The sequence below is a fragment of the Marmota monax genome, unplaced genomic scaffold (genome assembly GCF_021218885.2).
Source record: "Marmota monax isolate L192 unplaced genomic scaffold, Marmota_monax_Labrador192_F-V1.1 WCK01_AAM20220418_F8-fsc00038, whole genome shotgun sequence".
NCBI lineage: Eukaryota > Metazoa > Chordata > Mammalia > Rodentia > Sciuridae > Marmota > Marmota monax.
The window spans coordinates 11163814-11300864 of NW_026692498.1; the positions used below are offsets into that span (position 1 = coordinate 11163814).

Here is a 137051-nt window from a genome sequence, read left to right on the forward strand (position 1 = left end):
AGACTATATGATGTGGGACTACAGTGAGAGATTCTCTTTTCCTTTTCCTCCCCCCTCCCTACCCCCAGTACTGGAGATTGAACCCAGGGGACTCTACCACTGAGCTACATCCCCAGCCCCCCCACCCTTTTAAAAAAGAATATATATATTTTAGTTATTGATATATCTTTATTTTATTAATTTATTTATGTGGAGTGCTGAGGATTGAACCCAGTGCCTCACACGTGTGAGGCAAGAGCTCTACCACTGAGCCACAACCCCAGCCCACATCCCCAGCCCTTTTTATTTTTTGTTGTGAGATATGGTCCAAGTTGCCCCAGGATGGCCTTAAACTTGTGATCCCCACTACCTGTCCTCCCAAGTCGCTGGGACTACAGGCATGCACCACCATGCCCTGCTTTAAGCACTGTACTTTTGATGAGCCTTAGCCTGTCTGTTTAATTGTGTTTCTAGTGAGGAGCTCCTTTGAGCCCTCAGATGAAAGCCCTATAGATGCACCCTGGCCCTAGTGGGCTCTTAATTCTAATCAGCAGCAAATCAGTCAAAATTTCTCTGCTTTTCAGAGTTTGAGGCTTAGTTTGTTATAGCTTCTACCTCAGATTTTTGGTAAATATCTCAAGCCAAAAGTTTGTTGTGATTTTAAGGCTCCTCAAGTCCCTAGTTTTGCTCCTCCGGTGTTATGAGACTGCTCAGTGCCACTGACTTCTCTGGTCATCGGCTTCTACCCTCCGGGCAGTGCTTGGATTGTTAGCCTCTTGCTCAAATCCAGAATCAGCAAATGCCCCAGGAAAAAGCATGTTGCAATGCTCAGCTCGCTTCTCTGTGATCATCCCTACTCTAGAATTTTGGGCCCTCTGGTTCTCCTTCCTTCAGCAGCTGAGACTTTTAAAATTTTATTTGGTTTTGCTAGTTTGTGACTGGAGATTGGTTAGCTAGAAGCAACTTCATCCTACTAAAAGTGGAGAACTCTGTAAGCACTTTTAAAGTGCTCATTTCCTCCCTCTGAACTTCAAACATCAATGCTCCTTAGGAGTTCATTTATATCATATCATAAAACATTGCTGCTGCTAAGAGAATAAGAGGGGAAATGAAACGTTTCCTCTATAGTCACAACAGTGTGTGTGTGTGTGTGTGTGTGTGTGTGGTACTGGGGTTGAACCCAGGGCCTTGTAACGCAAGGCAAGCTACCAGCTGAGCTCTGTCCCCAGCCCTACAGCGCTTCACTTCTGACACACAGTGTGTGGGCTTTGCCTACCGACTACTTCTTGGACACCAGCTGAGTGCCTGCAATTCCATCCGGCACTACCTGGAGTCAGCTTGAGAGACCACAGGACTGCCTCTGCTCCAGATGCCAATCCCAAGTCCCTGCCTCTGCACCTCTGACCCAATGGCTATAAATCAGGGGTTCCCACAATACTCAAGGATCCTTGAGTTCAGTGATTATTTGTTAGGATAACTTACAGAATTGTCTACACAAACTAATGCACTGCCTTGAAGGAAACAAGAAAATAATTTATTCTAAGCCAAATATGAGTGACCTGGGCCCCAGAAGCACAGATGCCCTGAATGAGGGTTCCAAGGAAAAGAAGTTGTAATCACGTTTATAGGTAGAGAACAAAGATAAATGTAAATCAATACATTCAGGGAACACATGGATTACATGGGTGGGCAAGGTAAAGTGGGAAAATTTTGGCTACTGCACTAGATAGTATCTTACTGCATTCTTGGGGAGAAGATCAGTCAAATGAGGGGTCTGTTTTTTGTCAAGCTGTGCATAGTTAACAAGACCAAACACGCATCCCAGAAAGCTTACCTAATAGTCATGAGAATGTTAGGTAAGATACAAAAGTTAGAAGCAATGACTTGTTTTGAAAGGCCCCATATGACCCTTATTTCATAAGTCTCCCTGTGCTTATCTGTTGTTTTTTTCCTCCATTTGAGGAGTTGTCCAGCTGGTACTTGTTTGAAAAATTCTATTGTAATGTGGTTTTTGCTTTTGTGTGTTGAGGATGGAACTCAGGGCCTCACACATGCTAGGCAAGTGCTTTACCACTGAGCTACATTCCCAGAAACTTAATTTCACAGAACTCAGACAAATAGTTTACTTACTAGATTGCTGATATATGATAAAGGACACAACTCAGGAGCAGCCAGATGGAAGAGATGCCCAGGGCAAGGTGTGGAAAACAGTCAAAGACTTTTCGTGCCGCCTCCAGCTGGGGGTGCTTCACTCCTAGTACCTGGATGTGTTCACCAGTCTGGAAGCTCTCTGAGCCCTGTCCTTTGGAGTTTCCACAGAGGTTCCGATACTTGTGCACAATTGACTCGATCTTTGGCTTTGGTGATTAACTCAATCTCTAGGTCCCTTCCCTCCCCAGAGGTTGGGGTGGGGATTGAAAGTTCCAACCCTCTGACCACATGGTTGGCACCCTGGCACCCAGCCCACATGGGGGCAATCCAAGAGTCCCCGCCACCATCATCATCAACATACAAGACACTTGCCACTTTAGAAATTCCAAGGAGTTTAGGAACTATGTACAGAAATCCAGGCAGAGAACAAATTTTAAAAATTATGTCCCCAGAGTTATTGGCGGGTGGTTTCTTCTGCTCTCCTTCAGAAGAATCTGATAAAGGCACCACTGCCCTTGGAACAAGGCTCTTGATTGGGACATCTTGCTGGAGAAGAAGGGAGACACAATACTGACCAAGAGTGTCAAGCTGGCTCCCAGGACAAAGGAGATGGCTAGTTTTATTCAGGTGAAAGGGTCTTTGCAAGGGGACTAAGGTTTAGGAATGCTAATTGAGTTTAGGTATACTTCATAGTTTTTTCCCCTGCACTTTAACTTTGCAGGACGCATAGTTAGCCAGTCATTCTGGCGCCAAATATTGCATATCTCTTCTCTCTCATGTCGAAGTTGCGTCCTATATAAACATCTCTGTCTTGTGCTAAGGATGAGTTGCAGCAGCAAGAGAACAGTTAAGAGAACACACAGGGGGAGAGTAAAAGAAAACACAAATCATGGCAAGTAGCAGTTTTATCCTTTTTTTTTCTTTGTCCTTCAAGAATTATGAGGAGGGCTTCCAGGTTCTAATGAGATATCTGGTTTTTTTTTTGTTTGTTTGTTTTTTAGTTTTGTTTTTTGAGGCCAATACGACTGAGAGTGGGTAAGTTGGAGAGGGCGTGTATCATGCTCTTCATAGTTTACAAGCCATGAGTCAAGGCCTAGGAGCGCATTTGCCCTTTGTCTATGATAATCCCTGTCTCATTCCCTTCTCAAAGATTTTACTCCCTTAAAGAGTACTGCTTTTTTGGGGGTCTCTGGCTGTCCCAACAATGTAAGCAAACAAAAAAGTGAAATGTTTTTATCACCTATTCCCCATAATCACAAATGTGCATAAAATGCATGTGCATATTGTCAAAGATTTGAAGTAAGTGATTGATATAGGATGATAGCAATTTTTTTCTGTGTAAAAATGTTTCTGCAATATTATTACATTGTCTGTTGAAAGTTGTCAGGTTACAAAAGTCAATGACCAGAAGGCTTGTTGTTCCTGAAGGTGAACTAAGGACTCCCAAGAATGTGTTGTGGGTCAAGGAGGAGGGAAGCTGGCCACCTTCCTATCTCCAGTCTTTAGGAGGAGATCAAAGCAGGACAGCCTTGTTTGTTCAGCCAAGCCATGTACTCAAAACATGTGAAGGAACCCGTCTGTGCCCTCGGCGTGCCATCTATCCCGCAGGTGCTTCCTCCTGCTTGTGGGCAGGTGCGGTTCTCCATTATATCCTGACCCGCCACTGCCCACGAGTATGTCCGTAATAAAATATCCAAACCCCCTCTGTTGAGTCCTCCAAGTTCTTTCTCTGGAATCAGTATAACAGCATGCTGGGGGCTTTGCAAACCTGGGGTTGAACAGAGGTATGTAAGGTCTAGGGATCTAAAGTTTAGGTCTCGGGGTAGAGCACTTGCCTGCATGAGCAAGCCCTGGGCTCCATCCTAGAACTGCAATTTAAAAACAAAGTTATGAATAAATATAGATTTTTAAGGAGAAGTGGTGGAACCAGGGCCTCACACATGGGAGGCAAGTGCTCTACTATTAAGCTATACCCCCAGTCCTATAAAATTATTTATTAAGAAAGGATCTTGGGGCTGTGGCTCAGCGGTAGAGCACTCGTCTAGCATGTGCGAGGCCCTGGGTTCGATCCTCAGTACCACATAAATAAATAAAATAAAGGTATTGTGTTCAACTACTTCTAAAAAATAAAATTAAAAAAAAAAAAGAAAGGATCTTATGGGATGGGGTTGTAGCTCAGTGGTAGAGCGCTTGTCTCGCATGTATAAGGCACTGGGTTCAATCCTCAGCACCACATAAAAATAAATGAAATAAGGATATTGTGTCCATCTACAACTAAAAAAAATATTTAGAAAAAAAAAGAAAAGATCTTATGGGGCTGGGGATATAGCTCAGTTGGTAGAGTACTTGCCTCGCATGCACAAGGCCCTGGGTTCAATCCCCAGCACCACCAAAAAAAAAAAGGATCTCATGGGCTGGGGTTGTGGCTCAGTGGTACAGCTCTTGCCTAGCATGTGTGAGGCACTGAGTTCAATTCTCAGCACTGCATAAAAATAAATGGATAAAATAAAGGTTCATCAATGTCTTTAAAAAAAAGAAAAGAAAGAATAATTGCTTAGTTGCTGAGATAGAGGCTGGCCTGTACCTTGTGATCCTCCAACTTCAGTCTCCCAAGTAAACTATGATTTAAGGCAGGCATCACTGTGCCTGGTTTAAACTTTTTTATAACTTGAATTTTGTGCCATGTGACTATATTAACTATTAAGGAAAACACACATACGCACACGCGCGCACACACACACACACACATCCGAGAGTCTTATAGGGCCAGAAGGTGACATAAATATTATGAATGAGGAAAAAGGTAATTGGTTCTACTTTGTTAGCTGTAAAGACAATAGGAAAGAATCTAGCCCTGATTTATTTTGGGGCACAGAAAATTGCCTATTTAAAAAAAATTATTTTTTAGTTGTAGATGGTCACAATATCTTTATTTTTATTTTTTTTTATAGGCAGTGGTAGAACTAGCACTGGCCTGTTGTTCTACTGAGGATGATTTTTTTTGAGAGAGAGAGAGAGAGATTTTTTAATATTTATTTTTTAGTTTTCGGTGGACACAGTATCTTTATTTGTATGTGGTGCTGAGGATCGAACCCAGGGCCCCGCGCATGCCAGGCGAACACGCTACCGCTTGAGCCACATCCCCAGCCCCACAATATCTTTATTTTGATTTTATTTTTATGTGATGCCAAGGATTGAACCCAGGGCCTCACGTGTGCGAGACAAGAACTCTACCACTGAGCTACAACCCCATCCCCGAAAATTGCCTATTTATTTAAGAGATTGCCATGAGCAAAAGGCTCTTAATGTTCCTGTTATTTGTGATCCCTATATTTTTGTGAAGAGATTTAAAATTAGGCTGTTGTTCAACCTTTTCCACAAAGGTATAATAAATGCAGATGATGGCTTTGTTAGAACTTTAGGCATTTCATTAGTTTTGTTTTTCATTTTTCTTTTCTTTTCTTTTTTTTCTTTTTTTTTTTTTTTTTTTGAGATAGGGTCTTGCTATGTTGTCCAGGCTGGTATCAAATCATGGGTTCAAGGGATCATCCTGCTTCAGCCTCCTGAGTCGCTAGCTAGTATAGCTAGGTGTGCACCACAGGGCCAGGCTTACCTTTTCCTTTTTAACTTGTCAAAATCTTCATGTCTGATTGACTGTTTTTGTGTGTGGTGCTGGGGATTGAACTCAGGGCCTTGTGCCTGTGGGGTAGACACTCTACCAACTTGCTATATCCCCATCCCTACCTAGACTCTTCCTTATGAGGGGTGCTAGGGATTGAATGTAGAACTGCTCTACCACTGAGCTATATACCCAGCCTTTTTGATTTATTTCTTTTGAGACAGGGTCTAAGTAGCTGAGGCTGGCCTCAGACTTGTGATCCTCAGCCTCCTGAGTGGCTGGGATCACAGATGTGTCCGTAGTCCCTATATTTTTTCAATACTCTTCCCACAGGATTTATTCCAGTCTTCTAAAGAAGTCAGCAAACTATGGCCTGAGGCCAAATTCAACTTGTTTTTGTTTAGCCCTTTACAGCTAAAAATAGTTTTGACATTTCTACATGGTTGAAAGAATGAACAAAAGAATATTATGAAATTCAAGTTTCAGTGCCCATAAATAATTTTATTGGAACATAGCCATCATGGTTATTCTTTTTATGTACTGTATCATCTATGGCTGCTTTCATGCTCCTTTGTCAGGGTCAAGGAGGTTCACCATAAAAATCGGAAATATTTGCTGTCTGGTCCTTCACAAAAAGTCTGCTGACCCCTGTGCTAAAGGGCTCTGAATGAGAGTCTCACAGAGCCACTGCTGTTTGGTGTGATAGACTCACTGCATTAATAGCGCCTGTTTTTGATCACTCTTTCTTGTATCTATGCCTTTTTTTCCCCCTTTGGTGCAGGGGATTGAATCCAGGCCCCTGAGCATCCCAACACATGCTCTTCCACTGAGCTCCACTCCTGGCCTTAGCCATACCTTCTGTCTAGAATCTTGTATTACTTTCCACACAGGCTCAGTCACATGACTCTCTTTGCCCAGTGGGAGTCTAAGCAGAGGCTCAAAATGGTATTGCACACTGGAGATTTTTCTCTCCTGCTCCTCTGCCTCTGTGGTGTGAACAGACCCAGGCTAGTCAACTGTAGGATGAATCATGTGACCCAGAGCTGAGTAACCTGTCATTTCACCTGAGGTCATCATGGGTTAGCCAACATTAAGGACCTCAAGATCATCACAACTGCCTAGCCCACCCACAGCTGACCACAGACAGACATGTGAGCAGGTCCAGCAGAAACCACCCGACCCAGCCCAGATCAGCTGAACCCCAAGACTCTGGTGCCAGGGAACTTTTTTTTTGTTGTATCCCACTTAAGTCTGCCAGTGGTCTGTCACACATTATTTTGCTACCAGAAAACAGCACATGAATTTTTATTTTTACTGTTTTTTTTTTTTTTTTTTTAGTACAGGGGATTGAACCCAGGGGTGCTTTACCTCTGAGTCATATCTGCAGCTCTTTTTATTATTTTTAAAATTTTTTTAAGTACCAGGGATTGGCACTGGACCCCTGAGCCATGCCTCCAGCCCTATTCTGTATTTTATTTAGAGACAGAGTCTCGCTGAGTTGCTTAGTGCCTTGCTTTTGCTGAGGCTGGCTTTGAACTTGTGATCCTCCTATCTCAGCCTCCTGAGCCACTGGTGTTTTTATTTTTGAGACAAGGTCTTGCTAAGTTGCTAAAGGTCTTGCTAAATTGCTGAGGCTGGCTTTGAATTTGTGATCCTCCTATTTTAGCTTCTGGAATTGCTGGGATTAGCATGTGAAATTTTTTTTTTTTTTTTTGTACCAGGGATTGAACCCAGGGGGTGCTTAACCACTGAGCCACATCTTCAGTACCTTTTTTTTTTTTTAATAAATATTTTTAGTTGTAGATGGGCATAATACCTTTATTTGCCTCACACTTGCTGGGCAAGTGCTCTACCCTGAGCTACAACTCCAGCCTTCCTTTTTTTTTTCTTAGTTGTAGTTGAACACAATACCTTTATTTCACTTATTTATTTTTTTGTGGTGCTGAGGATCAAACCCACAGTCTCGCATGTGCAAGCGAGCGCTCTACTGCTGAGCCACAACCCCACCTCCCCTACACTCATTTTTAATGTTTTATTAGGGTCTCGCCAAGTTGCTTAGGACCTTGCTAAATTTATGAGGCTGACTTTGAACTTGCAATTCTCCTGCCTCAGCCTCGTGAGTCACTGGGATTATAGGCATGCACTACCACACCCAGCTTAGCATATGAATTTTTAAAATGTCTTCTGCCAAAAAAGCTAAGGAGCATTTATTTTATTCTTTTGAGGACAATCTCAGCCTCTGATAGGGAGAGTGTCTGAATGAAGCATAGATGTCTGGAATCCAGGGGGTGAGGCAGCAGATAATTACATCCTGAACTTCTGCAGAAATACTTTATCTCATAATGAACTCAATGAATGTCCATATTTGTTCTCTGGCTCAATCTGCCCACTGGGTCAAATAGGTGCTGAGGGTAGGACTTGGTATACCTCTTAACCATGGAGTGATCTAGCTAGACAGATTCCACCATTTATGAAAAAAGAATTTAATTTATTTTCTATTTACAAAATGTAAAAAAGTATCTTAGGTATAAAAATCTAAATGTCTAAGAGGGGATCAGTCAAGAACACCCAACTACCACGCTGCATCCTTCAGTCACCAGAGCGTGGTGTCAGGAAGGTGGAGACTAGTAGGTTCAAAGGGTGAGCCACAGCCTCGGCAGAGGGGAGGGGTGCAAGGAGTGGAACATGGCAGGAAAGGAAGGAAAGGGCGGAACTGAGGTAGGGGACAGGAGGCATTACGCACAGGAGTCTGTTGGGGAACTCGTGGAACTTGTGAGAACACAACTGGCCCAAGCATGTGCTAGGGAAGTCCAGCTATTTCCTGGTGCAGAGGCTGATCCTTCCTGAAAAGCTTCTATCAGGAAGGAAAGGCAGCCATCAGTGTGACAAGAAGCAGTCACCTTCGGACTTGCATGAACTCCTTGCGCAGCCACAGAGAGTCCTGGTAGAAGCGTGGGTCGCCCAGTCTCACGGCCGTCCGTTTGTAGAAGTAGCAGTACAGCACTGCCGCTGGGGACAGAGCAGAGAAGAAGCCTCTGGGGTGACCCTGAGAACTCCTTTAAGGGCGGGAACCCAGCCTCCAAGCTGAGGGCCTGCCTCAGGGCTTCCCACTGTCTCCCTGCAAGGAGTCTTCTGTTCTTGACATGACTGTCCCAACCATCCCAGGCCAGCTGTGAGGGGCTACAAGGCCAGGATCAAGGCCAGCACAATAAATAAGCCTGAGGCTGCTGTGGTCCTTACCCAGTCTCTGGAATACAAACAGCGTTTGAAGTCCATCTGTCCAAACAAAGCTGTTGGAATTTTTCCAGCGTAAGTTCTGAAGAAGATATGAATAGAAAGGAAAGGGTTAATAGCTGCATGTGGCTCTAACATCTCCAACTTGTTTAGAGGCAGAGATGCCACTTGGTAGAAATTCATGCTATTCCCCCCTCCTTCCTGCTTTCTGTAAGGCCAAGGAGTGTTTCTTTTTTTTACTGAGGATTGAATCCTTTGTTAGTGGAGCTGCATCCCAAGACCTTTTTATTTTGAGACAGGGTCTTGCTAAATTGCTTAAGGCCTGGCTAAATTGCTGAGGCTGGTCTTGAACTCACAATCCTCCTGTTTCAGCCTCCCAATTGCCTGGATTACAGGTATGCGCCACTAAATCCTGGCTGAAAGAGTGTTTCTGAAAGGAGCCTCAAGCTCCTCCTTTCTTTTTCTTTTAATATTTTTTTAGATGTTTGTGGACCTTTATTTTATTCATTTATTTATATGCGATGCTGAGAATGGAACCCAGTGCCTCACACATGCGAGGCAAGTGCTTTCCCACTGAGCCATAACTCTAGCCCCTCAAGCTCCCTCCCCTTTTTTTTGGTACCAGGGATTGAACTCAGGGGCACTCAACCACTGAGTCACATCCCCAGCCCTATTTTGTATTTTATTTAGAGACAGGGTCTCCCTGAGTTGCTTAGCACCTCACTTTTTGCTGAGGCTGGTTTTGAACTTGCAATCCTCCTGTTTTAGCATCCTGAGCCGATGGGAATACAGGCAGGCTCACGGGAGCTCCCTTTTTTTGATGCAAAGAGGATACCTTTAACCCTGAGGGAGGAAGTCTGAACTGAGGTATTTATCCCCTTTCATTCCACTGCCTTTGCCAAGCAGAAATGATATGGACTGTATCAGGAGTTCTGCTGCTGTCTTGCCTTGAAAATGTCAAGCTCAGCTCCTGTCAGATAAAAGCTTTGGAACACTCAGTGTAATCAGATCAACAGCTTTAGCAGACAAAGCCAGGACCTATTTATGTTCCAGCACCTGGAGTACAAAATCCCTTACAGGAGGCAGACACAATGTCACATGCTTATAATCCCAGCAACTCAGGAGGCTGAGGCAGGAGGCACAAGTTCGAAGCCAGCCTCAACAATTTAGCAAGATCCTCAGCAACATAACAAGACCCTGTCTCAAAATAAAAAATAAAAAGGACTGGGGATGTAGCTCAGCAGTAAAGCACTCCTGGGTTCAATTCCCAGTTTAAAAAAAGTCACCTGCTGGTACCATTTTCAGACTTCAACATTGTTCTGTTCCTTCCCTATAAGCTTATTTATCTCCATGAGATCACAAACTCTGTCCCCAGGCAGCTCATCAAAACAAAAAAACTCTAGTAATGAAGGGACTAGAGACCCTGAGTATTTTGTTTGATCGACTGATTGTGGCCCAGGGCTTCATGCATGCTAGGCACAGGAAAGCACCCCACCATTGAGCCATGTCCCCAGCCCAGCCCATCAAAAAAAAAAAAAAAAAAAAAAAAAAAAAACTCATGAAAGATGCACAAGATATCCAGAAATGGAAGAATTTATGTAGTACCCTGTATCAACCCATCTACCCAGGTAGCTAAAACAGATTCAACTTCCTGTTTCAGCTCTGACAGGCCTCTTTGGTGCAAAGGTACACTGAATAGTCCAGGAGAGTCCTTAGACTCTTGGATAAGGCTGTTGTTCAACACAGAGAGCTAGACCCAAGTGCCTTTTGAAACTCTCATGTGCCCAGTGCTCTATCACATCACTTTCATTTCACCTATCTCCCACCAAGGAGGCGGAGGGAAGCACATGAGTGATGCTGGATTCCCAGGGAAAAGATCTTACTAGCTCTTTAAAGATCTGAGAATTTAGAACTCCACTCTTACCATGACCCAGACATGAAGGGAGATGCTGAGCGCAAAGTACACAGCTGTCAGGATGATGGTCCCTTTGAACTTATGGAATAGGAGGTTGACCAAGCCAGCCTGGAAGACGAAGGTGTTGAAGAACATGAGGAAAATGATGATGATGTTGAAGAGGATTGCAATATCCTGGATGCTGCAGACATATAAAACATAAGACGGCCAGATGTGTGGGGACCCAAGAGCTGGGGACAACTTGAGATCTGTCCTGCCTTGAGATATAGTCACCCAGAACCCTCACCGAAAGCATCAGCTTTAGGACCCAAATGACACGAAGCTGCAATTACCCAGAATTATAGCCCACAGACACGATGTGCTCCTCTGACAGTCCTAATTTAATAAACCAATGAGGCATTTCTGAGAACCTAGTTTTCTCCCACACACACCAAATCTGTGTGTCACATACCTGGTCCTGACAGATGATTTCATCTGGAAAGACAACAATGGACTTTCCCCATCTTTGGGTGGCCAGTGCCTTCATGCCATCCAAGTCCCAGTTCAAACGTTCCCCCTCTTTAGAAAAACTTTCCTGCAACCCCATTAACTAAAGTAAATCCCCCCCTCTCACTGCAGCTAGTTTACATCCACGTCTGATGTCACTATATTAAAATCTTATTTTGCTATACTCCGCCATTGTCTCTCCAGGAGAACAGAAACCCTGAGGGGGAACTGGTCAGGTTACCACTGCAATTACAACACTGGCTGCCAGGCCAATGAATGCTCACTGAACAAAGGAAGTTCCTTCCAGGAGTGTGGTTTGCAGCTTATGAACTGCCTCACGAAATCTGTAAATTATTGTGGAGAATAAATGCCAATACTTTCTATCCTATAGGAGTCATATATTATTAATGTGATTGTTCTTTTTTTTAAAAAAAAATATTTAGTTGTAGAAGAACACACAGTATCTATTTATTTTTATGTGGTGATGAGGATTGAACCCAGTGCCTCATACATGCGAGGCAAGCACTTTACCACTGAGCTATAGCCTCAGCCTCATGATTGTTCTTTCAACCTGCTATATTGTAATTCTCTTTTAAGGCAAAGACAGTATTCTATCCCCAGATGAACAAAATGACAGGGTTAGTAGACCTTCATTTCCTATCTAAACTGTTCTCCAACTCTTGTTAGACATACATAAAAACAGAAAAAAAAGGTATATAAAAAGAGGACCTGTGACTACATTTGTATACCATGAGAACTCAGGACATTGTTAAATTTCATTCTCCCTGGTATTTCTCTGATAATAACTATTTCATGTGGCAGGGACTGAATCTAGGGCCTCATGAATGCAAGTATACATGTAAGTACACATGCTACCACTGAGCTACAATCCAAGCCCACCTACTAATAACTTTAAAAATGCTAAGTCATGAACTTAATTAAGCAGGGCCTTCAAACTGCCTAAGTTCAGCTTTCCAGATCTACCCTCTGCACTCACATGAAGAGCACCAACTGGATGACAGGAGCTATTCGGAGTAGCTCTGAGAAGGAATTGACAAAGAGGTCATAGGACAGCAGCAGGAACTGCAGGGACAGCACCAGGCTGTAGTTACTGGTCTGAAGCATCTTTCTTCTGCTTTCTTGGGCCTCCAAGGGCACATTCCACAATTCCCTTAAAAAGAGTTCTTGGTTCTCTCCCCAACACTGAGGAGAAGTGTCTAAGTCTTCCAAATCAAGAGCTGTTGCCCTTATTCTCAGACAAGGACCTGTTGGGGCAAAAAGAGAGGCAAGGTTAGAAATCCATTAATATAATAAACATTTACTGAGCACCTACTACTGTGTGTCAGGCATGATTCCAGATGATTGGGATACATTAGTTAACAAAATCAACAACCAAAAAACCCACTTTGTCATTCCTTCTGGGGACCCTCACAGTCAAACTTTCTCCATGCCAGGATCCTTCTAAATGCAGAACTTCTCTAACCAAAAAACCGAGGGGTACTTCAGAGAAGAGTCTGCCTGATCATGTAGCAATAGTAATGTTAACAGCAGTCATATACATCACTTGCAGTGAGCCAGGGACTGTTGTAAGCACTAACATTCAAATCTCATAATAACCTCATGAAATAGAAAACATGTTTATTCCTTTCCCCATTTTGCAGGTGAGAAAACTGAAAGACAAAATAATTTGTCCAAGGTCATAAAGCTAGTAAGTGGCAGAATTGGAGTTCTCATCCAGGTGGTCCAGGGTTGAGTCTGCTTTTTTTTCCCTTCTTCTGTTCTGAGAATCAAACCCAGGGCCTCTCACATGTTAGGCAAGCACTCTACCACTGAGCTACATCCCCAGAGTGTTCTTAACTCCTGCACTAAGCTGCCTCTTACATAGACAGATATGTGTATATGTAGGTCTATATGTCTGAGAGACTGATATGTAAGGAGGTAGGAAAAATATGTCCACATGGAAGTGGCAAGGGCAGAAAGAGCCGGGAGGAAACAGTGCTCTCCAAAAAAACTTTATGTTACGGTTGAGGAAGAAACACAGAGGCATCAAGTAAGGGGAGCTGGGCCTTTATTTTCATACATCTCAAGACCCACAAGCTGCTCTGTGATCCTGCAGCTTAGATCAAATCAAATTTTCAATGTGCTTTAAAGTGTTAGAGTGACTAAATTAGCATCTGTAAAATGTTTAAAGTCTACACTCTAAATTTAGCCTAACTAGAATAAGATTTATTCCATGCTTGTACAATCATATCAAAACAAATTCTACTATAAAAAAATTCACAAATTCTTGTTTTATAACCACTTAATTCTAGGACTATCCTACAAATAAGCATTTTCACAGACATAATATCTATTTGCATGGAGATTCTAAAAGGTTAAAGCCCTCAACTAGCTCACTGGGTTTTGTCCCACCTTACTGGATGGATGAATGTGGCTTCTCTGAGCTTGAGTTTCCCCACTTATTAAATTAAATAATATTGATAGCTATCTCCCAGGTACCAGCACCAGAATCAACTTGTTAACCAAGATAATTTCTTTTAATCCTTGCAACAACTCTGCAAAGTAGGAAAGCATTCTCCCCATGCTACACCAGGTCCGAGTTGTCACTCTTCCTGGTCGCAGAGCCAGGATTCCTAACTCGGGTGACGCACACACCACTTCACAGGCCTCTGGCGAGGTCTGTCAGGTAGACACACGTCGCTCTCCCGACTTGGACGCTCATCTCTTCCAGCGTAGGGCGGTGGGGACTCGCGAGGCACAGCGGCGCTCTTCGCCCTTCGTCCACCGCTACCTCCGGCCTTCGCCTTTTCTTGGGGCAGCTTCCCGCGTCCTTCCTAATCACTTAAAAAAGGGCTTGGCGTGGCAAAAAGCCCAAACCAAAAGGAACGGCAATAAAAATCCAGATTTCTGGGCACTCTCCCCACTGCTCATCAGTCACTCTCACCTCAAAGAACCAACGTCGGTTGTCATGGGGACACCATTCCGGCTTCCGGAAGCCGGCTTCAAATTCCGGAAGTCGATGGCGGACGCGGGCTCTTTCAGCAAACTGACCTCGGCTTCCTCTCCCCTCTCTACGGCAACCCAGCCTCCATGTTCGGGCCTTCGATTTCCCGGGCCCTCCTGGTCCTGGCCGTCCCAGCGTCGCCTTTCGCTGACCAGGGCTCCCGCCCACGTCTCCGGAGACCTTGCTTAGGGTCTGATCTTGGCGGCAAGCAGTGTATCAACCTGAACATTTCCGTCTCCTCGAGATGGGGTGGAAGGACAGGGCAGACGCGTTGTGACGCTCCTAGGCCCGACCCGGGAGTGGGGAAGAAACGCCGGTGGAGGAACCGGGTCGGGGAGCCGGCACCTGGCCGCGTAGGGAGGGGGTGATCCCGCGCCTGGGACTGCATTTCCCAGGCGGCCTCGCGCGCCACCGGAAGTGCTGCGAGCCTATAAGAGCGGGAGGCGGCGCCGGGCGCCAGCTGAACCGGACTTGCCGGAGAGTCGGACCTCTACCTTCCAGGACACTGGGGAGTGGCGGTTCTGGTGTCGGGCTGAGAGAGGCGGGTTTCGGAGTCCCCGGCCCCGTGGCGTCCCACTGTGGTTAGGGGTGAGAAAGAGCCCGGGGTGGGAGTTAAGGGACCTGGGTTCCACTGCCGACTCCGCTGCTACCACTACCTCCTCTCGCGCTGTCGCGACCCCTCGCTTGGCCTCAGTTTTCCCTTTTAGGAAATGGACTCTCTTCTCCGTACCCTTCCTTCCACAGCTGGTGGTAATAAAAGGCACGAACGCTTTCGGAAGCCTCAAAAAGCTGGCGGAGCCCGCACACCTGTTTTTCACCCAAGATTTGCTGGGACCGAGCGCCTAGCAGAGGAGTCAGAATAGGGCCCCTGGGTGCCTAGAATGGTTAGACCTGAGGCAGTCTGAAGGACTGTCTGTGATCCGTGGTGCTAAGGAGGACTTTGTTTACCTACCTCCAGGCTGGAATATTGGGCTACACACTCCTGAATCCCGACTTACGAAGCTACCTTTGGAAGTAAGGAGTCCTAGGAGCTGAGGAGGAGTAAACCAGAGTGCCTGTACCAGCTCAGCCGGTCGCCTTGGCCAAGTCACTTTCCTTCTTTGGGCACCAGTGTTAACAGTGTTTTTGATCTGTTAAGATAAAAGGTTAGGGCTTGAACCCAAGGTTTGGGTTTCAGAATTTTTTTTCCCCCAGTACTGGTGATGGAACAAGGGGCGAGCTACATCCCCAGCACTTTTATAATTTAATTTTGAGACAGGGCCTTACTAAATTGTGGAGACTGACCTCAAACTTGGGATCCTCCTGCCTCAGCTTCTGGAGTGTTGGGATTACAGGCATATGTCACCATACTAGGCTTGAGTTTTAGGATTCTTAAAAGCCCCCCTATCCATCTATGAAGGAAAAGCAACAAACTGACTCTCTGTCCCTTCATCTGTGGTTGTAAATTATAAAAGTAACATTTACAGGAGTTTGAAATAGAGCTTTGTCCTGAATGGTGAATGGGCAATACTTCTTTCTTCTTTGGTACTGAGGATTCAACTCAAGGGAGCTTTACCACTGAGCTACATTACAGATCTTTTTATTTTGAGACAGGATTTCACTATGTTGCTTAGGGTTTTGCTAAATTGCCCAGGCCAGCCCCCAACTGCAGTCCTCCTCCCTCAAGCTCTCCAGTCTCTGGCATTAAGGCACATGTGTCACTGTGCCTGGAGTAGATACTCATTTCTAACTTCTAGGCCTGATCTTGGTTTAGCTCAGTCTAGGGGAATGCTTTCTGCCAAGGAATTAAGGAAAGTATTGGGTTAATAAATAGACTCCTTTGATCAGAGTCAATAAACTATAACCCACAGGCCAAATATGGCCTTCCTGAATGGTTTTTACATGTTTAAATGACTGAAAAAAATTTAAAGGGTAGACTTTGTGATACATGAAAATCATGAAACTCAGATTTTAGTCCCATAAATAAAGTGTTATTGGAACCCAGTAATGCTTATTTGCTAAGTTATTGTCTGTGGCTGCTCTGCACTACATCAGCAAAGTTCATGACATGGTTGTGACAAAGAACATATGTCCTGCAAAGCCTAAAATATATATTACCTTGTTCTTGCATAAGAGTTTACTAACTCCTACCTTAGGAAGGGGCTCTGTGCAGTGAGGGCAGAACAGGAATGGTAGGCACATTCTGGAGTCCTAGCCCAGCCTGCTGTATTAGAACAAATGATTGCATGTTCTCAGTATTTGCATGTAATTTTCACTGCATTCTTCATTTCTTCTGCTTTTGCACTTTCAGGAAGGAGGGCTCTCCTGTGTATTATGAGCAAAGCAGTTTTAAGTTTCCTGCCTTCTATCAGGAAAGTGTCATCACCTGTGTCAGAGAGCAGTAAGTAATCTAGGACTTCTAGGGATAGGGATACAGTCCCTTTTGGATTATATTTCTTTACAAAGGAAAAAAATGTAGAAAGACATACTGTCAGATAGATGGAGCCTGCTGACCGAGAGCTCCTTCATGCTGACTTAACATTTCACCAATGGAGTGGAAGGTGTGTTAGCTAAACATGTGGTGACCTAAAGCTTCCTCTGCCTTTTCAGGAATTGGGGAGGCAGCTCTGAGACTGGGTAGCAAATCTTTGAGCTTAGTAGTTGAGTCATGAAACTGGGTGGCATGATTTTTCTCCTGCCAGCCTTCCTCAAGGAAGCTTGTTTTTCTTCCCTGCCTCTTAGACCTTAGTCTCTCAAAGATCATTGCTAACTTGGATCATTTTGTAAGAGTCTGGTGTCTATTCCTGCTTAGATGGATGCCCTACGCGGCATGTAATCAGGGCTCTGGAGAGGCCTGGACAAATGCCAGGACCATGAGCTTTAGATCTTGTTTTGGTATTTTTTGGTACCAGGAACTGAACTCAGGAATGCTAACCACTGAGCCACATCCCCAGTTCCCCCTTCCTTTTTTTTCCCTTATATATTTTATTTAGAGATGGGTCTCAGTAAGTTGCTTACGGCCTCACTAAGTTGCTGGGGCTGGCTTTGAACTTGTTGATCTTCCTGCCTCAGCCTCCCAAGCCACTGGGTTTATAGGCATGCACCACTGCACCCAGCTCTAGTTTTTTTTTTTTTTTTTTTTTTTAATATACAAATATACAGGGGCTGGGGATGTGGCTCAAGCGGTAGCGCACTCGCCTGGCATGCATGTGGCCCGGGTTCGATCCTCAGTACCACATACAAACAAAGATGTTGTGTCCGCCGAAAACTAAAATAAATAAATAAATAAATATTAAAAGAAATATATACAAATATACATATATTTTAGTTGTAGATGGACACAATATATTTATTTTGTTTTATTTATTTTTGTGTGATGCTGAGGATTGAACCCAGGGCCTTACACATGTGAGGCAAGTGCTGTACAAATCCAGCCCTAGGTTTTTGTTTTTTGAGATGAGGTCTCACTGTGTGACCCAGGCTGTCCTGGAACTTCTTTGCTCAAATGATCCTTCTGCCTCAACCTCCCCAGGCATGTGCCACTGCACCCAGCTACCATCCATATTTTTGTTAGGATAAAACTCCTATGACAGCAATAACTAAGAAGAGTTATAATGCTTGGCTCTCATGATATATTTTTTTAAATATTTTTTTAATTGTAGATGAACACGATACCTTAATTTATTTATTTTTAAATGTGCTGAGGATTGAACCCAGGGTTTCACACATGCAAGGCGAGCACTCTACCACTGAGCCACAACCCCAGCCCTCATGATGTCTTCACTATGTTTCTTCACTTGGTCTGACAACCTATGGTCAAGGGGAGATTATGGAGCTGTTGGCCTTGGAGACAAATAGGGCTTTGAAACTCTGCCCACTCACTGGGTCCTGTGCTCATTACTACTTCTTTCTGAGCCTTGTTTCCTCATGTGTGTGAGAGGGGTGACTCTCCTCAAGGGGTTGTCAGGAGGAGTAAAAGGGACGTGTGTAGATCTGGTGCTCTCAGTAAAGCTCAATAAATAGTTTTCTTATTGCTGTGCTTTTCTTTCAGATGAAAACAAGTCCTGCAAATGTTAAGTGTTTTGCTTAAGGTGCGCAGTTTGTAAGAATCAGAGGCCGTCCATCCCTCTGTCGTCAGCCTACTGCTGGGTCTAAAGGTGATGAACCAGGGGTTGTCCCTCCTTGGGAGCTATTGGCTGTTTCTTCTCTCTGTTAGATGGTTTAGAGGGATGGACCTCAACTGAGGGAACTACAGTCTTGTCTTCTTGGTGCGAGTCCATGGGACAGGACGACAGCCTGGAAGTCTGGGCCCATGCTGGCCACGTTTGCTAGAAGCAGGGCAGGGCTGGTCCTGTGTCTTTGCCTGCTTTTTTGTTTGTTTGTTTGTTTTAGCACTGGGGGTGGAACCCAGGGCCTCACACACTCTAGGCAAGGGCTCTACCACTGAGCTGTTCACCATGTCTTCTGCTCGACTTTCAGGAGCCAACTTCTCAGAGGTGTTAATATTAACCAGTCCTGAATCCAAAGTTGGTTTCTGAGTTTATCAAGTACACACGGAAATCTCAAAATAAACCTCTTGCTTTCTAGACCATGAGTTCTTGGTTCCTCTTTTTTCCTCTGGACTTTCCCCAGTGGATGAGAAAGCAGAAGTCTCAGGCCTAAAAACAGCTGAGGGGTATCACTCAATTCAAGGAATGAAGTGTGAGGATTCAGGTGAAGGCTTGATCTTACCTCCCCTGTGGGCATTAGCCCCAAGGAGTTCGCCATCTGGGGAGGAAGAACTTCCCTTTCGTTTTCTTTTTGCGGTACTGAGAATTGATCTCAGGGGTACTCCACCACTGAGCTACATCCTAGCCTTTTTATTTTATTTTTGAGACATGGTCTTATTAATTTGCCTAGGCTAGTGTCAAACTTGAGATCTTCTTACATCAGCCTTCTGATTCAAGCATATCTGTCTTGAAATCTAATTTTTTTTATCACAAACAGGATGCTCAAAATGTTCAAATATGCAAATACTTCAAAATTCAAAATCTCTGAAATCTGAAAACGCTTCTGCTTCCAGCCTGTAGTGTGTATACCCCTTTCAGGTCATGCTGTTAGAAGTCAGGGCTTGGGCATTTGCAGCCTGGCCTGGATTTTGATTCCTGTTTCTTCTTGCCTGGATTGGTCCAGGTGAGGGGAGACTAATCCTAGGGTTCTGGACCAGGCCTTGTCATCCAGCTCAAGCTTGCTGCTCTGTACACTGCCAGTGCTGGGGTGGGGCCTCACTCATTCACTGTAACTAGACATGGAGTCCACTTTGCCTTTGAGCCCTTATGGGGGTGGTACCCAGGCTGATGATAGGGGAACTGAAGCAAAAAGTTTCCATACCATGGGCCAAGAGAGAGGTCAGTGTTATTTCTGCTAGTTGGTGTGTAAGATACACCTCAGCCAGCAGTGACATGTGATTTCTGCTTCTAGGAGTTCTTAATCAGAATGGCTTCAGGACAGTTTTACCTGTCCTGCCTTGTTCTGGGATCCCTGGGCTCAATGTGCATCCTCTTCACTGTCTATTGGATGCAGTACTGGCGTGGTGGCTTTGCCTGGGATGGCAGCGTACACATGTTCAACTGGCACCCAGTGCTCATGGTGTCTGGCATGGTGGTACTCTATGGAGCTGGTGAGTAAGAGGTTGGTATGGGAGGTATGATGGAGCCCAGGCTGGACAGGTCAGCAGTTCCCCTCTCCCAAGGCTGGCCTTTTGTCAGTGTTGGGTTTGGGGCTGCTGGGGTAGAGTGGGTTGGAGTGCCACTGGGTCCATTTAGGGGAGGAAATGGTAAGAGTAGGGCATCTCAGAAGAGCAGCTTTACAGATACACTGGGACAAGTGTCAGCAAACTTCTGTGAAGGGCCAGAAAGTAAATATTTCAGGCTTTGCCAGCCATTCATCTATATCACAACTACTTAGCTCTGCCATTGTATTGTATGAGTAGCCACAGAAAAAATAGAAACAAGTCAGAAGCTTCCAGCTACACTAGAAGCTGAGGAGGAGGATCATAAGTTCAAGGCCAGCCTAGCAACTTTGTCAGAGCCAGTCTTGAAATTTTAAAAAAGGAGTGGGGATATAACTGAGTGTTGGAGCACTTGCAGAACTTGTGTGAGGTCTTGCATTCAATCCCTAGTACTGCAAAAGAAAGAAAGAAAGAAAATACATAAGCAAACAAGCAGCATGGCTGTGAATCCAGTAAAACTTTATAAAAATAGGCAGCAGGTGGGAGTTGGCCTGTGAGCTATGGTGGCTGACTCCTGCTCTAAGGCTGATGCTCCCCCGGCATAGGCAGGCCCCCAGCCTAGGCACTTGCTTACTCTTCCAGGATGCGTCTTTGCCTCATTGAAATCTTTGCCTTATAAAATGGGAAGTGAGACTCATCCCCCTGCCCATGTGCACTTCATGTATCATCTGTTTTGTTTTTACTAGTTTGTGGGGTGGGGTCTGTTGTCTCCTTTTGATAAGTAAAGAAACAGAAAGGAGAGGCCCAACAGCCAAGAGGCAGAGCCTGGATTTTTTTCCCAGTGCTGGGGATGGAACTCAGGGCCTCATGCATGCCAAGTAGGTGCTCTTCCACTGAGTTCACCCCCAGCCCTTTGTATTTTCAAGACAGAGTCTTGCTAAGTTGTCCTGGCTGGCCTCAAACTTGTGATGCTCCTGAATCTCTGGGCTGACTGCTGTGTGCCACTGTACTTGTGGCCCCTTACTCTTTAACTGGCTCTTCTCTCCTCCCTTCATGGCTGCCCCACAAATGATGGGAAGTTGATAGATGCTGAAGAGTCGATGCCAGTATCCTAGCATTTCCTCCTCCCCTCGTTGGGAGGCTGGGTGGGATCACATCAGGGTGATTCCCCTGAAGTGTGGCTGAGCACAGGGGACTGAGGCTGAGCCCCAGGACTGCTCTCTCTCCTGCAGCATCGTTGGTGTACCGCCTGCCTCAGTCATGGGTGGGACCCAAGCTGCCCTGGAAACTCCTCCATGCGGCCCTGCACCTGATCGCCTTTATCCTCACTGTTGTGGGGCTGGTTGCTGTCTTTCAATTTCACAACCACTCAAATATCGCCCACCTCTACTCCCTGCACAGCTGGCTGGGTATCACCACCGTCATCCTCTTCGCCTGCCAGGTGGGTCATCACCATCCGCTTCCTTTGGGTTCTTTGGGGGTTATTAGCAGCAACTCCAGATAGTCCCTCTGCTCACTGCCTGGAGAGGGTCCTGCTGGGCACCCCCTGAAGACTTGGCAGACTACATGGCTGGGCGAGTTGGTGCCTCCTGCGCTTGCCCTGTTCCTTATAGCCATCATGCAGCCTGTGTGCTATCCCAGAGCCCTCTGGGCCAATTTTGTCATAGCATGTACCATGCTGACTCTGATCAGCCACCTCCTTTCTGCTTTGCCCACTCCTGTGTCTCTTTGAACCAGAAGCAACTGTAGAAGTGGTTTCTGTATTCCAATCAGTCCTGCACTAGAGAGGAGTTTATGAGCAAGGACTGGCAAGCAGCAGACAGTCGAGGATGACTGGGTTTGCTGGGAGAGCAGGACTGGAGCTGAGGGTTTCCTGTACCGTTTTTGCTGCTTGTGTAATAGAAACAGACAGCCCACATGAGCGGCAAAGGATGGTGGTGGGGCAATGCTGGTGGGAAAGAAGGGCCAAGCAACAGTGATGGGCAGGAAGTGCTCGTGGAGTGGGTGAGCTGGTGCATCTCGTCACACATGGTGTAGCCAGGGACTTCCTTCTTGTGTCTGCAGTGGTCCCTGGGCTTTGCCATCTTCCTCCTGCCCTGGGCATCCCTGTGGCTGCGCAGCCTCCTGAAACCGATCCACGTCTTCTTTGGAGCTGCCATCCTTTGTCTGTCTGTTGCATCTGTCATTTCCGGCATTAATGAGAAGCTTTTCTTCAGTTTGTGAGTGCTCTGGGGTCCCACCTCTTAAGACAGAGGGGAGGCAAGAGGGTTTTCAGAAAATGCACTGTATAATCAATCATAGAACCCCCTCACAGGGCTGGGCCTATTCCCTATCTGGAAGATGAGAGAATTGGTATTTAAATTGAGACTGGTAAATTGGTCAACAAATATTTACGATCAGGTTGATTTAGTACCTATTCTGTGTCAGAAACTGTTCTAATTGCTTTACATCTAATCCTCTCAACTGCCCTATGACATTGGTGATGATGTCATGCCACCAATGAGAGCACTGAGGCACAAAGAAACTAAGTAACTTACTAAGAATGCACAGCCAATAAGTGGCAGAACTGGGATTCAGGGTTAGCAGTCTGACTCCAGAGCTGGCATGCGTAACCACTGCTGCCCACTCTTTTGAGGTGGGGGGCATAGTGAAAAGCAAATAAGAGGCTGAGAGGTAGCTCAGTGGTAGAGCACCTGCCTATAAGCACAGGGCCCTAGGTTCAATTCCCAGGACTGCAGAAAATAAATAAGTAAGTAAATAAATAAATAAAGTTGAGGTCAGCCCTGGGTTTAGATCCTGGCTGTCTTATTTACTGGTTATGTAACTCTGGGTGAGTTAATTTCATCCCTTTGAGCTTCAATTTCCTGGTAAGTCAAAAGTATTATATAGAGTTTTGTTATTATAGCAGGGACTTAAAAAGTATGTTAAAATTCCAGGTCACAAGTGGTCCCGAGAAGCTTTTGTTTCCTCTTTTAGTAGCATCAAGTCTCCCCCTGGGCAAAACCAGGTGGAAAAGTCTCTCAAGGACCCACATTGTCTTGTCATCTTTAGGAAAAATGCCACCAAGCCATATGCCAGCCTGCCCAGCGAGGCTGTCTTTGCCAATTGCACTGGGCTGCTGGTGGTGGCCTTTGGGCTACTGGTTCTCTACGTCCTTCTGGCTTCATCCTGGAAACGCCCAGAACCAGGGATCCTGACTGACAGACAGGTATGGCTGCTTGTCCTCCATTCCAGGGTGAGGTGCGAATAGGGCCAGATGTAGAGAAGGACCAACCAGGAAGGACGTGGGCCTTGCTGTGAAGATGGGTCCACTAGTCTGGTGAGAAGCCATGTGGCTTGAAGGTGGAATTAGGGTGGTTGACAGGGACAGTGGTTTCAGAGCAGCATATCCCAGTAGTGTGGCTGTCCAGGCTCAGCACCTCTCAGAATTCCTCCCTCCACCCCAATTCCTGTAGCACTGAGAGATGAGGTATGCATGGCTTTACCTTCCCTAAGGAAGTTCCTGAGTATGATGAGGGTATGTAGTAACTTCTGTGACAGTTTTGGGGCTAGGTTAGTGGGACTGGTGCTTGGTGACAAGTTGGGTGCTTGTAGCAAGTCTTGTCTGTTCTTGGGCTTCTGATGGTTGGAGGGTGTTAGGGTGTGGACCAGACTCGAGGACTTCGGGGCTTTCCTAAGAGATCTGGTGGCTTGGGCAGGGTCACCCTGCAAGTTGGGGGTCTCTATGAGCAGCTCAGGCCTGCTGTGACTCCTGCAGGTCAGGGGCAGTCTTAACTCCTGTGCTCTGCCTTCTTTCCAGCCCTTGTTGCATGATGGGGAGTGAGCTGGGGTGTCCCAGGAACAGTCAGCAGTTGATCTGTCCTCGCTTCAGAAGCTCTGCTCCACCTGAGCTCCCGGCTGGTCTCAGCAACAGACTTTCTTTGGGACCTGGGTTCAAACTTCTCTTTGCCTTGGTGTCAGGCCTGCTGTCTCCAGCCACTTACTGCCCATTTGCTTTTCTTGGTGGCTTTGGCTTCTCGGCGTTGACTTCAGGGCCTGCGTTTGCACAAGCCCTCCTTACCCCAGCCACTCTTGCTGTGTCTGCAGAAGTCCAGCTGGTTTCCCCTTTAAACTGTTAGGGATGTGGCAGAAAATCCCAACAGTTTGGAAAAACTGGGACTCAACTGCAGCCCATAACGGGGGCCTTGAGGAAGGTCGGCTTTCCTGTTGAAGGCATGCATTTCAGTCAGGCCACCCACCAGAGAGCCGGCTTTATCTGCTGTCACCCATCCAGCCCTGGCCGGGTGTGCATCTGGTGGAGGGTGACCGAAGAAGGAGAGGATGGAGCAGCATCTGTGGAGAAGCCTGAGGGAGGGGGGTGTTGGTGCTCTGAGATAGTCTGTGTGGTATTTTGACCCTATGGCTCCACCTCTTCTAGCTGCTGCTCCAGCTGGGGCCTGGATCCCGCCCTTTTCCTGTGACTTACATGCCTGTCACCACCAGGCAGCCCCATGAGTCCTAGTAACCTGCTGTCCCAAGAACAGACTACCTGTCCCCCAGAATCCTAAGAGTGATGAGTAGCAGAGGTTTCCTGGCCCCCTTTTCCTCCCTTGCTGGCAGGCCCAGCCTGTTCTCCTGGCAGGGCCCCAGCCCAGCTGATCCTTCCCTCCAGCCCACCATGAAGCAGGCCAGCATGGCACAGCACTGTGCCCAGCAGAGCCATCGCCACCTTCGGAGGAGTTTCTTGCTAAATACCAGGTGCTCCTGCTCCACAGTGGAGCTTGCCCAGGTAGACCTAGCCTCCTGTGGCATGCTGCAGCCCAAGCTTTGCTTTTCTGAGGAGAAAGTGGGTGGAGAGGTGCTGGCATGTGGCTCTTCTTGCCTTCTCCAAATAAGCCCTGCAGGTCCCAGGCTCCAGACTTCTGTGCTTAGTAGATAAGGATGAGGCTTGGGGTTTGCAGCCCTGTGCTCCCTGGCAGGTAGCCACCAGGTTGTTTACCCCAGTCTCCATTGTCAGATGTTGGCAGAAGGCTTGTGTCTGGACTTCCTGGTTGGATGAAAACTTCAGTGCTGCTGGGATGACTGCCAGGCTCCTGGGTCATGAGCAGTTCCCTGTCTCCATATGAGTGGGCATTTTACTTGTTTATTGAAGCTTGATTTCCATTAAATGTTTTTAAGAATCAAAGGTCATCATCGTCTGTTCAGGTTGCTTTAAGAAATACCATGGATTGAATGGCTTCAGAAAACGTTATTAGGCTGGGTTTGGTGGCACATGCCTGTAATCCCAGTGGCTTGGGAGGCTGAGGCAGGAGGGTTGCAAGTTCAGAGCTAGCCTTAGCATCTTAGCGAGGCCCCAAGCAACTCAGCAAAACTCTGTTTCTAAATATAAAAAAGGGCTGAGGATTTGCCTCAGTGGTTCAGCTCCCCTAAATTCAATCCCCAGTACCAAAACAAAAAACAACATGTGTTAGGCTGGAAGTCCAGGATGGAGGCATGAGAGCGGTGGTGTCTAGTGAGGCCCCTTCATCACAGAACTCTTCTCCCTGGAACCACAGGTAGAAGGAGTGGAAGGAGCTCTCAGGGCCTCTGGTAAATGAAGACACTACGCCCACCGATGAGGGCCCTACCCTCACGACCCGATTACCTTCCTAAGTCCCCACCTGGTGACCCCATCACCCTGGGGGTGAGGATTTCCACATGTGAATTTGGAGAAGACAAAACATATCAAAAGCTTTCTCTGCTGAAATGACACTGCTGTTAATGAGCACTGGGGCAACTTGTAACAACCCCAGGGGCTGGGGCTGGGGCTCACTGGTAGAGCACTTACCTGGCACGTGTGAGGCACTGGGTTCAATTCTTAGCACCACATATAAATAAATAAATAAATAAATAAAATAAAGATTAGAACAAAACCTCAGGACATGTCTGACCCTCACAGATAGACCTAGGGACAGGCCAGCCACAAGGCACTAAAAATCCACATAATTGTGTGTCTTCCTGGAATTGCATGTGATTCATGTATGTGTGGATGTCCTAAATAGTGGCTTTTGGGCACTGGCTCATCTTATGAGGAAGGAAATGTTTCCTGTTTTATAATCTAGAAAACAAGACTCAAAAAGGACAAATGATTGGCCTGAGGTCACCAGTCAGGAAATGGCAGAATTGGGATCCACAGTCTGCTGCCAGCCTTCTTCCTGCCTGCTGGGCACATACCTGTACATGCTGACACCAATCTATGATCAGGTACCTGTGACATGGCTGGGCAGAGAAGCTCAAGAACCAGGAGTCAAGTTTGGGTGAAATAGGTGCTAGGGGTAAAGGGGCCCTTTTCCTAATGTGATCAGCTGTAGATGCCACATGGTAGTGGAATGGACGGGAGGGCAGGTGGCTGACACTAGTGATAACACTAACTCTCAGAGCGCGAGTGCTCAGTCTACACTTGAATCACCTTGTTGGTTCGCTTGAATCCTTTCCAATCACTGTAAGATGGGTGCTCTCTTCTGACTTTACAGATCACAGAGGCATAGACCTGAGTTCATGCAGCTGGTTGAAAGCAGAATCAGATTTCAAACCATGGATATTGGAGTCCATGGCCAAGTGCTTTCAGCCACTCTGTGCTGAGAACATACAGATGTGGCTGTGTGTGTGTGTGTGGTAGCCCTTATCAGCACCACTCAGCAGTCCCTCCTGCCAACTGGGGTCCAGGGACCATCAATGATTGTTCTAGAAAGAACCAGGGGCTGGCATGGCTACAACTTCTGATCTATAGCTGAGCTTTAGCTTTTTCTTCTGATGTCCCAAATGCCCATCCAATCCCTAAAGACTCACTAAACTGTTAATCTGGTTAAAAAAAAAAAAAGAAGAAGCCTTTATACCAGTCTTATGCATGTCAGTGTGCTGTGTGTGTGTGTGGGCAGGAGGATGGGAACAGAACCAGCCCGGCAGAGCAGAGCCTGTCTTGGGCACAGGTAGCGACGCAGGGTCTGGGAAGAGGGGGTCATGATCACAGCAACTGGGACAGACAACCCTGGGAGAAGGCGTTGGCTTTATGGCTTCACCATGGTTTATTAGCTTTCTTTTCCACACTGACTTGGTTTCAGGTGCAGAGGCCTTTTACAGGGAGCGGTTCGGAATCTTAAAACCAAAGGCCATACTGTGGCTCAGGGGATGCTTTATCACTGAAGCTCGGCTGAGTGTGGAGAGCCCGGGGCTCCACCCTCCCTGAGGCGGGAAAGAGCAATGCTGGAGGGCTGGGGCCCACTCCAGCTCAGGAGCTGTCTGCGGTGGAGCAGTTTTTAGAGACCTGGTAGAGGACAGGCCCTGCGGTCAGAAAGGGGGAAGGTGACCACTGAAGGCAAAAAGAAGTGACCTCGAGCACTGCAGCACAGCAATGAGACAGGGGCGGAGGCGGAGGGAGGCCGTCACACACCCTGGTTCTGCAAGACCTCCACGATGGCACGGAGGATGGCAGCAGCTGCCACCGCTCCTGGGTCTGGCTGATCCAGCCGCGCAGAGCTGATATAACTGGCTCTTCCAGCTCCAGCTTCCATGTTCTTGGTGGCCTCGGCTGCAGCTTCAGCACTCTGAGGGGGCATAGGAGTGGGCTTGAGGACAGGCTACCAGGCCTCTGCCCTGCAGCCTGACCCAGCGCCCTCTGCCCTATCACTGAGTGGAGAGGTCACCTTTCACTTCCTTCTAATAGAGAGGGAAAGGCACACCATTTACTGCAGCCCTGCTGTGTCCCAGGTGGGGTGTGGGCTCAAGATCTCATTAGTCTCACAAATCGCCTTCTGAGACAGAGACTCATCCCCATTTTACAAAGGAGGAAACAGAGGCACAGGAAGGTGACTAACTTGCTTGAGGTCGCATGGAGACCCATGCCTGTCTCCCTGGGTGGACAGCCTGGCCTAACTCACCTTGACAGCTTTGGTCAGGACTTGTAAGAGATCAGCCCCTGGCTTCTTCCAGGCTTGGAGCTCCTGTCCTGCTGCCCACAGAGAGTCCAGCTGGAGAAGGTGAGGAGAGAGGGGCTGAGAGGGGCTTTCCCACTGAGGATGGCCTACAGGGCTTGTAGGCTCAAAGGCGGGAAGGAGAGTAGGGGGCACTACCCAGTACACACCATAGTCCTGTCCCCTGGCGCCGCCTTCCCATACCTGGCAGGAAAAGAGAATGAACAAGGTCTGCTGTAGGCAGTCACTTTGGAGTGGGGACAAGGTCTGGGGATAGGAGCAGGTGAAATCCATCAACTACCTCCCCCAGAACACCCTGGGCTCTAAGGGACAGGGCTCTGGCTCACTTCTGCATGGCCTCCAGGCCGGCGTCCATGGCACGAGACCAGGCTGGGAGGTCAGTGTTGGCCTTGAGAGGCTGGGCAGCCGCAGTCAGAAACAGGCCATAGAGCTGGGGAGAATGCAAAGGCTAAGCCTGTGGAGCTGGCCTAGGGCCTGGCCAAACTGGCATCCTGCCCGTCAGCCCTCTGCTCCTGAGGTCGCCGACACTCACCGCCCCAGAGGAGCCTCCCATCTTTTCCAGCAACAGGACGGACAATTTGGAGAGCACCTGTGCAGGACTGGCAGGAGGTGGGCCCTCCTTCAGCCACCCCTGGATGGCTGCAGAAAGAAAGTGCTGATGAGGGATTCAGCGTGCCCCGATTCGCTCTCTCCCTGGCCTGTCGTGCTGACAGCCTACATGTTTTATTGATTGGTCTTATTTACTGAGAGTCATCCAGTAATCACCTTCTTTTTCTTTTCTTTTGTTTTTGGTACTAGGGATTGAACCAGGAGTGCTTTACCACTGATATCCCTGCCCTTTTTTATTTTTTATTTTGAGACAGGGTCTTGCTAAGTGGCTTAGGGCCTTGCTAAGTTGCTGAAGCTGGCCTCAAACTTTCGATCCTTTGACCTCAGCTTCCTGAGTCTCTGGGACTGCAGGTATGCACCACCATACGCAAGAGTATGCAAGAGTGGTGACTTCTGTGTGCTTCATTCACTCTTTTTTTTAATATTTATTTTTTAGTTGTAGTTGGACACAATACCTTTATTTCATTTATTTATTTTTATCTGGTGCTGAGGATCGAACCCAGGGCCCCGCACATGCTAGGCAAGCGCTCTACCGCTGAGCCACAATCCCAGCCCCTTCATTCACTCTTTTAATCACAGACACATGAGCATGGCCCACAGGAAGCACTGAATACATTTTTCTTGAATGAGTGGTGCTGGACCATTAAAAGATTTCACTGGTGTAGGCAAGCTGAGAAGAGTCTGGCTTGAATCTGTTTTTGTTCAGTGTAAGGATTCCATTTTCTTGTGAGACAACAACCTCCCACATTGGTAGTTCCTCCCTCCCTCTCTCCCTCCCTCCCTCTCTCCCTTCCTTCCTTCCTTCCTTCCTTCCTTCCTTCCTTCCTTCCTTCCTTCCTTCCTTCCCACTAGGCAAGTGCTCTACCACTGAGCTATACCCCCAGGCCAAAGTACCTTTTCTTGAGGAAAATAGATGAGAGGGGTGCTGGGGTTCCACAAGTGACCTTATTTGGCAAAGGAAAAAGTGGCAACCCAACAACTCTCCAAATATTTTGGAAGCTACTCTGTTTCATAAAATGCCCAAATCTAAGAACCAGTGTGCCATACCATCCTGTTGTGACCCCAGAGGGCCCTGGCACCAACCTTGAGCAGCACGGCTGTGGGTGGTGCCACAGTCCCCATCACCAGCAGCCCGATCCAGGGCATTCAGGTGTTCCTCCAGGCCCAGGAGGGTGGTGCACACCTGCTCCAGCACAAGTACCATCTGCTTAGAGGCTACACCTGGAAAAGGAGGACAGTGGGGCAGAGGACCACCTGGCCCTTCTCAGGACCAATCCTGTCATATGTGGGAGGGATGGGTGCCAGGACTCCTGCACAGCTCACAGCACACTCCTGCACCCTCCAGGGCCCAAGTCAAAGCCCTGTGCCACCAATGATGCCTGCTCCTTCCCCAGCAGCAGGGTCTGGTACCTCCTGCAGTGGCGGAATCATGGGTCTCCTTGGGCTCCATGGGGGCTGCCCGGCTCCGCTTCCGCTCAGTCACAGACATCTTGGCCACATTAGGCCAGGCTGCAGCAGTGGTTTCAGCATCTAGGGACAGCAGGACAACTCAGGCATAACTGGCCAGCGAGAGATCAAGCAGAGTCTGGGCTCCCACCCAAACCTGGGGCCTGGCTCCCTCAGCAGCCTGGAAGACAAGGACGTGCTGAGAGGCTACTGTGGGGGGTGCACAGAGGGTCCCTGGGGAAAACTCAGGCGGATCTGGGGCGAGTCCTAGTACACTTCTTCCAGAGTCAAGTGCGAGAGGAGAGGCTGGAGAAGCCAGGGGTGCCTTCACAGGTCCAGAGCTCTGCCACAGTCAGCCTAACGGGCCTCTGCAAGTCCCGCTGGCTCCTTCCGGTGACAAGAAGCCCTGGCTTGAATCAGCCCAGAGTTCAGCTCTCACCTATCAGTTTCAGGAGGGGCTCATCCACCAGCAGGAGGGTGAGGGAAATGCCAGGCATCTCCAGTGCTGACATGAAGGTGCCCACCAGGGCGCGGGCGATCTTCACCCCACGGCCCTCTGCAAGACAGAGCAAGGAAGTCCATGAGGAACAGGCCCTCATCCCAGACTTCCTCCTCAGGGCACCAGGGAAAGAAAGAGAATAACAAAAAATCAGAACCTTGGAAGCTGGAGCCCTGAAGTCAGTAGGGAGATGGCCTGATTTTCTTAGGGTGTCTCTCAATAACACCCAAATTAACCACATTCTCTCGAGGTGTCCCCTCTTTGGGAGTAGTTGGGTACTTGCAGGTCTCATTTACTGATTTCCAGGTATTGTGCTGTCTTATGTAGGCTTAATTTCATTTAAACTTACAACCACCTTACAAGGCAGGAACTACTCCTCTCAATTTATGGAAAAGAAACAGGTGCAAGGCCCTCAGTTATTAAGTGGCAGTGACACTTTCACTCAAGCTTGTGTGACTTCACAGTCCATGTTTTGAGCCATCTCAATATCTTACCTCAGTTGCTTTTCTTTTCTTTGGTACCAGGGATTGAACCCAAGGGTGCTTAACCACATCCCCAGCCCTTTTTATATTTTAATAGAGTTGCTTAGGGCCTTGTTAAGTTGTTGAGGCTGGGTGTGAACTCAAGATCCTCCTGTCTCAGCCTCCGGAGCTGCTGGGATTACAGGTGTGTGCCGCCACATCCGGCTCAGATGCTCTTCTTATGTCCAGCGTGGGCTGGGGTGGGTCCCCTTCCCAGTGTGGACTTACCCAGAGAACGGACGACAGCATCAGCCATGATGCCCAGTTCCAGGAATGAGAGACCACCCAGGTTGTTGACCATGAGAACCACAGAGGAGCCTGTGGGTGGATGTGTGAAGTAAGTCCTTTGGGTACCACTTGCCCAGAGGTCTAGGAAGGACAGACAGAGAATGACAGGCTCCTCACCTGGCTGCACAGATACGTGGGACACATTGGAGGCATTCGTCATGTGGTCGAGCATGAGTGTGACAATCTCATCGGCAGTTGCCATCTGTCAGAGGGAGCCAGGAATGAGCCGTGTCTGGATGGCCTTAGCCTTGTGCTGGCCTGGGCCAGGGAGTCCACCTACCTTTACCCGGCGCACACCAGCTTCCCCGTGGATCCCTGCAGAGAGATGTGGTCACTGCCAACCTGCTCAGGGCCTGGGGATTCACTTGTCAGGTTTTATCAAGAACTTACTAAGTGCTCAGCAAAAGGCTAGGCACTGGGAGTGCAGAAATGGACAGAATAATGGGGACGGAAATGGACAGAACAATGAAAGACACACAGTTTCTGCTCTGGGGGAGCTACAACATGGTGGTGGAGGTAGCCAGGGACCCAAGTGGCTCTAACTGGAGGCAGTCATCAGTCATGCCAAGACCTCAGGAGGCTAACACCCATCACTTTGGACACCTGGGATGACGAGGGAAAGCGTCACAGCTGCAGCCTGGTGTCCCTGGCAGAAGGGCTGCATTTGAGCAAGGGCAGGACTGGGAATGGTGTGAGGAAAGGCAAGTGGGTGAGGCACAGAGTCGTGGCTGGATCCTGGGGTGGATGGCGAGCAGGAAGAAATCAGGCAGGCCAGGCCAGGCTGGGCCTCAAGTGCCCACTTATGAATACTGAGACCACCTAGGGGACAGCTCTAGGAGAGTAGAGACGACTAGGAGGATGGCTCAGGGCTTGAGTGGGCAAAATCCAAGGCAGAGGAGCAGGCAGGGTTGGGAGTGGGGTGGCCACAGACTTACCTAGGCCCAGCTCCAACTCATCGGCCGCAAGCTCGAAGGTGGGTTTAGAGCCAGGGACACTGCAGGAGGACAGACTCACCCCCAAGGTACCTAGGAGAATGAGACACAGAGGGATGGCTGTTCTGCTCTCAGCCCTGGGCATCAGGATGGGCAGCGACAATGCCACAGAAGCCCTTGCTGGGGCGTCCTCTTGTCTGTCATATTTCAGTAATGACAGAAAACCTAGCTCTTGTACCCAAGGCCACCAGGCCCTTCCGTCCATTCCTAGGGAATAAATGGAAAACCCTCCATGCAGCTAACAGGAACTTTCTTATGTCCCCAGGAGTGTCCCTGGCCCACCCCATCCCTGGGGTCATACTCACCCATGCTTTTGGTGACCTCGCTCACCCGCTTTGCAATCTCCTCCAGCCCCACACCTGCCTCAGCCAGGGCACCTGCCACCTGCAGTCACACAGGTCCCCAGGGGGGCAGTCACTATACTACTTGAGGGTAGACAATGGGCTGGGGGACAGAATTCTTGTTGGGGAGAAGGAATCCGAGGATTTCCACAGTCACCTGGCCTATCACATTCAGGGCAGAGTGTCCTCCCCCACTCAATGTATTTGCCCAGAATCTTGAAGAATTCCAGTCTGTGGGAGCCAGGAGGAACTTTACCCAGAGAGACAGAGGTGACTTGTCCAATGGCACCAGTTGGTGACCAGTTTCCTAACTTAGAGTTTTCTCCCACAGAATATTATCTACACACCCACCCATCCACATACTCACCCACCCAATTTTGCTATCTGTTATGTGTGAGGGAAAAAAAAAAAAGAGGAGTGAGCCACAGTCGCTGCCTTCAGGAAACTCTGCCTGGAGACGGGTAGGGAAGAAGGTGGCAGTGTCACAGGAGCACTGAGCGGCTCCTAGCCAGCAGGGGCTCTGCAGCCAGCAGGGATAGCTTCCCAGGCGGGGGACCTCAGAGCTGAGGCTAGAGACCGCAGGGTTGGCAAAGCCACAGGAGGCTGGCCAGGAAAGGAGCCGCCAGGCCATAAATACAGTGCGAGCAAAGCCTCAGAGGTGAGCCTGGCCCAGCAGGCACAGAGCCTGGGGCTACCAGAGCATGGAGGAAGGCAGGGAGGCTGGGAGGTGAAGCCAGGGGTGAGGGTCAGGGAAGAAGGGCAGGAGTGTGGTGGGCATCTGACCAGGAGCTTGGGCTGACTCTGGTAACCCAAGATGTTTTCAGTGAGCAAACACTGGTCAGATAGCATTTTTTTTGGTGGGGGTGATATTGGGGATTAAACCCAGAGTGCTTTAGTACTGAGTTATTTCCTCAGCCATTTAATGACATTTTTAGACAGAGTCTTGCTAAGTTGCCTAAGTGGCCTCAAACTTGTGGTCCTCCTGCCTTGTCTCCCCAGTCGCTGGGATTACAGGTGTGCACCACTGCACCTGGTTTGATACACATTTTTGAAAGACACCTCTGACGGTAGTGTGGAGAGCCGACTAGCAAGGCAAGAAGCAGGGGGAGCCTGGTGAGGTGGGCAAGTCAGATGAGCCCTGAACCAAGGCAACGCAGGAAGGCAGGGGGGAGAAGGTGCTAACACAGGCTGTGGGGAAGCGCCAGATCAGGGCCACCGCCTGGCTGCAGGGGCGGGAAGCGAGGGGGATGGGCAGTGCCTGCACTCTGGACTTAGGTGCTGAGGGATGGTGGGCCTTCCTGGGTCAGCGAGGAGTGAATGGAAAGGTCTAGTTACCACGTGCTGCCCAAAGGGACAGTGGCCAGTCTCAGTGCCCTGGGTGGGCGCTCACCTTGTGGATAAGCACTGTGCCACAGAGGCCTCTCCGGCCTGCCTTCTTCAGGACAGTGAAGGCACTGTCATCCCCGATGACCACCATTTCCACAGGGATGCCTTCTGCTCGGGCGCGTTCCCGGGCCAGGCCAAAGTTGAGCCGATCCCCAGTGTAGTTCTTCACGATGAGGAGGGTCCCCGCTGTAGGAGCAGCCAGCAGAGCCCTCTCAGTGGCGACCCTCATCCCACCCTCAGGGTGTTCTCCCCCTCCGCACCCCTTCCCACACACCAGCCTCACCTGTGCCCGCCTGGGCCACAGCCCTGATGGCCGCCAGGATGCTGCCCACGGCTGGGGAAGTGAACACGGCTCCTGCGATGACTCCCGTCAGCATCCCCTTCCCAATGAAACCTGGAGACCAGGAGGTGTGGAGTGAAGATGCTGGGTGGGGACTGTGCCTGCCGTCACTGTCCCCGGGGCTTCCCACATGCCTAAGAGCTATGGTTGGTGAGCCCTACTGTGTGCTTGTGCTGAAAGATCCCCAGATCTTCACATGGCTGACACCTTCTCAGGGGTCATCTTGGAGAGGCCTTTCCTGACCTCTCACCCCAAGGCAGTCACTCCCTCTAGAGGCTCACTGGTCCTCACGCCGTCCTATGGTCTTTCTATGTCCCTTTGCACTCTCTGTGTTTACAGGCCACTGTCTGCCCTAAGTGGGATCTAAGCTCCATGGAAGCAGGGACCATGTCTGTCTGGCTCACTGGGGTACCCCTGGTGTCAAGAACAAGGCCAGGCACACAGCGGGCCCACTGATGTTTGCTGAGTGAATGAACAGATTTGCTGAAGAGAGACAGGAAAGGTACCCAAAGCCTGGGCAACTGCTTCCAAGAGCTCTCAAGGAGGGCTCATGTTCCTGGCTCCAAACAGAAGAAAACCCAGGTTTGTCCCTGTGTGGGAAACCACAAAGTGGGGTGCAGAAGATGGGTCCTGCTCTAGCTAGACAGTCAGGAAGGCTTTCTGCAGGAGGATGGGCCAGCTGGGCCTGGAAGGCCAGGGAAGTTCACAGAAGCACTGACCTCAGGGCTACAAGAGCCCAGGGGTTCACCTGCCCAAGCTCGTGCTCCCGAGATATAGAAATCAAGGTGCAGAGAGAGGCTATGGCTGGCCCAGGTCTGAGCCTGAGGGAGGTAAGTGGGAACCAACCCCTGTTCCGTACCTGGCCTGTACCTCATACCAGCATCGAGTCCTCAAACCTAGCATACTCACCAGCATGGGCAGGCTCGTGGCCAGAGCCCCCACCTGACAGCAGTGCCACTCGGCCCTTGAGGCTGTCCAGGTCAGAACGGAGGGCAACACGGTGGCCCTGCAGGAGCTGCAAGTTGGGGTTGCATGCCACTAGGCCAGCCAGGGCATCATCAGCACAGCCTGCCACCGAGTTCACCAGTTTCTTAGAGGACTGGGAGAGAGGAGGAGGAGGGGGTTCAGGATGTGGTCAGCAGGGATACCTACAGTCTTCCCAGGCACTGGGCTACACCAGAGATCTGCTCCTGTTTGCCCAGGAGCTCCAGGGTGACCACAGGACTATCTTGAGTTGGGCCACATTTGACCTGGTAGATGTTAGTCTCCGACTTCCCTTTTTAATTTGTGACTTTTATTCAGTGCCAAGTTCATTCACTTTTTGCACCATGGCTTCAATATAAAGAAAATGGGGGAGATGAATCCTCAGTATAAAAAACTGAAGAAATTGGGGCCCGACACCTACTTTAGTCAAAGGAGATGCCTTGGGCTGAGGCTCCTGAGGGGAAGGGCCCAGGCAGGCACCACACCTACCCAATGCTCTAATGCAGGCCCGTTGGCCTGGGCTCTTGGTGGGCCAGGCCCAGTGCTGGGCACTGTGTGTAAGGAAAGCAGAGTGCTGTTCCCACCTCAGTAAAAACAGAGACCATCTCCACAGGCTGCACCAGGGGAAGGCACATATGCCACGGGAGCATAGGAGAGGACCTCGGCTCCTGAGGACAAACTGGAAGTCTCTGTGAAGGGTAAGGAGGAGACAGGCAGGCAAAAGGGAGTGGGTCCTGGGGGAGGGAGGAGGCGGAGGGCATCCAGCCACAGCCTGGGGGTGTGAAATAGTATGGTGGCTCCAGGAGACAACTTAGATCATCCTAAGTAACCAGGGGCCTGCAAGAGAGGTGTGCAGGGCCCCCACAGTAGCTGCTTGGTCATGGGCAGTGTTAGGAGGCAGGCCATGGGCAGGTGGAGCTCAGGAGCTGATGGCGGGGTACAGGGAGAGGTGAGCAGTGTGGGGCTACAGTGGTTGGAACCTGGGCTCGGCAGACATGTGAGAACTCAGTGAAGATACATTCTTGTTCTAAGTCTTCACTGAGCCACATCCCCAGGTCCTTTTACTTATTTTGAGGCAGGGTCTCACTAAGTTGCTTAGGGCCTTGCTAAGTTGATGAGGCTGGCCTCAAACTTGCAATCTTCCTGCCGCAGCCTCTGAGTTGCTGGGATTACAGGTGTACACCACTATGCTGGGCCAGAGCTCAAGTCTTTCTCTTCAAAACAGAGACTTACTAGACTTCAGCAAAAGCTCAATAAAAAGCAGCTATGCCCCAAACAGGCTCTGAAAGCAGGAGCCCGCTGAGCTAGGGCTGTGGACCTGGGATGAAGCTCCTGCCTTTGTCCTCAAGAGACTGGGAAAGGTGGCCTAGTGTGGGCCCAGAGAGGCTCTCAGCGCCACCTTGTGGGTCCAGGGACAGCCTGCAGCTGATTTAGGTCCTAAGGAGCCACGTTTCCGGCCTCAGCTCCTTCTGAGGCTGCCAGCACAGGTTGCTTTCCTGCCCACAAGTCTTTTCCTGGGTCCAATAAGGACCAGGTCCACGATGGCTGCTTAAAGATGAGGTCAGTAGAGAGCAAGCAGAATAAGAATCTCACTGCATCTCCCGGGCAGGAGCTGAGCCAGGCCTGTTTCTAAGTGCTTCTGAACATTTCCCTGTTAATTTTCCCAATAACCCTGTGGAGGACGGATTAGCCCAAGGAGGAAATTGGAACACAGTTAAAAGACTTTGCCCAAAAGTTACACAACAAGCAAGTGTCCAGGTCTTCCTGGCTCCAAAGCTGGTTCCCTTTTGGCTGCTTTCTCAAGTGACTGAAGGGAGGTGCAGGATGACAGGTCTTGCCCTAGAAAGGGCATGGATATGTGGCTCTTAGAGCTTACTAGGGTCTGGGACATACAGTAAAGTTGGAAGCTGGGTCAATTCCAAGCTCAGCTTCCAACACCACTACCCTCCAAGAATCTGTCTCAACCACCCCTCTATCAGAGCCAGAGAAGGGCTTAAGGACCAGTGCCATCTCTGGTTCCCAGAGACCTAAGGGGATGAAAAGGGAAAGGAGATCAGGCATTATGCAAGAACAAGAGAACTCTGGTCTGATCAACACCTCACAGACAGTTGGTAGTAGGCTTTAATCTGCTGTTCTGCAGATGAAGACAAAGAGGCTCAGAGAGGTCAAGATTTCTGTAGAAGGCCATACAGCTGGTGGATGGCAGGCTAAAATCTAAACTCAGATCTGTTTAATGTTTGCTTAGGTTCAGATGAGTTTTAGAGTGGGCTTGGAGCAAAGGCCCAGAGCTTCCCAGATCATAAACCCCAGCTGTGAGACCAGAACCAGCTGTGAGAACCCAGCTGTGAGAACATGTGGTTCAGGAACAGGCACAAGGTCATACTTCCTGATTCCTTTTGTGACTAGTACAGCAACTATTACAGAGCAAATAACTGTTAATGTTCTAAATGTATAACCCAGGCCCAGACAGAGAGGTTTCAGAGGGGCTTAGAGGTAAGCCTCAAGCCTGGCTAGGACCAGTGGCCTGATCAAAGGGAGGGAAGCAGAGATCAGGCCCTGAAAGAGGATGAGCCTCTCTTTTAACCTCCTAAATTCAGGAGGCAACGGTATTTCTTCTATCAGGGCATAAGGAATTCCAGGATGCTCAGGACAGGGATGCCCTACTGCTTCAAGATCACCATGTTCTCTCCTGCCCTGGCCTCCCACCCCCAGGACTCACCATGGTGGGGAGACTCTGAAGCAACCTGCGTCCACACTTCTGCACTGAGCTGCTGTAGGATGGATAATCCTATGGGTGTCACCACGGTCTGAGCACAGTGGAGGTGAAAGCAGCACCTATGGGGACAGGCTGCTGAGTTGAATGGCACAACCACTCCTCAAGTGCTTCAGGAATTAGGGAGCTGCCTTAGACTTTGATCCAAGTCCAAACTCTAGTTCGTGAGCTCCGGATGGAGAACGGATGGAGAACAGCCTGGGGCTGACCAAGGTTCACACTTATGCTTGGCTGCCAAGAGATAGATCGATCTGCATTGGGCACGGTGCTGCCTTTATGTCCAGGAGCAGTGCACCCACCTCCTAATCAAGGAGCAAAGTTACCCGCAGAGTAACTTCATCACTTACATGGGCATGGCTTATGGTGAAAAAATTACAAAGGTCTTCACACACTCACTCTTGTTTGCCTGGGCACTACACCAGGAGGGAGCCAACTGTGTGACCCCATTTTGTTTCTGGGAAACAGAGCTCTATCTAGTTCCTTGTCCAAGTGTACTGGTGTTTGAGTCAGGCTCAAACGCACGTCTACAGTCTTTTTGTAAAGCCTGTGTTGCTTCTACCGATAATTCAGTGCTCCATGTCAGGTGAGTCCTGCTGTAGGAAACCCCATGTGTAAATCACATACCTCAGCTCATCCTGGTCCCGCTGTGTCTTGGGGTCATCCAGGTTCACTGTGCACACATGCACTGAGAACAACCCAGACCTGGTTCTGCACCTACATCTGCCTCAACTTACTGGGGGGGGAGGAGGGTGTCTTAAAACCATTTTCTCTCTAAGCCTCAGCTTCCTTATCTTGGAAACATGTTAGCTCCTCTCTGGCATTCTGCATTTGCTGCAAGCCACAGCTCCTCCTGCTCTTTGGGGAGCCTGCCTGTCTGATGTGGCCTGGCCTGAAGGCTGCAAGACTGACAGCCATGCCCTCCTGGGTCATTAAGGTTCTCACCGGTGAAGTTCCGGTTTGGTGTCTGAGGTCAGAATTCGTACAACTGGGGTGGGAGGGGGCTCTAATAATGCTGGGCAAGTGTCTTAGTGGGCCCTTCAGAGTGTTAAGAATAAAATACACAGGTGAGCGTCCTGGTGGGTCCCAGGTGAGGCGGGGTAGGTGTCCTAAGGCCAGGTGGGGACTTCAGCTGGATTCAAGAAAACAGAGTTAAGGGGGCGGGGGAAGCACGGCTCTACTCAGGATCCCTGTGCCTTCCCTCCCTTCTCAGGGCCTTTGCATTCCTTCCGGCTCCAAAAGGGGTTCAGCCCCGAGGGCTTTTGGAGCAATGAATGGAGAAAGAGGACGGAGTCTGCGAAAGGACGAGGGTTGAGGATTGCGGCCAGGGGTCGGCGGGCGAGCTCTGAGGACACAGGGTACAATGGAGCACCTTTCCAGCCCCCTCACCCCTGTCTTGGGCAGCTCCGCAGCAGGTGGGCTTCGCTACGGCCCCCAACGCTTCGCCCTCATCCGGGCACTGCGAGCTCCGGCGGTAAGGGACGGGGCGGAGACCCGGGGGGTGGAGCTTCCCTTGGTTGGCTGCCTTGGGCTGCCTGAGTCCTCCAAGAGGCCAGGTGAGGCCGTCCCGTGATGCCCCGCGCCCCGGCCGCTCTGGGCTGCAACGTGTTTCTGGGGCGGAGGCAGCGGCAGTAGAGTTGGCTGCGCGCGGGTGGGGGCTCCCTGTCTCTTCGCTCGTGTCCATCTCTCTATCGTCGCCCTCGGCTCCCGACGGGCCGGTCCAGGCCTCGACATGTCGTACAACTACGTGGTAACGGCACAGAAGCCCACCGCCGTGAACGGCTGCGTGACCGGTGAGACTGCCAGGGCCGGAGACCCTGGCGAGGGAGGGAGCTGGTGGGAACCGAGGCCTAGGGAGGCTCGCGGCCCCGGGGGCGGCCGGGCAGGACCGGGCCGGGGAATGGAAGGCGCCGGCGGCGGAGGAACGTCCCCAGCCCCGAGCTCAAAGGCGCGGTTCCAACACGCCCCTTTGGGGCAATAGAACCTGCTCTTGAGGGTCCCCTTTCGTCCTGGGAGGTCACTTGGCCTCGAGAACACGGCCGGGTCCAGTGGGACCGAGAGCCAAATGTGAGTTGGTTGTGCAGCGTTGCTTGAACCTCGAGATTGGCCTCTTGTGGTCGGGGGAAGGGGTGGTGGTGATGGCGCCTTTGGGATCAGAATTTTCACGTGGGGAGTCTGGGGGGCCCCGGGAGGTGGAGGAATGTGAGCTATGTCCGCACTCACCCAAAGAGGAAGAGTAGCCCTCTCCAGACCCACCCTTTCGCCTGGGGCTGTTGTTTACTTGAGGGCGCTGCTGGAGAAGAGGTTTTGGTTGGCCCAGCCCCGGGCTGGATTTGCCTTGTTGACTGTGTGCTAGGATCGTAAAGGACACTGAGGTGTAGAACCAAAGAATATTCATCTTGAACTCACTTTCTCGGCTGAATGTGCAGACCCCGAACTTGTGCGTTTATGTAAATTGCTAATAATGATTCTAGAAAAAAACGTCCGTTGTTTAGATGGCTAAAAGTGGTATTGGTAGATTGCTGGGAGGGCAAGAGGCATAGAGAAAATACAGAAAGCTCTGGGAATTTTCTTCATTTGACTCCGTTTGTTTGGCAAAAGTTGGGCGAGGCTTTAGATGACTAGAAGAGACAAACACTTTCTCCAGCATCTTCATTTAGAGTCTATTTTGCTATACCTTTGTATAGTAAAATTCAACAGTCGTCTGAAGGGTGTTCAGTCACTGTCCATTGAAGGACACTCTGCTCTTTGGCCTCCAGTTCACTTTTCTTAGTCTGATTAGGGAAGCAGGTTTGTTGAATGCGTGAAGTGAGACTCCTGGGGGTGCTGGATTTAGCAAGAAGAGGAGTAAACAGAAGGAGTCAGAGAAATACATGAAGTAAATGCAAGTTCTGGGGGTATTTAGTTGTACATGTGATAAGATTATTTAGAGGGCTTGGGAGGCCCTTCCTTCAGCTTCAAAAGTTAGAGGACCTGTTCTTTCAGGACACTTTACTTCAGCCGAAGACTTGAACTTGTTGATTGCCAAAAACACGAGATTAGAGATCTATGTGGTCACTGCAGAGGGGCTTCGGCCAGTCAAGGAGGTGGGCATGTATGGGAAGATTGCAGTCATGGAGCTTTTCAGGCCCAAGGTAAGTGTTTCCAGTTGTGATGAGCAATAAAAGGAAAACTGTTGGTCTTAGGTTGTTTTCTTTTTGTTGTTGTTTGTTTGTTTATTTAATATTTTTGTTTATGGGCCTTTATGTATGTATGTATGTATGTATTTTTATGTGGTGCTGAGGATTGAACCCCGTGCCTCACACATGCTAGGCAAGTGTTCTACCACTGAGCCACAACCCCAGCCCGAGCCTTGGGTTGTTTTGACAGCAGATTTCAGGGTATACTTTTCCTAACAAACTTCCTGGAAGTAGGGGAGATTCATTAGGGAAACATTTATTAAGTTGACTTCTTCAGGAAGGAGAAATTAAAGCAGTTTGAAATATGGGTCACCATAGTGCTTAGTGCTTCAGAGGGCAGGATATATCGAGTGGAACAGTCCTAGCTTCATTCGTGTTCTCACTTTAGGTGTCACTTTAGTTATCACTTGAGACACCCTTCAGAGCCTTGATTTCCCCATCTACAAAGTGGGGATAACAGTAATCAATCCCTTGGGTTGTGAAGATTAAATGATTCAGTAACACAGGGTGTTAGCACATAAGAAGCATTCACCATCATGTTAACAACTCTCATAATCATTGTTATTATAATTCAAATGTTTTTATCTAGATAACCATCATTGTTTCATTATATCTTAACTGAATCTGACAAGAAAACTGTGGGTTCAGCATTTCAATTATAACTCTTTGAACAAAGCACTTATGTATTTAAAGTTTGTGTTAAGATTTTGCAGATTCATTTTGCTTTCATTGTTATCACCACGTTTTTTTTCTCCAAATATTTGGAAAGGAATGGGGAGGAATTACATTCTTCTTTCAGAATTTGAATGGAATGATTGAGATTAGCCTGAGTGCAAAATAGATGAAAACAGTGTGTATAGAGCAGATATGGCAAATCATGAAAACAAGGACTAGATGTTTACCAGATCAGTTCTGGCCTTTTGTACATACCCTTAGGGCTTGTGTGTACATAGTGTATGTTACAAACTCACCATGTATTTTCTCTTTAGGGAGAGAAGAATTTGGGAAGTTCTTAAAGAGCTTAGCATGCTTAAAGAATGATGCTTAAAGGCTGGCCAGGTTGTTCCTGTTTTTGAAAGACCTCTTTTGATGGCATAATGTTGGTTTCCAGGGGGAGAGCAAGGACCTGCTGTTTATCTTGACCGCTAAATACAATGCCTGCATCCTGGAGTATAAGCAGAGCGGCGAGAGCATTGATATCATTACTCGAGCCCATGGCAATGTCCAGGTGAGGTGGCTGCTTCAGGCTGATGAGAGAGTTTTTCAGGTAGGGCTGTCATGATTCAGTGAAGAACACTGAAGTGCAGGGTAGCCCTCTATGTGATCAAAGGAACAAGGAAAAAACAAAGTTTTGAGCTATTTTGAGAGTCCAAGGCACAGGGAATAATGTATTGAGATTCAGTGTTAAACCAGAAAGCTACGTACTAGTATTTGGGCTCCTTGGCATGTCAGGTGGATGTTACTCATTTTCTTGCCTCTCTGAAATCATCCTGGGAAGGACAGATTTTTTGGCCTGATGTTTTGTTACTTTGTGGAAGTTGAGGTTCTTTCCTAATCTCAGTTTTGTTTCTTAGGACCGTATTGGCCGCCCCTCAGAGACTGGCATTATTGGTATCATTGACCCAGAGTGTCGAATGATTGGCCTGCGACTCTATGATGGCCTCTTCAAGGTTATTCCACTAGATCGGGACAATAAAGAGCTCAAAGCCTTTAACATCCGCCTGGAGGAATTGCACGTCATCGATGTCAAGTTCCTATATGGTTGTCAAGCACCCACCATTTGCTTTGTCTACCAGGTACTGAATTGGGAGGAGAGAGGGAAAAACTGGTTGGAATGATGGGAATTGGTAGTAGCATAGGGAGAAGTGTTGAATGTGTTTGTCCTAAAGTATTTTGAACGATACAATTAATATGGGCCCGATTTTGGTTCCTTCTTGAGTGCAAAGTCCTTATTGTAGAGGCAGCAAGCTCTGTAGGGCTTGTAGCAGGTTTTAATCCTGAGATTATACTCTGTTTGTAGGCCTTGGAGGTTTTATAGGGTGACCCAGTTTATGCTTTGTCTGAGTCTCTTACTGGAATGCTAGGGGATTATGAAAACTTGGTCGTAGAGAAATTATCTAGAATTGGCCTTTGTGAGCAAAGAGCAAATGTCTGTATCTGTCTTCTAAGAAGAGGTTTGCATTTGTCCAGCACTCATTTTCTGGTGACTTGCTGGCTCTTGACTTCTATTTTAGTCTGTGCCTAAAACTTCAGCAGAGCTGATCCTGGGCAGCTGTTCTCTGGTCTAGATCTGTTAAGTGGGGGTGGGGTTGTGGCGCTCCAGTCTAACATGCCAATGTCTTAGTAAAATCCTAGACTTTTAACAAAGGCCTGGCCAGCCTGAGGTCATTTTACTTCCATGTGGCTGAATAAATGACAGAAGGAAGTGACTGTCTAATTCCACATAGCAGGGTAGTGTGTGTGTCATGTAAACACTCTGGTAGCTGTGTAAAGTGCTGGAAATACTTGTGTACTTTTGTGTATTTCTTAGCATCACTGTAAGTGCTATAGTCTAAGGCTGGTTGGAATAAAGTTTAATTAAATAAAACTGAAACAGGTTTAGGAGATTTTGTTTGATCTACTAGCTTTCAGAGCTGAAAAAAAAAAAAAACCTGTGAATTTCTCTTCCTTCTGCAGTATTGTAGATATCAGGTCACTAAAACATTGGTGCTGATGATTTTTCAAGGCTGGCTGACTGTTCCCAGATCCAGGGCTGTCAGTTGTGAACCGTCTTTATTTTTCTGTCTCAGTGGCCCCAAACCACGCTTGTTTGAACTTTTTTGTGAAGATGGGTCTTACCCTTACTCATTAATGGGAAGGTCTTTTCATCAACTAAAAATCACTGTCTCCTGTTTCATGCCAACAATTTAATTTGACAAATAATTGAGTGTCTCCCATGTGAAAGTACTCATGCTTGTGCTTCAGGAGCTGTCACAGTGATTGAGGTGTGGTCCTGCCCTGAAATACATCATTGAATTCCTTCCATAACTTCTTAAACTCTTTTGGCCTTTGTTGAAGCCATTTTCCATTGGCTGTATATAACCTTCTTCCTGTCCCTGCTCTTTAGCTTCGAAAGGTGACTTTGGCAGCCCCAAGACTGACGTGAGTCATGATTCCAAAAAAGGAGGGGAAGAGTCACGATTCGGGGAAGATGGCATTGACAGTGGCAGTACTGAAGAGGAGTCCTCCTGTAGAGGAGCTCTCCCATTACCCCACCCCACAGAATGCTTTTAAGAATTGTATATATTTTTTTTAATCTCTTAGAGTTACCTTCACAATGTGTTTTTCTCTGGCTATTTTGTAAGTTCCTTGAGGTTGAGGAACATACATGCATCTCTTCCAGTGCTCAATGCAAGGTGACAGGTTGATTTTTTCTGTTGAAACCTTTCTCAGTTGGTTGAGGTTTAGAAACAGTAATCTCAGGCAGTGGTCTGCTTGGAAATTGATTAATCACAGGCTTAGCAGGTGACTGTTAGCATGCTGATGGACAAAGATGGGAAGAATTGTCTGAACCTGGGTGGTGGTGTCTGGCCTCTTTCAGGACTGGCAGTTCAAGAATCATCATTCCTAGGGGCTAATCATTCCACCTTCTCCCCAGGACCCTCAGGGGCGGCACGTAAAAACCTATGAGGTGTCTCTCCGAGAGAAGGAGTTCAATAAGGGCCCATGGAAGCAGGAAAACGTAGAGGCTGAAGCCTCCATGGTGATTGCAGGTTGGTTACGGGTTCCGGAATTTGCCTCCATCCGTTCTCCTGTTCTTGTTGCCTTTCTCACCTTTGGTGCTCTAGCACTGGTGGTGTGTGTTGTTTACCCCTCCTCATCTTCTCTCTCTAAATGTGCTTTTTAATGCTTTTTCCATTTGTCTTTGGATTTTCTGTTTTTACTCCTCCCCTCGAAAGTATAACTTTCCTTTTACTTGAGATGCAGAGTGGCATATGGAGATGAGTCTCATTGTTTTATTGCTGGGCATAACATAAAACTGAAGGAGACCAATAGAGCTTATCTAATCTGACTTCTTTTCATAGATGAGGAAACACGGCCAGAGGGACTTGCCCAGGCCTGCACAGAAGTGACAAGACCTGGGCGAGAATCCAGGCTGCACCACCCCTTATCCTGTGTTCTTTCCCCAACATTATGTCATCTGTGTTGCCTGGTAGAGAAGTTTTAAAACTCTTTAATTAAGAGAAAATTGACTCTTTTGAATGGTGACCCTGATAATGGGGGGAATTTATGTTAAGGAACAATTGAGGCTTGTTAGAAAGGGTCATGAGTTTGAGAGAGAAAATGGGGAGAATGCACGTGGGAGAACATGAAGAAGATACCCTGCTAATGGAAAGAGCAAAGCACTAAAAGAGAAGCCAAAGCAAACAAAAAACCCTGCTAGGTGCCTGTACTTCCAGCCTCAGGAGACTGAAGTGGGAGGATCAGTTGAGCTAAGGAATTCAAGAGCAGCCTGGGCAGCATAGGGAGATCCCATCTTAAAAGAAAGGATGGGGTTGGGGTTGTGGCTCAGTGGTAGGGCATTTGCTTCACATGTGTGAGGCACTAGGTTCAATTCTCAGCACTGCATATAAATAAATGAATAAAATAAAGATCCATCAACAACTAAAAAAATATATTTAAAAAAAAAAGGATGAAACCTTTGGCTGCGTGTAGCTCAATGGCAGAGTGCCTGCTTAGTTTGCTGGAGACCCTGGGACTCTCAAAAGGCTATTGTTTTTCTTGGTCTTCAATGTCCTTTTTAAAATAATGATTATCTTCAAGTTTGCCTTAGGGCTATCTGGATTAGTGCCCTTGCTGCCTCTGGTTTGGTCCAAAGTGCTGAGCATTCTAACCCTGCTGTTTTTCTCCTGCAGTCCCAGAGCCCTTTGGAGGAGCCATCATCATTGGACAGGAGTCAATCACCTATCACAATGGTGACAAATACCTGGCGATTGCCCCTCCTATCATCAAGGTGAGCAAGCCTTTTACCTTTTTCTTAGACCTCTTCTTTCTTAGTTCTTACCCTGCTACTCCTTTAGTCCCCTTTTGTCAAAAGGAGATTTACAGACATCTGTCATGTTACTCACTATGTATATAAACAAATGGTTTGGCCTGTTTTGCTTACAGAGAGCTTGCTTGTTAAGAAATACCAATCAAAATAGGTTTATTCTATTCATCAACTTGGGCAACTTTAAGAAGGAAAAAGTTTTGATTCAAATCATATACTGATAAATTATTGCTAAGTTATGTTGATAAATTATATAGAAATTAAAAAATGAGTCAAAAATTTTCAAGCCTCAACATTCAAATCATGAAAATTAAACCTTAAAAACTTAATAAAAAATTTTCTTTTTGAGAATAAAGAATAACATCAGTGATACATTCAGAGTCTAGTGAAATAATTGCAGCTGCAGCTTCTCCCTTTCTCTCTATTTTTTGCAGCAAGTTCTAGGAATTGAGCTCAGGGGCTCAAACACGCTAGGCAAGGGCTCTACCACTGAGCTACACCCTCTAGGCCCCCTAATTCTATATATTTTTGTTTTACGTAGAACGATATGTGAGTAAACATTTAGGGTATATTAATTGAGTGCCTCACAAAATCATTTTCATGGTAAAAATAGAGCTGTCCATTTTTTATCATGTAATGTAAGTAGACTGTATTCCTTGCTGGTGAAATGGCTGGATTTGGTAAAGGGAGTGGTCAGCTCAGGTTTGCGTGATGTTACTCTAAGGACTGTTCCCTTCCACTGGCAGCAAAGCACAATTGTGTGCCACAATCGGGTGGATCCTAACGGTTCTAGATACCTACTGGGAGACATGGAGGGACGACTCTTCATGCTGCTTTTGGAGAAGGAGGAGCAGATGGATGGCACTGTCACCCTCAAAGATCTCCGTGTGGAACTCCTCGGAGAGGTAGGACTTGTCCCTACTCCTCTGCCTCATCTCCTAGGTGCCTAGTGATGATGGATGTGTTTCCTCACTTCTGCTCTGGGAGTTATGTTGCTTAACAACTAGCAACAAGCTGTCAGTCCTGATGTGAAAAAGTTTATTTTCAAATGAGTTATATGTTAGAGAATCTCACAGGCTCCTAGGGACTACCTCAAGCAGAAACAAGTGATACAGTATGGAATTAAAAGATTAATGTAGTGTTGATTGTCCTGGGAGAGGGTTCCCAAAAAGCTTAATGCTTATACGGTGACGTTTAGAGGTTTGGAGCGGCATGTACAAGATAAATTATAGACTTTTCTGAGTGGAGGGACGTGATAAATGAATCATAAACTTTAATGATATAGTAGTGATATTTGCTTAGTGTGGCCTGGGATTTGAGTGGAGAAAAGTTTCTGAATGGTGGCTGCAGTGGAGAGTTTCTCTGTAGGTGTTAGAGGCCATGTGGGCTCCATCCTGATTTCTCTCATGTGCTGACTTTTTCTAGACCTCCATTGCTGAATGCCTGACATACCTCGATAATGGTGTTGTGTTTGTCGGGTCTCGCTTAGGTGATTCCCAGCTTGTGAAGGTGAGAGGACATCTTTCCGGTTTCTTTCTTTTTTTTTTTCCTTTTTTTGCTGTACTTATTGTTTCTTCATCAAATTTCTCTGTGTTTATGCCTCACACTTTTTCCACATCCCTGCTCTGCAGCTTTCTACTTAGTTAATTTAACAACCTACCCCTGATTAGCTCTTTGACTTCATGGTTCTTGAGCAAATGTGTCAGGCAAGGTGCTAGGTGCTGTGGGTGCCATGACGAGCAAGACCTGGTTTCAACTCTCAAATAGGTCACATTGTAAGGTGATGGATCCCCTCTAGAGTACTAACACTGGACCTGCTCTGCAAAAAAAAATGCATGCAAACATTTTACTTTAATTTTTAAAATCACTGCTTCTCTGAAATCCGTGTATAAGACCTGAATTAGAACTTGCTGACTAGTTACCATGTCACATGGAGTAGACATGTTCCTTAAGTTAACAGTCCCCTTCTAGGAGCATCTGTTGGAGTACAAGAAGGACAGATCTATAGGATTGAGAGTTTCTTTTGGATAATAACCATCTCTACTGTTAGTCTGTTAGGGGTTGTTCTGGGACTAATATCTTTCTTTCCTCTTAGCTCAATGTTGACAGCAATGAACAAGGCTCCTATGTAGTGGCCATGGAAACCTTTACCAATTTAGGACCCATCGTGGATATGTGCGTGGTGGACCTGGAGAGGCAGGGGCAGGGACAGGTAAGAGGGTTATGTGGAGATGGATACTTGGTATGCCTACTCAAGTTGTCAAGCCCACTCAAACTGTCATGCTCACTCAAACTGTTCTTGCTGTGCTTATCTAGAAGTGTACACTGAACATACTTTTAAGAGCTTTACTCACTAATCCCAGGGATGTAAGGAAAACTTTCATTCATTACGTGTCTGTCTTAATCTGCCAAGCACCCTATATACATTACCCTGCTAGACAGGAATTGATTCTTGGCCATCTGAGAAGTAAAGAAATTTAGGGCTGACAAAGTTTGAATAACTTGTCCCAATGTCACCTGCGTAATAAATGGCAGGAGTGCCTGGCTCCAGATCATTGCTCTTTCTAGTAAACTAGACTTTGGATCTAAGCAAGCTTGTTAGGAGCAATCAATGGTGGGAGCTTTTGACTTCCAGAAGTAAGACATCCTGTCTGCTTGGCATATTCGAGCGACTCTGGAGATTGACCTCTGCTAAATCTGCAGTCTCAAACCGAGCTCTATAGTAAGGGTGCTGGGATTTAGGGATAGCATATATGATTGCCCCAGTGTTGGTAGTTCTTAGAAACCTTTTCTCTACTTGCAGCTGGTCACTTGCTCTGGGGCTTTCAAGGAAGGTTCCTTGCGGATCATCCGGAATGGAATTGGAATCCATGAACATGCCAGCATCGACTTACCAGGCATCAAAGGTAGTTTCTCGGTGAACAAAGGCTGTAGGTCTTGGGTTCGTTACCTATCATGAAGACATTTGGTGTGAGCCAGAGCAAAATAAAGGAGTAAGAAGAGGCATTACAAATCTTGTGGTAGAATCTTGAACATATTTTAAAGAAAAAAGGAAAACTTAAAAAAAAATTACTGATCAAATTCAGGTATTGAAATAGAGGAGTAGGGAAAGAAGAAAGGAGTATAGGTTAAATGTAATGGTTAGACAGAAGAACTGATAGAATTCTTAAACATAAGTGTACATGTAAACATTTTTGTGTGTGTGTTTGGTACTGGGTGGGGGTTGAACCCAGGGATGCTCTACCACTTAGCCATACCCCCAGCTCTTCTATTTATTTATTTTAAAATATTTATTTTTTAATTGTAGTTGGACACAACACCTTTATTTCACTTGTTTATTTTTGTATGTGGTGCTGAGGTCAAACCCAGGGTCTCGCATGTGCGAGGCGAGCGCTCTACCGCTGAGCCTCAACCCCAGCCCAAGGTCTTTTTATTTTGAGGCAGGATCTTGCTAAGTTGCTAAAAGTCTTGCTGAGTTGCCTAGGCTGGCCTCAAACTTAGGACCCTCTTGCCTCAGCCTCCCGAGTCACTGGAGTTATAGTTGTTTGCCACCGCATTTGGCTTAAATATAACTTTTAGAATAAGATATAAATCTTCTTGAATTTCAGAAGAATTATAATCAAAAGGAGATTAGAGAAAGGCTATATAGTGAAAGATTTTTACAATGTATAAATAGTAAACACAACCTGAAACAGTAGTAGAGTTGATATCACACATGTCACTAAGTGTGGTGGGTGAAATTCACCTATTAGGAAGGAGAAATGTCAGATCGAATCTAAAGCAAAATCAACTTTAAGTTGTACATTTTGTGAAAAGTAAGTCAGAATAAAGACATAGGATGAGAAAAGACAAATAGAGGTGCATGGAAGTACACAGGAAAAGATAACTGTAAAACCTAAGAATCAGCTGAAAAACAGATAAGATTTAAAAATATATATATATGTATTTTTTTAGTTTTAGGTGGACACATTATCTCTTGTTTTTGTGGTGCTGAGGATTGAACCCAGTGCCTCATGCATGCTAGGCAAGCACTCTACCACTGAGCCACAACCCCAGCCCCAGATAAGAATTCTTAAGTCAACAAGGTATAAGAATAATACATTGAAATCAATAGTTTTCATGTATACATAGTCAACTAGAAGGAATAGTGAAGGAAAAGAGACAACTTAACAATAATAAACGTAAAATACCAAGAAATAACTAGATTTTTTATTTTCTTGACCTAAAAAAGTTCAAGTAGAAAAAGAAGTAAGAATAGCTAGGAAACTTCAGAAACAGTAATGAGAAGGAACTAATCCTTATCAGATATTAAAACCCACTCGGAAGCCTCAGTAATTGAAAGTATAGCCAGGGGCTGGACATGTAGCTAGCTCAGTGGTGGAGTGTTTGCCTAGCGTGATCAAGGCCCTGAGTGTGATCTTTAGCATTGCACCTATGGTCCCAGCTATCCTAAAGGCTGAGGTAAGAGGATCACTTAAACCCAGAGTTCCAAGGCAAGCTGGCAATATAGAGGTACCCTTGTCACCACCACCCCCCCAAAAAAAATAGTAGTGTATTATTGGTGCATGGATAGACAAAATCTCATAGAAGATTCATAAAGTCCATAAATAGAATTGCATGTGAAAATATATTTTATGATAGTGGTGGCATCTCGATTCAGTGGGATAGAGATGATTGGTAGTCACTTCTGAAATGATAAATTTGGTTACAATTTTATCTGATTGATTTTTTTTTAATATTAGAGAATTTTTAATATTTATTTTTTAGTTTTCGGCGGACACAACATCTTTGTTTGTATGTGGTGCTGAGGATCGAACCCGGGCCGCACGCATGCCAGGCGAGCGCGCTACCGCTTGAGCCACATCCCCAGCCCACAATTTTATCTGTTTTATCTACTGCTCATTATATACCTTACTAGAAGCTAAATAGGTTTAATGTAAAAAATAAAATATGAAGTCTAGAAGAAAAAGTGAATTCCTTTATAATTTTGGAATGGGGAATGTCTTTTAAACTGTGTATCAAGATACAGAAGCTAAAAAGGTCAATAAATTCAACTACAAAAAATCAAAACATTTCTGCAAATAAAAACAGAAAACATTGCAAGCTGAGCCAGAAGAAATGACAGATACAAGAGTTGTGGTTCATCTTTTAGACAAAAGCCCAGTCTCTCTATAACAAATTTCAAAAAGAAAACCACCAGATTTTCTGTTCCCCAATTGGCAAAGGATATGTATGGATAGGTAACAGGCGTCACATAAGAAAAATGCAAATCAGAAGTAAGCAGCAGGGTCTGAGGACATGGTTCAGTGGTGGAGTGCTTATCTAGCACATGTGGGACACTGGGTTCGATGCTCAGCACCACATAAAAATAAATAAAGGTATTGTGTCCATCTACCATTAAAAAAAAAAAAACAACCAAAAAACAGCAAGCTGGGTACAGTGGCGCACACCTGTAATCCCAGCGGCTAGAGAGGCTAAGATAGGAGGATCTCGAGTTCAAAGCCAGCCTCAGCAATGGTGAGGCGCTAACCAACTCAGTGAGACACTGTCTCTAAATAAAATACAAAATAGGGCTGAGGATGTGGCTCAGTGGCCAAGTGCCCCTGAGTTCAATTCTCGGTCCAAAAAAATGCAAGCAACCATACCATTCTTTTCTAGAGAAGGAAATGTGTTAACATGAAGCATTATATTTTGAGGCACAGATGGTGATGCATGTTTGTAATCCTAGCTGTTTGGAAGGCTTGAAGCTGAAGCCAATTGCAAGTTTGAGGCCAGCCTAGGCAACTTAGACTGTCTCAAAATAAAAAATGCTAAGGATATCGTTCAGTGGTAGAGTGTTTCTCTAATACGTGCAAGGTTGTGGGTCCAATCTCCAGGACCACCAAAAAAAAAAAAAAGAAAGTTGATTTTTGTGATTTAGCTGCAATCCCAGTTCTGAGAAGCTACTCCACAGACCTTCATGTGTACAAAGTGGCATGGGTGCAAGCTCATTCCTTATGGTGTTATATGTTAGAGCACAATGTTGAGAAAGTGTCAGTGGAGACTTGTTAATAAATGGGTCTATCTGTCTAATTTTCCTGTGTAGGGATAGAAAATGAAGAAGTGCTGTGTTCTCATAAGGGCTCCAACATAGCTTGTTAAGTAAAAAGAACAGTGATAGTATATTATGTCTGTATTTGTTTGTAATAGTGTTTATCCTATTTCCTTAAATTAAAAAAAAATTAGAAGGCTAGATGAAAAATGGGTAGGGATGACCTTGGGGGGTGGGTTGGAAAGGTATGGCGGTGAGACATCTCTGTGAACTTTTAAAAAAATCATCTTTTTGGGGTGCTGGGGTCAAACCTAGGACCTCATACATGCTAGGCAAGTGCTCTACCACTGAACTACATTCCCAAGCCTAAAAATAAAATTTAACTTTGAGTCATGGAAAAATATTACCCAGTCTAAAATTAAAATGTAAAATATTGCTAGGTGTGGTGGCGCACGCTTGTAATCCCAGTGATTTAGAAGGCTGAGGTAGGAGGATTACACATTTGAGGCCAGCCAGGACATCTTAAACCTGGTCTCAATAAATTAAAAGGGCTAGGGCTGTAACTCAGTGGTAATGACCCCTGAGTTCAGTCCCCAGTACCAAAAACAAATAAATATAAAATATCAGGCTCAAAACAGTTAAAAAATTTATTTTGTGGTACTGGGGATTGAGTTCATGGCCTTTTGCATGCTAGGCAGGTACTGTACCACAGAGCTATATCCTTGTCCCATTTTAGAATTTTATTTTGAAATGGAGGTTTCAATAGGTTGCCCAGGCTGGCCTCAAATTCACAAGCCTCCACCTCCCAAGTACCTGGGATTATAGGTGTGAGCCACCTGTCCCAATTCAAAAAAGTTCTTAAAAATCTCTGATTTCTTCAGAATCTTAGAGCCAGAAAAGCACAAAGGGAATTTGAGCTCAGGACTCTGACTCCCACTTTCTTGCTCCTATGTGAGCCAGGCTGTCCTTCCCTTAGGTATGCAAATTGAGCATTGGTCTGTGGTGTGTCTCTTAATCCTTTCTCCTTGTTCCAGGTTTATGGCCGCTGAGGTCTGACCCCAACCGAGAGACTGATGACACTTTGGTGCTTTCTTTTGTTGGCCAGACACGGTAAGGATGGTTCTAGTTCTAGTTTTGGTCGCTGGGATGAAGGTTGTGAGGTGGGTAAGCTGGTCCCAGACTAACTCAGGCCTTTGGTCCTGCTGCAGAGTTCTCATGCTAAATGGAGAAGAGGTGGAAGAAACTGAACTGATGGGTTTTGTGGATGATCAGCAGACTTTCTTCTGTGGTAATGTGGCTCATCAGCAGCTTATCCAGGTAATGACTGAGGAAGGTAATTTACTTAAATTTTGCCTAGAGTGCAGTACAGAGTACCACTGGATTTTAAGACCATTATGTTTTTTAAAAAAAATTATTTATTTTTGGTACCTGGGATTGAACCCAGGGCGCTTAACCACTGAGCCGCATCCCTAGCCACTCCTCCTCCCATTTTTCTTTTTTCTTTTTTTTTTTTTTCTTCCCAGTTAACAACTAAGTTGCTTGGGGCCTCACTAAGTTGCTGAGGCTGGTTTCGAACATATGATTCTCCTGCCTCAGCTTCCCTAGCTATTGGGATTACAAGTGTGCCCCACTGTATCTGGCTTAAAACCATCAGTTTTTATGACACTGAAAATAATGGAGGAATTCAGGTTGGTGGGGGGAGATATCACCTGATAACAACTTTTTTTTTTGTACTAAGGACTGAACCTACAGTCTCTTTACCACTGAGCTATATCTCCAGCCTTTTTCATTTATTTTTATTTTGAGATAGGGTCCCCTCAAGCTGCTTAGGGCCTTACTAAGTTGGTGAGGCTGGCCTTGAACCCATTATTTCTCCTGTTTCAGCCTTCCAAGTTGCTAGGATTATAGGTGTATGCCATTGTGCCCAACAGAAATAACAATTCTTGACTTCATGGTTGCTCCTCTTAGGTTTATTTTTCTTCCACAATTGTACAAGTATTGTATTTATTGATGGGGTCTCTTACACACAATTATATATGTTTGGGTCCTATTTTAGCACTTTGTATTATATCTTCTGAGACCATCAAACTTTTTCCCTATTGTAACTCTGATACATGTGTATTTGGAATACTGAAAGCACAAAGAAAGACAAAAAATTATGATGCTTTCATCCACATGATCATTGGCAGCCCCATGCACGTGTTAATCACAACCAGTGCTCTTCTTCTGTGCTTATCCTTACCTGAAATGTGTCTGTGACGTGGGGCAGATATTGGTATTTATCGACAAGAGCCTGATTTCTGAACACCCTCCCACCTCCCAGCCATCTTTTGGAGTGGAGTGACTTGACAGCTTTTAGTTTTTTCCTTGATATTTGAACTGTTCTCTGTTTTTGTGGTTAGAGTCAGGGTCTTCCTGGTGAAGATTAATGAACGATGCCATCTTTTTATCCACTGATTTGCCACTTAGCCAATTGGCAGTGACATACTAGTAAGAACTAAAGGGCAAGTGGACCAAGTGTGAAATGAGCCCAATAAGTCTTTGTTTTGTCCCTGGTATATAAGAATTGATTTGAAGGCTGGCATCAGCCTACTTACCTATTATTTTATCCTTAAATGTAAACTCAGTCATGACAGCCCAGATAAATCAACAGATGCAATGTTATCAACTTTTTTGTTTAATTTCAGTGATAAAATTGTAAAATATAAAATAAAATTGTAAAATATATTTCAGGGGCTCGGAGTGGTGTTCAGTTGCAGAGCAGATGCATGAAAGCCTGGGTTTGCTCCCCAGCACCAAAACAAGCAAATGCATGTTACAATACAGTTTGTGACCTTCACTAAGGACCTTCAAGTAATTTTAATGACTCTTGCGTAGTTAAGAACTTGGATATCCTGAAGGTCTCATTTTGGTGTTGAAAGAAACTACTAGACTAGTCATCACAGACTGATGCCATTGATACCTTTTCCCAGGATGCAGTTTGCATTACTCTAGCAAGCCTCATTTGAGTGAAATAGGATCCACCCATCCTGGTGTGTAAGCAGCTTTAAGGCAGTCTCTTTCAGGGCTGCATCAAAAATGTTGGTGGTAATTAAACATTGGAAGAATGTGGGAAAAGCCCTCCATATCCATATGTTCTGCATCCATGGAATCAACTAACCCTGGACTGAAAATATTTGAGAGGAAAAATTGCCTTTTGAACTCAACATGTACAGATGCTTTTTCTTGTCTTCATTTTCTAAACAAAGTATATAGCAACTACTTACATAGCATTGACGTTGTTTTAGGAATTATAAATAATCTAGAGATGATTTGTAGTATATGGGAGAGAGTGTGTAGGTATATACAAATACCATTTTATATGAGGGACTTGAGCAACTGCAGATTTTGGTTCCCGCTGGGGTCCTAGACCCAGTCCCCTGTGGCTACTGAGGGATGATGATAGGGCAGAAGAGATCTCATGTAGCTTATTAGGTCTCTACAAGTACAACATTGACCCCTTTCCACTGCTGCTGTTTCTCTAGATCACTTCAGCATCTGTGAGGTTGGTCTCTCAAGAGCCCAAAGCTCTGGTCAGTGAGTGGAAGGAACCTCAGGGCAAGAACATCAGCGTGGCCTCATGCAATAGCAGTCAGGTGGTGGTTGCTGTGGGGAGGGCCCTTTACTACCTGCAGATCCATCCGCAAGAGCTCCGACAGGTCAGGTGTGTGTGATTTGTCACTTGTTTCCTCCCCTATTCTCTGGGACTGCTTTCTTTCTTGAATTTCCTTATTCTGCCATATTCCTTTTTGTTTAGCCATACAGAGATGGAACATGAGGTGGCTTGCTTGGACATCACCCCATTAGGGGACAGCAATGGACTATCCCCACTTTGTGCCATTGGCCTCTGGACAGACATCTCTGCCCGTATCTTGAAGCTGCCTTCTTTTGAACTACTGCACAAGGAGATGCTGGGTGGAGGTATATGTCATTTGGTGACTTGGGGTGGGATCACTTGGAATGTGGAACAAAAACTTAATGTCCCTCTTTCCTACAGAGATCATTCCTCGCTCCATCCTGATGACCACTTTTGAGAGTAGCCACTACCTCCTTTGTGCCTTGGGAGATGGAGCCCTTTTCTACTTTGGGCTCAACATTGAGACAGGTAAGAAGAGCGTTGGAGTGAGGGGCTCTTCCAGACAGGGAGTGTTGAGTACACGGAGTTCTTGGCCTCAGGCCTCTGCTTTGAACCTTCTTCCCACCCAGCGGTTTGTCTTGTTTTCTTTCCTTTTCACTGGATCTTGATGCCATTCTTTCTGTAGGCTTGTTGAGTGACCGAAAGAAGGTGACTTTGGGCACCCAGCCCACAGTGTTGAGGACTTTCCGTTCTCTTTCTACCACCAACGTCTTTGCTTGCTCTGACCGGCCCACTGTCATCTATAGCAGCAACCACAAGTTGGTCTTCTCCAATGTCAACCTCAAGGAAGTGAATTACATGTGTCCCCTCAACTCAGATGGTTACCCTGACAGGTGAGCCTCTTTTTCTTTCTTCAGCACGAGCCACTGATTGAGGTCATCATGTTGTCTTAACCCTTCCGTTCAAGCTTTTTCCTAGTGTCAAAATTAGTAAATAGCTGTGGTGGGAAGTGTAAGGCAGAGATTCTCACTTCTGGTTGTCCATTAGAAACATTAAGAAGTTTTTAAAAAACAAAAAACACAGATTTGGGGTGATAATGCCCTGTATAGAGTGCTTGCCTAGGATATGTGAGGCCCTGGATGTAGTCCATCCCTGGTGCCGTAGACAAATAAAAAGAGCTTTATCTTTTTTTCTTGGAGTCTGATTGAGTAGATCTGAGGTTCAACTGTATAATATATATTTTCAGAAAACTTCTCAGGTGATTCAGTTGATTAAACTTCAGAACCCCAGATTCAGGCATCATCATGTACTCCTCTGGAGCAGGGTTTCTTAAGGGTATCCCCAACCAAAGCCAGCACTATTTGGGAACTTCTTACAAATGTAAATTCTGAAGCTGGGGTTATAGTTCAGTGGTAGAGAGGAAGGCCTGTGTTTGAGTTCCAGCACCAAAAGAAAAAAAGAACTGTAAAGGTTGGTGGCAGCAAGAGCCCTGCAGTTAGCCGTTGCTGGTACACAAGGTAGTGTGAGAATCACTGTCCTGCTTAGATCAGGAGCACTTGGTTTTTCAACCTTGGCTTCACATCAGCATCACATAGAAAACTGTTAAGAATCTAAACCCAGACCCATCCAGTCCAGTTAAATAGGAGTGTCTTGTGGGTGGAACTAGGCATCGGAGTGAACTCTCCGCAAGTAATTTTTAGCAGAATCAAGGTTGAGACCCTGCCCTAGAGTAAGCTGGTATAATTCTACCTTGTTTTTCTTCCCTCTGTGGAGTTGCCTCGTGGAATCCTTCCCTTCCTTGGGTCTACTCAATCTAAACCTAGACCCTTCTTTCCAGCCTGGCACTGGCCAACAATAGCACCCTCACCATTGGCACCATCGATGAGATCCAGAAGCTGCACATTCGCACGGTTCCTCTCTACGAGTCTCCCAGGTGAGTGCAGGCCGTGGGAACTGCCGGGAGTGGGTGGAGAACGCCTCTGATTTTCTGAGTGGCCCTGTTGTTCTGTACTTGTTGTGCAGGAAGATCTGTTATCAGGAAGTGTCCCAGTGCTTTGGGGTCCTCTCCAGCCGCATTGAAGTTCAAGACACAAGTGGAGGCACAACTGCCCTGAGGCCCAGTGCCAGCACCCAGGTGAGGGCAGCAGATAAAGAAATGATGGTAGGGACCAGCAGGCTTTCTGCAAAGGGTCAGATGGGAGGTGTTTTCAGCTTTGCAAGTCATATGGTGTCAGTCTTAGCTTCTCACATTTGTCATTGTAGCCTGAAAGGCAACAGGTGGGCCTAGCTGGTTCCAGTAAAACATTATAAAAAATGGTTGCTAGCTGGGTGTGGCAGCACACGCCTGTAATCCCAACTACTCAGGAGGCTGAGACAGGAGGATGGCAATTTCTTTCTTTCTTTTTGGTGCCCAGGGATTGAACCCCCAGGGGTACTTAACCACTGAGCAACATCCACAACCCTTTTTATTTAAAATTTTGAGATAGAATCTTGTTAAGTTGCTCAGGGCTTTACTAAATTGCTGAGGCTGGCTTTGAACTTGGGATCCTCCTGCCTAAGCTTCCCAGGCTGCTGGGGTTACAGGCGTGAAACACTGTCCCTGGCAAGGATGGTGATTTTTGAGGCCAGCCTGAGTAACTTGGTGAGATCCTGTCTGGAAACAAAAAATTTAAAGGGTGAGGATGTAGCTCAGTGGTAGGGTGCCTCTGGATTCACTCCTTTGCTGCAAAAGAGAAGCAAACATGGTTGTTGCCTGATAACTTTGCAACAGGGACAATTCCTGTTGTCCTATCAGTCAGATGACTCCTTTGGCAGTATGGTATAACAGGCAAGAGCGGGAGGGTTCTGATAGAACTGGTCTGAGGGTCAGTGCTGGTCATGTGACTTGATTGGGCAAGCCTAGCCTTCAGTTTTTTCCATCTGTAAAATGACTACAGTAGAAAAACTAGAGGTGCACATCATTGGCTTAGTGGATCATTTTCTGCTGCTTGTTCTCTCTTCTTCCTCCCACACATCTGACAGGACCTCCTTTCTTAATTGATAATGAAGATCTTTACATTATTTTTTCATTTGAAGTGCTTCCCTGCTCTTCCTGTTGAAGATGGAGGAGTTGTCACTTTGTTGGTCACCCGTTTTCCTCTTCAGCTTTTCTTGATTTGCAGTATCCTGGTTTTTTTTTTGTTTGTTTTGTTTTGTTTTTGGTACTGGGGGTTAAACCCAGGGTTGCTCAACTTTTTTTGTATTTTATTTAGAGGCAGAGTCTCACTGAGTTGCTTCGAGCCTCAGTAAGTTGCTGAGGCTGACTTTGAACTCACCATCCTCCTGCCTCAGCCTCCCAAGCCCCTGGGATTATAGGCGTACACCACCGTGCAGCATCAACTGTTTTTTAATGATGTTTGATGACTTTAGGTTTTGGGCCAGAATGTCAGTTGCATACATAAACTGGCTTCTTCTTGTCATTGGTTCCAACATCTTCTCTGAAGCACTGTTTGTCATGCTTCACTCACTCTGCCAGCCATTAGCTTCTCCCCCTACCCCTGCTTTGCAGTGCTGAGGATCAAACCCCAGGCCTTGTGCATGTGAGGCAAGCATTCTACCACTGAGCTAGCCCCAGCCCATTCTTCTCCTTGTTCAGTCTCTGCCTTGTTCCCTGATCTCACTGATCCCTTCCTGATGAGGTTCTTGATGTGCCTTCTCTCTGTTCACAGGCCCTGTCTAGCAGTGTCAGCTCCAGCAAGCTCTTCTCCAGCAGTACTGCCCCTCATGAGACCTCCTTTGGAGAAGAGGTGGAGGTGCACAACCTCCTTATCATCGACCAGCACACCTTTGAAGGTGCAAATGAGCTCTGTCTTTTCCTCCTCACATCCTCCCTAAACTGAGCTCTTCCAAAAAACCCCAGAGCCTGACTGTGTAGAAGACCCTCCTAGAAGGAGAGGAAGGGGGTGGGCCTTTGGGAGTTGCTGTGAGTGTGGAGCGCTGGGTACCCTCTCTTCAACTTAGGTTGATGGGAGATGGGTAGCCTGAGAAGACTTTAGTGTTCTATCATGACGTAAGCCACCAGCCTCAAGGAAAGATGGGATTGTGTGTGTGGAGATGGGGCAAGGGGACATCGAGCCAGGCCCTGCTCTTGTGCTCCCCTTTTAGTGCTTCACGCCCACCAGTTTCTACAGAATGAGTATGCACTCAGCCTGGTCTCCTGCAAGTTGGGCAAAGACCCCAACACATACTTCATTGTGGGCACAGCAATGGTGTATCCTGAAGAGGCAGAGCCCAAGCAGGGTCGAATTGTCGTCTTTCAGTATTCTGATGGTAAGTGGCCCCAACTCCCACTTCTGAAGGATGTGAAGTGCCGGGAAGGGACAGACTGTTGAGGTCTCAGCCTCAGTTAAGCAACAGAAGAACTGGGCTTAGAAGCCAAGAAGAGGCGCTCTGTTCTTCCTCTCGAGCAGTTGACTATTTGACTGAATCCCAGAGTAGGTGAGCAGGGCACAGGCACAGTTAAGTCTAGCTTAGGTTTCTCCCCTTGTCTGTTGTTTTGAGAGGGGGAAGAGGGGGGGTCGAGTGAATTGTGGGTGAGAGAATCTTGTGGCCGGAGTAGGAGTCGAGACCTCCCTATTGGTTTTCCTCTTGGCTGCCCAGCACTTAGGAGCTCTTTCCATTCCAGCTTCAGCACTTTGCATTTGTTTCTCTGCACCTGTTCTCACCACTCCTACCCTAGATGTTTGTAAAGATTAACTATCAGCCCAGAAGCCAGCCATGAGGCCAAGATGAAGTTTGGTCTTCACAGGGGGGAGGTGGCTTGCATACTTCCCTGGATCACTGCACACTGCCGTGGGGCTCATCCTCTAGGGGGTGGTTCACCTCTCTCTATATGGATTCTGTGTTTCTTGCTTTTCAGGCAAGGGGTTTAGAACCAGAGTGGCTCTAGCCACATGAGGTAAAGTGGGCTCTCATAAAAGAATGAAAAATCTTTTTTCCTCCCAGGAAAACTACAGACTGTGGCTGAAAAGGAAGTAAAAGGGGCTGTGTACTCCATGGTGGAATTTAACGGGAAGCTGCTCGCCAGCATCAATAGCACGGTGAGACCCACACCACTTCAGGTTGCACACCATGTTTGCACAACATTCTCCCTTAAGTTTACCTGGGGCTCGTGTATGTATAGGCTTTTGAGGATAGCAAACTAGTGGGAATGGAGGACGGAGCTCTGAGTTGGGAATCAGAGGAGCAGAGACAGGCATTGCAATTGGTTTATATATATGTGTGTGTGTGTGTGTGGGGGGGCGTGTATATATTCTATTAAATATTTTTTTTTAATTTATTTTTTTGAAAGAACCCCAGGGATTGAACCCAGGGTACTTAAGCACTCAGACATATCCCCAGCCCTTTTTATTTTTTATTTTGAGACAGAGTCTCACTAAGTTGCTGAGGCTAGCTTTGAACTTGTGGTCCTTGTGCCTTAGCCTCTTGAGTCGCTGTGATTACAGGTGTGCACCACTGCACCTGGCTACTGCACTTGGTTCATATAACCAAGTGTATCAGATCCTGAGTGCTGAGGGGACTAACAAGGCTGTAGCCCCTGAAATCGGTGTTCAGTGTCAAAAAAACATGTAGTCCACGTGAACATCATGAGCCAAACCATATTATCCTACCATGTTTCTTGAAATACTAGTGCTGTAAAATATTCCACGTCTTCTTCTTCTTTTTCTTTTCTTTTTTTTTTTTAAGTTGTAGCAGAACACAATACCTTTATTTCACTTATTTATTTTTATGTGGTGCTGAGGATCCAACCCAGGGTCACGCACACATGAGGCGAGCGCTCTATCACTGAACCATAAGCCCAGCCCCTCCACTTCTTTCTTTTTCTGCCATGACTTTACCTTCTCCCTTGCAAAAGAAAAACTTTGAGTTTTATTGAGATATAATCAAGAAACAAATTATCCCTGTCCGGATCTGAGGGAGATGACTGAGACATCCAGGTAAGAGTAGGCCCGGTGTCCGGGGAGCTAAGTCAAAGGCATCAAGGGGCTGGCACATTCTGGGAGGCTGGTGGTTCTAGCTGGGTGCTGTGGCACACACCTATAATCTCAGCTACTTGAGAGTCTGAGGCAGGAGGATCATAAGTTTGAGGCCAACCTCAGTAACTTAGTGAGACTATCTCAAAATAAAATACAAAAAGGCCTGGGGACTTGCATGTAGCATCCCCTGGGTTCAATCCTCAGTATGCAAAAAAAAAAAAAAAAAAGGATTTTCAGTTTTATTCTGAGGGTAGTGGAAATCTCTTGAGTCTTATATACCTTATGCTTCTTTGGCAAGGACACAGGGCACCAAGGATCAAAGCAATATCAGGGGGCTCTTGTCATATCCAGATGTCAGTCAGTGGTTCTGGGACCAGGGGATAAAGTAAAGAGTATTCAGATGCTAAATGTGGTGTGTTGCACACACCTCTAGTCCCAGCATCTGGGAGGTTGAGGGAGGAAGATTGCTCAGCATGGGCAACATAGCAAGACCCCACAAAAGGAAAAGAAAAATAAGATTATGCATGTTATGAAGATGGGATGGGGGAGCTTTGATGCATTGAAGATGAGGGGTGAAAGCTGGGATTGGGGTAATCTCAGCTACTCAGGAGGTTGAGGCGGGAGGGTTGCTTGAGCCTATGAGTTAAGACCAGCTTGAACAACATAGTGAGACCATCTGAAAAAGAAAACAAAGACAAATGTTGTTGGTGCTCTAACATAGATGTGCATCTTATGAGTCTTGTATACCTCATGTACCTCTGTAACCTGCTTCATGCCCAAAGGCAGAACTGCTCCCCTATAGTGAATGTCTGCCAGGATGAATCTAGACAGGTGGACCCTGTTGCCCCCTGCCTGTCCTGAGCTGATTTGATATGCGTGTGATATCCTTGTGGCATTTTCATTTACTTATGTGCTTCTAAAGAAAACAGCTCCGTGTGATCCATATTCTAATCTTTTAATTTTTTAAAGGGTGCTTTTAACTATTAGAAACAAAAATTGGCTTGCTTTGCATTGTTTTATGAAAAATCAAGCATCACTGAAGTAAATAAAACAAACAAAAAACCCATGAGGGCAAGAGGCCGGGAATGAGGATCTTGGCCTGAGCAGCGGGCAGGTTGGAGCTGCCGGTGATTGACAGAGAAGATTGTGAGTAGAGCAGGGTTGAAGGGTGAAACCAGACATTTGGTTGTGAACATATTAAATCCCAGTGGGTAACTAAGTGGAGATGTCACCCAGGTAACTGGGATGGAAAGGTTTGGAATCAAAGGAAGAGGGAGGCTGGAAAGTAGCATGGCAGCTATTAGGGGACGTTTAAGTGAGAAGTCTGGATTAGATCTCTTAGCATCACCCCTGCATGGAAAGTGGTAGACACCCTTGTACCCTTGTACAGCCCTGGTACCCTCCTGCTTGCAAAAGATCTAGGTGAACAGAGAAGATGACTTCGTGAAGTAGAGGAGCACTGAGAAAACAGTGTTCTGGAAGCTGTGGGATGAAAATATTTCAAGCAGGAGAGAACTGGCAAATTGCAAATGCTGCCAGGAGTCAGGTAACATGCATTGAGTTTACCATTGGTTTCAGCTGGGTGCCATGGTACACCCCTATCATCCAGTGACTTGGGAGGCTGAGGAAGGAGGATCACAAGTTCAGGGCCAGCCTCAGCAACCTAGCAAGACCCTGTCTCCAAAACAAAAATATAAAAAAGCTGGGTTGTAACTCAGTGATAGAGCACTCCTGGGTTCAATCCCCAGTACTGTAAAAAATTTAAAAAGGAAGTTGACCATTGGTTTTAACCACATGAATGTCGGTAGTGATGATCAGAACTCTCTTGGTTGCATGGTGGGGTGGAAACCTGACTGAAGTGGGTTCAACCAGGATGAGGAGGAGAGGACAGCGAGTATAGAAAACCCCTTAGGAGAGAGTAAGGAGGTCAGTGACTAGAGGGAAATGTCGGGTTGAAAGCTTTTGTTTTAAATTTTTCAGTATGGGACATACTGCTACACCGTGCTGGTAGGTTGACCCCCAAAGTCTCGTTCTTGAATGGGCAGAGGAGGTGGGATGTGGTACACCATGTGGGTCTGAGATGGCAGAGTCGGGACATGTGGGAAGCCCTCTTGCTTGTGGGAGGTGCTGGAGGTTTGAGAGAGTAGAGAGGCTGTGGATTCTTTGTTTAAGGACCAAAGAAGCGAATGGACTAGGGATGTGTACGTTACTGAGCAGGGTAGGAGACCCCTTCCTCTCAGTCTTGAATTTAAAATGAGCACAATCATCCTGGCTGGTTGTTCACCTTCTCCTGTCATTGACTGACCATAAGCAGGTTTCGTCTGGTCAATGTGATAAAGGGAGAGGGGGTATGGGAGTTGCGAATCTCTAGAGCTGTGGGGATAATGACAGATGCCTGGCAACTGAGGACACGAGATTCAGGAGCAGGGGCAGTTCTTTTTAATGACAGGCTCAAATGGTGATCATATAAATGAACAAGATGAGTGGGAAAGAGGGCAGAAAGGTAAGAAAGTAAAGTATCAAGAATTGTGGGCATGTTGTAGGAGAGAGCCCTAAGGTGGTGTGAGTGTCCAAGTGGCTGCTCCAAGGGACGCGGTGCTATAGTCTGGTGATATAAAGTTCAAAATTGGGGTCTTTGGAGAGGGGAAGGGGACACATCTGAAATTACTAGGTGAGGAGGAACATGGAAGACCATCCTGCTTCTAGGCCAGTGGAGTGAGGGACAGTGGGAGGGCCACATTTCAATTGGAGGGATAAGGGCACTGGCCAGAGAAAGAGGGAAACAAGGACACTTGATTAATGACTGTTCCAGAAGGCATAGTGAATGGATGTCAGAATTGGGAAGAGAGGGATGGGCAGTCAGCTCAGGAGATGTCTCATGTGTTCCTGGTCAATAGAAATGCCACATGAATTTTAACTTTTCTATCAGTTGCATTAATATAAAAAGCAGTTGAGGCTGGTGGGTGCCGTGGTGCATGCATACATATAGTCTCAGCAGCTTGGAAGGCTGAGACAGGAGGATCATAGTTTCAAGACCAGCTTCAGCAATTTATCAAGACCCTAAAGCAACTTAGACCCTGTATTAAAAAAGGGCTGGGGATGTAGCTCAGTGGTCAGTTGCCCCTGGGTTAAATTCCTAGTACCCCTTCCCTCCCAAAAATGGTAAGTGAAATTAATTGTAATAATATAGTTAACACTATCTAAAATGTCTCAACATGTCATCATTATTTTAGTCAGCTTTTTCACTGCTGTGACTAAAGGACCCAATCAGAACAATTATAGAGGAGAAAAAGTTTATTTAGGGCTCACATTTTCAGAAGTCTCCATACAAGGCTGGCTTCATTCTTTAGGGCTCAAGGTGAGGCAGAACATCATGACAGAAGAGTGTGGTGAAGGGAAGCCACTCATATGATGATCAGGAAGCAGAGAGACTCTGCTCATCAGATACAAATATGTACCCCCAAAGTCACGCCCCAATTCCTACCTCCTCCAGCCACACTCTACTACTTCAATTACCATCCAGTTAATCCCTATGGGGGATTAATTCACTAATTAGGATAAGATTATTCTAACCCAGTCATTTCCCTTGAACCTTCACATTGTCTCAAACATGAGCTTTTGGGGGATACCTCACATCCAAACCATAACAAGTATAAATAACTTGATACTTTACATTATTTCATACTAAAACTTCAAAATCTGGAGTGTATTTTATCTTCATAGTACATCTGAACTTGAACTAGCCACATTGGTAGTGGCTACCATATTGGACAGCAGAGCTCATGAGTCTTTGGGGGAGAGAATGGGAGTCAAGCTTTTGATGGGTCTGACCTTGGTCTTGACTGTCTCCATGATAGATGGTGAGAGGGAGATGGGTGGGGTGTTGTCAGGGCCTGTGGAGCTCTGAGGAGCTTTCCTTACTCCCATTGCTAGAGTATGGAGGTCCAGACGTGCTAGGATTACTTGAAGATGGGTGTTCTGGGGGGACCCGTAAATGGAGTTGTGGTAGCAATTATAATTACAACAAATGACTTGAGGAGTTGGGGTTCTTTGGACATCGCTTGAGAAATCATGGCTTAGTGTGTTCTGTTCAGGAGTTCCTCAATATGCAGACGCCATGCAGGATGACTTAGGCCCTGAAGGACCTGCCAGGGAAGGCCTGTCCACTCAGACAACTTGAATCTGTTTTCCTTAGCACAGAGCTGTATTGAGTTATCTGCCCTTCACTGCTGATTATAAACCATCTTCGGTTTTTTGGAGTTGTGGTTGAAATTAAAGAAAGATTATAATGGAGAAGAAAAATAGGGTTTCTTTTAACCTCCTGGAGGATAGTAGTGGGCAGCCACAGAATCTGGTTCTTTAGATTCCTTTAGTTACTGGAAGTGCTTGCTGTAGGACTTTCCCATTCAGTTTTCTCTACTTGTTGGGTTCATATGAAAGAGTTACAGGAATGTATGAGTTTTGAGAAGGGTTCAGAGGTGGTTGGGAGGTATTTTTTTTTTTTAATATTTATTTTTTAGTTATAGGTGGACACAATATCTTTATTTTATAAATATAAAAATGTGGTTTTGAGGATCGAACCTAGTGCCTCGCGCATGCTAGTCGAGTGCTTTAACTTGAGCCACAGCCTCTTCTTTTTCTTTTCCGATGAGGAAACTGAACACAAGATGTCCCGTTCACTGTGTCCGTAGCGTTACACCGGCACTGCTATCTCCTTTCCGTGGGCTTGTTTTTTCATGTAAAGGACATGTTGTATTCTTTGTTTGATGTGCTTGCCCTCCTTTCCTATTTCAGCAGTATAAAAACTAAAATAAAAAATGTTCGTCCAGTGCCACATCAGACAGGTGCCCACCCACACTGCCCCCCGGGATGCAGTGCTGCAGTGGAGCATTGGTGGGGAACAGGCACCCAAGGACCTGGCTCCCAGGCTGAGGCTCGTGTGCCTTCCAGGTGCGGCTCTATGAGTGGACCACAGAGAAGGAGCTCCGCACCGAGTGCAATCACTACAACAACATCATGGCGCTCTACCTGAAGACCAAGGGCGATTTCATCCTGGTGGGCGACCTCATGCGCTCAGTGCTGCTGCTCGCATACAAGCCCATGGAGGGGAACTTCGAAGAGGTAGTGGGGGTGCTTGGGGTGCAGACTGGCAGCTGAAGCCCCTTCTGGTGTTTGGTGCAGAAGGTGTTTAAGCCCAGCTGGGGCAGGGACATGTTCCCTGAGCATATGTTCTGCATCCATAAGTATTTCTTGAGGACCTTCCACCCCCCACAACCAGAACTCAAGTAGGCTCCATCTCTGTAAAGTTGCAACCAAATAGCCTGTGTTGGCTGCAGATCTGGGGGAAATCTCTAGGGCAACTGTTAAACGTGGGGCTATATATTCTGCAGAGTAGGGTCTGGGCTTCTGACTAAAAGAGACAAGTCCCAGAATTGGATTCCATACAAACTCCAGTTACATTTCATGTTGCATCTCATCTGTTTTAAGATTGCCCGAGACTTTAATCCCAATTGGATGAGTGCCGTGGAAATCTTGGATGACGACAATTTCCTGGGGGCTGAAAATGCCTTTAACTTGTTTGTGTGTCAGAAGGACAGGTGAGTGACAATGGCAGATTGGTGGGCAGGGTGGAGCCCTGGGTCTGTGGGGCTGAGGACATCAGATGCTACTTCAGGCTCAATTGCTCTTGACGGGTAGAATTTCCTTCATGAAAATCAAAGGCCGCGTGGACCTGCCGACCGGCCTCTTCAGAGGGGCCCCCCAGGATGCCCAGCACAGGGTGTTCACTAAGGTAGTTCTGTACCCCGGCCTCATGAGGGAGATGGGTCTGAGTAGTGACTTCTCATGCCGCCTTTCAGTGCCGCCACCACCGATGAGGAGCGGCAGCACCTGCAAGAGGTCGGGCTCTTCCACCTGGGAGAGTTTGTCAACGTCTTCTGCCACGGCTCTCTGGTCATGCAGAATCTGGGCGAGACTTCCACCCCCACACAGGGCTCTGTGCTCTTTGGCACGGTCAACGGCATGATCGGTAAGGTCACCCCTGCAGGGCTTTGCTCCCACACAGTCTTCTTTCCTGGGACTGCCATTTGGCGGGACCTGGGAGGGCAAGTAGACAGACCCGGAGTTTACCAGAGGCTGCAGCAAACATGTCCCTCCTGCTGGTGCTTGGCTTGCTGCCCTGGTTAGAAGGTGCTTGCTGTGTGGCTCACTGCCCTCTTCCTCCTTCAGGGCTGGTGACCTCACTGTCAGAGAGCTGGTACAACCTCCTGTTGGACATGCAGAATCGCCTCAATAAAGTCATCAAAAGTGTGGGCAAGATCGAGCACTCTTTATATCCTCTGTGAGCCCTCCCCATGCTGGGAAGCACATCCCAGCACATGCAAAGAGCTGCTTACTCTGAGCTGCTTCAGGGAATGTCTTGACTATGTTTCTGTTTCTCATTAGTTTTTTTTTAAGTTATAGATGGATGCAAAAATCTTTATTTCATTTATTCATTTTTATGTGGTGCTGAGGATTGAACCTGGTGCATCACATTTGCAAGGCAACTGCTCTGCCTCTGAGCCACAATCCCCGCCCCATCATTAGTTTTTTGTGTGGAGAATTTCCGACATACATAGTAGTAAAGAATAGCACCATGAGTCCCACGTGCTTATCACCCAGGTACAGCTGGTCATGAGAAGGTGGACTCATGTTTCTCAACTGTTTGCCTCTGGCCTTCTTGGTTGGGGGTCAGACAGTTCAGATCACAGCACAGGAGTGTCTCCTCTCAGGGATCTCTCGAAGGGCAGCTCTCACTGGCACTGGAGATCCCAGCAGGAGAACAGAGGAGAGTGAAGAAGCTGGGACTCCGGGGTCAGTCCTGCAGGCACACGCAGAGCCCAGATGTGGCTGGAAGTTTGTTTAGTGTGGAGATAGCAAGAGTCCTCTCCAGGGGTGGGGTGGAAGGGCTCCTCTCTGAGTCTGGCCCAAGGAGGGAGTAGGTGTCTTGGTTTTTTGCTAATAAGTAGGACATTGGGCAGCCTCTTGTGTCACTGAGCCTCAGCGTATTCATCCGTGATGCTTTGGGGCTAGACTTGACAAGTGGTTCTTACCAGGTGCGTACTTGTAAAAAAAATACCCATGTGTGTTAGGGCTTTGTGCTAATCCCTGACCTATATTTTAAAGACATTTATTTTAAGATTACCCAATTAAGAACCATTGGATTAGACAAAAAATTTCTTTTAGTTCCAAAAAGCAGTATGTGTTTCAGTTGAAACTGTTTTTTCCTATTCAGTCCTGGCAGTCATTGTAGATTGTGGTCTTGCTGAAAAGTGGGGATGATTGTCAGGGTGTTTCCAGGTAAACACACATTCCTTAACTCACCTGTCCACCTGGAGATCCTTTCACACTGAGAGAAAGACAGAACCTGCCACGGGCTTCATTGATGGCGACCTGATTGAGAGTTTCCTGGATATCAGCCGCCCCAAGATGCAGGAGGTCGTGGCAAACCTACAGGTGAGCTGTGTGGAGTTCACTCTGGCCAAGTGGTATTCAGGGCAGGGCCTGCCAGAAGAATGGCAGGACTCAGGCAACTGTCCTCCAAGGATTCTAGGTGCCAGCAGACCTGTCTGGCCTTTAGTGAGCCTCACTGCGTGAGAATGAGTCTGAGGGAAAGGCTCCTGGGTCCACTCGAGGTAGCAGGCGCCTTAGCCCCTCTACTGTAGCAGTGAGGGCACGTTTGGGCATATCCGGGATCTCTGGCACAACCCAGAGGTGGGAGGTAGGCTCAGGATCCTGCAGGCAGGAGAAATGTCCATGATTCTGGAGTTGGGGCTGTTGCTCCCTGGAGATGGTGCACCTGGGGTCTCAAAGGACCTTGCTCACCTATGTGTCCCCAAAGGGCAGGGTGGGTTTCTGGTGAGTGCTTTGTCCTTCATGTGGCAGCAATGGCTGGTGGGCTTCTCCCTCCTCTGCTGAGGAGGGGAGCCCTCTTGGCCTCAGGACCTTCCCCCCCCTCTCGTTGCAGTATGACGATGGCAGCGGTATGAAGCGAGAGGCCACGGCAGACGACCTGATCAAGGTTGTGGAGGAGCTAACCCGGATCCATTAGCCAAGGGCAGGGCTTCCCTTTCCTGGCCCTGCCCAAAGGCTCTGCCCTCCCTTTCCTCCCCACCATTGTCTTCTTGGCTATGGGAGGCCTCTCCCTAAGCCAGCTGCTCCCGAGGCCGCAGTTCGCCTGTGTGGCAATGGGGCTTTCTTAGGACTAAAACCAGTTCACTAGACACCTGGGAATGGGCTGAAGGCGGAATATTTTCTCCCTGGATTTTTACCAGTCTTATATGATTCCAGCCATCACTTTGGACCACCAAGCCTTGATTGGTGTTGCCACTTGTCCTCCTTCCTGGGGAGGGATTTTGCAGCTCTTTGGTTGAAAGGAAGTTCGCGTGCGCGCTCTCTCTCTCTCTCTCTCTCTTTCTCTCTCTGAGTGTGTGAGACACTCATGCTTTGTCCTCGTACTTCCTTTATTATTTAGGTTGTGGGTGTGGGAGGTTGCAGGTGGAGGGGAAGAGGGTCAGGAGGGTTTCATTGTCTCTGAAGTGAGAGCTTCCTTTTACTTCTTGCCTCTGAGAGCATCAAGCCTGGAGACCTGTTCAGGGCCAGGGCTGCCCCAGTGTAACATGGAGATGGTGGATGATCCCCAAGCCACAGCCCTTTGTCTCTGGGAATTCCATTCTTCAGAGAGAAGGGGGAGGTGGGGGGCTGGGAATTGGTTGTTAGTTTCTGAGTTTTACCAAATAAAGTAGACTCTAAGAAAGATACGTTTGTTTTTGCTTTTTCCCCTTTGCTTAGTTGTCCAGCATCCTAGGTATATCCTGCCCATTTACTGCACACCTAGGCACTGTCCCCTGCTTTATGGCAACTGCTGCAGTCACTTGTCCTTGGTATTAGAACAATGCTTCTCAAGCAGTGAAATGACATCTGCACCTCTCCTTTGTTACATGATTGGTTTTGGTGGGATTCCAAGCTGTGATATGAGTGTCTGATTTTGGAAATTCAGTGGTGATTTTGGTTGCATTTGTCTCAAGTCACCATTCAGTTCTCTGCTAGTAATCTGCAGGCCCTGGGCTGCTTGGGCTGCCGTTCCTAGCCTCCTTTGACAGTCAACCATCCCCTAGCCAGACTCGGCTACCAAATAGCTTCTCATGTACCTCCTAGTTCCTCCTTGCTACACGCCCTTTAGAATCTCATTTCCTTTGGTCTAATCAAATGAACATTTGAAGTTTGCCCTTCAGTCCTGCAAACAGAGCCTGCCATCTTTAAGCTTAGCGGGTCAGAGTGAACCCATCCCCTGCCAGTTATCCAGTGGGAATAAAGGGTACTCTGTCCCAAAAGTGGGATAGAGTTGATCTTGACATACCAGCTGGCCCTTTTAAGTCCAGCCTTTGAAACAGTGTCAGGAAAATTGTGGTTTCAAGTTCAAACTATGGTTTTGAGAGATTCTAGCTTCAAGCACAAAGGGAGCATCCTAGCTTTGGGGTCTTCCTAAGTAAGGCTCCTGCTCAGGAGTCATTTTTAAAAATTTTATTGCCCTCTTTTTTCCCTTCTGAGATTTCTGAGGGTGGGGGTAAGGGTCTTCAGAGAGAAAATAGCATGTCAAAAGCCACAGTTTTGAACTTGAAACTCAATACTGTGATTTGAATTCTTAAAGTCATGGTTTGAATTTGAAAAAGGCCTGCCCCATGCCAGAGACAAGCTTTAATGAGGCAGGCAAGCAGCAGTCTCAGATTGTGATTATTTTTTAAATTTAATCCTGGATGGGCGGATTGACTATAAGGTGCCAATATCAAAAAGAATGTGGTGGGAGGATGATTCTGGTGCTCTTTAGTGGTCTGACCCATGGCCACGGGGACCCACTACATTCAGTATTCAATGGCCTCGGTGTTGAATTTAGAAGTCCTTGCCATGTTTTGCTGTTTTTTGTTTCCTAGTCTTGGGTGTATTCACTTGGGATTGGATTCCAGCAACCCTTTGGACACTGACATTCTGCTGCCACACTCCCACCCCTCTTAAAGACTATTAATCACCTCTCTAGGGGTGAAAGGTTGTCTTTGGAGCCTTGTTGCAGCCAGCTGGACAGGCTCTGTTCCATGTAGGCGCTGATGAGCTAGCCTCACTCCAGGCCTCTGCGTGAAGGGACCTTTGGGAGAATAATAGAAACACTGACTCATCACATGACCATTTGGAAGGGTCTTGAGCCAGAGGCCGTCAGTCTGCAGCCAGCAACTTGGATCCTCCACCCTCAGTGGAGGGTCCCTTTTGTTCCCGAGAAGCCACAAGCCACAGAAGTGGGGAAGAAACACTGAGGAACCTGAATTAAAGGATATGCCCAAACTAGTCCTCAAAGATGAGAAGTGTTAAGTTAGAGCCTCTTAATCCAAACCAAGAAGCTCAGGGTCAAACAGGAGGACAAGAAAAAGAAGAGCAAAAGCAAAACTAAAGGAGCCAGCTGTGGAGCTCCCATGGAGCAAGGTGAATGCCCGGAAGCGAAAGGAGAAATGAAGGGAGTCCAGTGGCACAGAAAGGGGCCTGGGGATTCCTCAGAGGAATTCCATACCTGCTACGTATCCAGAATTCCTCATGAGGTGATGAGGGCCTGCTTCTAGCACAAAGCTGCATATAGCCTCTTCTATCTGCTTGTAGACGGTGCTGAGTAAACCTTACCAGAGAATGAGTCTTGCAGGATGGAAGAGGGGGTGGGCCTACCTAAAGTATGAGAGTTAAGAATGGAGGTTGCCAGGTGTGCTGGAGGGTGCTGAGAAAGACGGCATGAGCCATGATGTCTGTGTTAAGGAAACTGGTGAGGGGCCAGGAAGGAGTGCCTGTTTAACTGAGTGGTCCAGTTGGCAGTGAGGAGACAAGGTGACCTTTGGATGTTTGAAGCAAGAAGGAAAGTTGTCCTAGGACTCAAGGCACATACACATGGAGGTCACACTCATCCTATGATACAGAACACTCTGGCAACTGACTTGCTGAGAACTTGACATCAACAACACACACACACACACACACACACATCCCTGAGGTTTTCCTTTACTGAAAACAGCGTGTCATGAACTAACAGCATCATAAGGTTGCCCAAACAGCCAAGCCACATTTGGCTGCATAAAAGTCTGGTGCATCTAAGAAGGAGGGGAGTGTCCAGGTCACAGTTGGCAGGCACCCAGTGTTTATTTGTGGCCACCAATGTCAAGGACCTCAGTGACAGGAGGAGGCAGAACCAAAAGAATTGGCCAGTTTGGGAAGTAGACACTTTCAGAAAAAAACAAAACAAAACCCCAGCTTATTCAAAATGGGATTGGGCTGCTTTTGACAAGTACCGAATTCCTTATCCAGGGGATTTATGCAAAAACTTGACTAATTGGGAAGATTCCTGGTCCCCGCAGAAAGTAAAATCTGGTTCTCCTTTCAGCGTCCCACTGGATGGGCTATCACTCCCTGCCTAAACCCCTAGCAGCTTACCAGCTTCTGACCCGCCAGCTGTAATAAAAGGAGGCTAAAGAGAGCCTTCCAGGTCTGCTTTCCTGGCTCCCCGCCCGCCTCGCCCCCGGGAGCCAGGAGCCTGGCCATCTGACCCCGAGGTGCTCAAATAGCCTGTAAGTTCAAGACCTGGCCAGGGAGCTGGCGGACCCACCAGTCCACGCACGCAAGGGCCGGGCTGCAGACCTGCTGGGAGTCTGAGGGCAAGCCTAGAACTGCGGAGGGCGCAACGACGCAGCGTCCTGAGTTCGGATCTCCACGATTCTCCCTTCCTGACAGTGGAGGCGTCTAGGGTTCCTTTGAGACGGGCAATGCCCCAGGCACGCAGAGTCCCGCTGCTAGCCCTGTTCCCGAAGTTTCTTTCGGACCAGGGCCTCGGTCTGACGCCCTCAGCCCTTCGCAGAAAGCCGACTCCCAAACCCAAGCTGGGGGTGTTGGCCTAAGGCTGAACTCCGCCCCCAGGGGTCCCTGATCTTTGCCCCCGCCCTGGGCTCCGGCCGCCGGGAGAGGCACCGGCTGGCCTGCGGAGCTGCCTTTTGTGTTCCGCTCGGTGGTGCGGGAAACTTCCCAGCCTTTCGCCGTTGCCCCCGGGCCCCTCCTCCCGGCGTCCCCAGCCCCCCTGCTCCGCTCCGCGTGCCAGCTCGGGGATCGCTGGTTCGCTCCCCTCCGCGCCAGGAGGAGGGGCGAGGGCCGGCAGCCCCCTCCCCCGCGCGCGGCGCCCGAGCTGAGCGGAGCCGGGGAGACCCGCAGCCTCTGGTCATGTGGGCCGGACTGCTCCTCCGGGCCGCCTGCGCCGCGCTCCTGTTGCCGGAGACCCCGGCCCGAGGCTACACGGGGAGGAAGCCGCCCGGGCACTTCGCGCCGGAGAGGTAAGAGCCCCGCGCGCTGCCACAGCCGCTCAGGGGAGCGCAACAGGCGTGGAGCGCCGAGGCGCCGAGGGACGCCCCCCAGCTGCGGGCAGCGGGGGAGGGGGGGATCGGGCATCCTCCGGGGCTCTGTCCGCGCGGGCGCACCCCCTGGGCTCCGGAAAAAGACAGCAACTTGTGCCTCTGGTCAGTGCCTGTCGTGCACCTCTGGCTGGGTCTGACCTGGGGGAGACGGAAACCCAGACTCTGGTTGAGCCCGAGGGCGCCTTGGGGGTGCGAATCCCTGGCGAAGGGACCCCGGGATGTGCGCTGAGCTCTGGACTGGCTGGAGTTCGCTCCAGAACGATCCGCCGTGGCAGTACCTGGTTTCTGTGCTGCGCCCGCCCCTCTGGGCTTGGGGGCTTTCCTTGTGTCCAGGCGCGCCCAGTGGACCTTGGAGCCACCGGTGTCCCTCTGGGTTACGCTTTGGTTTCCGCCGGTGTTGCGAGGGGGTGGGGCCCTTCGCTGCCTCCGCCGCTGCCCCCGCCGCTGCCCCCTCCCCACCGCTGCCCCCTCCCCAGCGGTCGCAGGCGGTGAGCTTGTGTGCGTGATGCTTGGAGTGAGAGAACACGGTGTCAGCGGGCGGCCTGGCCGGCAGCCACGTCCTCGGGGGTGCGCGGCGGGGACTGCCCCGCCAGGCTCGCAGCTCGCACGTGTGTTCCGCAGCCCCCGCCAGTTCCTGCTCAGATGGTGCAGGCTGTGCGGTGGCACACAAGCTCCTGCCACCTGTCTTCTGGTTACCGCCAGCCATGGGAGACTCCTTGGGACGCACTAGCAGCGCTACACTCCTTCCTACCTGAGGGTGCAATGCCACCAACCTCTCCCGAACCCTGCCATCTGCCGCTTTGGGGGCACCGCCTGTCCTTTTCAGAGCCCCCAGAGGCTCATCTGGTTAGCTGTTTGAGGAGCTTGGAACTGCCAGCCCCTTGCCGGCCCCTCCTCCCAGGCTGCTGCCAGTGTCGCTCCAGCGAGGGGATGGGTGAGACAAGCACCCCCTCCCCATGACTCCGGATACATGGAAAAGGCTCCCTGGGCTCCAGGGCCAGTTTCCCACAGACTTCTGTACTGCCATGATCCCCTGAGCTTCCCTTTCCAGAATACACCACAGTTGTCATAGAGGATTCTCTCCAAGGAGAGGGCACATCTTTCTTGTCCCATGTCCCCAGAGGCTGGTGTAGGAATAAGCAATGGTGGGTGCTCTAAAAATGCCCGCCTGGCAGAATGACAGCCCCCCAGCTTTTGAACGTGGGCAGAGACCTGGGCTGGATGTATGGCCCCTGTGCAGCCCATCTAGGGAACAGTCAGTGCCAGTCACCAGTCTGTGTCCCCTCTCACCTGAGCTGCTATGCTGCATGCACTTCAGGACACCTCCGGTGGCCCTCCTCAGGGCTTCATTGTCCAGCCCACCGAGGCACTGTCACTCTGTATTCCTATTACCTGGCTCCTTGACTATCCAACGTTCCTTGAGGTGGGGACAGTGGCATGTTCGTGGCTTTACATGCCTTGACCAGCAGCCAACACCCAGTTGAAGGCCTGTCTGGATTTCTGTCCTTTTTGGACACTGGGTTCTTCACTCCCAGCTCAGTGTCCCTGATTGAGCAGACCCTCTTTCGGGGAACTTTGGGTAGCTCTCTGGTGCCCTGGGGTGCCCTCTCTCCCCTTCTCTACTGACTTCCAACTTTTCCCTCAACAGCCGTTTATTGAATACTTACTATGTGCTTTGCATGGCTATTGGTGCTGGCATGAACAACTAAAAAGAAGCCCTTGTTCTCAGGGAGCAGTAGGGGAGACAGACAATGAGCAATCATCAAGTTAACAAATAGTGTCTCAGGAAGTATTATGGAGAAGAATAAAGCAAGGAAGGTCTCTGTGAGATGATGAGCAGAGACCTGTGTAAAGGGCGAGAGTGAGCAGGGTATGCGTCTGAGGAAGAACCTTCTCAACAGAGGGAATTGCAAGTGCAAAGGTCCTGAGGCAGCCATCTTGGGAGCCTCAGCTTGTGTCCTCAGCTCAGAGTTCCCTCTTCAGGCTACTCTTCATGTTCATGGGGAAGACATCCATAGGAAGCTGGTATCTGTTCTCTCACACTTTTTGTCTTTGTCCTACCTCCAGGAGAGACTGACATTTTTCTTTGAAAACTTCCCATTGTTTTCCCCAGGGGGTTCTGGAGAACTGTTTGTTAATTGACTCACAGACTGTGTGGGAGGCTTTGCAGTTGATCAGTCTCTTCCCGGACAGAATGTGGAAAATGCTCTCTCCTCTCTTGCAGACGCCGGTTGGGCCCCCACGTCTGCCTCTCTGGCTTTGGGAGTGGCTGCTGCCCTGGCTGGGCACCCTCCATGGGCAGTGGGCACTGCACCTTGCGTAAGTGGCCATCCATGTGCCCTGAGCCCTCTTGGTACACGTGAGCAGGGTGCATTGCCAGGGCTCTCAGTCCCTGGTCTGAGGGGCAGACGGGGGACCCCAACTCCTTACCTGCATTTCTCCTCTCAGCTCTCTGCTCCTTCGGCTGTGGGAGTGGAGTCTGCATCGCTCCCAATGTGTGTTCCTGCCAGGACGGAGAGCAAGGAGCCACTTGCCCAGGTAACGGGACAGGACGGTCAGTGGTTGACAGGAACACCTGAATTAGCTCGGGGACTTAGCTTAAGTGCTTAGGGACTTACTGAGGTCACGCGCCAGACTTTGGGTGCTGGATGGATACTAGCTTGTTATTTTCAACCCCTGCTATTAGGGAGCATTTTTTTTTTTTTGGTGGTGGGGGGGGAGTGGTGCTGGGGATTGAACCCAGGGCCTTGTGCGTGCGAGGCAAGCACTCTACCAACTGAGCTATGTCCCCAGCCCCTAGGGAGCATTTTTATGCCCACGTTAAGGAGAACGAAGCCGAGACATAGACGTTCTGTCTTAACCTGGGCCACAAGGCTAGGGAATAGCAGAGCTGGATTGGAACACCCTTCCAACAGGATTCTGGAGGAGCCTCGGTGGGAGGGGGCTGGGACGGCCACCTGGTGACTGTGCTGTTGGCAGGTGCTCACCAGTTTGGTATCATGCCTGTTTCAGAAGCCCATGGCCCCTGCGGGGAGTATGGCTGTGACCTTACCTGTAACCATGGTGGCTGTCAGGAGGTGGCCCGAGTGTGCCCCTTAGGTTTCTCCATGACAGAGACAGCTGTTGGCATCAGGTGTACAGGTGAGAGGCCTGGGGCCGTGGGGGAGGGGAGGGGGATTATGTGTCCTCCCACCCTGCTGAGATGGACTCCAGAGAGCTGGAGGCCTGCGAAGGAAGAGGCTGTCACTCTTGTTAGATCACAAATATTTACCGAGCACCTCTTAAGGGCAGGAACTGAGCTTGGGCCAGGGTCAGAGGACAATCAGTTGGTCACTGCTGTTATGGGGCTTCCAAAGATGGGGAAAGGGGACAAGGACAAGGTCAGCTCAATATGATGGGGACTGTAACTGGGGAAGTGCAGCATGCTGGGGCCACCCTGGCACCTAGGCTGAGGGTCAGGTGAGCAGGGACAAAACGACATCTGAAAGATGGACAAAGCAAAACTCAATAATTATTCTTTTGTAAAACTAGAATTTGCTTGTGATTTTTAAAAGGGACCGGTTTCTTGCCTATCTTTCCAGGGCTACAAAAACTTTTTTTTTTTTTTGTAGTTTTAACTTTGTAAAAATAATATTTCCCTCTTTGAGTAGAAAGTAAATGATAGTTTATTTGCAAACATTTGGAAAATAAGGGTAAAAAGATAAAAATAGACATCCCCTGGGTGCCCCACCCAGAGATGCTTGCTATTAAAATGAAGTATTTTTTCTGCCCTCTTCCCTGGGTGTGTGTCTTATACGTGTATGTGTAAAGCATGCATCTATGTGTGTTTTATAAAGTTGGATCATATCTCAGCTGTAGATTTTGTTCACTAATTTTCCCACTTAACTTCATAGTATGGAAATCCCCAAATAATCCTTTTTTTTTTAATATTTATTTTTTTAGTTGTAGATGGACACAACACAATGCCTTTATTTTTATGTGGTGCTGAGGATCGAACCCGGGTCCCGCCCATGCTAGGCAAGCACTCTACCGCTGAGCCACAGTCCCAGCCCCCCAAATATTCTTTTTGACATAATTCTTTTTTTTTTTTTTTTTTGGTACTGCAGATTGAACCCCAGGGCACTTAACCACTGAGCCACACCCTCAGCTCTTTTGTATTTTGAGACAGGGTCTTGCTTAGTGCTGTCACTAAGTTGTGGAGGCTGGCTTTGAACTTGAGATCCTTCTGTCTCAGCCTCTGGAGCTGCTGGGATCGACCGCCCGGCTTGACCTGTTCTTAAGGGCTGCCGTTGTGGCACTGTAGTTGCTGTCTGTTCCTAGCTGGCCACCTCCCCTCTCCCAGGTGGTCTGTAATATAACTAATAATAATAATAATAATAATAAATAATGCTGCAGTGAAGAGGCTTCCCGCCAGCTTGTCTGACTGTTTCCCAGGAGGACTCTTGGCTGAAAGGGTCTTGTCAAGGGTCTGGATCTCCAGGCTGCTTGTACCGCATCCTCTGGAAAGGAGAAGCCGCACAGTCATCCATCTTGCTAGTGTGACTTTCTTGGGGACTGCTTTCCACTCGTGCTCCTCACGGCAGAGGCGCACTGGGCACACACAATGGCAAAGCAAGCACAGGACAGGGTAGTGCCGGCCACAGCCATGAGGTTCCCCTGGGATGGGGTTAGTCGGGTGGGCTCCTTGGAGGTGGTGGGCGTGGTCTCAGAGGGCCTGCCCCGGGAAGAGCACTTAGGTGCCAGACAGAGGCCCAGCAGGGGGTAAAGAGCGTGGAGGTGTCCTTTGGGCATGAGGGCCAGGTGTTGGGGAGACTCAGGGGCAAACTGAAGTGGGCTGAGGTGGTCCTGTAGATCCTTGGATGCCCCGGTTGGTGCTGAGCGGGGGATGCCCGCAGCAGGATCTGCGGAGTCCCGCTCCCAGCTCCCCTCACCTCCTGGGCAGGACTCCTCTGGGCTCCACAGCCTGGTCTCACCCCACCCTGTCTCCTGCTGCCTTGATAGGAACCTGAGCTTCAGCCCTGCGGGGTCCAGTACAGACTCCGAGAGCCCCACTGCACTGTGGCGTTTCCATCCCTGTCTCCTCCTGATGCTCTTGGTCCCTGTACCCCCTCGTTGGTGCTCCATGAATATTTAAGGCAGTGACACTGTGGATAATTCAACCAGCCTTGCTGTCCACTGGCCCCTGCTCTTTGGGGAGGCCTGAGGGGTTGCCCCACAGTTGGGGCCACCGGAAACTGTTCTGTCCCAGCCGTCCTGAGGTCATCTGATCTGCGTGGTTGGGCAGGGCCCAGCCCCTCGGCCTCTCTCATAGCCCGATGTCTTTCCTGGTCCTGCTCTTTCTTCCTGCAGGATGACCGGCTTCCATGCTGCCAAGGGCAGGCCCAGTGTGGGTACGTGTTCCACCTGGGGTCAGTTTTCCCTGAGTCACGGCCACGCTCAGAGTGAGCTGTGCAAGCATCTTCTCTCCCCAGATATCGATGAATGCCTCAGCTCCTCTTGCGAGGGCCACTGCGTGAACACCGAGGGCGGGTTCGTGTGCGAGTGCGGGCCGGGCATGCAGCTGGCCGCAGACCGTCACAGCTGCCAGGGTGAGTGGGCAGAGGACAGGCTCTAGAGGAGCCCTGCACGATACCTGCTCCGTGCCACAGTCCCCTGAGTGGCATGCTGTACCATCCCCCTTTACAGATGGGGAAACCAAGGCTCTTGGTAAAGGTGGAGTCAGGGTTTGAAGCCCAGCGGGGCCCTCAGGCCCTGGCTCTGACCCTGCTGTTGCAGGGTGCAGGGGCGAGCAGGGGAGCAGACTCACTGGGTGGAGGCCCCCAGATGAGGGCTGGGAGGGCTGGGGGGAGCGGATGCAGGGGCCAGGGTGGAGCGTTGTCATGGAGTCACCAGCCTGTTGCATGCATTGGTTCTCTCTGCCTTGGTGCTCTGGGGACACCCAGGCTGTAGGACCCCAGACCCCACCCTGTAGGGCAGTTTGGGGAAGAACAAGGTAGGGATGAAGCCTAAGGACTGTGAGAGCCCAGGAAAGAGACTTCCCCTCCTACCTGAGCCCGATGAGATCTTTTACAATAAGTGCTCCTCCTTTTCAGGTGACTCGCTGATGTAGGTTATATAAGGAGACAGTCTCACACCAGGCAGAGGAGACGAAACACCCCCTTGACTCTGTGCTGTTATTTTCTCTGCATGTGAAATTTCCATAAAGCATAAATAAACTTTCACAATCTGAAAATCAACATATGTCACAGGTGCCAACCCAGGCCCTCCCTCCACGGCCACCCTCCACTCTCACCATAGACTACCCCTGGCGTTCCACCGCAGTCAGCTCCCGCTGCGTAACAAAAGACTGCAGCCTGGGGGTCCAACACCAGGGCTTTCATCTCCCAGTTCCGGGGGGCTGCAAGTCTAAGTTCAAGGTACTAGTGGATGTGATTCCTGGTGAGGAGTCTCTTCCTGGCTTACAGATGACAGTCCTGCCATGTCCTCACAGGATGGCAAAGGAGGAGGGGAGAGGCAGCCTGGTGTCACTTCCGAGGACACTAATCCACTCATGATATCCCACCCTCATGCCTCATCTGACCTAACTGTCTCCCAAAGACGGCACCCAGACACCATCACAGTGAGCAATCTCAGGGGGCACAACTCAAATCAGCACCCGTCAGTAGGCTGAGTGCCCTGCCCAACTCTCCTGTCCCGGGTCCCCAGCTCTGCGCTTTCCCTGTATTTTCTCATTTCATCCCTGAAATCATTCCATGATGGTGACACCGTTTATCTCCATGGCTTAAAGAAATCAACTGACTTGCCCAAGATCACATTGGAACTGGGATTTGAACCCGGTCTTCTTCCACTGTTTTCTTTTTCCTGAACAGTTGGTCTTAAAGATCTTCCACCTTTGGGTAAACAGGCCTGCCTTGTTCCCTTTACCTGCGGCCTGGTCCTCTGCAGGGCAAGTGTCCCAGAGCTCACCAACTCGTGTTGGTGAACAGTTCCACACACGAGCCCAGGGAAGCATGTGCCGAGGAGGTGCTCAGGAACTGAGTTAGTAGATGTAAGAGTTTTCTAGACAGATAAGGGAAAGGCATCCAGGGCAGATAGAAAAGTGGACGTGGTGGGGGGGTCTGCAAAAGTGGGTTGTGTTTGGAAGACGGCAAGGACTTAATTAACCTAGAGGATGGTAAGGGCTGGGGAGGATGCCGGGTAGTCGGTGTAGACCAGAGCCGGCTTTTTTTTTTTTTTTTTTTTTTTTTTGGTATCAGGGATTGAACCCCGGGGCACTTACCCACTGAGCCCCAGCCCCAGCCCTTTTTATTTTTTATTTTGAGCAGGGTCTCACTGGGTTGCTCAGGTTCTCACTAAATTGCTGAGGCTGGCTTTGAACTCATGATCCTCCTGCCTCAGCCTCCCAAGTGCTGGGATTATAGGTGTGCACCACAGGGCTGTCTTTAAAGGCCTTGTGAGCACCTCTGTGGTGGGCTGCGCATGGGAATCCCAGAGGGGTTTGAGCAGGAAGTGTCGGGTGAGAAGTGCCCTTAGGCAAGAACATCCTGGGGGTCCTGTGAGGAGGCTGGGAAGGAGCACAGGTAGAGGCTGGGAGATGCATTAGAGGCTGTCTGTTCTCCAGCTGGGAGATGCAGGTGGTCAGGGCTGGGTGAGGGTAAGGGAGTCTAGGGACTGTTAGACTGGACATGGGGGTTAAGGACGTCCCCTGCAGCCCTGAGTGGGGTGGGGGCCGCCCCTTTCTAAAGCTCCATGGGGAGGTGGATGCCAGCCTGTGCTTCCCCTCACAGACACTGACGAATGCCTGGGCACCCCCTGTCAGCAGAGGTGTAGGAACAGCATCGGCAGCTACAAGTGTTCCTGCCGCACTGGCTTCCATCTCCATGGCAACCGGCACTCGTGCGTAGGTAAGGTCAGGACCCTGTGGTCTGCACACTTAGGCTGCCAATCAGCAAGATGGACAGGGTCAGCGCCTGGACCTGGAAGGTCAACATTTAGGCCTCTGGGTCTCCTGGAACCCCAAGGGTTTGCACCTCTATTCTGTCCGGGGTCAGCACTGCTCTGCACGGAGACCCTGTGGCGGCCTCTCCTGGCCACCGGCCCCTGTCATCCCACTAGGTTTCTCTTCCACCCCGTTCTCTCCCAGATACACCAAGGATTCTCTGCTCACCCCTTTTCTTGGCCTCCTTTGTTCCCCGGGGTAAATAAAGCATGTTTGTACCTGATTCCTCTGATACAGAAGGAGACCCCTGTTTTCTCAGCTTATTAGCCGAAATTTCCGGAAAGAGATTGGCTTGAGCTTGGCTCGTGGGTTGAAGGTGGGGGTCCCCTGGGCTTCAAAGAGACTCTGTCCCAGCGGAGTTAGGTGTTAGTCCTGAAGTCCACTTGGAGCAGCACAGTGAGTCTTGAGGTCCTTTCTCAGAAAGAAAAAGTGGGCAGTGGAAGGTGTGGAGTGAGATCCCCAGCACTTCTTGTTCCTACTGTCTACCCTGATCATGGCTGCGAGGTGCTGGGGATGAGTTGTGGATGCACCCATTAGATGACTGCTGCATGCACGAACCTCCAAGGTGACTAGTGCTGGATTTTGGCCCCGTTTTTAGCCACCGGAGTCACATCCTGCACCTTGGAGCAGGGGAGGACCCGGCAAGAAGCTGGCAGGAAACCCCCCCCCAGCCTCTTGGACTAAGGGATGGCAAGGAGGGCTCCCAGCCGGACTAGCGGCCGGGGTCCTCTGCAGATGTGAACGAGTGCCGGAGGCCGCAGGAGAGGAGAGTCTGTCACCACTCGTGCCACAACACTGTGGGCAGCTTCCTGTGCTCCTGCCGCCCTGGTTTTAGGCTTCGAGCCGACCGTGTGTCCTGTGAAGGTGAGTGCCGAGTCCAGCTCTTAGCCACAGGCCTAGCTGCTCAGCGCCAGGCCCCGTCCCCAGATCTGCAGGCTCTGTCCCCAGATCCCCAGGTCCTATCCCTAGGTCCCCAGGCCCGTCCCCAGGTCCCCAGGCCCCATCCCCAGGTCCCCAGGTCCCATCCTTAGGTCCCCAGGCCCATCCCCAGGTCCCCAGGCCCATCCCCAGGTCCCCAGGCCCCATCCCCAGGTCCCCAGGTCCCATCCTTAGGTCCCCAGGCCCATCCCCAGGTCCCCAGGTCCCATCCATAGGTCCCCAGGCCCGTCCCCAGGTCCCCAGGTCCCATCCATAGGTCCCCAGGCCCGTCCCCAGGTCCCCAGGCCCCGTCCCCAGGTCACCAGGTCCTGTCCCCAGGTCCCCAGGTCCTTAGGCCCTCTGTGTTCAGTTCGTCTTGCCCATTATTTCCAGTGTCTGCCCTCCTCCTTGTGTTACCTTCCACTCCATCTTCATGTTTCCTTATGGTTAAGAGGAAAGAAACCCGTGGTGATAGAGAAAGGTGTGACATCAGAGCCCAGTAACCTGAGCCCCAGGACAACTGCTTTGGACAGTGGCGTCCTAGGGCTCTGCCATGCTTGGGCGCCTGGGAACATGTATACACGCAGTCGTGTAGGTGGTGGGTGCGGCTGTTATGTCCCCCCTTCAGAGCCACCCACTCGTCTACCCAGCACACCTACCCATGGTCGCTGACCGGCCCTTCCCAGCCCTTCCGTCCTCCCGCCCTGGCCTCTGCCTTCTCTCTGCTGCCTCCTCACACACTGTGAGGCTGGAGGATACCAGGCCCCAGGGCTCCATCTCCAGCGCCGGGGAAGCCCTAGCTGGGTGGGGTAGCAGGGGACACACTGGCCCATCAGGACATAGGAGCCTGGGGGCCGTTAGTCCCAGGGTGGATCCCAGGCTCAGGGAAACTTGTGTCCACTCGGTGGCAAGCAAGGAAGGGGATCTGGTCAGCCTGGTCGTGCAGCGTCTGAAAGAGCCATGCCAGCCTGTGACCTCCAGCTCGTGGCCACCTTCCTGTCTGTCTTCCCACGTGGTTGTCATGGTGCCCCCAGGGGCTCACGGTTGACCCCTGTGCCCATCAGGAACCAGGTCCAGAGACAGTGACTGTGGTGGAGCGGAGCCCCACCTGACCCCCGGGCCCCACCTCTGCCCTACTCCTCCTCAGTAGACCCCGGTGCCTCTGTTGCAGCTCTGCCGAAAGCCATGCAGGCCCCGTCTGCCATCCTGCAGCCCCGGCAGCACCCCAACAAGATGCCTCTGCTGCTGCCCGAGTTGGGAAGGCCAGCCCTGTCCCCAGGACACAGCCCTCCTCCGGGGGCCCCAGGGCCTCCTGCAGGAACCAGGACGACCCACCCGCCATCTCCCACCTCGCCACCACCCTCGTTCTTCCCTTCTGCTCCTACCTGGCTGCTGTCCACCCTGATGGCCACCCCAGGGCCTAGTGCTGCCCTGCTGAGGACCCCCAGGCCTCCCTCCTTCCTCCAGGGGGAGGTGGTAGGGACCCCTTCCTCACCAAGGGGCCCTGGGAGCCCGAGGCTGGCAGCCAGGCCCTCTCCCTGCTGGCACCTGGGAGCCGTGCATGAGTCGGGGAGCCACTGGACAGAGCCCAGATGTTCCCAGTGCTGGTGTGAGGTGGGTGTGAGGGCTCCCTGGGCTGTCCTGGTGCCAGGTCTGGGGTCTGGTGGTGGCTGCAACTCCTGCTGTGCTTCCAGGATGGACAGGTGACCTGCGGAGAGGTGAGATGTGAAGCTGCTTGCTCCCACCCGATTCCCCCCAGAGATGGGGGGTGCTGCCCCTTGTGCACAGGTAAGAGTGGGAAGGACGCATTTTGCCTCTTCCCTCCCCCGGCCCTCCTGCGGTCCTGCTGTTCTGCAGTTGTCCCTTACATTGGAATCCCATGGAGGACCCTGTAAACCGCAGATTCCTTGCCCCGCCCCCTGATTAGCACATCTGGGGGCCTGAGAATGTGCACGTCTAACAAACTCCCAGGGGCTGCTGGGCTGGAGACCACTTTTATTTTATTTTATTTTTTGTTTTTTTTTACCCCAGTACCAATGATTGAACCCAGGGGTGCTTTACCACTGAGTAACACCCCCAATCCCTTTTAAGTTTTTATTCTGAGACAGGGTCTCACTAAGTTGCCAAGGCAATAAGGCCGTCTCCCTGCCCTCACCTGGGAGCCATACATGAACTTGATCCTTGAACTTGTGATCCTCCTGCCTCTGACTCTTGAGTTGACGGGATTACAGGCATGCACCACGGGGTCACGCCCTGGGGACCACACTTGGAGAAGCGCCTGGCTCTGCCATAGTGCCCCTCAAGAGGACCTGTTTGTCTTCTGGGCATCCTTCTTGAGCTTCACTAATTCACAGAGTGAGTCTCCAGACTCACCTGGCTGTCTCCTTCCCCTGCCCAACTCCTGCCCCTGGCTGGAGGAGCAGCTGTTTCAACTCCTGCACAGGCTGGGGGAGTGGCTCCGTGCAGCCCTTGCCCTGCATGCACAGGCCCGGGTCCCATCCCCAGCACCGAAGAACACCCCCCACCACTTGCAACTTTTTATTTACTTCCCATGGCTCCTGGGATAGAGACCCAAGCTCCTTCAACCGAGCTTCTCAAAATCTGCTTTGTACACAAATTGCCCAGATTCTTATTAAAATACAGTCTCCTAGTTGGTGAGTCTGGGTTGGGTCTGAGAATCTGCGTGTCTCTGAATCTCCGGGTGATATGATGCTGAGGTCGCTGGGCCTTGAGCAGTTATAGTTTTCCCCAGGGGGTTGGGGATGTAGCTCAGTGGTAGAGCCCTTGCCCAGCATGGCCTGGATCCAATCCCCAGCACTACAAGAAAAAAAAAAAAAGTCTTGCCAAGGTTGGACGTGGAAATATAAGTTCACTTATTTTACTGATTTTCTTAATGACATCTTTTACTATGTCCTTACTGTGTACTGAGCCCTGGATGTAAAGTACTGGGGCTTATCTGCAAGCTTATCCTAGCTTGCAGATCCTTCCAAGTCTCCCACTGGGTGATATTTCCATTCTGTGGTGAAAGTGTCAGACTTCTGGGATTTCTGGTGAGGCAAAGCGTCGTGTCCAGGGTCACCCAGTAAACTGAGCCGGTAGGCTAGATGTGAGCACAGGGCTGTCCTTTGTCTTTCCTCCCTGATGGGGATAAAACACTGCAGTCTTAAGACAATTGTGGCTTTACCAGATGTGAGTGGACCCTCCCGGGGCCATCAGAGAAGCTGATCCTTGCAGATGGCAATAGGTAGATGCTCAGGGTTCCCCTGTTGTTCCACAGTGTAGGGACCCTGCATCTGCCACTGCTGAGACATCCCAGGCAGTGACCGAAGGTCCAGGTGCATTAGGTCTGGACCTCATTTCCTGTGTGAGGAGGGCTTGAGCCCCTCCTGTTTGTCTTCCCCAGGCTGCTTTTACAGTGGCGCCGTCAGAGCGGAAGGCGACGTGTTTTCACCTCCCAACGAGAACTGCACGGTCTGTGTCTGTCTGGTAAGCGGCATCAGATCCCAGAGGGCTCCTGGGTGTTTTCTTAACCTTTGGGGGTTTCAGAGGAAGGGGGAGAGCCCAGATGTTCAAGGTAAGCTTGTACCCCGGGAGGGAGGGTGCCCAGGCTGTGGATTTTGGTCGGAACCTGCAGCGTCCAGCCCAGAGACTGCAGGGCGTGGGGAGGAAAGAGCCACCAGGTGAACAGGGTCCATCTGTTCGGAAGGGACGGGATGAAATTCCCTTGGAAACTCCCCCTCCAGGGAGCCTGTTCTCTCCAGGCAAACTATTTGCCAGCACAATCAAAGGTGTTCAGTTTGGGAGGGAGAAAGCTCAGAACCACGCTGGGTTTGTCCAGTGTACTCTGCTTTAGGCGCTCCACGCCTGCAAGGATGGTTATTAAGTGCCTACTGTGTGCCAGAGTGCTGGGGCCAGCTTTACCATCCCTCTGCTACAGATGCAAAGACTGTAGCAGATGTATCCACCCTTGGCATTGGGAAATATAAGAGCTAGGATTTGAGCTGAGGTCTGAGTGAGTCCTCAGTCCAGCTCTGTCCACCAACCCTCACTGCCACCCTCTGACTGTCTTTAACAATGGGTCCTAACCCAGCACGGGGTACACGGCTGTAATTCTGCAGCTTGGGAGGCTGAGGCAAGAGGATCATGAGTTCAAAGCCAGCCTCAGCAACTTACTGAGGCCCTAAGCAACTCAGTGAGACCCTGTATCTAAATAAAACAAAAAATAAGGCTGGGGGTGCGGCTCAGGAGTCGAGTACCCCTCAGTTCAATCCCTGGTACCCTCCCCCGCCACACACACACACACACACAAATCGGCTTGTGGACTGGCATCTATGGTGGGACTAGAGCATAAGGTCAGGGGTGTCTGGACAGCTGCCAGCACCCTGCACTGAGCTCTTCCATTGTACGGAACACACGGTGACCACATCGTATATATTGAGAAGGAAGCAGGTTCCACCCATCTCACAGACAGGGAGACTGAGGCTCAGAGAGGTGATGTACTTTGCCCAAAGTCCTGTCGGTGGAGGGACAGACGCTGGAACTCACGTCTGGTTCATTCCAAAGTTGGGGGCTTTTTTTTTAGAGAGAGAGACAGAGAGAGAATTTTTTAATATTTATTCTTTAGTTTTCGGTGGACACAACATCTTTATTTTATTTTTATGTGGTGCTGAGGATCGAACCCAGCGCCCCGTGCATGCCAGGCGAGTGCACTACCACTTGAGCCACATCCCCAGCCCCCAAGGGCTTTTTTTTTTTAAAGAGAGAGTGAGAGAGGAGAGAGAGAGAGAATTTTTTTTTTTTTAATATTTATTTTTTAGTTATCGGCGGATACAACATGTTTGTTTTGTATGTGGTGCTGAGGATCGAACCCGGGCCGCACGCATGCCAGGCGAGCGCGCTACCACTTGAGCCACATCCCCAGCCCACCAAAGGCTTTTGATTTTAACTTTAAATTAAAAAAAAAATTGTTCTAAAGTTCAGTTCTTTGAAGAGCTGGTAAGAGCACTCCGGCCCAGACTCAGGTGCATGGGAAGGTGAGGGGAGGTCTCCTGCCCTGTGGGAGGGTCCTGTGCTCTCCACTGCCTGGTCTCCCTGCAGACCTTCTGCTGCGAGGCCTGTTTGTCTGCGTCTCTTTGCTCTCCGTTCTCTTCTGGCCTTTCTTGAGAAACCACATGTCTTGGAAAGGGGCGCCTTCTGAGCCCCACCATAATAAACACAGGAGCAAGTCCCTGTGACCATGCGACATTCGAAGTTCTCAGGTGGCGTCCCCTGGGCAGCTCTCGTGATAGAAAGGTGTGGTGGGAGAGGCAATGAGCTGATCTGTGATGGACCCGGAGGTGGCAGAACCTACACATCCTCCTTCCCTCCCCTCTCTCTCACCGCCTCAGGCTGGAAACGTGTCCTGCATCTCCCCCGAGTGTCCTCCTGGCCCCTGTGAGACCCTCCCACAGTCAGATTGCTGTACTTGTGTCCCAGGTAAGTGACTCTTTTGTCTGTGTGCAGGGAGGGGTGTCTTTTGAGTGTGTTTTGGGTTGGGGGAGGAAAGGAGCTGGGGAGAGAGTGGCTTCTACTTTAGAAATTCAGATTGAGTGAAGCATTTCGATTGCCCTCTTTTACTCAGCACCTATTATATGCCCAGTGGTTCGGTGGTTTGGATGCTGGACTGTGCTCAGAGCCAGGCCTGCTCCCTGTCCTAGGAATCCCCTTCAGGGTAGGCAGAAAGGGGTTTGCATCCACCCTTGGCATTGCTCCTTGGCTAGATGTGGAGGGATCTCTGTGTACCCACTAATGAGCTAGTCCTTTTTTTGGGGGGAGGGAGTACTGGGGACTGAACTCAGGGGCACTCAAACAGTGAGCCCCATCCCCAGCTCTATTTTGTATTTTATTTAGAGACAGGGTCTCGTATCTCTGGTTGTATACAAAGTATATTCACACCATTCGTGTCTTCACACATGTACTTAGGGTAATGATGTCCATCTCATTCCACAACCGGAGATATGAAAAATTGTGCTCTATATGTGTAACGTGAATTGTAATGCATTCTGCTGTCAGGTATAACAAATTAGAATAAAAAATAAAATAAGAGAGAGAGAGAGAGAGAGAGAGAGAGAGAGAGAGAGAGAGAGAGAGAGAGAGTCTCACTGAGTCACTTAGTGCCTCACTTTTGCTGAGGCTGGCTTTGAACTTGTGATCCTCCTGCCTCAGCCTCCCGAGCCGCTGGGCTTACAGGCCTGCACCACTGCGTGATTCTGTCAGTTTTTAAGTTGTGACTTTTGTGCCTGGGGCTGGGGGCCGGTGGTGCAGGTGGTGCCAAGTGGGACCCCAGGCCCCTGCCCACATGCCCTTCTTCCTCGAGCTGCCCCAGCCCAAAGGCCTTGGGCCACTTCTCCCTCTCTCCCCGCAGTGAGGTGCTATTTCCGCGGCCATTGGTACGCAGACGGGGCAGTGTTCAGTGGGGGTGGTGACGACTGCACCACCTGTGTCTGCCAGGTAGGGTGGCTGAGGTGACAGGGAGGGGGTCGGGCCTCCAGGGGTTTACCCAGGATGCTGTGACGGGGAAAACCACCACGAGGGACCAAAAAGGAGACCGAGGCAGCAGGGCCACTAATCCCCCAGCCCCAGGCTCCTTGAAGCACTGCCCTGGCAGAGCCCCCAGCCTAGGCGGGCGTGGCCAGGTCACCAGCACCGGAAGCCTTCTTGGAGGGAGGGATGCTGAGTGGGGACCTGAAGGGGACAGAACACATCAGGGGAGGAGCGGAGGGAGGGCCGTGCCAGGCAGGGCGTCACCTGGCTGAGGGGGAGGTGGAGCAGCACAGAGTGAAGGGGAGCAGGCAGCCAGCCGGGGTCCTGGAGGAGTGGAGGCTGGTTCTAGGCCAGATGGGAGGCAGGATGGGCAGGAGGCAGCGGGCTGCTCCCCCAGGCTCCTCTGCAGGGGAGCCGAGGGCCATGTGCAGCTGGGATTTTGTGGTGGAGTGACTTGGTCAGACTGGGGCCTGCTCTGCTCTCTGGCTGCAGAGGAGCGTAGATGGGGGGCCAGAGAGGAGGGCAGTGGGGGCTGTGTGGGAAGGTCCCAGGGGGCAGGGCAAGAGGTGGAGGCCCAGCTGGGGCTGGGGGGCGCCCTACCAGCCCTGCCTGCTCCCCTGGGGGTTCAGCACTTCCCTGAGAGGGGAGAGGGCAGTGGCCACCCTCCAGCCTCTTCCTCAGCCTCCAGGGGCACAGGGGGGAGCTCCCTCACTGGCCATGCCCTGGGCTCTCTTCCAGAAGGGGGAGGTGGAGTGTTCCTTCACACCATGTCCAGAGCTGGACTGCCCCCGAGAGGACCGGTGGCTGGGTCCTGGGCAGTGCTGCTTCACCTGCCGGGAGCCCACGCCCACCACAGGTGAGGTCCAGCCAGGGCTACAGGGGGTGCGCAGGGCTGGGGTGGCCAGGGGGAGTGAGGCTTCTGCTGCCAAGACGGGTAGTGTGTGACTGTGTGTGACTGTGTATTTGTGCTGGTGTCTGGGTATAACTGTGTGAAAGTGTACCTGTGTGTGTCTTTGTGTTATTTTTCGTGTGCCTGAGTCGTGTGGGTGTCTGGAGTGTCTTTGTGAGTGTGTACATTTGTGTATAGTAAATGTGCATTTTTTTGTAGTTGTAGATGGACAGAATGCCTTTATTTTACATTCATTTTTTTTATATGTGGGGCTGAGGATTGAATCCAGGGCCTCACGCGTGCTAGACAAGCGCTCTGCCCCGAGCCCCAGCCCCAGCCCCATCACTGTGCGTTGGTGTGAGTGTGGGAGTTGTGTCTGCTGAGCATGTGTGTAGGTTTGTGTGTCTGTGTGTTGTGTCTGAGTATGTTTGTGTGTGGAAGCAGGTTTGTGTGAGTGTGTGTGTGTGTCCGTGAGTGTGAGGGGTCCTCCGAGGTGGGATGGTGCTGTGGGTCCCCAGGGTAGTCCTGCCCACTCTTTCCTCCCTCACTGTCCCCGGCCAGGCTGCTCTCTGGACGACAACGGGGTTGAGTTTCCGATTGGACAGATCTGGTCACCTGGTGATCCCTGTGAGTTATGCATCTGCCAGGTGAATGACAACCTGCTCGCCTTCAGCTGCTTTACCCGCTGTGCCGCTGCCTCGCCCAGAGGAGCTCCCCGTCCCTCCACAGGCAGAGCCGCCTCTGCCCAGGCTCAGCCGCCCTCCCAGAAGGGCTCTGCCTGTCCGGGTAGATGGCGGGGGACAGTGCAGTCGGCTTATTCAGGGAGCTGCTGCCCCCGGGGTCAGACTTAGGAGCCCTCCCAGAGGGTGGCCTGGGGCGTGGCTGGCCGCGGGCACCGGGCAGCCCAGGCCGTGCGTGCCGCTGCCCCTGTGAAGCAGGTCGTGTTCCTGACCACGAATCCCGCGCCCTCCCCTCATCAGAAGTGGTTCAGGAGAAGGTGCGAGGGTTTGAGAGTCAGATGGACAGAAGCACAAACTCAGCTACTTACCAAGAAATGCGGCTGTTTCAGCCCATGGTTCACCTGCACGCTGGGGTCCTTGCCACCTTAAAACAACTGTGCAGGTGAACCACGGGCTGGCGGCCCCCGCGGGACATGCAGTCCCCAGCCCCTGCCCACATCCCTGGAGGCAGATCTGCCTTTTAACCTCCAGGTGATCCTGGGCACAGCCGGGTGCACAAGCCTGGCCCAGCCTCCGAGGTGCCTGAGGCCTTGCAGCTGGAGCACTTCACTGGCTGGAGTGTGAGGAAAGTCCGTCTCATGCCTCTTCTCTCCCCTAGGACGACTTCGTCACTCCTTTTACAAGAGGGTGAAATAAAGGGGTCATAAACATTCAGATTCTTGAAAAAGGAAAAGGAAAAGAAACCTTGTCTGGCATTTTTGTCTTCTGAAATAGACATTTCCGACCGAATGGTTTTCTATAAAAATAGGGTTTTATGGTACTCGATAGGGTTGGGGGGAGCCAGGGATCCAGGGAAACGCTGAGAGAAGAATTTGGAAGGGGGCGATGGCGCGGCCTCTGGCTGCCACTGCAGAGGGACAGGAAGCCAGGGAGACTGAAGTCCCAGCTCTCGCCTCCCCTCTCCCGAGACACGCGAAACCTTTCAGGAAGGCTCCTGTCACTCTGCCTAAGCAGCGGTCCTCTCTGGGGGGACCTGCCACCTCCCAGCTGCATCCTGGAGCCCTCTGGGCAAGCCACCGCCAGTGTGCAGAGCTGCCTCTTTGGGGCGGGAGGCAGGGCCTGGCGTCCAGGTGGGTCTTGGTGAAGTTGCTCCTTCCTTCAGGCAGATGGCTCGGTGAGCTGCCGGACGACAGACTGCGTGGACTCCTGCCCTCACCCCATCCGCATCCCCGGACAGTGCTGCCCAGACTGTTCTGCAGGTAACTCCTGGCCAGACCCCCCCCCCCCCCCCCCCCAGGCAGCGATGCGCAGGGTCCCAGTGCCCAGGCCCCTCTGCACTGAGCACCAAGCAAGCCTCCCAGCAGCCCCGTGGGGCAACCCCATTATACAGATGAGGAAACTGAGGCTCCTAGAAGTAAGCAGGTGCAGTCTAGGGGTGCTGGGGGAAGAACCAAAGAGACTCAGGGCTTATGGCCTGGGTGGGGCCACACAGGAACTGTATCTGCTAAATAATTAGAGATTCCACAAGAGGAAATAAAAACAAGGCTGGCTTTCTTAATAGTAATTTTTACCTTTTTCACAATCTCAAAATTAGCAGTTGTAGAAATTTAAGAAAATAGAGAAAGAATAAAAAGAAAAAGTTCCAGCCGGGCTTGGTGGTGCACGCCAGAGGCTCTGGAGGCTGAGGCAGGAGGATTGCAAGTTCAAAGCCAGCCTCAGCAATTTAGCAAGGCACTTAGCAACTCAGTGAGTCCCTGTCTATAAATATAAAAAAGGGCTGGGGATGTGGCTCAGTGGTTGAGCACTCTTGGGTTCAATCCTCAGTACAAAGAAGAAAAGTTCCATCACCACTGTGAACCTTAAGGTTACACACACACACACACACACACACACACACTTAACAGATGTGTGCTATGTGAGTGTGTTCTTCCAAAGTCTTTTCCTACGGTTCTGCCACCTGCGGTCATGTTTACCAGTCACGTGATGACTTTCATCATGGTGGAGTCTTAGACTGAGTTTGGGGATGCAGGAACCAGAGGCTGTGGTATGGGGTTTGGGTTTGGCTGAGTGGGGAAGGGCAGGGACCTCCTGTCTCCCAGGCTCTCCTTCTGATGCCCTCTGGCCTTTCCCCACAATCTGGGGTGACAACACTGAAGGCCAAGGTCCTGTGACCCCTTGCCAAATCCAGCACAGCAAAAGTCAACACCAGTTCCCCAGGGGTGTTTTGTCACTGGCCTGACCCCCAGGGCACCGCACAGGGAGGCGCATGTCCTGACCGTTGTTATCCAGATAAGCTTCAGACCTTTGCCCTGGCTGGGGGCCCGGTCACCACATCCACACCCCTGGCTGCTGCTCACCACGTGCTCTGTCTGGCAGGCTGCACCTACATGGGCAGAATCTTCTACAACAACGAGACCTTCCCGTCGGCCCTGGACCCGTGTCTGAGCTGCATCTGCCTGGTACGGACCACCCTTCCCCGACCCCTGGCTCTGGAAGTGCCCCAGCCACCGACACCAGCTCCTGACTGCAGAGGTCAAACTCAGAGCCCTCTCCAAGAAGGGTCACTCCTGGGTCCTGGTGAAAGACAGCTCCCTCCAGCCTGCCCAGGGTGAATCATTAGCCAGGACCAGGGAACTATTTTAAGCCCTAGCTGGGCGATGTCCTCTGCTTCTGGGTTACCAGGGAGTGTCTGGGGGCTGGTTCCTTGCAAGTATGAAATGTGGCCCAGGGACTCTTGCTGGAGTGGTCAGGAACACAAACTGTTTCAGAGTCTTTTAAGCAAGCATTTGAGGCCTCCCTGTGCGCCATTCCCTATTCTAAGCCCTAGCGATGCATGACTCAGGCCTGTAATCCCAGTGACTCTGGAGGCTGAGTCAGGAAGATCACAAGTTCAAAGCCAGCTTCAGCCACTTAGCGAGACCCTAAGCAACTCAACAAGATACTTGCTCAAAATAAAAAATTAAAAGGGATCCGGATGTGGCTCAGTGATTGAGTGTCCCTGGCTTCAATCCCTGGTATCAAAAAAAAAAAAAAAAAGAGAGATGCATGAACCCAGTGAATCCGAGAGTTCCATGGCACCATCACTTCATTCTTTCTAAAGAGAGAACAGAGGCACCAAGTCCTTTGCTCATGATTCCACAACCAGTAAATCAAGATGCAGAGCTCTGAACCCCGGCCTTCTCGCTTGGGGACATATGTGTGCACGCCCTGAGCCATCCTGCCTGAAAAGCCCGGTCGATAGCACATGGTCTAGTTTGGTACTTAGAAAATGGAGGGGGAAAGTGCTTACAGCACCTAGAGTGTCTTGGGTGTGGGTGAGCCTCAGCTGGGGTGCACGGAAAGGGGCAAGGTGTGCAGAAAGCTCGAGAAGCCAGGGTACACACACCCGGGGCCTGAGAGGCCGACCCTCGCTGGTCAGCCACATCCGTCCACAGCCACATGCTGCAGGGAGCTTTGCCTCTGGCTGTTTTCTTCCCTAATTTTTTTAAATTTAAATTTTTAATTCTTTGCGGTGCTGGGGGTGGAACCCAGGGTGCCGTACATGCCAGGCCAGCGCTCTGCCCCTGAGCCACAGCCCAGCCCTTCCGGGTCCTTGGTGACCCCCTATCCTGGGAAGTTCATGCATCCGTTCAACAGACGCCTATCAGTAGATGAACCTGTAGACCAGCCAGGCCTTGCCCTTGTGGGGTGTGCGTTCTGGCAGGAAGTGGACTCTAACCAAGTGTCTGCCACCTCGGCCATCCCCGGCACACCCCGCCCTGGACGGCTCCCCCACGCTGGCTGCTCCGTTGGGCACATGGCGCCTTCCCGAGTGTCCCCTCCGCTGCCCTCTGTGAAGGGCCTGGTGTGTTTTCTTGTCCTGCAGCTGGGCTCGGTGGCCTGTTCGCCAGTGGACTGCCCTATTGCCTGCACCTACCCTTTCCACCCCGACGGCGAGTGCTGCCCGGTGTGCCGTGGTGAGTGCGGGCTGAGTGGGACAAGCCGCCTGTGCCCGAGGCGCCTAGGTCGCCCTGGCTCTTACAGGCCTGTCCCCTCTGCCTTGCAGACTGCAACTACGAGGGAAGGAAGGTGGTGAACGGCCAGGTGTTCACCTTGGACGATGAGCCCTGTACCCGCTGCACGTGCCAGGTGAGCTGGCCCAGGCCTCGCTGCTCGTGGCCACGGGGAGCCCTCAAACCAGCCAGCGCACCTGCGTCCTCCCCCGCCACTCACTCTTCACCCCTGGTTGACTACCCGGACCTGGGATCTGGCCATCTCCCTCTGTGGAAGTCCAGACAGGGACCTGGCTGTGGGACCCCACGGCTGGCGCGGGAGGCTTCCAAGGGCTGCTCTAGGTGGTCAGGATGCACTGCGCTGCTTCATGGGTGTCTTTCTGCTCCCACAGCTGGGCGAGGTGAGCTGTGAGAAGGTCCCTTGCCAGCAGGCCTGCACCGACTCTTCCCTACCCCCAGGGGACTGCTGCTCCTCCTGCCCAGGTAAGCGGCTCTGGGTCCTGGAGTCCACCATCATCTTCCATTCCGATCTTCTCAGAAGCACAGAACTTAGACAAAACTGTGGCTGAGAAACCCAGGCTCAGAGAGGGAGCATGGCTTGCTCAAGGTCACACAGTAGTCAGGGCTGGCCTGAGCCTCACCCAGCACTCGTTATACCACACTATGAGGGGCCACCACCGGGCATGTTTGTTTGTTTATTTTCTGTTCTTTTTTTTCTTCTCCATTGTCTCCTTCCTCAGTCTCTTCCTCTGCTTTCTTCTTTTTTTAAAATGGGGTAGTAGGGATTGAACCCGGGGATGCTGTACCCCTCGGCTACGTGCTCAGTGTAGCTCAGGCGCGTGCTTAGTCGGTTGCCCGGGTTGGTCTCACACTTCTTCCTGCCTCAGCCTCCCAGGTAACTGGGACTTGTCTTCCGTATTTAAATCATAACTTGGGAATGGAGTCAGGTTTGTAGGACAGTCGTTGCCGGCATGTGAATGAGGACTCATTCTGCGTTGGGCTCTTCCAGTGTCCACCTCCCCTCTTGGTAGCAGCCCCCTGAGATACATATTATTAGCATCCCCACCTTTGCCAGGTGAAGAAACTGAGGCACAGAGAAGTGATGTGATTTGATCCAGTCACAATGGGTGGTAGAGCCAGAATTTGAGCCTTCAGTAAATGCTTCTCAGCCACTGTAAAGAATTGATTCCTGAAAATTATTGCCTCATCTGTCATCTTCCCTTGTTAGTGTATGTATTTTTTATTTTTTTTTTGAGATAGGATCTTGCTATGTTGCCCAAGAGGTGGCTCTGCAAGCATGCACCGCTGCACCTGGCTCGTCCATATGGATCTTTTTTGTGTAGTTATAAACAGGAGATGATGATGTACATGATTTTCAAGTATTGATGTGGCTCACAGCTGACCATTTAAAAAAATTGCAAAATACAGTAGTCCCTCCTTACCCATAGGAGATACTTTCTAAGACCCCCTTTGATGCCTGAAACTGTGAACAGTACTTTGTGCAAACTCTGTGATACTGTTGATTTGATAAAGGAGGTTGCTAAACGACGAACAGGCTGGTAGCATATACAGCATGGATACGCTGGATGAGGGAATGATTCACATCTCAGGCAAGGCCTAGTGAGACGATGGGAGATTTCATCATGCTACTCAGAATGGTGTACAATTTCAAGTGTATAAATGGTTTACTTTTGGAATTTTCCACTTAAAATTTTGGGACGGTGGTTGACCATTGGTAACCGAACATGCAAAAACACGACCTTGGATGAGGGGATCACTGTATTCCCTTGTGTTGCTTTGCCTACCTCCTGCTGACATTTCTGCATATTCTCTCAAACTGTTTAGACCTTTTTTCCCCCTGTGGTTCTGGGATGGAACCAGGGCAAGCACTCCACCACTGAGCTACACCCCAACCACCTTCAGAATTTTAACTTTTCCAACTTTCTGTGTCCACATGAAGTACCTTAAATGTGGTTGCTTTTAACATTTTCTGAACTTCTAGGAACAGTAGATTTTTTCATGAGCTTGTGGGCCTGAATGTCTTTTTATAAAATATCTGTTGATGTCCTGTAGCTTTCTGAGGGATGCTTTCTGATGTTCGGGCAGCTTCTTGGGTCTGTGGTGCCGGCCACACCACGGAGCCAGTGGGTCCATGAAGTTGGGAACTGCTGGTAGTTGACAGAGTTTACTTCATTTTAACCACCACACACTCCTTTGCAGGCAGATAGATGACATTCCCCTGGCTTTCTAGAGTCACTGGTAGGGAGCGTGCCAGGCAGCATACTGAGCATCTTGCTCGTGTTGCCTTATTGAACTGACGGCTCCTGGAACGTTCTGGCACGGCTGCATTTGTGATCTCCATTTTGCAGATGGGAGACTGAAGCTCAGTTGGTGGCGTTGGACTCAAGCCCAGGGCCCTCTCTCTTTTCTTACCCTGGGCTCCTCTGCTCTCTGCTCTCTGGACTCCACGTGGGGAAACTGAGGCCCGAGGAGGCGATGGACGCAGCCTGCCCCTTGGCCCGGAACGTGTAGCCTCTGCTGCAGGGTCCCCGCGGGCCTCTTCATGACCAGAGCACCTTGAAGGGAAACAGCTTCTGATTGAAGTAGAATAGGAATTGCTTCCTTTCCGTCATTTAAAAATAATACAGCAGATTTCTTTGAGATATGACTCAGAGACTACAAAGTTCACACATTTCAGGTGGTTTTCGGCTGCTTACAGAGCTGTTGACCACCCTTGGGATGATTCTTAAACGTGCTGGACAGTGTCCATCTTCCCATCACACCTTTCTTCAGGGTTCTTCTCCTGCCTTTCACCCTCTGTTTTCTTTTTGTTTAGCTGCCTCCTTCCGTATCTTTCTCCCATGTGCTGAGGCATTATGATGTACCAGCCTCTTGGTCAAGACTTAAAAAAAATTTCTCTTTTCAGTGCTAGAGATCAAACTCAGGGCCTTTCTTGCACATGCTGAGCTATATACACCCCAGGCCCTAAATTTGTTTTCAAATGGTTTTTATTGTTTAGACTAGTTTAAATTCACAGCAAAATGGAGCGGGAAATACGAGTTCCCTCAGACCCCTGGCTCTGTAACTCCCACCCCTGCCTCCCTGATGTCAACGTCCCACACCAGAGTGGTACATTTGTTGTCATCAGTGAACCCACGTGGTCGCGGCATTACTACCCAAGTCTACAGTTTACATGAGGGTGAGGCCGAGACTTCTCTGCACCCTTTCATCAGGTTTAATCCTATTATTGTGCCATTTTGCAGATCAGAAAATGGAGGCCCAGGGAAGTTATGTGCTAGGTCACACTGCAAATCCTGGCAAAGCCACTTGGATGAACTGCCTCCCTCTATTCGTGTCCCTGGTGGCAGAGGCTGGCTGGTCCTCCCCAGGTGGACCGAGTCCCCCTGGAGGACAGAGCATGGGTGTCTGTCCCCAAGTGACTGGAGCCTCCTCAGCCACCAGGGAAAACCTTGTACAGTCTGTTTCTCCCTCTTCTCTCTAGATTCCGTTTTTCCTCTGGGAGAAACGCAGGGGCTCACCCCTCATGGCGACGTGGTATTGGGCAAAGCCGCTCGGAGTTCCCGCGGAGACACCCAGGTGCCCATCAACTGCAGCTCCTGCCTGGCACCCCCAAGGCCAGCGCTCCACCTCTTCCAGCTCCTCCGAAGAACGAACTTGTCCAACGTGCAGACTTCACCCACAGGCCCCTCAAAAGCCCAGGCCTCGCCCTCACCCCCTCTGAGGCCAGGGGAGCCCAGAGCCTCCCCGTCCCCTGGGCTCTCCCCAGGGCCTTCCGCCCCTTCAGAGCCCTCCACTCTACCTCCAGCCTCTTCAGGGGCTCATCGGCCACTTCCTGTTACTCCCGAGCGCTCCTTCTCAGCCTCTGGGGCCCAGACAGCGTCCAGGTGGCCTCTGCCTGCCACCCTCTTGACTGAAGCTTCAGCACCTTCCACAATGTCCCCTGGCCCCTCAGAGACCTCCACCACCTCCCTCAGGCCTCAGAGACTCTCTGCAGCCCTTGTGGCCACCACTCATTCTGGTTCCCAGCAGCCCACAGAGGGGACCTCAAGGGAGGAGGAATCCACCGTCTGAGCTGGTCACCACACCCTAGAGACTCCGACAGAGAGCGTTGACTAGTGGCCCAAGGAACTGCAGGGCAGCCCTAGGGGCAGACCTGGCAGGCGTTGCCAGGGGTTGGCTCTCCCAGGGCTCCTGGTGGGGATGGGAACCCCAAGGTTGAACGTGACCTTGTTACTGAGAAGCATTCGGACGTGCTGTAAGAATCACGTAGATGGTGGTCTCCGTGTCAGCATCCTTCCTGGACCGCTCGGCTGGCTGGGCTCTGGAGGAAGGTCGGGTTTGCCAAGCCTCCGTGGGAGGAGGACCACGGGCCGCCTTCTCCCGGGTTCCTGATTAAAGGTGTCTGGTTTCCCAGGCTTCCTCGCTCATTGGCATCTTGCCCTGTGGGGAGGTGGGAGCGTTGCCCCAGGTCCGTGGGTGGTGAACCCCTGCTCCTGCCTTAGCCCCCTGCTGGGGAGGGACTCTTGCCCCACCCCAGGGCTCTGATGTTGGGGATTCCTCAGGGAGAAGGGGAAAGATGGAGGCGAGGGCTTTGCAGGTTGGGGACCCTGGGAAGGCCCCTCTGAGATGGAGATGCAGGCAGGGGCATTCCCAGCAGGACCTCTGTTTTCGGAGGAGAGGGGGGGAGGGAGAGCTGAAGTCTCAGCCTTTCCCTTCTGGAAGCCCGAGGCTGGGGTGGCCCTGCAGGGTTGTCCTGGGTTGGGGCAAGGGAACTGGGCTGGTGCCCCATTGGAGCAGTGGTTTTATCTGGGCTGTCCCAGGTGGGGGTGAGTCAGGCAGCTCTCTGCAGCCAGGGCCATGCACTCTGAGGGTTATGACTGACAGCTGTCAATCACAACCTTTTGACCACCTTGCCACCATTGAAGGGCTGCTGAGACCCCTCTTCTTAGCCCTTCTATGGCCTGCTACAACCCACTTCCCAGGGTAATGGGTCTGCCAGAGTGGCTCCTGGGTGTCCAGCCCAGGTGCAGCGGGTGCTGGGTCCCAGCCTGGGTACCTCATCTCAGTATCCCTGGGGATTAGTTCCAGGCCCAACCTCCTGGGAGGCTCAGGTCCCACGTAAGTGGTGCAGCATTTGCTTGTAAGCTGTGCACATCCTTTTGTGTTCATTTCTAGATTACTAATAATACCCGGTACAGGTGTATATCATATAAATAGTTGTTATTTGTTGTGCTGTATTTAGGGGAAACTACCCAGAAAAAAAGTCTGTACGTGTTCAGTTCGGGTGCGGTTTTTAAAAAAATATTTTTGATGGGCGGTTGGTTGAGTCTTCAGCTGTGACATCTGCACGCCGACCGTCCAGCGGCAGGAATGATGAAGGACCTGGAGCCAGGAGTGTGGCAGCCAGGTAGATGCAAGGGATGTGGCAATTGTTTTGTCCAGTAAGACAGGGTGGGGCTAAGAGTGACGTCTCAGAGGTTTGTGCTGTGGCCCTGTGGGCCCTGAGCTTCCTGCAGTGGGATGCCACCCAGAGATCCTCCCGTCTCAGATGCAGCCAGCAAAGCGATTGCTCCTGTCGCAGCTTCTCAAGAAAGCCCGGCCGTCGAGATGGTAGTGGCTAAAAATTGTTGCCAGTTTTCTCATCGCTCTCCCTCCACTCAATAAAGAGTGAAATTAGGTTTTAATACTAGTCTCCGCCTCCGTCAGGGATGTTCTTTTTGAATGTTTAAAAGAGAGTGTCGCTTGTCTGGATTCCCTCCCCTCCTCGCCCAGCAGAGGGCAGAGGCCCAGTGGCCTGGGGAGTGTCCTAAGGAGCTCAGGCCATGGCAGCTGAGCCAGGCCAGGAACTCACCCTTCCAGCGCCAGCCCAAGCTTGCTCCCTTGTCACCTCCCTTGATTCGGTCCTTCAGCTGGGGTTCAGGGAGCACATGGACGGCTAGTCCCCAGCGGGGTGCCCCATCCTGGTTCAGGTTCCCCTGATGAGGATTCAGAGGTAAGGATTTGGACAGGCTCAGTCCTGGGGACCCGCTGGGAGACTGTCATCCATGCTTCAGGACTGTCCCCCAGGGCGTAAAGATGCAAGGGTAGCGCCCCCTGCCGCTTGTCCCCCTGGTTGAGCCTTGCTCCTGGGCTGTTCGCTGTCTAGCCGACCCCTCAGAGGACCAGGCTTGCCTCCCTCTGCTCACTCCCAGGCACGGGAAGCCTCTTTGGGAGGAGGCTCCAGAGCTATCTGCGGAGGACCTTTGGCTGGGCCAGGGCTATGACTCGGACATCAACAACACAGTCCTTCTCAGGACCCCTGGGGCTCAGAGCAGCCCTCCTTCCCCCTTCAGCAGGCGGCCTCACTGTGACATGTTGGGAGAGCCCAGGTGGGATCCAACATGGTAAGGACATGTTCTGGCTGGGTGTGGTGGCACACACAAAATCCCAGGGACTTGGGAGGCTGAGGGCAGGAGGATCCCAAGTCAGAGGCCAGCCTCAGCAACTTAGCAAGACCCTGTCTCAAAATAAAAAAGGCTGAGGATGTGGGTCAGTGGTAAAGTGCCCCTGGGTTTTATCCCTAGTTTGGGGGTGGAAAGGAGAACAGGGTAAGCCTCTGTCCCCTGCCCAGGTTGGCTGTCACCAGAAGGCTAGAAGTATGATAGGGTCCCCTGCTGGGAGTGATGGGTTTTGACTGGAAGAAGTGGTCTGAATTTTCAGCAGCCTGGGCTCCAAGAAGCAAGGGGCTATTTGTTTTAGTTAGAAACACCCACATTTCCCCTTACTTAGGATTACACTTTTAGGGTTCTGAGAAACAGGATAGTCTGGGCATGCCCAAGACTCCCCAGGGGATGAAGGAACTGCTCCCTGGGGTCAGTTTCTTGGGTCCTGGGAGCTTCCCAAGGGATCGAATGAGCCGGCCTGTTTCAAGAGACCTGATTTTGGAGGTTATCCGACAACCAGGCCTGCAGACAAATCCCGGTAGGTTTCCAGTTAGGACAAACTTTCAGAAGTTGCAAAACACATTTGATTGAATAGCACACCCACATCATTCAAAACACACACATGCCAATTTCACATATGTAAAACTGTAAATCATATCCGGTTAGAAGGCCCCCCTGATTCACAGACACCCGGTTCCCCTCTTCTTCTTGCCATGGATTCTGGCTCTTGGGTGCCCAGCCTGAGTTCCTTTCTCTTTGTACAAGCAAATCTTAGCACAGCACAGGCCCCAGTGAGCCCTGGTTGGTTTTTTTTCTGATTTTTGCTTGATCTCTTTTTGTGATCGTCCCGTCCCAGCGCCCAGTGAGCATGCTCCTGCTTTCTTTATCCAGCCGGTCGGGGCTCACTGCTCACATCCTGCTTCTTCACTGCCGATGCTACAGAATAGCCTTGTGCTTCCATCATTGTGCACGTGTGCGAGTGAGTCTTTGAGACACATTCCCTGAAGCGAAGTTACTGGGCCAACGGGTAGATGCGTTTCTCATTTTGATAGATATTGCCACGTCGCCCCCCTGAGGGGAGGTACAAATTCAATCTCCCACCTTTGGAGAGGGATGGGGTGAGTGGCCCGGGAACCGGTGGGATTAAAGGGGCGCTCCTCGACCCGTGCGGATAAAAGACCCCCGAGGCCTCAGAGAAAGACACAGGAAGAAGAGGCCTGTGTGAACGTGGCGGGGACCCGGCTTGTCTTGTGGAGAGCGTGAGAAGAATCAGACCAGACATGTTGGCACAGGGTCTTCCAATCCCAGTCATCTTCCTGATGAGGAATCTCTTTAGATTCTATCTGGATGCAGGAATCCCAGGACCAGGGGAAGGAAAGGGACTGAGGGAGATGCGGGCTGAGCTGTTGCTGGCTGCCTGGGGAAGGGAGAGAAGGATGGGACCAGGAGCAGGGGACAGGCAGGGTCCAGGAAGACTTGGCTGCATCCCCAGAGCCTAGCCCAGTGCCTGGTTTATAGTTGGTACTTGGGAAATGTGCCCCCTCCCAAACAAAACAAAACAAAACAAAATACCAAATAGATTAAAGGAGCCCAGATGTGGCAAAATCCCTCTGCAGAAAGCTGAGAAAGCACCTGCTTATACTGTGACCAAAAATGCCTGGAAAGAATGTTGGTGGCAGCGGGGGCCAACTGATCTGTTTTCCTACTAGGCTGAAGTCAGACTCTATCTCCTCTCTCCTCTTGTCTTAGTTATTTCCTTTTACTTTGATATTTTTATTTTCCAGTGCTGGAGATGGAACCCAGGGCCTTGTTCATGTTAAGTAAGTGCTTTACCACTGCGCTGTTTCTTTTTAAAAAATTTATCTCTAGTCATTCATTCAACAACTCTTTATTGAGCACTTTCTATATGCCAGGTTCAGCTCAGGCTCCTGAAACTTCAACAATAAACCAAGCAACCCCGGTCTCTGCCCTTGTGGACCTGAAACAGACACCCAATTAATGCAAGATTATCTGTGGCACCTGGTACTATGAAGGGAAAGGGGGGGCTGTGCTCTATGGTGGAGATGCCCCACAGCACTTCACAGGACAGTGACATTTCAGCTGAGATCTGCAGATTCTAAGTGACAGCAAACCAAGAAAAAGGAAAGGGAACCGCCTGTGCTGAGGTCTGGAGGTGGCAGTAAAGCCCTGGGCTGTTGGTGGAGGTGGGGGGAGGCCCGCGGGCAGGGAGCTCAGAGCACGCAGATCCAGGGGAGGAGGGAGGCACAGGGACCAGGGCGTGGAAGACCTGCCAGAGGTTCCGTCCAGGGGCAATTGCACAGTGCTAACTAAAGGTTTTAAGCAAGGGAAGAATGCAGTCAGATTTATGTTTCCAAAAACCTGATCAGGTGTGGACAATGGGCCGGTGGGACGGCGGGGTAGCCCTGGGAGAGCTGGGGGCTGAGGGCTCACCCCAGCCCTTCCGAGAGCCTGGCTCCAGCAGACAATGTGGTCAGCTGTGGACCACGGTGGGCTCTGTGGGAGTCTTGGGCATGCCCAGGAGTGCAGGACCAGCAAACAGGTCAACTCGTAAGAGAGAAACCGAGAGCGAGCTGAGCAGACAGCTTTGCAGCAGGCTTTCTCAGAGCCTTTGATTAGACTGTGGCTGGGAGCTTGGGACTAGGGCCCGGAATACGTGTTCCACACTTACCTTGAAACTGTCTATTTATTTATTTTTTGGGTATTGAGGATTGAACCCAGGGCCATTTAACCACTGAGCCACATCCCCAGCCCTTTTTAAATATTATATTTAGAGACAGAGTCTTGCTGAGTTGCTTAGGGCCTCACTATGCCTGGCCTTGAACTTGGGATCCTCCTGTCTCAGCCTCCTGAGCTGCTGGGATTGCAGGAGTGCACCACCGTGCCCGGCTTGAAACTGTTTTTCATTGAACGTTTTGCTACCAAACCCTCCCTGAGAACCACTGCTGGGAAGGCTTCCTGTTCCCCGTTCCCTGGAGCAGGCTCAGTTCCCTCTCACAGACTGCTCAGGGGAGTGGAAAGCCAACCTCTGTGACTTACCGGTGGGGACAAGGATCAGTTTGGTGTCTTGGAAGGTTCTCGAGAGCCTTGATGATTTGGCTAATAATCAAAGTGCAGCCAGGACGATTGTGGGTGTCAGCCTCTGTCACGTTCCTGCCTGTGTCTGGCAGGTGACCCTGCCTCGTCCTGTCTGCTTAAGCATGTCACCATGAGGGGTCGCACCCGACTTCTTTTCCTTTCCTTGTTCTCTCTTTGGCTTTGGGAGAGGAAGGAAGTTGACCCTAACCCCAAGAGCCCAGGTGCTCTATTCTAGAGGGACAACGAGCCTAGCATTTCTTGTCCCCACACCTCTCTGTGACGCTTACGGCCGGACCTACTGAGGCCCATTGGTCTTCTTAGCTCACTATGAGAGGCCTGCCACTGATGTCACTGTGTTGGGTACCATCCCAGTGGACGAAGTCACTTCTGGTCCTCTGCGCTGGTGTCTGACCCCGGTGACGTGGAGGAGAAATACTAACAGAACCACGTTGCCCCGTGACACTTTTTAGGATTTTTTTATTCTAAATTGCTAACATGACAAAGAATGGGGCCAAGAGTCCAGCTCCACGATCCCAGAGGAGGAAGGATTCCAGCATCTACAGGGGGCGCCGGGCGGACACCAGGTCTTCCTGGCAGATCCTCAGACCTGAGCCAGGGAGGGCCAGGCCGACTTGGTGGATGGTCCTGCCAACGACGACCAAGGCTGGTGGCTGAAGAGGTTGGCCAGGCCCTGGAGCTCTGAGGTGCCCCTGGGGATGTCCACGCCCTGCGAGCCGCGGGCTGCTGCAGCCTGTGGGTCTGGAGAAAAGGACCAGGAAATCTCAGATGCAGCCAGGCTCAGCCGTGACTGTCACTGGGTAATATGTCACCAGGGCTCCAAGTCCTGGCCGCAAGGCACCCGCAGGGAGGAGCTTCCCGGCCCAGCGTCCAAGGGCTTGGCGTTCCTGACTCTATAAGCCGTTCCCTGGGCTCTCGGGCTCGGCAGATTACTGGCCGTTATCTGGTGTTTCTGGCACACACCGACCCGAAGAGGGGTTTAGGAGCTGTAGGGAAGATTTGGGAAGTCCTGATGACCTTGGCTCTTGTCCAGCGGCACGCCAGGTCAGCTGTCGATCCCTTTCCTTCACTAGGTCACTGGCTGCAACCTTGGTAACACTTTAAAATCATCTGGGGGGCTTTGGAGTCCCCATTTCTCAGGCCTCACTTTCTGCTAGAATTGTGGTGACGGGGGCTGGACATTGGTCCTCGTTGATGGATAATGTCAACCCACTGGGTGAAATCAGTTTTCCACCTGGTGCTGTAATAAAAGAGAGTTTCCTGGGCTCATATGACTAAAGATGGTACTTGGTAGAGATGACAGGAGCCTCAATAAACCCCCAAACCTATGAAAAATGTGACTTCCATTTGCTTTGATGTGGTCAGTGTCACTTGGTTGCCCTAACCACACTCTGAGGGTGGGGACAGCTGACATCTCTGGTGCTTATGTGAGGACAGCGGGGCTGAGAGCCGCCACTACTTGCTCAGCATCAGAGGGCTACTAATGGAGACCAGGACTCAGCCCCGCTGTTGCCAAACACGAGTCCGATTACACCACCAGCTTTTATCTCGCCTTTTCCCCCGGGGGGTTGTGTCCAAATTCTTCATGGACCAGGGGTGGAATCCAGGGACACTTAACCACTGAGCTATATTCCCCAACCTTTCTATTTTTTATTTTGAGACAGATTCTCACTGAGTTGCTTAGGGCCTTGCTAAGTTGCTGAGGCTGGCCTTGAACTTGTGATCCTCCTGCCCCAGCCTCCCAAGCCACTGGAATTACAGGCATGTGCCACTGTGCCCAGCTCCATGTGCTTCATTTATAATTTCCTTTCTTTCTTTTCCTTGTGCAGAGGGGACTATGTGGGCACATTCTGTGTGGGCATCTGGGGGATGGCCCAGTATCCCCTTAATGGCATGATGTAGGCATCGTGGGACAGAGGGTTCCGGAAGCCAGTGGTGGTGAAGGTGATTTGGGGCAGGGTGTTGAGGCTAAGCCCTGCTGGCTATCTGGAAAGAGCGAGGCAGGGGGGTCAGGAGGTTTCCCTTCCTTCCGTGTGGCACTCGCACTACCTAAGTCTAGAACAGACTCGGGGCTGCACTTACCTGGCCGTTTGAGTCCTCGGTGGCTTTGATGGAGCTCTGCTGAGAAGAGCTTTGGAGGGGCCAGTCAGTGGAGAGGTGCGGGGTCTGTGACAGCCTGGCAGCTCCAACTCCAGTGAGAGCCTCCACATGGATGGTGACTCTGAGGGTGAGAGGAAGCAAGCGTCCCCGGGCCCCTGGGGTGTTTCGTGGGGCGTCTCCCCGGGGAGACCCGCTGACCCTGCCTGGTCCCACCCCCAGCCACTGGCCGACACCTAGAGTTCCAGTTCCTCTCACTCACGAGCGCGTTCCCTCAGGTTTTCATTCATTCACTCAACAAGTACCTCCTGGGTGCCTGCTCCGAGCCAGGCACAGGGGATGCACAGCTGAACCAGAGGGCCACGTGGTTTCCTGCTGTGGGGAGCTCCCCGACGGGGTGCAGCAGAAGGCTTCTGAGGGGGACACACACCCGGAGGCTGCGGGCAGGCGAAGATCCCAGGAGGCCGTGACAGGCAGAGGGCCCGGGGTGTCGGGGTGGCGGGAGCTGGGGCGGGCTGGAGGGACTTGGGATGTCCGCAGTGCACCCAGGTTTTCCTGGGACCTGCTCACTCCATGGTGGGCTTTCCTCGGGGGCCAGTAGGAGCAGAGCAGCTGAGACCCGGGGGGGGCGGTCCTGGAGGGGAGGGTGCACAGGAGTGGCCTGGAACCATTTCCAGCCATTTTCCCCCTACTGTGGAGAGGAAGGAGTGTGTCCTGCTCCACGGGTGCCCTCAGTGCTGAGATGGGGACGGGAGGGCGCTCCCCTGCCTTCTCCACCAAGAGGGAAGTGGCTCTCACCTGGCAGAGCCTCTGGGGGTCCCACACAGCTCTCCCTTCCCCTTCCAGGGAGGCACCTGGAATTTTCTGGGGAACCTTCCTCCTGGGGTGTGTTCCAGGGGGATTCTGGAAAGTTAGCTAAGTGAGAGTCCACAAAGAAACAGCGTCTGGGGCCCATGCCAGGAGCATGCCCATCCACGGAGGCCTTGCCCATCCACGGCAATCCCCCAGTAACCTGCAGCAGAAACAGGCCCCCGTGCAGATCTCCACTATAGTAAGAGTTGATGCCACTGAAGGTCACCACACTCCTCTGGTCACTGCTGAGGAGAGCTAGGGGAGAAGACGGGAATTCATTCATTCGTTTGAACATCTGCTGCGTGCATCCTGACAGCTACCCTTGATTGCTCACTTTTTCTTTTGAGGAGGGGTCTCTAAATTGCTTAGGGCCTCACTAAGATGCTGAGGCTGGCTTTGAACTTTTGATCCTCCTGCCTCAGCCTCCCCAGCTCTGAGATTACAGGCATGTGATCACACCTGGAGATCTTACTAAACACCCCACAATGCACAGGAAAGCCCCTGACCACCAAGAATAACCCATTCCAAAATGTCAGCAGAGCCGAGATTGAGAAAGGGTGGTCTAGCTGGAGACCTAAAACGGCCCCACATGAAACCCTTAAGTACTCATCAAGGCAGTCATGTTTAAGAGCCACCTGGAATAGTTAAAAGGCTGGGAGGATAAAAGAGCCCTTGTGTAAATTTCAGGGGTCCTTGTTATTGAAATATTCATTTTCTAAATCTGCAGTGTCAGGTTTAGACAGGGAAAGAAAATGCGAACAGTTGGAAGACATTAGCTATCAAAGAATCGGCCATTTGTAAGACATGACCTGTCCCAATATGTGACGAAATCAGGGACACTCCGGGTGGATTGGGCTGGCGACAAAAAAAACCACACAAACATAGAAAATACCTTTCTCGGGGTTTAGGACGGCTCTGCCCCCTCAAGAATCAAGCTCCCATGCCGGAGGGCAAGGAGAGTGAGGGAGGCACGAGGCAAAAGGCAGGCAAGAGCGAGCACACCTGAACCCCCTGTTTATTGGGGAGAGGCCATTCATACAATATTCCACCCAATGAAGGCCAGGGCTTGGATCTCAGAGGGGGGCGTCTTGCTGGGTGATGCCTTGTGGTCAGCCGTTTGACATCTTGGAAAGCCTCACTCTCCCAGGTGCTGTGTGGGATCACAGATAGAGCAAGAAATGGCACACAGACGTCACAGCCCAATTAGGCAGCAATGTCATCCAGCCCCAGCACAACGCTCAAAGGCACAGAGCTCACACACACGGCCCAAGGATGGCTCATGGCAATGACCCTAGTCACTGATGCACCCTGACTTTCCTGTACACATCTGACAGTGAGATGTGATAAAATGAGGAGCTGGAGGGAAAGTTAACGGAAGAAAATCATGGGAGTGGCGCGTATCTATGATCCCAGTGACTCTGGAGGTTGAGGGAGGAGGATTAGAAGGTGGAGGCCAGCCTTAGAAATTTAGCAAGACCCTGTTCCAAAATATGAAAGGGCTGGGGATTTAGGTCAGTGGTGGAGTGTCCCCCGGGTTCTCTCCCCAACACCGGGAGGGGGCAGGGGAAACAGAAGCAATGACAAGCTGTTTCCAAAGAGGAGGGTGTCTGTCAGAGGGGAGTGGAAGGGCTTAAAATCAATGACACCCTTCAATAATCTTGCATAAAACTACTTAACTCAAACCAACTAGGTCTATTCTTGTTCATGCTTAGAATGAACTCAGCATCATAATGGGAACCTAGATTTTGTTAAATAGTAAGAAACTTGCTTTCATCACTTTAAAATCTCATTGTTCAGGCCTGGTGTGGTGGCGCACGCCTGTGATCCTAGCAGCTCAGGAGGCTGAGGCAGGAGGACTGAAGGTTCGGAGCCAGCCTCAGCAATTTAGCAAAGCCCTAGGTAACTTAGCGAGACCCTGACTCCAAATAAATACAAATAAATAAATAAATAAATAAATAAATAAAATAAAAAGGGCTGGGGGTGCCGCTCAGTGGTTAAGTGCCCCCGGGGTTCAACCCCTGGTAGGAAAAAAAGAGTCTCATAGTCCAGATAAAATTCCCATCAAATCTTCTCGATTTTGGGTATGATTATTGGTTCCAGTTTTAAGTGGATTCACTTTAAATGGTGTTTTTGGCTAAGGATGAGGGAACTGGGACCGGAGAGCAGGTGGCTAGTGGCATTTGGGTTGTGTAGGTCAAGGGGACGGAGACTGATCCTGCTAAGGATGGAATCCAGAGGCTCTTCAGAGGGAGCCTGGCAATGGTGCCCTCCGGAGAGAGCGACGCGGCTCCAACCTTAGCTGGTAGCTTTTTGAATCCTTAGCTTCTAAGACCTTCCCACCCTACCCAGCCCTGGACTGTTCCCTGCTGGGCCAGGCGACCTTTCTGGGGAAAGCCCCTTCTTACCCAAATGATGGACTCACATGGATGCAGAAGAGGTGTTGGGGCACCAGGTTCCACGAGGCGTCGTTGATGGCCATGTTGGGGCAGCCAGACCCACGAGGCCATCAGGGGAAGTGTTTCCCTCAGGAGCCCGGCTCCAACTCCGTCAGCACGAACATCTGGTTGGTGTCAACCATGATTCAGATCTGCATGGGGGGGACCAAGATGATGTCCCCGTCAGCTCATGTTCACTGAGCACCAGTGAGCTCCCGCCCTGGGCCCAGAGACAGCATGCATCATTTCATGTAACACTTGGCTTCTGGAGATTAGGTTGAAAGGGACAGGACTGTCACCTGAAATGCGTGTGGTTCCCCAGAGGAAACCACTGAGCTGATCTGTGACAATGTGGGTTATTTTGCTGCAGAACAGACGGTCGCTGTGGACCTGTGTTTCTTATGAACAGATGCAAAACAGACCAAAGTCCTGACCCTGCCAGGGCCTGGAAAGTGGGAGGTCTGTAGAGCTTTTGTGACTTGGAGGGGGCCCCGGGGGAGGAGGGGCAAGGAGGGGTGCTGAGAGAAGGGACTTTCCTTATCTCCTCCCCACTCCTCCCAACACTCGGCATCCAAGGGGCCCAAGGCTCCAGACACGGCGGCTCTTATCCAGGAGTGCCCAGCCTGAGATGGGTGGGACACATCTGCCATTTCTCCCCACCCCGAGTCCCAATCAGATGGTTTTGGGGATCACTGAGACTGATATGGCTGGAGCGAGCTTGTTCGGGGGCTTTGCCACGGTCCCCAAGTCCCCAGGGCTGGGCAGGAGGAGGTGGCCGTGCTCACCCAGACGGTGTCTATACCAAGGACAGCGCTATGGAGCTGGGGCTGCGGGTGACGGGAAGCTTCCGGTCAGCGGATGGACTCAGAGGCGGAGGACGTGCAAGGGTTGAAGTGACGTGGTCAATGTGAAGTGGTCAACGTGCAAAAGCCATTGAGGGTCATGGGCTGGAGGTGTCCTCCTGGAACTGGCTCAGGTGACCTTTCTCGAAACCAAGGCCTTTGGAGCCTGAGGTTCCGTGTGGGACCCCGGGTCCATTCCTGATTTGCTGGAGTGTTGGGACCCTCTTGTGGATGGAAGGTCACAGTCCACCCAAGGTCCTCCCGGGGCAAGCCCTAAACAGTGTAGCAGACCTGCAATGGTGACAGGCACCCCCGCCATGGTGACAGGCACCCCCACAGCCAGTTATGACGAGGGGTGTCCCCTGGGGACTCCTCTTAGCTAACGCTCAGGTTAAACAGCTGGACCAGGAGGACTGGGGTGTGGCTCCCTGGGCGAGCGCTGGCCTCCTGTGCTCGGGGCCTGGGTTCCAGCCCAGCACCCCAAAAACAACCAAAAACACCGAAAGAGGAATCTGAAGCACTGTCCGCGGCTTCCCGTGATGACCCATTCAAAAACCAATCTCCTCATTCATCTCCAGGCTTCTGAGCGCTGCCTCCGTCTGACCTTCACCCTGGGGCTGAGCCTGGGAGTCCCTGAGGCCTGTCTCACTGTGGCCAACTCCATCTCTCTGCTCCCTGCACCCCTCGGGCAGGAACCATGTCTGAGTCTTCCTTTCTTAGCCCAGGGCACTTGAGCGCCAGCACTTGGCACCTAGTAGGTGCTCAGGAAACACTCGTTGAGCGAATCCCTGAGGGACTCCAGTAGGCTAGACGTGGGACCTGTTTGAAGTCCAGGAGTTGAACATTCAGGATCCCCCGGGGCCAGCTGGGCAGCAGGGGCAGGGGCTTCCCAGGGGCTGTCCCCGGGTCCTGTCCTTTCCACCTCTCATTTACTGTTCTGCCTTTCTCTCCCCATCCAAGGTATCCATCTTTCAAAGGCCAGCCTTAGTGTCCACCTTCCCGGAGGTCTTCTCTGAGCCTGCCTGCTCCCCTCCAGGGGTGGGGGCACTACACCTGATGAGGATCTGCTTTCCCTCTTCCGCCAGCCTCCTACCTCGGCATTGCCTCCTAGTCGGGGACCGTTCCCCAGCGCCTGGCGAGGAGAGACTTAAATGCTTGCTCATTAAACTGACCACTGGACGATACACAAACCACTTAAACATGGAGACCTGTTTGGATCTCTTACTCCTAAATCTAGCTGTTTTGAGAAAGGGCCTGGTTGGGTTTTTTGTTTGTTTGTTTGTTTGTTTGCTAACCCATCTACCGTCCTTGGAAAGCTCCCCCGATTCCTCCCACCGGGCAGCTCACTTGCATCCTTTAAAGCGTCCTCTGGTTCCCCTGGGAAATCGGTACAGTCGTACAGGGTTCCTTGAGTTTTATGAGCTGTGATAGCAAATTAATGGAACCCCAGGGTGGAACTGTGGGAACCCCAATTTGCAGCTGGCCGGTTTGTCAGAAGTTCCGGAGGCCCAGACTGGCCACTAGGTCTGAAGTAGGGGCAGCCTGGGGGACCGAGGCTCTCACCGGGAGATCGGACAGTGTCTCCAGGTAGACGGTGTCGGACTGCAGTTAAATCTGGGGTCCACGGTTGTAGAATTGATCACTTGGTGTGTGGGGACCCCCTCCTCCGCCGCAGCATCTGGGGTCACAGGTGGTGTGTGTTGTGGGAGTCACAGTAGGAGAAAGTGAGTCTGAGATTGAGTCGATTTTTCTTTTCCTAGTGGATTTGACGTCAGTGACGTGGGATCTGCTGGAGCAGCCCTGGCTCTCGGAGTCTCGTGGTTCTGGAAGAGAAGGGACTAGAGAGTGGGGAGGAGGAGGTCTGATTCCCTGGTGGCCACATGCCTGCAGTCAGTGATGAAAAGGTTCCCTGTGGTGTTTAGAGGTGGCTCCCCGTCCTGGGGAGGTGGCTCCCTGGAGGTCTAGCAACGCAAACTGATCAGCAAAGAGCAAAATGGACAGTCCCTTGCTTATTGTTATCTGTAAAAACTAAAATGAAAGTCAAAGGGGTGCAGGCCGAACCTTAATCAAGAGCTAGTTCAGATTTTGGTGGCTCTGGGCTTTGGCCACTGGCCTCAGAGCTAGGGGAAAATTTTTGCAGGAACAAACAGAAAGTTCCTTGCAGACCTATGGACTCCCACGGAGGCATCAATCGGTGGTGGCGGTGGCGGGGGGGGGGGGCAAGAAGCTGTGGAAACCAACAGGCGAGTGTGAAGGACCAGCTTCATCTCTTGGATCCCCATCATCAGCTCCCTGGGGAGCCTTTTACTGGAGTGGATTGTGAGAGGAATCATTAGAAATCACAGTTTTCTTGTTTTTACCCTCCAGTATGGGAACTGAATCCAGAGCCTGGCTCATCCTAGACAATTGCTCTGTGGCTAAGTGACAGCCCCAGCCATTTTTATTTGGAGTCAGGATCTAAATTGCCCATGCTGGCCTTGAATTTTCGATCCTCCTGCCTCAGCCTCCCCAGTAGCTGGGATTACAGGTGTGCACCACGGCACCTGGATCTGCTGCTTTGGTTTTAAATGCTGCAGAGTGGCACACGTTTAGATTAATCCAGGCTCCATAGCTCTCTATGGAGCAATCGAAGATTGCATGTGAGCCAGACACACCGGTTACTCCCAGGGGACTAGCCAGCCTGGTGGACGGGATCGAAGCCACTGTACCGTCCATTGGCCTTGAAGAGATACCTTGCAAGGACAAGAGGAACAGGCCAGTCAAAGCACTCATGTGCTTCATATGCCAGCCATGCCCTAGCTCCATGGTGACCAGCCGAGCAGGCAATTGCCTGGATCATGGTCAATGTTGTGATACAGGGGGTTCGCCCCTCCCTGCTGCAAAATCAAAGAGAATCTGGGAAGCCTTGTGGGACTTGTTTTCCCAGCTCCCCTCCTCAGTCTACAGATGCTAATAAAAACATCAGGTTATTCAACCAGAGAACAGTAAGGGCAAAGGGGAGAGTCAAAGAACTCTCCCAGGAAGGTGGAAAATTTTAAACGGTCATTCAGAAATAAGAGGAGGCTGGGGCTGCAGGCTCAGCAACTTAACAGGACCCTGTCTCAAAATAAAAAATAAAAAGGCTTGGTTGGGGGTGTGGCTCAGGGGTAGAGCGCTCCTGGATTTAATCCCCAGTAAAAAAGGAGGCATAAACACAGCATTGTAAAGGTGAAACCAAAAAGAGAAAAAAGAAAAAGGAGAGTCAGAGCCCTGGGACTTATCCCAGCAGGGTGGAAATCTTCAGATGTTTTTTAGGAAGTGGACTGGGGCTGGGGCACGGCTCAGCGGGAGAGCCCTTGCATTTGCAGGGTCCTAGATTCCAACTCTGGCACTGCAAACAGACAAACAGACAGACAAAAAGTTGGGCTTTTAAGACGGCACTACAGAACATGGAGAGGCCCCAAGGGAGCCCCTAATGGTCACCATTAAAGGGCTCCAAACAGGTTTTTCCTGCATTTCTCCCCTTTGGAGAAATTGAAGAAGTCAAGAAGCAGAGATTGCAATGAGATATCTGATCTGAAATTTTCTAGGGCAACAGTCAGATAACTTGAGATACAGAATGCCGGAAGGTCCCCTGGCTCAAGCCCTTGTGGGGACAAAGCCTTTTACAGCAGAGAAGGTAAAATGGTCTGCGATGAAGACTGGTTCTGGGACTAGACCACAGAACCCAGGCTGCCAAGGGTTATGAAAGGGGCTGGCTCAAACAGGACTTAGGTAGAGAGGTCCTGCGCCTGCCCTAATGTGTGCCGGGATGGGATGCCACGCCTGGCTGGGGAGCTCTTTCCCTACCTAACTACTGTATAACCACAAGCCATGCATAAAGTCCTCACAGAGTCCACAGATAGGGAAACCAAGGGTGGTAGGTGCAGGGAGGAGTTTGTGGGGGCACGGGCATATTCGGGCATGCTTCACGTCCAGCATGGCCTCCCTTCCACCTGGTTGTATTATGGGGACAGACATTGTGTCTGACTGGGACACATGTTCATAGTACTGTAAAACAGGAGGCAGGTAAAGCCACCTTCTAGCAATATTAATTAGACTTGCCCAGTGCAACCAGGGAGACTGGCCAGGCTCAGAGTGAGGGGTGGCAGCTGGAGTGCTGGGGACCCACTCTCTGTTGGATGGCCCCCTGTGGGACCTAGACTGAGCCTGTGAGCTTTCCCCTGACAACTACTAGGACTTTGGGCTACAGAATTTCTGCCTGAGGGCTCTTGGCACTCCTGATGGGACATTAGTGGAAGCTACTCCTGTGACTGAAGGACATAAGATGATCTGGAAACCTGAGATCCTATAATGTCTAGGATGGTGTCTGGGTGTCCACAAGAGTCCCATAACGAAGTGGAGATGCTTTGTCTGGGACCATGTCATCTGGAGAACACAGGAGACACACAAGCAAAGTGTCCCTTCTCCTCCAGACTCTCTCAGGAACTGCATGAAGAGCTGCCGGGCTCGGCCGTGTCCCACGAACACCTCTCAACTGACCAATCAGGAGCTGCTCGGTGTGTGGACAGCAGTTCCAAGGTGAGTGGACAATGCTCCATTTGGAAGGATGTCACTGGGTATGGTGACATGCCTGTAATCCTGGCATCTCCAAAGGCTGAGGCAGGAGGATCTCAAGTTCAAGGCCAGCCTCAGCCACTTAGCAACACCATGTCTCAAACTAAAATAAAAAGGACTAGGGGTGTGGCTCAGTGGTAGAGCATCCCAGGGCTCCATCTCTGGTAGTACAAAATGAAACCAAAAAACAAAACAAAACAAAATACAACTACCCTATGATTAGCAATTTCATTTCTGGCATCTACACAAAAGAATGGAAAGCGAGGTTCCTAAGAGATATTTGTACCCCTGTGTTCATAGCTGCCTTGTTCCCAATAGCTACAGCTTGGAAGCAGCTCAGGTGTCCATTGATGGATAAATGGATGAGTGAAATGTGGTCTATACCTACAATGGGATCTTATTGAGTCTTAAAAAGATGGAGATTCTGAGAAACACTGTAGAACGAATGAACCTTCAGGACACCACGTTAAGTGAAATAAGCCAGACACGAAAATATAGACACTGGCTTCCACTTATTTAAGGGGCCTTAAGTAGTCAAATTCAGAGACAGGAAGTAGAATGGGGGCTGCCAGGGGCTGGAGGAGAGGGAGAAATTGGGGAGTTACTGACCAAAGTGGACGCAGTTTCAGTTTTACAGAAGACAAAGAGTTTTGGAGACGGAGGGGCGGGACGGTTCAGAACATTATGCATGTATTTAGTAGCCCTGATTGGACCCTTAAGATGATTAAAACGGTAAATTTCCCGTTATGTCTATCTTTTACCACGATGTAATAATCGGAAAAAAAAAATAGACAAAATATAAACCTTTCTAAACCCTGAGAGCTCTGGATCTTGGGGCCCTTGAGCAGCACGGGCCCAGGACTGTGGTCCAGGGCCTCAGGGGACAGTCAGGAAGCTGAGGAGGCCCTATGGTTCCTGGGGTCAGGAATGTGTTCGCACCAGAGTCTGGAAAGGGAGAGGGGGGAGACAGGGGTCTGAACCCAAATCTCCCACCACTAGCTGGCTGGCCCTCTGAAAGGGCTCTGGTTCCCGTGTTAGGTAACATGCAGAATCAGGGCTTCTCCAGGAAGTAGCAGCAGGAATTTGGTACCGGGCAGAGCAGGGGTTAACTGGAAGCAGAAGAGGAAACTGGGAGTGGTCTGGGGGGGGCGGGGATGGAGCAGGGATGGAGCCCTGTAGCAGGCACTGGAAAATTCCTGGGAACTGGAGCATGACCAAGGAATTGGCCTCCAGTCTCCAGGCGGGGGAAAAAGGAATGCCGGGTAGGCCGGCTCCTCCCCAGGGCACCTCCCCCAGCCAGCCCACCTGCCAGGGCCCTGGGGAGTATTTACCAAACTGGTGGCCTGGGATGAGCCTCCCTTGGGGACAGAGGCCCCAGCTCCTTTACCCCTGGTGTTGCTCCCTCTCCTGCCACATTGCTCCCAGCTGAGTAACACCTGGCCTCCGCTGCCTTTTCTGAGCTGGTCTGATCCTAGCTGGACCCTGTGCCTTCTTGGTGGCAAGGTCAGTCTGTCTCTCCGTCCTGGGAATATGATCCAGGGCCTTGCACTTGCTAAGCAAGCACTCCACCACGGAGCTACACCCCCAGCCCCTTTCTGATGATTTTTAAATTTTCAGCTGCAGGATGCAACCCAGGGCCAGGCATTAGTTTTGGTTGCTGGGTCTCCTTGGTCTCTTTCAGGCTGGGGCCGGTCCTGCCTTCTCCAACATGACATTGGACATTGTTAAGGGTACTGACCAGTTTTTTTTTTTCCTTCTTTTCCAGAATGGCCCTACTTTGGGCTTGCTGGCTGCTTTCTAATGGTTAGATTCAGGCTGCCCATTTTTTAGCAGGAGTATCGGAGAAGTGATGTGGCCTGCCTCACGGCCTCGTATCACGTTTTGTTCCATTATTGACCACAGTAAGGGGAATCTCCACACCAGGATTTTTCTCTGCAGTTATCGCCTTGTGCTTATTAAGGTATTCTGTAGGGAGATAAGTTGGGTCTATAAATTACCTGTCAAACACTCACCCAAGTTTTAAGCATCCATTTATGCTTACATCCGTTATTAAAATGATGGTTGTAGAGTGGGACTTTTCTAACTACCATTTCTTTTACATCTTTTAATTGGCATTCTAGAGCAAGGAGAGCTTTCATTTCATGCAATTTACTATTAACTTAGCCGTTTGTATTTTTTTGGGGGGAGGCGAATATCAGGGGTTGAATCTAACGTTGCTTAACCAATGAGCCACATCTCCAAGCCTTTTTTCCCCCCATTTTTTAGATACAGGACCTAAGTGGCTAAAGCTGGCTTTGAACTTGTGATCCTCCTGCCTCCACCTCTAGAGTCGCTGGGATTACAGGCATGCACCACTGCGCCCAGGGCTGTCTGCATTTGTTTGATTTTGTTGGACTGGGCATGGAACCCAGGCCCTCACACCTGAAGCTCTCTACCCGCAGTCCTCCGTTTGTATTTAGTGATCAGTATGGAGTCATAGATTTTTGTTTTAGCCAATGAGTTGTGATCCATTATTGCTATATTCATTTTCACACTTGATTTGGTCTGAAGGAGCCCCTTTAAGCTGGATTCTGTATTCCTTTAACACATCTCAACATTCTTTGTTTATCGGTGTTATGGGCTGAATTATGTCCTCCTTAAAGTGCATATGTAGAATCCTAACCTGCTGCGAGATGGGGTCGTTAAAGCCCCAGACAAGAGAATCCCTGGGGAGGGCCAGGTGAATAAGTGGCCTGCCGCTCCCAGGAGCCTCATGGTGAGAACAGCAAGGGCCGCCAGGAGGGGGCGCGCGTGCACCGTTGAACTGCTGGCGTCCTGTGCTGAGTCCCGGCAGCCCACAGAGGGCGCTCGCCCGTCTTTCCTGACCCATCGCAGCCTCCCCAGTGCTGAGGAGTCCACTGCGGACAGAGCTGCTCCTCTTTTAGGACTGACCCAGAAGGCGCCCCCGGCTGCTGTGCAACAGTCTGGGGGAAGCTGGCCTTGGGTGTCATGGACAACTGAGATGCTTTGATGTGGGAGTAAGCAAATACACGTGTAAGAAGAGAAAAGGTTCAAAATCTTCTAAACACCAGGTCCTTTTCCAAAGAGGTCAAGAAACAGGGACTAACCTAGGAGCAGTTACCACCCCTCCTCCTCCTCTTCCTCCTCCTCCTCCTATTATTATTATTATAATACCAGGGATTGAACCCAGGGCACTTAACCACTGAGCCGCATCCCCAGTCCTTTTTATTTTGAGACAGCATCTAGCTAAGTTGCTTAGGGCCTTGCCAAGTTGCTGAGGCTGGCTTTGAACTTGTGATCCTCCTGTCTCAGCCTCCTGGTTGATGGGATTACAGTCGTGTGCCATTGCGCCCCGTCCGGTTTATGATATTTTATATATGGTTTTCCATTGAACCAAACTTCTGGGAGCGATGGCGGATTGCAGATCTTGAGCAGAAAATGTTCAAGATGGGGAGGAACATCTGATCATAGCAAAGCAAGGGAGCTACCAGAGAGGTCCTGGGTCATGTCAGAACTCCCTTTTGATGCTCCCAGAGGCCAAAGCTGGGACAGTCAGAGCATCAACAAAGATAATAACTGCAATGGATTGCAACACATCGAACATGTTTAAAGCCAGGAGATCATACTGAAACTAAGAAAAAACCCTGCCCAGTTAGTTGTTAATTGGAAGATACTAGTGAGCAACTTGTTATTTTGAAAACAGGTGAAGGAAGGGGCAGAATCCAGCTTTTACCTTCTTTCCCATACAAACTTTATCATGCAGTGGTCAAGACACAGGTGGAGGAAAATCTGATTTTTATCAAGTTAGTGATAAAGAAATAGCCTCAGTATCATCGCATTATTTTGTAATCTTTAATAAATTGATGGGCAATGGAGACCTCACGTGCCTCTTGATGGAAGGACAACCAGGAACCCAGAGTAAAGAAAACGGGAAGCTGAGTTGATCCAGCCTCTGGATCAACACAGGGACTACAGGGGAAAGGGACCTGTTAAACAATGTGGTAGGAAGCACTCGGCAACATCCAGGCTGCGGGAAACTCAGGAGACAAACAGCCCACTGTCTGCAACAAAGGAATCACAAGGGGGCCAAAAAGAGAATGGAATAAAGAACCTACAGAGTAAGAGGTTTGAGAGAAATGCCGATTGATTTTGATATATGAATTTTTATGATTTTAACGTGTGACAGTTGTGAAGCCCCTGGAGATTTAAACACCAACTGCGTGTTTTATACTTGATTTTTTTTTGTAGTTGTAAATGGACAGAATGCATTAATTAATTTATTTAAAAATATTCTTGTAGTTGGAGATGAACAGAATGCCTTTGTTTTATTGGTTTATTTGTCTGTGGTGCTGAGGATCGAACCCAGGGCCTCAGCACATGTGAGGCAAGTGCTCTGTCCCTGAGCTACAGCCCCAGCCCGTGTTTTGTACTTTCTAATGAGCTACCTAGTGAAATGTTTATGGATAAGATCACACAGTGGAGGGGATTTCTTTTGAAATATGATACGGGGAGACTAAGGGTTGTAGATAGGTTGGTTGGCCAGGATAATCACTGAAGTTGGCTGTTGGGGACACAGAGGGTCATCATATTGTGTACTTTTGTCTATGTCTGAGCATATCCGAGTAAAAAGTTAACGCACACACGCAAAAGTGGTAATCGCGGTTCAATGGAGTGACGAGGGTGGGTCCAATTATGACGAAGGACCTTACCAAAGAGGACACAGATGGGCAGGGAGAAGACGGCATCAGGAAGCCAAGGACAGAGGCCTCGGAAGAAGCCAGCCTCAGCACCTTGACCTTGGACTCCCAGCCTCCAGAACTGCGAGATCAGAAGTTTCTGTGGCTGAAGCCCCTCTCTGCCCCTGGCCTGTGGGCGCCACAGTGGACCAGAAGACAGCAACGCCAAATCCTTGCTTGTACAGTTACACTCAGTGGGAACCTGTATCGTGTTTCTCCCCCCTCTCTTAAGGTTTATTGATTGGTTGATTGATTGATTTTTATTAGAGCTCTATAATTACACATAGTGGTCGGGTCCATCCCGACAAACTCATAAGTGCATGTAATTCGACTTCAGTTCACGACACCCCCCCTTTCTCTTTTCCCTCCCATTCTTCCTCCTCTCCCCTGTTCTCCTTCCTCTTCTCTTCTAGAATTTTCTTTTGCTCATCTACTGACTTCTCTTTGATAGATTCTTTTTACTTAGGCGTAAAGGTGAGACTCCCTGTGGTGTATTTATATGCGCACATGACATGATTTTTTAAAAGAATTTAGGCCTCATTGCCCCCCCCCTTCCCACTCTCTGCTCTGCCTCTCGAGCCCCTTGGGTGCTACAGATGGTCCTTTATCTTTATGACATGCTATGCTTCCCTCCTCCTTTCCTATTTAGCTTCCATGTATGACAGAAAATAATTGACCTTTGAGTTTCTGAGTCTGGCTTATTTCACTTGGCTTGATATTCTCATTTCCAACCATTCACCAGCCAACACCACAATTCCATTCCTCTTTATGGCTGAGAAGAAGGCCGTTGTGTACAGGTACCATCATTTCCTAACCCATCTACCGACAGGCCCCCGTGTTGATTCCACAATTTAGCGATTGTGAATTGTGCTTCTGTAAACATTGATGTGGCGGTATTGCCAAAATATGATGAATTTAGTGCTTTTGAGAAAATACCAAGGAGGGGGATAGCTGGTTCTTATGGCGGTTCCATCCTAGTTTTTGAGGAGTCTTCCTGTGCTTTCCCAAGTGGTTGTACCGGTCTGCAGTCCCCCCAACAATGTACAAGCGCACCTTCTTCCCCGACAAGATTGTCAACACTGATTAATGTTTGTATTCTTAATCATGGCCATTCTGCCTGGAGTAGGATGAAATCTTGGTGTAGTTTTGATTTGCATTTCCCTGATCGTCAAGGACGTTAACATTTTTCATATATTTGCTGGCCAATTGTTTTTCCTCTTTAAAGAAGCCTCTGTTTATTTTATTTTTGCCCATTTATTGATTAGATTATTTGGTTTTTTGTGCTATTATGTATTTTTGCCTATTTATTGATTGGATTATCTGGGTGGTTTTTTTTGTGTGTGTTAAGTTCTTTTTTAAAAATATTCTTTTACTTGTAGATGAACACAATATCTTTATTTTATTTACTTATTTTTATATGATGCTGAGGATGGAACCCAGTGCCTCACATGTGCTAGGCAAGCGCTCTACCGCTGAGCCCCAGCCCAGCCCCTTGAGTTCTTTATATATTCTGGATATTAACCCCCTCTTGGAATAGTAGGTCACCAAGATTTTCTCCTACTTTGTAGGCTCACTCTTCATGCTCTTAATCATTTCTTTGGCTGTGCAGAAGCTTTTTAGTTTGATGGCATCCCTCTTATTGATTCTTGGTTTTATTTTTGTGCTTTGGGGATCTTGTTAAGGAGGTTGGTACCAACCTCTATATGATGGAGTGTGGACCCTAGGTTTTCTTCTAGCAGTTGCAAGATTTCTGGTCCAATATCTAAGTCTTGCTCCATTTCAATTTGACTTTTGTGCAGGGTGAGGGATAGGGGTCTAGTTTCATTTCTACATATATCTATCCAGTTTTCTCAGCACCACTTGTCTGAAAGGCTGTCTTTTCTCCAAAATATATTTTTGGCATCTTTGTCAAGTATCAGATGGCTGTGGGTGTGTGGGTTTGTCTCCGTGTCTTCTATTCTGTCCCATGGATCTTCACGTCTATTTTGAAGAGTTTTTAAAAAATTTTTTTAAAAAAATCTGAGCTTTATAGTTACACATAGCAGTTGGGTTCATCCCCACAATTTCATGCATGCCTGCAATTTGATTTCAGTTTATGTGCTGTTTTTCTTACTCCAGCTCTGTAGTACAATTTCAGATCGGCAGTCCCTTTTTTTTTTTGCCTAGTATTACTTTGGCTTTTCTGGGTCACTTATTCTTCCAAATGATTTTTAGAATGGTTTTTTCTACTTCTGTGAAGAATGTCATTGATATTTTGATGGGGATTGCCTTGAATCTGTTTATTGCTTTTGGTAGGATGGTCGTTTGACTGTATTAATTCTGCCTACCCAAGAACGGGTGACGTCTTTCCATCTTCTAAGGTATCTTCAATTTATTTCTTCAGTGTTCTATAATTTTCATTGTAGAGCTCACTTACTTCCTTGGTTAGGTTAATTCCCAAGTATTTTAATTTATTTTTTGAGGTTTTCCTGGTTCTTTCTCCACTGCATCTCTGTTGGACTATGGGAAAGTTATTGACTTATGGATGACCTTGTGTCCTGCCACTTTGCTGAACTCATTCATAAGCTCTAGAAGCCTTCTGGTGGGGAATTTTGGGGTCTTCTGTATATAGGACCATGATTCCTATTTGTATCCCTTTGATTTCCTTCTCTTGCCTGATTGCTCCGATTTTGCTAAGGATTTTTGCATCTCTGTTCTTCAGGGATATTGCTCTGTAGTTTTCTTTCCTTGATCTATCTTTGTATGGTTTTGGTATCAGGGTTACTGGGTCATGTTTTCTGAACATTGATTTCACATAACATTCTGTCCAAAAATATTTACTGAGCATCTGTTATGTCCCAGGCCCTAACTTAAGCAATGCGGGTTCACCAGAGCACAAGACAAGAGTTAAATTTCTGCCCCGGAGAGCTCACACTCCAGGTAAAGGAGACAGAAAATCAGCAAGCGAAGTGAATTCTAGAGCTTTTGAGACTGTAATGCCGGAGGGAGCTGGGAGCAGGAGGGGGACAGACTGTGGGGGAAGAGTGTATTCCCTATAGCTCCAGGTGCTTTTCTTTATAAAGACTTAATGCACACGCATCATTCTAAGAGCAGAAGAGTCCTTCCCGTCAATAAATTCCCTGCTCTTAGAATCTGGGGTGTTTTCCAACTTTCACGGGTATGTGTAGATTCCCTGGGAAAATCTTCAGAGTCGATAAACAATTTATAGCTGATAATTACAGACATATGTATATGTGTGTGTATGTATGCAATTATTAGCTACAAACTACATATGTGTCATTTATAGATGTAGATATATGTATTTCATATATACATATGTGGAGTCTATTTGTTAGAGTGGGATTAGCAGGCCTGAAGGAAGAAGAGTTTATAAGACAGTGATTTGATGTTGCCAAGTAGCCATTCAAGTAGCTGGAACTCATGGGCCATTCGAGACCTGGTGAATCTGTGTGGAGTGGGTGGGTGTCATGCCCACCTTGGCCTGTAGGTGTCAGTGCTGGGTTCACCGGCTGCTGGGGAGGCTGTTTCTGGGGAAAACAACCCGCCCCAGGAGGGACCCAGGCAACCTCAGAAGAGACAGGTCTGCTCTGTGTTGGGGCTCTCGCTCTGTCTTTTGTAAAATAACGCTTAGCTCCCCCCCCCCCCCCTTAACAGCAATCGCTGAAAAAAACCTAAGGCAAGTCTAAGAAGAGAGAAAAAAAATTGCCCCTAGCATTTGGATGTCATCAAGGTGACTTGATGTCCTTGGTTCCTGGTTAGCCTTTGGTCTTGTGTATGTTTGAAGCAGCAGCCGCTCAGGCTATTGCGCCGGGCTAGGCTCTGAAAGTTTCCTAGGGTCAACTCATTCAGTCAGGACCTAAAAGGTAGGAAGAGTTCTCTCCTGGGATGTCACCTGCTCCAGAAGGAGGGAGGTGGGGTGTGGGAGTCGGGTCCAAGGACAGATGGCCTCTGGGACAACCACAGGGGGGACAGTGGCTCTCTGGGGGAGGCAGGCCATCAGCCAGGCGGCCCTTTAACTTGAAGTTTCCTATGAAACTTGTATCCCAGGCCCCCCCACAGCACCTGGCGTGTGGTAGGTGGGTCCTGAGGAGAAGGGTAACGAGGGGGACAACAGCGCCACTCTTGCAGTGCTGTGCTGGAGAGCAGCCTCGTTTCCCCCTTGATTTCTCTTTCCTGTTCCTTCTTCCTTCGGGACCCCCCTCCCTCTGCCCTCTGACCCCTGTGGGGTTGACCCCTGTGACTCCTCTCCCTCTGCCCTCTGACATCTTGGGTCTCACCCTAAACTAAATGGCTTCCTTACTGTTCCTGGGTGACCTGCTCCAGAAGACTGAGGGCTTTGTCCACCTGGTCCCCCTTCATGGGATTCTCTCCCCAAGATAGTCTGAAGCCAGCAGGAGAGCCGTGCTGGCCATCTGTGGGGTGGGAATGGCTGCGGCATCCACAGGGGCCCATCCTGTGGGAAGCAGGGCTGGGGAGGACACTGCAGGAGTGGGTGGCAGAGAGCTGGTGACTGGAGCTCCTTCTCCGTCCTGTGAGGAGCTGGGGGACCACCAGGGCCGCCCACCCAGGGCAGAAGCCTAATGTCAAAGGTCCTTTAGAGGTGGACAGAGCAGAATCTATTTCAATTATCCTCTGCCCCTCTTCTGGACGAGGAGGTAGTGAGGTGGCACCGCTGTCCCTTCTGAGAGGGCAGAGGATCAAAGACCAGGGACAGGGAGGAGGGAGGGGCTTTTGGTCTCTCGGGTTGGCCTCTTGGGCCTCTGGGCCTGCTCTGGTTCTGCAGCTGGCCCACGCTTCTTCCTTGGGTCTCTTTTGCATTCGGGCCAGTTGGCTTTGGCTTTTCTCCCTTGCGCTCTAGACTATATTCTAGAATCTTCCTTTACTGGGAGGGGTCACCCCGACAGAGAGAAAAGCGACCATTAGTGTTAGCACCATTGCAAATGAAATCCTTTATTCTCCACTAACCCTGAGGCTTTGTGGAGCCCCGAACAGCTCCCGTCCGCTTCCCTGGGTGGGAATCTGACAGCTGTGGCCTCCATCTGTGTTGGGGACAGGCCCGGCAGCCTCCTGGGGAAGCCCCAGCATTTAGGCTGCAGGGGCCAGGCCGATTCTGTTGTTGGCCCGATCGAAAACGGTGAAATAGAGTCTCAGGAAGATGTCCCCCAGGACCCAGGTCTCGGGGTAAAACGGGTGGTCTAGACCTTCAAAGCCGCTGTGGCAGGTGTGGGAATGACTCTGGAGAATTGGAAACATGGGGTAGTCACTCAGAGCCCCACCTGTCCCCCCCTCCAGTATTCAGAGCCGGTGGCTTCCCAGTGTCACACCCCTCCTTTCACAGGAGTCACTGAGCGGCTCCCCTGTGTGGCTGCAGAAGTGGGGTGTCCCGCTGGGCCAGACTGCGCCATTCCCTCGCCCTCTGCTGCTTCTCCCTCCTCCCCCCTCCCCAGCCCCTCACTCCACAGCACTGGGCTCCGCGGGCCCCCAGCAGCCCCTCTGGACCCAGTTCCCCGGCCTCAGCCACTGCCTGCTGGGCTGGGTCACTCCTTGGTGCCCCTCAGCATTGGGACATCCCCCGTCTGCAGGCCAGTCTGGGGACTTGCCTGCCCACGCCTTCTCCTCGCACGGTCCTGGGCACCATGTGCCCGGAGCTCAGGTAGACCTGCCCCTGGCCAGCGGCCCCCTCCTGCCGCGCTGTGCCTGGGCTGAGTTGGTTTCCTCTCTGTGGACAGTCTCTTTTAGTCCCTTGGGCCTGCCCTGGACTCTCAAGGGCACTGACTTGTATTGAGCCTCTCCTGTGGGCCGTGCCGAGGGGTCCCTGTGCATCCGCCATTCACGTCCACATCCCACCCCCCGGCTGTCACTGAGGTTTATGGAGGTCAGAACTGGGCCTTAGCAAGATGCGGTGGTGACCTCAGGCTAGGGTGACCCTAGCACTTCTCATCCAAACCAGGGCTGTTTTGAGATGGGGAGGGAGCGCTGTTCATAACGATGGCAGGACTGTCCCTGTCACTATTGCTTCGGCCTATTTCAGGGATGGCGATAGCCAACTTTCCATGTTAAACCACTGGAGCCACATAACCTCTGGGGGGCAGAGACCCTGAGTCCCCTCTCCTTGCCCCTCACGCTGTGCCAGCTCCGGGTGACGCTTGCTCTTTATGCCTGTCCAATGCTTGTGTTGTGGATGCTCCCGCCCAGCTCCTTGGGCTGGGCAGCCGCTGTAATTCACATTGTGACCACCAGGGGCCCTTCCTTCCTCTCAGCCCCAGGATTCCCACCAGCCCCCAGATGGCAGGGCCGGTCCTGGGATGGGGTCCTCACCTTCCGGACGTAGGCACTGGCTGGCACGGGGTAGTCGACGCCGTTGATGGTGAAGAGGATGTCAGGCAGGGCGTCGATGGTGTCACAATCCACGACATACTGTCGGGGGGATGGGGGCAGAAGGTTGGTCCCGGGTGTGGGGAGCCCAGAGTGAGCTGCGGCCCCACCCCTTACCTGGCCGTGGTCGTAGGGCTGGGCGTGGATGAGCTTTTGGATGTTGAGGACGTGGTCAGCTGGGCCACTCAGCAACGAGGTCCCAGTGTCGATGATGCCCTGGCAGCCGCCATCACAGGCGATGACCTTCCCGTTTACGGAGATGCTGAGACAGGGCGCAAAGCAGACACCAGGGTCACTGTGCAGCCACCCGATGGCCCGCTCCCTGGCTGTCTGCAGAAGGGCCCGGCACCTTGGCCTCTGCACCCCTGCTTCCTTCTGCATCGGTCACCCTACACCTCTTTAACTGCCTTTAAATTGGTTTGTTTTTGGAGATGGGGTCTCTCTCTATTTTGGAGATGGGGGTCTCTCTCTGTTGTCTCTCTCTATTGCTGGTGTCCGACCTCTGGGCTCAAGCGATCCTTCCAGCTCAGCCTCTGGCCCTATAGCCCTCCACCACTGCCCGCTTGCCTTTCCATTCTTGAAATCCTGCTGCTCTTTCTGGCCCCAGGGCCTTTGCACAAGCCGGTCTCCCTTCCTAGAAGGCTCATTTCTCCTCATCCTCCAGTTTCCAGCTAAACTGTCACTTTTTCGGGGAGTCTTGCCCGCAGACTAGATGGGTTTCTCTCTTGGTCACGTCTGTCTTGCCTTCCTGGTTCCCAGCAGGTAGCCCAGTGGTACTTTATTAACAGTGTGACCCATTGTTCACATAGTCAGCCCTCCCAGGTGTGGGGCCCGGCACCCACACACGGCCACTGCTGCTCAACACGTTGGTTGAGGGAAGGAAGGAGCCAGGGACAGCCAAGCGCTGCCTCGGGCCAGACCAACTCCGGGCCAAAGTGAAGATGGCGGTTCCATACGTGGCAGTCCCTGGCTCAGACACGGCCCCTGACCCAGGCAATGGCTGAGGCAGCCTGAGGGGAAGGCTGGCCTGGGCTGGGTGCGCTGTCCTCGTGGATGCTTCCAGATCTTAAAAACCCAGCAGACTTCTCCCTGCCGCTGGCCTCTGCCCATGGGTGACCAGTCTTCCTGGCTGCCCAGGGTTTCTGCTATTTTCAAACTGAATTCCCTGGGTACTGGGAACCCCGGGTCCTAGGCACAGTGGGATGGTGGTCACTTGTCGTGACTGTCCAGCTGGCTGGACTTCTCCCTGATCCCCCGTCTCTGCTCCTCAGGGTCCTCAGATCATGCTTCCCACCTGCCCCGGGCACGGTGCAGGCTGCGGCACCCTCACGGCCTCTTCCAGAGAGAACCGCTCCCTGGCCGGCAGCCGGGCCTCCTGCAGAGCCCTCGGCTCGGGCCTGCTCCATTTCTGTCTGGTCAAGAAGCCTGGAGAGGTTCCGAAGCCATGGCTAGGAGGGGTGTGTGTGTGTGTGTGTGTGTGTGTGTGTGTGTCTCTGTGTGTGAGTGTGCGACTGGGTGAATGCCTTTGTGTGACCCTGTGCGCGTGTCTGGTGACTGTGTCTTGTGTCCACCTCGGTGGCCGTGTGTGTTGCTGTGCGTGGACGTGGGTGCCCGTGCCTGTCCGAGCGTGGACCTGCGTGTCCGTGTGATGTGCGTGGGTCCGGGCGGCGTCACCTGCGGCGGGCGGGGAGGCGGGGGCTTACCTGTCCATGGCTATCTGCCAGTAGGAGGGCTTGGACACGGGCACCCAGGTCAGCTGCCCGCTGTAGTAGGAGGGGTCCACCCCGCCCAGCATCAGCACGCTGCCCTTCTCCTCGTTGCTGGAGGGGGAGGAGGCGGAAGGTCATTGCACGTCACTGTTGGGCTGCTTATGTTGCACACACGGCCTGGCTTCTCCACCTCTCTCTCTCTCCCCTGGACGGAGTATCCACCTTCTCTCCTAAAGAGTCTGCGGCAGCCTCTTCCCTGGCCTCCCTGCCTCCACTCTGGGGATTCTCCGGTGGCCACCAGGATGAGCTTTCACGTATGTAAACTGGATGCTAATGACTCTGACTGATCATTCCACAATAGGTACATGTATCAATTCAGCACGTGGCATCCCATAAATTTGAACAATTATTACAAGTCGATTAAATTCAAATAGAAGGTAAAACAAAAACAGGTCACAGGGCTTCCCTGTTCGACCCCCTTTCAGAGACCCCCACTCTCTTAACCCAGACCCCACCCTGGGCCATGCGGCCCTCTGTCTGGTCCTTGGTGCTCCTTCCTCCTTCCTCCTGGGGGACTTTTATTCCCCCTCCCCCTGCGGGAACTTTGCCTCTGAAGCCCCTCCCAGCGTGAGCCCATAAAGGGCTCAGAGAGGCCGCCCATCCCTGTCTGTTCTATCAGCCTGATTTATTGCTTTCTCCAAACCAATTACTGTCCCCAGTTTTTTCACTTTTATTTGTTTACTTCTTTGTTGACTTCCTCTCTGCCTCTTGTCACCTGACACATAGTAGGTGCTCAATAAATGTTTGTTGAATGAATTAATGCCTTTGATTGAGTGGGAGTGTTCCTGAGGCTCAGGTTCAAACCCTTGCTTGAAGTTATGCTGTGGAGCTGGGATTTGAACTCAGCTCCCCCTAGAGCTCAGGGCTCAACCACTGACACAGATCTATTGTCTGTGCTTTTGCCTTTCCTCGATCCCCTGCCAGACCCCAGGTCAGCGGACTTCAGCTTTTCTTTGTCTTCTTTCTTTTTCTTATGTGGTCCTGGGGATTGAATCCAGGTGAGCTCTGCCTCTAGCCATACACCTCCCAACTCTTTTTTAATTTTTTATTTTGAGAAGTGGTCTTGCCAAGTTGCCCAGGCTGGCCTCAAACCTATGATCCTCCTGCCTCAGCCTCCCAAATCACTAGGATTACAGGTGTGTGACACTTCACCTGGCTAACTTCAGCTTTTCTTTGCCAAGAGCCGTGGCTGGAGACTGAATGGACTGACCCCCAGCGTGGGGGAGCATTCTGAGGACTGGGGCAAGTCCTGCCTTGACCAGTACCAGACTGGACTGTCTTATGTAATGGCCTTCCCTGAGCCTTAGTTTCCTCATCTGCCAGATGAAGGCACGGGGCTCTAAGGGTCAGCAAACTCTTTCCATAAAGGGCCAGATTTTCCATCTTTGGTCTTTGCATGTGGCACAAAATCTTTTGCATCTTTCAACACCATCACCATAGTGTGAAAGCAGCCAGACATCGGTAAATGAATGAGCACACTTGTGTTTCAATAAAACTTCATTTACAAGGCTGGGCACTGTGGTGCACACCTGTAATCCCAGCGATTTGGGAGCCCGAGGCAGGAGGATCGCAAGTTCAAGGCCAGTCTCAACAACTTAGCAAAACCCCGTCTCAAAATAAAAAATAAAAAGGGCTGGGGATGTAGCTCAGTGGTAAAGCGCCCCTGGGTTCAATCCCTGGTATTCTCCTCTCCAAAAAAATCTTCATTTACAAAAATAGATGGTGGGCCTCAACTGGACCCAGGTCACAGTCTGCTGACAACTGGACCCGACTACTTCTAAGGAATGTTCTGGATCAGACAGTCACAATTTTGTGTGCAACTGGACGTGTGTTACAGCCAAATTGGAGAAGGAGCTTGCTGGCCCCAACTTACCGGCTCAGGTAGAAGGCAAAGAGGTTCTGACCGATGAGGCCCTGTCTCCACAGGTTGTCAAAGACGGGGGTGGTTCCCGGGAAGGCCAGGCTGGGGTAGCTCAGGCCCAGGACGCCATCGAAGACGGCGTGTTTCATGAAGTTGCCAGGCTCCTGCAGGCTCAGGCCAAATGCTTGGGCCACATCCACAAGGCCCCCGATCTGCGGGAGAGAGGTGTCACCGCGGGGGGCTGGGATGCGGGGCTGGGTTGGAGTGGGTGAGGAGAGGGCACTGCCCCCTGGGAAAGCACCGAGGCCAGGCCTTGCCACGGTGGCACCTCAGAAGAGTCTCCAGGCAGGAGCCCCCAGGGCATCTGTGTGGGTCCAGGACACCCAGCGTCCCCGGGGCTTCTGAAGGTCTGCCTGCAGCTCTCCTGGGGTGGTGCATGTGTGTGCACTCGGACACTTTTGGGAGGGTGCAGGCCACAGGTTGATGAGATTGTCAAAGGCCTTCAGGACCCCGCGGGGAAGAGCCCACCGCTCAGCAGATTCTGATTCTGTCCTCTGTTTTTCCTGAGTAGCATCTGGAGCCAGTTCTACTTTCTCTTGAAAACTGAGCCACACCCCCTGTCTGTCACTTACCTGCTGTGTGACCCTGGGCAAAGCCCTCCCCCTCTCTGTTCCCTCAAGTGTGAGAGTGGAGATCACAGCAGTGCCTGCCGCGGGGTGGGGGTGGGGGTGGGGTTACGGAGAGGATGCAACCAGTGAATTCAACAGAATGCCTGGCACAGCGGGCTGTGGAAAGTGGGTAGTTTTAACCCACTTATCTCCCTGCTGCTGGAAGAACCAGCCTTGTGCCTGCTGATCCCTGTACCCCAGGCTCCTGCAGCTGGAGGAGGCCACTCTCTGGGTTACCCCAGGGGAGCCAGTGTGCCCCGGGGACACAGCCCCGCAGGGTGGGTGGCCAGCGGTTGGTGGAGGGGGAGACTCCAGGAGGGACAGGCACTCCCAGCTGACCCTGCTGTGGTTCTGTAAGTGGAGGTCACTCCCGGGACCCGCCCTGCCTCAGCCTCTGGATTCTACGTTACCCTGATGGTGTCATAGGCGAGAAATCCCGATATGGCCGCAGAGCCGTAGACGAGGTTAAAGAGCTGGCCGGAGACCAGGAAGGTGGAGGAGCGCAGGGGGTCGAAGCTGCTGTGGCTGGCTGCAAGACATCGGGGGAGCACCAGTGAGGCTGCCCGGGACCCAGAGGGTGGAGGGACACGAGGGGGCAGGGCAGGGGACAGGGACACTCACTGCAGGCCCCGCTGCTGCAGTAGACGGAAGGCACCCACAGGTCAGCAGAGCCCGTGTCCAGGACAACCTTGAAGTCCTGGGGGGGTGTGCCGATGCTGACGATGCCCACGTAGGACACCTGCGGGCGGGAGGGCGAGGCTCAGGCTCCTGGTCCATCCCTCTGATTCCCCCAGTGCTTGCCCCAAATTCCCCAAACCACTTCCCAACTGCCCCACTGGCGCCTCCGCTCAGGCCAGGGCCTCCACTTGGCCGCCCTGCAGTCTCCCCTGCGGCTCTCAAGTCCTTTCCAGCCCGCTCTCCTCTCCTGCATGCAGCACCCAGGCTACCCCAGCCCCTGTGCCCCTTCCTTCCCCTAAAGTCAAAGCAGGCCCTCCGCCGCTGGCCCTTGTGTTTGACCTTCAGTTTTTCTTTGCCCATTTCTCTGGTTGGGCTATAGATTCTGCAAGAAGAGGCGAGGATCTTGGTTCTCAGTTTTTACACCCTGCGCGTCACCAGGTGCGCTGACTTTGTGCAAATCTTGGAGCTTTAGCGGTGGAGCTGCCTCCACCTGGGTATGGAACTTGAACTCTGGCTGGAGTTTTGCACTTGATTAGACGTGGCTCACCCTTCAGTGGGGATCAGTGATCCACTACTTCGGAAAGAATGAAAAACCAAACGCTGTGGCTCCTGGGTGCCCGCGACGATTGTTGGCACAGAAAGGACTTACCTGGCACTTGGTCCCTGTTAGGCCCAGTCTCCACTGTCCCACGACCGAGGCCAGGGGTTCTCTTAGGGGGAGAGACCACTGTTCCCCCTGCTTCTGCCTGCAGGACCCCCCCCCCAAGCTGGCTCACGTTTCCCGGGGAGCCCCAGGGCTGGAAGGAGCCCTAGGGGGCGCTCTGGAGCCACCTCCCACACACTCACGTCCAGGTAGTTCCTCATGGGTTCATAGGCTACTCCTGGGTCTGGACGGTTGTCAAGAAACTTGTAGGCCAGGCTGTAGGGATATTTCTCCAGATAATCATCCAACACATTGTTTTCCTGCAGGTTTTCTCGCATGGATTTGATCTTCATCAGCGGGATTCTTTAAATACCATTGGGAAGGAGGATAAATGAGAGACAGCCCTGGGCTACAGTATGACTGCGGCATTTGTGTTGTAACCGCCCTGGGCATCTTACAAGTATTCTCCCGAGTGTCATGGGTGCAGGTCACTGCGTGCCATGGAAAGACCACGAACAACAGACCTATGTTTGAATCCAGGTTCTGTTGTATGATCTCAGGCAAGCCATGTGACCTCTCTAAGTCACAGTTACCCTCCCTGTCAACAGATGGAACCAGGCGCAGTGGTGCACACCTGTCATTCCAGCGGCTAGGGAGGCTGAGGCAGGAGGATCACAAGTTCAAAGCAGCCTCAGCAATGGCGAGGTGCTAAGCAACTCAGTGAGACCCTGTCGCTCATAAAATACCAAATAGGGCTGGGAGGTGGCTCAGTGGTCAAGTGCCCCTGAGTTCAATCCCCGGCATCCCAACCCCACAACACAAAACAAAGAAAAAGAAAGAAAAAGATAGATCTCCCTGAGCAAAGAAGCCCAAGAGATGGAGAGGTAAAGGGGAGAGAGAGTCACAGAAACACACTTATACATGGAAAGAGAGAGAGAGAAAAAAAAGAAGGAGGAGGAGGAAGAGGTGGGGGAAGAGGAGGAGGAGGAGAGGAGGAGGAGAGAACAGAGAAGACCTAGAAATGAATGTGGCCGAAACGCTGTTCCCAGATGTGTCCACCCCTGCAGCTGCCCAGGTTGTATATGAACAATTCTGGGGCGTGCCATTCACATAACCGACGATGTGACTTGTGACCCTCAGGACTGGGTCCCCCAGAACACATGGCAAGCAACTCTTCAATAAACGGAGACTTAAACTTCATGAAAGCCAAGGAAGATTCCATTTCCTTCTCCACCCTGGACGGGCAGGAGAATAGAGGGCCAGAGAATAAGGGGGCCAGAAAGAGACCAGGAAGAGCTGGTGCGGCTTGTCCCCCACTTACGTGACCAAGCACTCGGAGAGGGCCACGAGCCCCAGGACCCCAAGCCCCTTCATGTCCTCCTGGGTTTAGGTTCCCAGGTGGGAGTGGGTCTGAGCACGCCGGCTGCCCAGGGCTGCTGGTTAAGTACTCTCTGTCCAGCCCTCATCACCCCCCCAGGGCCAACAATGGGTCCGATAAGGAATGCAAACCTTTTTTTTTTTTTTAATGTGATTTTTACCCCATCAGCAGCCAGGGCCCTCAAATTCTCAGAATTCAGAGATTTCCCTTGTAATCTCTTCCTGGGGCTCGGCTGCAGGAACACAAACACCTGACCTAAGGAGGAGGGGGAGCCCTGGCTATCTCGGAGATAAAGGCCCGTGGAGACTGTGACCAGAATAAGTGCCAGGTGCCGTGTCTGACGCTCACACCCGACCGGCCAGGGAGCTGTCATTGCAGTTCCGCGAGAGGACATGGCGGGGGAGGTGAGGTCTAATGCACAGTGCACCTGATGGAGGAAGCCCACTGGGATAGGGGGGTCTACTTGGGGGACAGCTTATTTGAGGCACTTGGGATGCCAGTCTGCTTCAAGGATGGAGGTGAGAGATGGATGATAATTACACATTTTTTTTTTTGTCAGGGGGGCAGGTACCAGGGATGGAACTCAGGGGCACTCGGCCACTGAGCCGCATCCCCAGCCCTATTTTGTATTTTATTTAGAGACAGGCACTCAAGGAGTTGCTTAGCGTCTCTCTGTTCCTGAGGCTTTGAACTCGCGATCCTCCTGCCTCAGCCTCCAGAGTCGCTGGGATTACCGGCGTGTACCCCCACACCGGGCTAATTACACCATTTTAAGGTTGCAGGAAATGTCGTTGCCTGCATCCGAAACATACTGCGTTCACCAGTTTGCATTTATTGAGGACCAACTGCGTTCTGGGACTGGGCCGGATGCTGGGAAGTCAAGTCCTGTAAGACACAGGCATGAGAAAATAAGAACCGTCTACATTTTCTACCTGGCTGCCATGGGCTAGGGTTGGCTTGCGTTTGTTGTTAGGCCTCATTTCTTGTCCCCAGCAGCTGGCTCTGCCACCACCTCCCTTCGGTCATCCTGGACGCCGTGGGCTGCTCTGATCCAGCAGGCCCTCCTGTCCAGTACCTATCGGATGGAAGAAGATGGCTTTTCACCCTCTCCCTAGTGTCCCATTGTCCCAGTGGACACAAGTACATGACGCCCCATGGTCCTTATGGTGAATGCACATCGTCTCTCCAGCCCTTTGTCCCTCTCTAAGCTGTGAGTGATTTCATGGTGTCCCATGCAGTTACCTTGAGTGTGGAGACTGACAGGTCTTGCTCCACTTTTTTTTTAATGGTAGTGGGGATGGAACCCATGGACTCCCACAGGCTAGGCAAGTCCTTTACCACTGAGCTACCTCCCCAGCCCTTTTAATTTTTTTTTAAATTTTGAGACAAGGTTCTTACTAAGTTGCTGAGGCTGGCCTCCATCTTGCGATACTCCTACTTCAGCCTCTAGAGTAATTGGGACTATAGGTATATGCCACCATGTCTGTGGCTTTTGCTAGACATGTTCATGAATTAATGAACCCAAATGTTTAATTTTTCTAAAAAAGCAAAATAGAAGCAAAGAAAAGATATGGTTTGTCCTTACTTTCAGGAAGCTTGCAGTCTAGGGCAGGACTCACAAGCTCAAGACCTGGCTGGCCAAGTGGATGGATGAAGGGCTGGGGGACTCTGGTGGGCGTGGGGCGCACTGTCCCACCACAAGGGGGCAGCCTCTACTCGGGTCCCACCCTGAGCGCCATGCTGGAAGGCAGCCATGTGCCAAGTTGGCCAGGTTTTTCAAGACAGGTTAGAAGTCTGGATATTAATGTGAAATTCCTAGTCTTTAAATGTTAGCCACTGTGATATTATGGCTCAAATCTTTTGGGTTTTATCTACTGGTCCTGAATCAAAACTTGCTCTCTCCTCAAGGCAGCTGGACCCCAGGGCAGGTCATAGAAACTTCCATCTTCCCCTGTCTTTCTGGCTTGGAGCAAAGGATACAAAATCCTCTGACCAGCTCTTGTCTGATAGTGGAACAGAAGCCCTTCTCATTACAGAGGGGTTCTCTCTCAGACCCTGGACAGGAAACGCTGCACAGAGAGACCAAGAATCTGAACAGACGGGACTTGGTGGATTTTCCTGCCTGATCTATTAGTATTAGATTGCTCCTTTTTGGTTCAATCACATTTTGTTTTTTTTTTGTTTTTGGTACCAGGCATGGAATCCAGGGGTGCTTTACCACTGAGCCATATCCCCAGAACTTTTTGCTTTTTATTTGGAGACAGGGTCTGGCTAAGTTGCCCAGGCTAGTCCAGAACTTGCAATCTCCTGCCTCAGCCTCCTGAGTCGCTGGGGTTATAGGCATGGACCACACCCAGCTTTCCTTCCATTTTTAAAGAAAGACCACCAGGGCCAGATAAACCAATGAATTTTAAAAATAATTTCCATGCGATGAACACCTACTATAATTCCCCTAAGAGGATCCAAACTGTGAAAAAGTTTGTCTGCTAAACCAAACATATAAAATAATAATTGTTTTTAAAGTCTTGTCAATCAAAGAAGATAAGAACCACCCAGACTTTTTGCTCAGCCTGGGATAAGCAGGCTTACCTCCTTCAAGAAAATGGAATTATATGGCCCATTCCAGGACCTTTGGGACCCTGCTGTGTTTGTAGGCCTGTCTGGGGTGGAAAAGTGGGGAGTCTGATCTGATCCCCAGTCTTGGGTGGTAGGTGGGGTGGAAATTCTCGGTCTTCTCACTTCTCCACATTGATAAGATTCAGTTTTACGTTCCTATAGATGGTATGTGACATCATCTAGCAAATTACACACACATATGCCCTTTAACTGGGCAATTCTGTTTCTAGAAGTCTGTCTCACAGATACACTCACACAGTATCAAAAAGAAGTATGCACACGCTCTTTATTGCAACATTATTTGAAGTAGCAAAAGTTATAAAATATCAGAAATGTCGATTGTTAGTGACTGTGGAACAAGCTATACTGTAGGTAGCAGACACACAGTGGAGTTCACGAGATGGTAAAAG

At 50.2% G+C, this 137051-nt stretch overlaps 6 protein-coding genes, 2 long non-coding RNA genes and 1 other non-coding gene across 20 annotated transcripts; 5 read left to right on the forward strand and 4 right to left on the reverse strand.

The window, feature by feature from the left end:
- The first annotated feature begins 4449 nt into the window (after positions 1-4449).
- Positions 4450-4522, forward strand: Trnaa-cgc (transfer RNA alanine (anticodon CGC)). Its single transcript has one exon. It is a non-coding gene; the product is annotated as a tRNA-Ala (tRNA).
- Positions 4523-8208: 3686 nt separating this feature from the next.
- On the reverse strand, positions 8209-14708 carry Tmem138 (transmembrane protein 138). 3 transcript variants are annotated; one of them, XM_046445620.2, is made up of 5 exons: positions 14329-14708; positions 12382-12649; positions 10908-11079; positions 8990-9065; positions 8209-8758 (listed from the first exon to the last, which is right to left on the reverse strand). In XM_046445620.2, the coding sequence occupies exons 2-5, from the start codon at positions 12507-12509 to the stop codon at positions 8646-8648; spliced, it is 489 nt and encodes a 162-aa protein (XP_046301576.1). In that variant the 5' UTR covers positions 12510-12649; positions 14329-14708; the 3' UTR covers positions 8209-8645. The 3 variants fall into 3 exon arrangements, with proteins under 3 accessions (XP_046301576.1, XP_046301577.1, XP_058435565.1); XM_046445621.2 differs by having other exon boundaries at positions 14040-14708; XM_058579582.1 differs by lacking the exon at positions 14329-14708 and adding an exon at positions 13797-14029.
- A 38-nt stretch (positions 14709-14746) lies between these two features.
- LOC124093244 (lysosomal membrane ascorbate-dependent ferrireductase CYB561A3) lies at positions 14747-26283 on the forward strand. Of its 7 annotated transcripts, XM_058579579.1 has the most exons (9): positions 14747-14976; positions 15347-15533; positions 16679-16768; positions 18419-18524; positions 19828-20026; positions 21310-21518; positions 22142-22296; positions 23129-23285; positions 25074-25241. In XM_058579579.1, the coding sequence occupies exons 5-9, from the start codon at positions 19843-19845 to the stop codon at positions 25113-25115; spliced, it is 747 nt and encodes a 248-aa protein (XP_058435562.1). In that variant the 5' UTR covers positions 14747-14976; positions 15347-15533; positions 16679-16768; positions 18419-18524; positions 19828-19842; the 3' UTR covers positions 25116-25241. The 7 variants fall into 7 exon arrangements, with proteins under 7 accessions (XP_058435562.1, XP_046301574.1, XP_046301571.1 ...); XM_046445618.2 differs by lacking the exons at positions 15347-15533; positions 25074-25241 and adding an exon at positions 26158-26283; XM_046445615.2 differs by lacking the exons at positions 15347-15533; positions 25074-25241 and adding an exon at positions 25612-25936.
- On the reverse strand, positions 20051-26204 carry LOC124093247 (uncharacterized). The gene is made up of 2 exons (XR_006851894.2): positions 25884-26204; positions 20051-20529 (listed from the first exon to the last, which is right to left on the reverse strand). It is a non-coding gene; the product is annotated as an uncharacterized LOC124093247 (long non-coding RNA).
- Positions 26284-27096: 813 nt separating the features above from the next.
- Positions 27097-39696, reverse strand: Tkfc (triokinase and FMN cyclase). 3 transcript variants are annotated; one of them, XM_046445613.1, is made up of 18 exons: positions 39592-39696; positions 38152-38267; positions 35358-35547; positions 34392-34502; positions 34113-34294; positions 32687-32765; positions 32325-32414; positions 31670-31704; positions 31507-31591; positions 31330-31419; positions 30521-30637; positions 30046-30165; positions 29719-29856; positions 28559-28665; positions 28353-28456; positions 28176-28209; positions 27973-28062; positions 27097-27639 (listed from the first exon to the last, which is right to left on the reverse strand). In XM_046445613.1, the coding sequence occupies exons 2-18, from the start codon at positions 38152-38154 to the stop codon at positions 27478-27480; spliced, it is 1737 nt and encodes a 578-aa protein (XP_046301569.1). In that variant the 5' UTR covers positions 38155-38267; positions 39592-39696; the 3' UTR covers positions 27097-27477. The 3 variants fall into 3 exon arrangements, with proteins under 3 accessions (XP_046301569.1, XP_046301568.1, XP_046301570.1); XM_046445612.1 differs by lacking the exon at positions 39592-39696 and having other exon boundaries at positions 38152-38384; XM_046445614.2 differs by lacking the exons at positions 35358-35547; positions 39592-39696 and having other exon boundaries at positions 38152-38385.
- Positions 39697-39788: 92 nt separating this feature from the next.
- Ddb1 (damage specific DNA binding protein 1) lies at positions 39789-70865 on the forward strand. The gene is made up of 27 exons (XM_046445609.2): positions 39789-39995; positions 41188-41336; positions 42493-42609; positions 42956-43177; positions 45019-45133; positions 46277-46374; positions 47157-47315; positions 47836-47919; positions 48506-48622; positions 49214-49316; positions 53476-53551; positions 53650-53758; positions 55966-56144; positions 56238-56401; positions 56478-56585; positions 56743-56950; positions 57895-57990; positions 58080-58191; positions 59765-59888; positions 60201-60365; positions 61041-61135; positions 67022-67192; positions 67559-67668; positions 67930-68099; positions 68300-68402; positions 69442-69565; positions 70077-70865. The coding sequence occupies exons 1-27, from the start codon at positions 39935-39937 to the stop codon at positions 70158-70160; spliced, it is 3423 nt and encodes a 1140-aa protein (XP_046301565.1). The 5' UTR covers positions 39789-39934; the 3' UTR covers positions 70161-70865.
- A 2991-nt stretch (positions 70866-73856) lies between these two features.
- Vwce (von Willebrand factor C and EGF domains) lies at positions 73857-99974 on the forward strand. 2 transcript variants are annotated; one of them, XM_046445611.2, is made up of 20 exons: positions 73857-74457; positions 76763-76857; positions 76987-77076; positions 77551-77679; positions 80010-80126; positions 82326-82442; positions 83273-83401; positions 84627-85069; positions 85150-85243; positions 86859-86941; positions 88843-88930; positions 89859-89944; positions 90716-90833; positions 91428-91493; positions 92713-92805; positions 93923-94005; positions 95412-95502; positions 95592-95674; positions 95931-96021; positions 99041-99974. In XM_046445611.2, the coding sequence occupies exons 1-20, from the start codon at positions 74348-74350 to the stop codon at positions 99628-99630; spliced, it is 2796 nt and encodes a 931-aa protein (XP_046301567.1). In that variant the 5' UTR covers positions 73857-74347; the 3' UTR covers positions 99631-99974. The 2 variants fall into 2 exon arrangements, with proteins under 2 accessions (XP_046301567.1, XP_046301566.1); XM_046445610.2 differs by having other exon boundaries at positions 73858-74457; positions 91428-91513; positions 92709-92805.
- Positions 99975-117265: 17291 nt separating this feature from the next.
- On the forward strand, positions 117266-120566 carry LOC124092661 (uncharacterized). Its single transcript, XR_006851688.2, has 3 exons — positions 117266-117420; positions 117683-117877; positions 118183-120566. It is a non-coding gene; the product is annotated as an uncharacterized LOC124092661 (long non-coding RNA).
- A 5129-nt stretch (positions 120567-125695) lies between these two features.
- On the reverse strand, positions 125696-134021 carry LOC124093337 (pepsin F-like). The gene is made up of 9 exons (XM_046445768.2): positions 133969-134021; positions 132851-133010; positions 131944-132065; positions 131737-131851; positions 130671-130870; positions 128732-128848; positions 127146-127290; positions 126972-127070; positions 125696-125888 (listed from the first exon to the last, which is right to left on the reverse strand). The coding sequence occupies exons 1-9, from the start codon at positions 134019-134021 to the stop codon at positions 125739-125741; spliced, it is 1161 nt and encodes a 386-aa protein (XP_046301724.1). The 3' UTR covers positions 125696-125738.
- Positions 134022-137051: the final 3030 nt, after the last annotated feature.

Coding starts and splice junctions, on each gene's coding strand:
- Tmem138 (XM_046445620.2), bottom strand. CDS start 12,509: ATGCTTCAGACCAGTAACTACAGCCTGGTGCTGTCCCTGCAGTTCCTG. Junction 11,080..12,381: donor ATCCAGTTGGTGCTCTTCAT/GTGAGTGCAGAG, acceptor ATATGTCTGCAG/CATCCAGGATATTGCAATCC. Junction 8,759..8,989: donor GTTTGTATTCCAGAGACTGG/GTAAGGACCACA, acceptor CTCTGTCCCCAG/CGGCAGTGCTGTACTGCTAC.
- LOC124093244 (XM_046445615.2), top strand. CDS start 19,843: ATGGCTTCAGGACAGTTTTACCTGTCCTGCCTTGTTCTGGGATCCCTG. Junction 21,519..22,141: donor TCATCCTCTTCGCCTGCCAG/GTGGGTCATCAC, acceptor TTGTGTCTGCAG/TGGTCCCTGGGCTTTGCCAT. Junction 23,286..25,611: donor GGATCCTGACTGACAGACAG/GTATGGCTGCTT, acceptor CTGGAACCACAG/GTAGAAGGAGTGGAAGGAGC.
- Tkfc (XM_046445613.1), bottom strand. Junction 32,766..34,112: donor GCACAGTGCTTATCCACAAG/GTGAGCGCCCAC, acceptor GTGTGACTGCAG/GTGGCAGGTGCCCTGGCTGA. Junction 28,210..28,352: donor GGCCTGGAGGCCATGCAGAA/GTGAGCCAGAGC, acceptor TTTTCCTGCCAG/GTATGGGAAGGCGGCGCCAG.
- Ddb1 (XM_046445609.2), top strand. CDS start 39,935: ATGTCGTACAACTACGTGGTAACGGCACAGAAGCCCACCGCCGTGAAC. Junction 39,996..41,187: donor CGTGAACGGCTGCGTGACCG/GTGAGACTGCCA, acceptor CTGTTCTTTCAG/GACACTTTACTTCAGCCGAA. Junction 60,366..61,040: donor CGTCTTTCAGTATTCTGATG/GTAAGTGGCCCC, acceptor TTTTCCTCCCAG/GAAAACTACAGACTGTGGCT.
- Vwce (XM_046445610.2), top strand. CDS start 74,348: ATGTGGGCCGGACTGCTCCTCCGGGCCGCCTGCGCCGCGCTCCTGTTG. Junction 83,402..84,626: donor CGACCGTGTGTCCTGTGAAG/GTGAGTGCCGAG, acceptor CCTCTGTTGCAG/CTCTGCCGAAAGCCATGCAG. Junction 86,942..88,842: donor GCACGGTCTGTGTCTGTCTG/GTAAGCGGCATC, acceptor TCACCGCCTCAG/GCTGGAAACGTGTCCTGCAT.
- LOC124093337 (XM_046445768.2), bottom strand. CDS start 134,021: ATGAAGGGGCTTGGGGTCCTGGGGCTCGTGGCCCTCTCCGAGTGCTTG. Junction 133,011..133,968: donor CTCTCCGAGTGCTTGGTCAC/GTAAGTGGGGGA, acceptor TGGTATTTAAAG/AATCCCGCTGATGAAGATCA. Junction 131,852..131,943: donor AGCAGCGGGGCCTGCAGTGA/GTGTCCCTGTCC, acceptor TCTTGCAGCCAG/CCACAGCAGCTTCGACCCCC.